The sequence below is a fragment of the Schistocerca piceifrons genome, unplaced genomic scaffold, assembly GCF_021461385.2.
Source record: "Schistocerca piceifrons isolate TAMUIC-IGC-003096 unplaced genomic scaffold, iqSchPice1.1 HiC_scaffold_2341, whole genome shotgun sequence".
Lineage (NCBI taxonomy): Eukaryota > Metazoa > Arthropoda > Insecta > Orthoptera > Acrididae > Schistocerca > Schistocerca piceifrons.
The window spans coordinates 1541439-1685617 of NW_025728275.1; the positions used below are offsets into that span (position 1 = coordinate 1541439).

Here is a 144179-nt window from a genome sequence, read left to right on the forward strand (position 1 = left end):
GAGAGAGAGAGAGAGATATGGGGAATCAGTCTAGGTGTAGGCACGAGTTCATTCTTTTATTGTAAGTGTAGTAAGTCTTGGGTTTTTTATGTATATTTTATTGATTTTAATTGTGGGATTTTTGTTTACTGTTCCTTTCAGTATTTTAAGTTTGTTGGTGTTTGGGATACCAGCTGTTGTTATTTTGGGGGAAGGGTTATTCGGATCCTGGTACCGAACTGAGTTGCTCACGTCAACTGGATATGGGAATATCGGCTCCTGTAGATGAGAGGGAGGGGGGGGGGGGAGGGGCTTTATTGATATCCTGGTCCAAGGATCAAAGGTGCTGTTCTATTTTTAATAAACATTGATCCACGTTCCTCCTCCCATGATCTAATTAAGAAACATAAATCACAGCAAGAGATAGATCTAATTAATTTACTTTGATCCACTTACGCAATGTTCTTGTGCAGATCGATTAGTTTTTATGGTGTTGTGAGGTTTTAGTTTTGGCAGTTTTGAGTGGTCTTTCCAGATGTTGTGTACTAATCGGTGTTGTTTTTATTAGTGAATTTTTAATTTCTCCCCGCCCAAAGCGTCCTGTTTCCCGCATTTGTTTTACTAGTTTTATTAGGTTTTGTGAATGTTGTGGACCGGGTTTTATTTGTAATTTCCCATGTGTTGTGGTAAATAATGGGTCGCCATCTTGGATACGCTCGAAATGGGTGTTTCCAGCATGATGATGACGTCTATGGTCATAGCACATGGATGCTATCCCTGTCTGTAGTAATATCACTTAAGCATACCTGCCTGTGTCTTCAGTCATTACCCTTCACCTAAAACCGGCTGTTACACTAAATCCGTTGTGCAGGAGCATATTAAAGTGTCCCAGCTTGGGTCACTTCCACATGTAACGTTCCCTGGCAAACTCACACTATTAATAAACTAAAATTTAATTGTACCATATACGCCGCTCTGAGCAATTTGTATATACTGTAATTATTTAGCAACAAATATTATTGAATTTTGTGTAAAAGACATTTGTTATTATTGTAATATTTTTTGTAGTAATATTCTCTCTGTATTTAGGATGGTAATATTTCTATATTCATAATGTAATTGCGAAATGTGTCAATATCTGCGATAACAGAGACGTGAAATTCAGCCAGAGGAAAATAATGTTGTGAGATTACAAAGAAATGTTAATAGTCAGCAGTAGTATAAAAGCACAATGTACTATGTATTCTTTGGTCATCCTCCTTTAGAGCTGAAAGCGATAGGAAGCTGTGACGAAGCGTTTTATGAATGGGTAGACTTCTTTTGTCTGTATCGAGATTTAGCCGCCATTAGAGCAGAAATTACAAACTAGTGTAAGTTGAATTATTGTTGTGGTATAAATACATCATAATTTATCAAAAGTGTGTATTATTAATGTAAATTAGCTTGCCCATGTCATCTATAATATTTCTTTAAATAATTTTCAGCATTTTTAGCGGTGTTGCTGGGCTGTGCCGCGACCGATCGATTTGCAGCGGCGACACATTTAAAATATTGTTCCGCTAAGAAAAATTAACCAAACCCGTAAATCGGGAACAGATAAAAATTAGCAGTGAATTAAGAAAATTTTCTTCTTTTACAGTGATCCTGAGACTTACGGATTTTAAATTAGTTCACATTTGTGCATTCATAGGCGGTAGTTAATGATGAAATTTAACAATTACGGTTCTTTCAAATAACTTAAATGTATAGGGATGTGTGTTTTATCAGTGACAATCAAACGTCGGCTTGGCAATATTTAACCGTTTTCTGCTAATAGAGACAGTCTTGTGTTCCATAGCTAACGCCGGGAAAGAATTCAGTAAATATTAAAAAAAAACCACTGCATTTAGAAAATGTGTGCCAAGGCCGAATTATGTGAAGGATTTAATTCTCAACTAAATATTCTTAATCAGTTAATATGAGTTCACGTAATTTTAAATGTACTTAGTTCCGTGTAAATGAATTTTTTATTACCACACGTAAATGAGAGGTTCTACAACAAAGTTCGTTCGTACAGAAAGAAAGAAAGAAAGAAAGGCAAATCAATTAAACGCAAAAAATTTAAAAAAGGTAACTGATTATTTACTTTTATTTTTTAATGAAATTCCATTTAAATTTGAAAAGGCAAATTTCATTAAACACAGTAAGTCAGTTGATTATACTCAAACTGATTGTGGCAATAAATTGATTTTTATGTTCACAAATATAAGTTTTGCGATCGGTTAGCAGTTCAAAATAAATACAAAAAACTGCTCATTGAAAATGAAGGAATGACTTCTTTCACAATTTAAAGTTCATGGAAAACAACAAATGTAAACCTCTGTGTGAGACTATCTTCGGGAAAGTTTACAGCTCACGGTTCAGTGATTGGCATTGCTGCCTCTGGATCACAGTTTCCCGGGCGGGTCAGGGATTTTCTCCGCTCGGGGACTGGGTGTTTCTGTTGCCCTTATCATTTCATCATCATTCTGGAAGTGCCGAGACTGGAATTGAAAAGATCTGGAACTTGTACTGGCGCTGATGACCACTATGTTAAGCGCCCCACAAACCAACGTCATCATCGTCGTCTTCTGGAAAGTTCTCTGCAGACGAGACAGACTACCTTCTTAGACGTCAGTGGTAGGCATCTCACGAGTGGTTCCAGGAGTTCCAACCGGAGCTGCAGGTTATGATGCGCAGTCGTCGCTGGTGGCAAGGGCTGCGTCGAGTCCAGTTGGTGGCGTGGTGCTGGCGACCTCGTTACTCTGCTGGCGGTTATGGAACTGCGAGGACAGCTGTACCTATGTGGCGGGTAGCTACCAGATAGCTACTGGTCTAGCAATGTGGGCTCGAATTGGCGGAGGAAAGGCGTGGCGGATGCAGCAAAAGGTCCGTAGATGGGGCGGCCTCTACTGTTCTTACACGCCACCTCTGAAGTAGCCTGCTTCTTGCAAGTCGGGCGGAATTCGGCTGGTGCACCTACGGAACTGGATCGATGACCCGCATAGCGGTGGCATTTTGCGGGTTTGCGGTGTTGCAGGAGACCGTAGAAACACGCCACATATGTTTAAATTTCACTGGTTACTCTCCACGAGTGTCATTCACATAGTAGTTCCCACAGGTACTGGCAATCTACCATATTATTCGGTTGCCAAAATCTGTTTTTTACAACACTCACCCAATGAATGCCACAATATTCTCTGGAAAGTAGTCCAGTAAGCTACTATTAACGTAGCAGTTCTTAGTCCTCAGACAGTAATCCTTCGGCAGCAGTCTGCATTTCATCAGTGTCATCCAAGTCGAGTCTAGTCACAACTGCAGCTGATGTACCTCTCATACCACGTCGAAGATAAAGATCTGACAAAACTCCACTTCCAATATCTGTGTGTTACAGATGCATAAGCTCTGTGACAAAAGCAGATACGGAGCCATTCGAGTCACAAAACGCAACCCAGCTTCAAGGTTTCAGGAGAGGAAACAAACACCAATAACTACCATTTCTGGCAAATGCCACACGTAGCCTCTCAGCTATGAACCGGTTTCAAATACTAAACCTACCATTCTCCAGTTTTCACATAATGTGACAGTACTCAAAACGAGTGCTAATAGCATACGAACATAGGGAACAAATACGACACAGAACTGTAAGTCCACAGTATTGGTGAGAAGTTGAGAAAATGGTCTCGAAACACATGTGCTACAAAACGCCACTGTTTCCTGCGCATGTACCCCGCACACAACGGGTTGTCCTACTCTGAATCAGGTGGTCGAGCAGCTGCTGGGGTACAGCCGCCCATTCTAGCACCAATGCCTGTCGGAGCTCCTGAGTTTCAAGACGTGCAGCGATACCTCGACCGAGAGCATCCCAGACATGCTCGATGGGGTTTAGGTCTGGATAACAGGCAGGCCACTCCATTCGCCTGATATATTCTGTTTCAACGTACTCCTCCACGATGGCAGCTCTGTGGGGCCGTGCGTTATCATTCATCAGGAGGAAGGTGGCACCAACTACACCCCTGAAAAAGCAGAGATACTGGTGCAAAGCGATGTCCCAATACACCTGACCTGTTACAGTTCTTGCCTGGCCAGCAGGTCTTAATGAATCGGAGAAGTTTTGAAAGGACTTTGTCTTCAGCCGTACGTTTGACGATGAGTTTTGCACCCAGTGGAAGCTGTGCCAGTGGGCCCATCTAGTTGGCAGCAGATGGCCGACGTCCGCGTCAAATGCTGGATCGTCCTCTGCCGGGAACCGAGGCATGAAGTCCGCGTTCGCGTGTTGTGCTGCTGAGCGGTACTGTATGTCGTAGTTATACTCTGCCAGGAATAGCGCCCACCGCTGAATTCGGCGAGCCGTCCTGGGGGGTATGTCGGCCGACGTTCGGAACAGTGGTACTAGAGGCTTGTGGTCCGTCTGCAACACAAAATGTCGTCCATTTAGGTATTCGTGGAACTTTTTCACTCCGAATACTATAGCCAAACTTCTTTCTCTGTTTGGCTGTAATTGCGTTGAACTGTTCTGAGAGACTTTGATCAGTGGTCTGGAAAGACCCATAGCGTTTGTCTCACATGGGAAAGGACTCCTCCAACCCCATAATCGGAGGCGTCTGCTGCACGTACCAGCTGGTCTGTCGGATCGTATGGAAAAAGTCATAGTTTTCAATAGTGCCTTCTTCAAAGCCTGGAAAGCATTGTCACACTTGGATGACCAGTGCCATTTTACCCGTTTGCGGAGAAGGTGGTGTAGTGGTTTCGCTATTGCAGCGGTGTGGAGAATATACCGCCTGTAATAATTAATTTTCCCCAAAACTGATTTAAGCTGTGTGGTATCCGTGGGTGGCGCCAGTTTCTGGAGATCCTCTGTGTACGCCGGATTGGGTTGTATGCCTGAAGCACTAAATATGTGGCCTAAGTATTCCACTTGTGGCACCCCAAAAACGATCTTCTCCGCGTTATATTTGAGATTTGCCTCTTGAAATACCGCAAATACTTCCAAAAGGGTCCGTATGAGCTCCGTTGTGATCCGGCCTGTGACAATGATGCCGTCCAAATAATTTGCCGTGCCCGGGATGTGGTGGATCAGTTGTTCGATTAACCGCTGGAAAATCGCCGGAGCACTAGAGATTCCGAATGGGAGACGATAATCTCGAAACAACCCAAAGGGCGTGTTGATTACTAGTTTTTCTTGTGTCTCTTTGCCGATCGGCAGCTGCAGGTATGTGTCTTAATTCTATTTTCGCCAAGATTTTTCCTCCAACGAGTCGAGTGACAATTTCTTCGCGCGTTGGAATAGGGTAGGATTCGGTGACTGTTTGTGCGTAGATGGTGCGTTTGAAGTCACCGCAGATTCTGATAGCCCCATTCGGTTTCTCTATTGTGACGATTGGCGATGCCCATCTACTGCTTGCTATGGGAGATATGCTTCCTTCATCCTGTAGTCTCTGTAGTCCCAGTTTTAGTTTTTCGCGGAGTGCGTATGGTACTGGGCGGCTTTTGCAGAATTTCGGGACCGCCTGGGGTATAAGTGCAATGCTTGCTTGAAAATTTCGTACCCGGGCTGTTGGGAGTCGAAAAACAGAAGGAAACTTTTCCTGAAAGTGCGCCGTCAGTTCTTCGTGTGGGACGACATTAATTGCCGGCTCCGCGTCGTGAATTTGCATTCAGAGGGCGTGAAAGATGTCCAGACCAAGAATATTCGTTGCAGTTGAGCTGGCAACCACCAGAATGTGGCCTGTGACTGTCTGACGGCCGTAGCTTATCTGCGTTGTGAAAGTGCCATTGACCAGAATGGTATCGTTAGTGAAGCTCTTGAGCATAGTCGTAAATGGGCTGACAGCAGGCGACCCTAATTTTTCGTACTTAGGTTCATTGATGATTGTTACTGCCGGTCCTGTGTCGGTTTGCAGCTTGATGTCCTGACCGTGGACTTTGACCGTTACGAACATCTTGTGAGGCGAGGGTGGCATCAGTGCGTCGACTATCGCGACGTACTGTGGTTCCGAACCCATGCCAGAAGCAGTATCATGTGTGAGGTCCACATCCACTTTATCGGGTGAACGACAGACTTCTGCCTTGTGACCCGTACGTCCGAATGCTGTACATCGAACTCTGCGGAACCTGCAGACTTGTCTATTGTGCTTGATAAAGCAATACTTGCATAACGGGAGAGGCTGTCTGCGCCGTTCTAATTGTGGTCTGCGCCTAACATTAGTCGTTGTGACCCTGTTACTTCGTTGCGGAGGAACTGATGTGCTGAAAAAAACTAATGCCGGTTCCTGTGTGGCCCCAACCGAGCGCTGCTATTGCTTAAAGGCGTGGATGATAGGCACCCAAGCATAGAAACGTGCCTACCAAAGTTTAAGTAAATCATGCCTTAAATACTCATCTGGTGCGTGAACCAGAATCATGTCCTGTACGAAAGAGGCTGAGCAGGACTTTTGGCAGATTGAATTGGTGCATGCAAACTTGCAGTCCCGTGATAATCCTTGCAAACGGGCTATCCATTCTCTCTAAGTTTCGTGCTGACGCTTATGGCAGTTAAACTTGTGACGAGCTGCTGCTACATGGATTTGCGCGTCGAAGTACTCTGATAAACTTTTTTATACGCCTGTATCTCAAATTGGGTGGATCCTCATCCGGGTGGAGTTGCGATATAAGTTGATAGACAGCAGGGCCTATATGTAAGCCAATAGAAAAGCGCGTTTCACCTGATACTCCATATGCTGCAAAGTGTTGCTCCAACCGGGCTATATAGCAGCTCCAAGGTTCTACCTGACGGTCGAAAGCTGGAAAAGGAGACAGTATTGGGAAAGCCGATGAGGAAGTTGTTGTCCGTCCGCTGCCGTGTAGCAACCTCGGCATTTCGTGTACCAGCCTCTCATTGGTGGCTCAGAGATTCTGCATCAGGGTCAGCACGGCCTGGGTCATGTCGACTGGCTCCGTATTCGTCATACTGAAAATGCACAAAGTGTTTACCTCGTCGCCAAAAATCTGTTATATCCACAGATAACCACCCATGTGCGAACAAAAGTTATTAGGTGGAGCAAGGCCACCGCCTAATTTTACAAAAGATAAACGTTCTTCGAAAACGAAAAAGTCTTCTCCAACCATAATTTTATAACAAGCCAAAGAATGAGTCACCTAATTGAATTGAAATATTAGCAACTGAACTGAATTTGCGCCCTTCTACTTCCGCGGCATCCGACGGAAAGCGTCGAGAGAAAACCCGACAAAGGAACGTAAGGTCCGGGGTCGATGGCCGGCGTAGCGAAGACGTGGCATCTGGACGTTCCGGCTGCGCGAAGTATCTTCCGGGCGGCAGTCCGCGGCTGGTCGAAAGACGCCTATTTCCCTTTCTTCCGGCTATTTAACACGGCGGCTCCAGTCTTTCTCCGCTGATGCCGGAGTGACGATTGGCGGCCATTGACGATCCCCGACTGACGGATGGTGGTATCATAGTGTGACCATCCGCGCCGGAAAAAGGCTCGTGCGCGTACGTAGTTCACGGCTGATTGAATGTTTGGCGGGAACGCCTCTAGCGCCGGCTGGCGGAACGTGCTGGCACTAAGTTGCAGGCGCCGCGGTAGCCGACCATTGCGTTTGTGTGGCTGTGCGCGCCACGGCAATCTGTACCTGCAGTTCATGCCGGTCACCTTGGTTTGTTGTCTGAGTTTCTTCTTTAAATTTTCCTGCATTTTATTTTGTAATATTGGTTGTAGTGCACTTTATCTGATTACTTTCTTGGTTGTACTATTGTTTTCAAAGGGGAGAAATCTTATTTTAATTATAGTGAGCTAATGGCATCAATCAAATTCCCCACATCTGATTAAAAGGCGTTTCATGGTAATCATGGACGTTAAAGCAGATGTGGCTATGTGATCCAGTTGATATTCTCCTAGTTTTGGGTTTGAAGATATCTAAGTTTTGGCTTTTCTTGGTAGTTTGCGAAAATGTGCAGGCGTCAGTTTTAAGTGCAACATTTTACGCACATTATCAGTCTTTTACCATTTCTGTTTAAGAATATCCAGCACACTTATGAACAAACATCTTTTCCTTCGCAGCTTGGACGCTGAAGTAGCCGAGAAGTATAACGTTGGTTTTAGGTATGTTGGTGATTTCAGAATCTAAAAGAACCCAAAACTGATTTACTGCCTGCAAATCTCTTCTATTGTCACCATTTATAGGTGCATGGAAATTTGTAAGACTATAGCTTTTATTCTTGCGCTTTGCAGTTAGTATGCATATTTTTCTGATATAGACGTAAATTCTGTTACACTACATAATTTTTTGCTTACATAAAATGCTGTTTCAGTTTCAAAACGCCGTAGAAAGAGAACCAATGCTCAGATTGACGCTAGATTTGAACAACATGTTATTGACACAGGGGGAAACATCATGGAGACGAATATTCCCACTAGATGGCGCTGTCAGGGTCTTAACATAACTGGAATCGGCTATCGTTGACAGATGAATTGCAACTGTGGGAGGGCCGTGTGCTGTGCATCTATTGGTGTGCAGATTCCGACGCTTACAGCGCCATCTGTTGGTCAAATTTTCGTTAAATGTTTATCCCATCACATTTCCCCACTACATCAATAGTATGTTACTCAAATTTGATGTTATTCTGAGCAGTGATTCTCTCCTCCAGTTTCCTGATTGTCAATTTATGATCATATAACGCTGTATAATCTGTATATGAAAAACGGGAGAAGCGACGTGTCTCCACAAGAAACTCGGAATTTAGAACCAGCAGATAATTATTTGAAAGCTTATGACACTATTTTAAACGAGTTACTCTACAAAGGAGATACTGATATAAATACTCCTGATTTCGTAACATTATCCTCCTTATGTGATTAACATGACACTTGGACAAAATACTTACAAGTCAAAAGACACCAATGATTTTGGCGGGTACGTTTAATGATAAAGTATCAAAAGACACACTTCTCTATATACTCATGTATAGAAATAAACTTAGATGGGAGTCTCAAAACAGAATACCTACTGAAAATATTTAAACAGAGGAACTGCATATCTATGATACCCAATTTTATTCATTATTATTTTTCGGAATATCCATTTTCATGTAGATTACACTCGAATTCTGAATTTTTAAAACTGGTTAATATTTGGCTGAAAAATCAAAGAAAGTCGATCAGTTCAGCAGGCTGGCTGGAGTGAAATATAGCGCAGCTCCTGCCTCCTGAGTGACCTGTGTCCCACTCAAATTCTGATCGCCATCCGGAGCGGCGGGGAGGCCGCACCGCGCCGTGCTGTCCAGCCGCAGCTTCCTGGACGGCCTTAGCAGCTGGAGCTGGAGCTGGTCCAGGAAACCGCTAGCAGGTGTGTCACTTTTGTTCTTCAATCAGCTTTGATCTCAAATACTAACTATATATACAACCTGTAAACGTCATTTCCTTGCCCTGTGAGGACAGCTCAATAGCTGTAGGTTTTGTTTGCCTATCCAATACTATCGTTATTTGCTTGAACACATCTAGAAGAAAATGAGGACATCTGTTATCAGCAACTGTACCATCTGCAGATATTGTTGCCAAGAGGCTGCCAGAAGAACAGGAAGAAGAAGAGGAAGAAGCTGGGTGAGTCGCAGTCCAAAAGCGATATTGACTAAAAAAAAACAGTGGGCTGAAATGAAGTAAAGAGAAAACCACGAGAAAAAAACCTGATATGTTTCCTATCAAAAGATTTTGCTGAAAATTTGTTGACTGAATATAAAAGAATATTCAATGATTTTGAACATCAAATTATTAATTTTTACTTCTAGTTCGCTCAGGATGGCCAACATTTACAAATAACTTATTTTTGCATTTCTCTATGGATTTTAGTTAGTGTGCTCAAAATTGGCATTGATTTTTATATTTAGTAGTAAGTGGGTATGGAGCACATTAGGTGTGATTTTAATGCACAACCACTTCTTACAAATTAATTTAATTTGCATAATGTAATACAATTAATTTAATTCATTATATTATATTACATTTATAAATTTTAATATAATCTACCTCCCCATGAACCATTGACCATGCAGTTGGTGGGGAGGCTTGCGTGCCTCAGCGATACAGATAGCCGTACCGTAGGTACAACCACAACGGAGGGGTATCTGTTGAGAGGGCAGACAAACTTGTGGTTCCTGAAGAGGGGCAGCAGCCTTTTCAGTAGTTGCAAGGGCAACAGTCTGGATGATTGACTGATCTGGCCTTGTAACAATAACCAAAACGGCCTTGCTGTGCTGGTACTGCGAAGGCTGAAAGCAAGGGGAAACTACAGCCGTAATTTTTCCCGAGGGCATGCAGCTTTACTGTGATTACATGATGATGGCATCCTCTTGGGTAAAATATTCCGGAGGTAAAATAGTCCCCCATTCGGATGTCCCGGCGGGGACTACTCAAGAGGATGTCGTTATCAGGAGAAAGAAAGCTGGCGTTCTACGGATCGGAGCGTGGAATGTCAGATCCCTAAATCAGGCAGGTAGGTTAGAAAATTTAAAAAGGGAAATGGATTGGTTGAAGTTAGATATAGTGGGAATTAGTGAAGTTCGGTGGCAGGAGGAACAAGACTTCTGGTCAGGTGGCTACAGGGTTATAAACACAAAATCAAATAGGGGTAATGCAGGAGTAGGTTTAATAATGAATAGGAAAATAGGAATGCGGGTAAGCTACTACAAACAGCATAGTGAACGCATTATTGTGGCCAAGATGGATACGAAGCCCACACCTACTACAATAGTACAAGTTTATATGCCAACTAGCTCTGCAGATGATGAAATTGAAGAAATGTATGATGAAATAGAAGAAATTATTCAGATTGTGAAGGGAGTCGAAAATATAATAGTCATGGGTGACTGTAATTCGAGTGTAGGAAAAGGGAGGGAAGGAAACGTAGTAGGTGAATATGGATTGGGGGACAGAAATGAAAGAGGAAGCCGCCTGGTCGAATTTTGCACAAAGCACAACATAATCATAACTAACACTTGGTTTAAGAATCATGAAAGAAGGTTGTATACATGGAAGAACCCTGGCGATACTAAAAGGTATCAGATAGATTATATAATGGTAAGACAGAGATTTAGGAACCAGGTTTTAAATTGTAAGACATTTCCAGGGGCAGATGTAGACTGACCACAATCTATTGGTTATGACCTGTAGATTAAAACTGAAGAAACTGCAAAAAGGTGGGAATTTAAGGAGATGGGACCTGGATAAACTAAAAGAACCAGAGGTTGTACAGAGATTCAGGGAGAGCATAAGGGAGCAATTGACAGGAATGGGGGAAATAAATACAGTAGAAAAAGAATGGGTAGCTTTGAGGGATGAAGTAGTGAAGGCAGCAGAGGACCAAGTAGGTAAAAAGAGGAGGGCTAGTAGAAATCCTTGGGTAACAGAAGAAATATTGAATTTAATTGATGAAAGGAGAAATAATGAAAATGCAGTAAGTGAAACAGGCAAAAAGGAATACAAACCTCTCAAAAATGAGATCGACAGGAAGTGCAAAATGGCTAAGCAGGGATGGCTAGAGGACAAATGTAAGGATGTAGAGGCCTGTCTCACTAGGGGTAAGATAGATACCGCCTACAGGAAAATTAAAGAGACCTTTGGAGATAAGAGAACGACTTGTATGAATATCAAGAGCTCAGATGGAAACCCAGTTCTAAGCAAAGAAGGGAAAGCAGAAAGGTGGAAGGAGTATATAGAGGGTCTATACAAGGGCGATGTACTTGAGGAAAATAGTATGGAAATGGAAGAGGATGTAGATGAAGATGAAATGGGAGATATGATACTACGTGAAGAGTTTGACAGAGCACTGAAAGACCTGAGTCGAAACAAGGCTACCGGAGTAGACAATATTCCATTGGAACTACTGACGGCCGTGGGACAGCCAGTCCTGACAAAACTCTACCATCTGGTGAGCAAGATGTATGAAACAGGCGAAATACCCTCAGACTTCAAGAAGAATATAATAATTCCAATCCCAAAGAAAGCAGGTGTTGACAGATGTGAAAATTACCGAACTATCAGCTTAATAAGTCACAGCGGCAAAATACTAACACGAATTCTTTACAGACGAATGGAAAAACTAGTAGAAGCCAACCTCGGGGAAGATCAGTTTGGATTCCGTAGAAACACTGGAACACGTGAGGCAATACTGACCTTACGACTTATCTTAGAAGAAAGATTAAGGAAAGGCAAACCTACGTTTCTAGCATTTGTAGACTTAGAGAAAGCTTTTGACAATGTTGACTGGAATACTCTTTCAAATTCTAAAGGTGGCAGGGGTAAAATACAGGGAGCGAAAGGCTATTTACAATTTGTACAGAAACCAGATGGCAGTTATAAGAGTCGAGGGACATGAAAGGGAAGCAGTGGTTGGGAAGGGAGTAAGACAGGGTTGTAGCCTCTCCCCGATGTTGTTCAATCTGTATATTGAGCAAGCAGTAAAGGAAACAAAAGAAAAATTCGGAGTAGGTATTAAAATTCATGGAGAAGAAATAAAAACTTTGACAGAATTACAATGTCATCGGCGAACCTCAGAGACAGCAAAAGACTTGGAAGAGCGGTTGAATGGAATGGACAGTGTCTTGAAAGGAGGATATAAGATGAACATCAACAAAAGCAAAACAAGGATAATGGAATGTAGTCTAATTAAGTCGGGTGATGCTGAGGGAATTAGATTAGGAAATGAGGCACTTAAAGTAGTAAAGGAGTTTTGCTATTTGGGGAGCAAAATAACTGATGATGGTCGAAGTAGAGAGGATATAAAATGTAGGCTGGCAATGGCGAGGAAAGCGTTTCTGAAGAAGAGAAATTTGTTAACATCCAGTATTGATTTAAGTGTCAGGAAGTCATTTCTGAAAGTATTCGTATGGAGTGTAGCCATGTATGGAAGTGAAACATGGACGATAAATAGTTTGGACAAGAAGAGAATAGAAGCTTTCGAAATGTGGTGCTACAGAAGAATGCTGAAGATTAGATGGGTAGATCACATAACTAATGAGGAAGTATTGAATAGGATTGGGGAGAAGAGAAGTTTGTGGCACAACTTGACCAGAAGAAGGGATCGGTTGGTAGGACATGTTATGAGGCATCAAGGGATCACAAATTTAGTATTGGAGGGCAGCGTGGAGGGTAAAAATCGTAGAGGGAGACCAAGAGATGAATACACTAAGCAGATTCAGAAGGATGTAGGTTGCAGTAGGTACTGGGAGATGAAAAAGCTTGCACAGGATAGAGTAGCATGGAGAGCTGCATCAAACCAGTCTCAGGACTGAAGACCACAACAACAACAACAACAACAACAATATAATCTAATATAATATAATGAATTGGTTTAATTAACATAGTACAGTATAATTAATTTAATTAATTCATAAAAGAACTCTGGCTGGTGCACCGAATGCACCCACTTGCTACACCTGTTCTTTTATCAATTATGGAATCCCTATAGAAAATCCTTACAACAGCTAGGCCAGTGGCAGCTTTGACAGAATGCAATGTAAGGAACTTAGATCATAAGTCTACTGTAACTATAATTTAACATATACCATCTATTCCTCTCGGTAACAGCCAATACGTGTTAGTTGAAGAAATGTGAGCTAACGACCTAGGTATAAATGGAAAATGAGTACCAGCCTAGTGCCTAATGCATACTTGGTTTGTTGGCATAGCTTACATGTACTTAATTTCTTTCTGATCATTCGATTAATGCTTTTACAATAATGATATCTCCTTACGTGAGCTATACATTTCTTACTACCAAAATGACTGTAAGTTCAGTAAATATACCAAATGAGTTCACATCTTTAATCCAAAGAGATACACACTCTGCATCGTTCTAAACAGTATCTGCATGTATTAAACAAGATACCTCTGTGTAGAACCCACTGGTCTTTCCATCTATTTACATTATCACCGTTAGGCAGTTTCTTTCTTTACCATTTAACCACCTATCGTCCAGTTGTATACGCACCAGATTCCTCTGCAGATGAACTAATTCTCGTTCTCTTTCTTAGTTCGTCTGCAGCTACGCTCCACAGAAGCCATTAATGATAGGAATAGAACAGCAGAGAGCAAAGTTTTTGGGTAAGGCCCTACACCCACGTCGTGGGAGGAGAGACAATGGCACTAATTCTGTTTTATTTTTGTCGTCATGAGGGAGTTTCCAGGAAGGACTGAGAGACGGCAATGACGAACTGAAATTTTCACTCATTGTGAAAGTCTCTGCTGCGGGTGAGGAAAGATAAAAGGTACAATAACATGAGGCGCAGGTAGATAAATGAGGTTTCTGAAGCTGCTAGAATAGACACATGGCATTAAAATCTACCGTAGACAAAAAAAATGGTTCGAATGACTCTGAGCACTATGGGACTTAACATCTGAGGTCATCAGTCCCCTAGAACGTAGAACTACTTAAACCTAACTAACCTAAGGACATCACACACATCCATGCCCGAGGCAGGATTCGAACCTGCGCCCGTAGTGGTTGCGCGGTTCCAGACTGAAGCGCCTAGAACCGCTCGGCCACCAACGGCCAGCAATCAACCGTAGTCATTGATGCTGAACCGACTAGCTGGAAATAACACAAAGCTTAAATTCAGTCGATCAAGAAAGCTAGGACCGCTCTTTAAACTCCAAAGAGCGGATCAACGGTTGTGAGCATTCCACATAGACTATAAATCAACGGCACTTAGTTCCAATACGATTAGCGTGGATGCATCATTGACCAAGACTAATATGGCTACAAATCGCGCTCTGGAGTAGCATGTGGCGACTAAGCGCGTAAGACCCATCGTGGTTTAATAACATTCAGAAAATGCTCAGGATTAGAAAAAGAAGGCGGAAATATCGACAGGCAACATTAGCAATTCGTGCATGTAGAAAAAGGTCGAGCCACGAAGCATACAACAAATGAAACGAGCACGTAACCACAAAGCGAGTCGACGCTTTCTTTCCAGACTGATTTTTTAAACGAAAATTAAAATTTCATTCATTCAGGAGAATTGCATAGACATACCATCGTTTGAGCGTCGCACAGACTCCCGTGTGGGGGATAGTGAAACATACGTCCTGAAAGAGTTGAAAACAAGCCGCCCGGACCGGGTAGAAACAATTTATTTTTATAGCAGGGACTGTTCGGCATTTGACATTTGCTTAGCTTGAATTTATTGCGAAACCCTCCCTTATCTGGGATCAAAACTCGAATGGCTCATGTGTATAATGTGAGTAAATGAAATGAGCCGCAAAATTACTGGTCAATACACTTAATATCAGTTTCCTGTAGAATTCTTGAGGATATTCGCAGTTTGAAAGTAATAAATTTCTTTGAGTCAGAAAAGCTACTTCTCGCGAACCAGCACCGATTTAGGAAGCAACGATCGTGCAGAACACGGCTTACTGGTTTCTCACACGATTTCCTGCAAAGCATGGGTGAAGGCAAACACACACAATCCATATTCCTAGATTTTCGGAAGCCATTTAGTACTGTGTCCAGTGCAGAATGATATAGTCCGAGCATACGGATTATAATCTCACATACGTGAGAGGCTCAAGGACATCTTTAGTAATGGAACACAGTGAGTTGTCCTCAACGGCAGGTATTCATCAGAGGGAGTGTGTCGTCAGGAGTGTGTCCTGGAAGTCTGACAGGAGCGTTATCGTTCTTTATATATGTGGACAGGGTGGGCAGAAATCTGCGGCTGTTTGCTTGTGATGCTGTGGTGTACATGAAGGTGCCATCGTTAGGCGACTATAGGAGGATACAAAGTGAATTGGACACAACGAAGCAGCATGTTCTAAAAGTTGAAAAATGTTTGTTTTTCCTTCTCATCCGCATTAACTATCTTGTAACGTTCGAATACAGCATGAGTGGTGTGCACGTCGATAAACTATGTAGTGGTGACGTCTCCAATCTATTCGAAATGAAACGAGCACGTAAGGGCCGTGGTAGCGAAGGCGAATGGATGACTCCGAGTTACTGAGAGAATTTTAGGAAAATGTAACTCATTTTTCAGGGAATACGTCAGTACTGCTCAACTGCGTGCGATCCCCAACAGGTTCGATTAATGGAAGAAAAAAAGCAGCTCTGACGTGTGGCGCTTAGACTTGTTTTCGATAGCTGTAATGATCATGCAGGTGTCACGGAGTTGCTTTGGGAACTCAAAGAAAGTAGTCTTCCCTCAAAGGATTCCCATTTGTCACGAAGCACCACTGAGAAGTTTTAAAGAACGGGAATTTGAAGCTGACTGCAGAACGATTCTACTGCCGCCACGTACATTACGATTACGGTCACAATGGCAACATAAGAGAAACTAGTGGCCCCATGGATGCATATAGACAGTCGTTTCTTCCTCGTTCCATTTAAGAGTGGAAAAAGGAAGGAAATTACGACTAGTAGTACAAGGTACCCTCCACCGTGCGCCATACAGTGACTTGTGGCTGTAGCTGGAGATGTAGACGTACTGTTACTTCTATTTTTATACTTTACTACTGAACATGCAATGAACACCTTGCAGAGCGTTGACTGAAATGTCGTGAGACGTTGACATTGAGCTGCCAGATACTGAAAATTTACAGTTCATGAGACGAAAAATACAAATATATACATTTCAATACAATTGTACACCCACACACGTCAGCTTCACCCAGAGGGAAGTATTTTATAAACAACAATTTATGCACAACACCATACGTTTTATTGTGAAAAGTAGTCCTAGTCTCTTCAAAATTATAAGTTATTACTACAACATTGCGTTATTTACATATTTTCAAAAAACACTGCTGCTCATGAAACTGTCAGTGAAAGGCGTTTTAAACACATCTGAAATGCATAATCCTCAAATTAAATATACGGAATTCAGTTCAGAGATTTCACATAAAAAGTGTAGACTCATTACTTTTCGGCAAATCCTCGAAATTCAGAAATGGAAAGTGCAAATGTGACAGGCAACTTCCAGGTTTCGGTACATTGTTCTAGGGAACCACACAGTCTTCTCCTCAGCATTACATTGCTCCACTCACATTACCGAAACTGGTTCCGCATAAACAAGGAAAAAAACTGGGGAGGCAATGAATTTATCTTGCTTGTTAACTTTTGAGATTTCACCAGCACCTTTGTTACCGTGTGAATTATCTTAGTGGTCTCTTCAACTCATCGCACTTCATGCATTTCTTTGCCACCTTCTCAGTATAGCCCAGCGCATAGTCCAGTATGTTAGAGTTCATTAATTTTCAAACAACAGGCATTGGAACAATCTCCTGAAACTTAAGTGCTACGATAGTGATTTTTCATCGCAGGTACAGGCAGCATTGAGGTAGAGTCATTACCTTTACCTCTCAAGCAAGATTTCCGTGAAGCTCTGGCTTACAGAATCTATTCTGTATGTTAACGAAGTAGCAGGTATTAGAAACATGGTATAAAAGTCACCTTACACTAATTGCTGATATACTTTCTCATAAAGAAAATGTCATTTTCAACTATCTAGTACTGTCAAATTGCAATAGTGAAGTAAACCATCCGCTTCAAATTCACACCCTTCCAAGAAGGATTCTTGTACCATTTCTTACCACTATTGGCAAGTGGACGTGTAATAAAACTTTCATAATTAGAGTAGGTTAATTTTATTTTTAAGGATATCTTTCCGATACTCCTTGCTCTCATTATGAAGCGCTATAGAGTATCAGCAGTAATACATTTTTTCCCTAGGATTTTAGTTACACTGAAATCAAATCAGTTATAGCACTCATCTGATTAAACATCCATGATTTAACTCATTAGTAACTGTAACGCTCTGTGGTGCATGGGTACTTTGCTCGCCTTCCCATCTAACCATCAATTTTCCGGTTCAATAACTGTATAGTCCCTGGAGATACTGACAGGCTTCAGATAGTTTATATAACGATGCGACACAGTTTTGGGAACCAGGTTTTAAATTGTAGGACTTTTCCAGGGGCAGATGTGGACTCTGACCACAATCTATTGGTTATGAACTGTAGATTAAAACTGAAGAAACTACGAAAAGGTGGGAATTTAAGGAGATGGGACCTGGATAAACTGACTAAACCAGAGGTAGTACAGGGTTTCAGGGGGAGCAGAAGGGAACAATTGACAGGAATGGGGGAAATAAATACAGTAGAAGAAGAATGGGCAGCTTTGAGGGATGAAATAGTGAAGGCAGCAGAGGATCAAATAGGTAAATAGACGAGGGCTAGCAGAAACCCTTGGGTAACAGAAGAAATGATGAATTTAATTGATTAAAGAAGAAAATACAAAAATGCAGTAAATGAAGCAGGCAAAAAGGAATACAAACGTCTCAAAAATGAGATCGACAGGAAGTGCAAAATGGCGAAGGAGACTTGGCTACAGGACAAATGTAAGGATATAAAGGCTTATCTCACTAGGGGTTAGATAGATACTGCATAAAGGAAAATTAAAGAGTCCTTTGGAGAAGAGAGAACCCCTTGTATCAGTATAAAGAGCTCAGATGGAAACCCAGTTCTAAGCAAAGAAGGGAAAGCAGAAAGGTGGAAGAAGTATATAAAGGGACTATACAAGGGCGATGTACTTGAGGTCAATGTTATAGAAAGGGAAGAGAATGTAGATGAAGATGAAATGGGAGACACGATACTGCGTGAAGAGTTTGACAGAGCACTGAAAGACCTGAGTCGAAACAAGGCCCCAGGAGTAGACAACATTCCATTAGACCTACTGACGGCCTTGGGAGAGGCAGTCCTAACAAAACTCTACCATCTGGTGTGCAAAATGTATGATCCAGGCTAAATACCCTCAGACTTCAAGAAGAATACAATAATTCCAATTCCAAAGAAGGCACGCGTTGACAGATGTGAAAATTACCGAACTATCAGTTTACTATCGCACGGCTGCAAAATACTAACGCGAATTCTTTACAGACGAATGGAAAAACTGGTAGAAGCCGACCTCCGGGAAGATCAGTTTGTATTGCCTCACGTGTTCCCATATTTCCACGGAATCCAGACCCTATGACTTATCATAGAAGCTAGACTAAGAAAAGGCAAACCTACGTTTCTAGCATTTGTCGACTTGGAGAAAGCTTTCGACAGTGTTGACTGGAATACTCTCTTTGAAATTCTGAAGGTGGTCGGGGTAAAATACAGAGAGCGTATGGCTATTTGCAATTCGTACAGAAACCAGATGGCAGTTATAAGAGTCGACGGGCACGAAAGGGAAGCAGTGATTGGGAAGGGAGTGGGACATGGTTGTAGCCTCTCCCCGATGTTATTCAATCTGTATATTGAGCAAGCAGTAAAGGAAACGAAAGAAAAGTTCGGAAAAGGAATTAAAATCCATGGAGAAGAACTAAAAACTTTGAGGTTCGCCGATGACATTGCAATTGTCAGAGACAGCAAAGGACTTGGAAGAGCAGTTGAACGGAATGGACAGTGTCTTGAAGGGAGGATATAAAATGAACATCAACAAAGCAAAATGAGGATAATGGAATGTAGTCAAATTAAGTCGGGTGATGCTGAGGGAATTAGATTAGGAAATGAGACACTTAAAGTAATAAAGGAGTTTTGCTATTTGGCGAGCAAAAATTCTGAAGATGGTCGAAGTAGAGGGGACATAAAATGTAGACTGGCAATGGCAAGGAAAGCGTTTCTGAAGAAGAGAAATCTGTTAACATTGAGTATAGATTTGTGTGTCAGGAAGTCGTTTCTGAAAGTATTCGTATGGAGTGTAGCCATGTATGGAAGTGAAACATGGACGAGAACCAGTTTGGACAAGAAGAGAATAGAAGCTTTCGAAATGTGGTGCTACAGACGAATGCTGAAGATTAGATGGGTAGATCACGTAACTAACGAGGAGGTATTGAATAGAATTGGGGAGAAGAGGAGTTTGTGGCACAACTTGACAAGAAGAAGGGACCGGTTGGTAGGACATGTTCTGAGGCATCAAGGGATCACAAATTTAGCATTGGAGGGCAGCGTGGAGGGTAAAAATCGTAGAGGGAGACGAAGAGATGAATACACTACGCAGATTCAGAAGGATGTAGGTTGCATTAAAAACTGGGAGATGATGAAGTTTGCACAGGATAGAGTAGCATGGAGAGCTGCATCTAACCAGTCTCAGGACTGAAGACGACAACAACAACAACAACAACAACAACAACAACAAAGGGTACAGTAACAGAATTATCGATGTGTGTTTCTTGTTTTCTCAACCCCATAGTCTAGCTAGTTGTACATTACAAAATTCCCTTGTCAATATAATTCACCGTTCCTGCACAATCACAGTTCTCACGCTAACGTGTACTTATCATTAAATATCTTACTTCCGACTCACGCAATCATTCAGATTAATAAACTAATTAGTTATTATGCTTATTACTTCTGTCAATAATTATTATTAAAGTTTTGTTTCCAAAGTATGTTTAAACTATTTGCTAATTTCGTAGTCCATAAGAAGCTGACTCCTTTCGGCGACATTCGTAACCACTTACATCTAGCTACTGCATCAGAGTGTATCTGTCATACGGTAACCATGACTCATGGTCTGAAGCTTTCTTCTTGCTACCGTTACGTACTTAACAAGGGTGCGGTACAAAGCACTAAGTCTCATGGCCATTCTTGTTTTCTTTTTATTTTAATTTCTTAGATATAACTGCTCTTATAGAGCATGGTGATTCAGTTAATTGCGTAACTGGCGAAAATAACAGAATACAGGTGGCGATACCTTCAATGTAAATAATGCTGTTCCTAGAGAATTCACATACGAAGTTTACGCTGAAGCAGTCAGGGTTAGTAAAAAATTGGCATCAGAATGAAAAAGTTACTGAGTGAATCCATTTTATTTTCATTATGCCCCTTGCATAATCACGATACAACATCATCATCATCATCATCATCATCATCATCATCATCATCATCATCATCATATCATCATCATCTAAGACTGATTATGCCTTTCAGCGTTCAGTCCGGAGCATAGTCCCCCTTATAAAATACCTCCATGATCCCCTATTCGGTGCTAACATTGATGCCTCTTCTGATGTTAAGCCTATTACTTCAAAATCATTCTTAACCCAATCCAGCTATCTTCTACTTGGTCTGCCCCGACTCCTCCTACCCTCTACTGCTGAACCCGTGAGTCTCTTGGGTAACGTTTCTTCTCCCATGCGTGTAACATGACCCCACCATCTAAGCCTGTTCGCCCTGACTGCTACATCTAATGAGTTCATTCCCAGTTTTTCTTTGATTTCCTCATTGTGGACACCCTCCTGCCATGTTCCCATCTACTAGTACCTGCAATCATCCTAGCTACTTTCATATCCGTAACCTCAACCTTATTGATAAGGTAACCTGAATCCACCCAGCTTTCGCTCCTACAGAATAAAGTTGGTCGAAAGATTGAACGGTGCACAGATAAATTAGTCTTGGTACTGACTTCCTTCTTGCAGAATAGAGTAGATCGTAGCTGAGCGCTCACTGCATTAGCTTTGCTACACCTCGCTTCCAGTTCTTTCACTATGTTGCCATCCTGTGAGAATATGCATCCCAAGTACTTGAAACTGTCCACCTGTTCTAACTTTGTTCCTCCTATTTGGCACTCAATCCGTTAATATCTCTTTCCCACTGTCATCACTTTCGTTTTTGAGATGTTAATCTTCATACCATAGTCCTTACATTTCTGATCTAGCTCTGAAATATTAGTTTGCAAACTTTCAATCGAATCTGCCATCATAACTAAGTCATCCGCATACGCGAGACTGCTTATTTTGTGTTCGCATATCTTAATCTCACCCAGCCAGTCTATTGTTTTCAACTTATGATCCATAAATAATACGAACAACAGTGGAGACAGTTTGCAGCCTTGTCTTACCCCTGAAACTACTCTGAACCCTGAACTCAATTTACCGTCAACTAATTGCTTGCAAAAGTTTATCTATGTGAAGACCTTTATGGAATAGTAGGCAGTCAGGCAGCAGTTGATCTCGTAGAACAGACAATAACTTCCTTCTAGGAGCCCGGTCATATGCCATTTCTAGATCTATAAAGCATTGATACAATTCCCTGTTCCACTCATAACACTTCTCCATTATTTGCCGTAAGCTAAAGATCTGGTCCTGACAACCTCTAAGAGGCCTAAACCCACAATGATTTTCATCCAATTTGTCCTCAACTAATACTCGCCCTTTCCTTTCAACAATACCCGAGAAGATTTTACCCACAAAGCTGTAACAACTACAGAGGTATCTCTTTAATCAATCTTTTCTGTTTCCATGTTTAAAGATTGATGTGATTACTGCTTTCGTCCAGTCTGATGGAACCTGTCCCGACTCCCAGGCCATTTCAGTTATCCTGTGTAGCCATTTACGACCTGACATTCCACTGTATTTGATGAGTTCCGACTTAATTTCATCCACCCCAGCCGCTTTGTTGTCCTGCAATCTATTGACCATTTTCTCCCCTTCCTCAAATGTGATCCTATTTCCATCATCATTCCTAACTCATCGTACATCGAAATCTGAAACATTACTCATCATATTTTCACCTACATTGAGCAACTCTTCAAAATATTCCCTCCATCCGCCCAAGGCATCATCAGGATTCACCAGCAGTTTTCCTGATCTATCCTTAATACTTAGCATTCTTTGAAAGGGAGGTAAGAAGGAAATGACAATTACACTCTAGAATGGTTTTCCAGCAGCTTCACCCAAAGTCTCCAACCTGTTTCCAAAGTCTTCCCAAGATTCTTCTTGGATGCTGCAATTATCTGTTTGGCTTTGTTTCTTTCTTCTATATAACTTTCTCTGTCTACCTGAGTTCTAGTATGTAGCCATTTTTGATACGCCTTCCTTTTCCTTTTACAGGCTGCCTTGACTGTGTCATTCCACCAAGCTGCTGACTTCATCCTACCTTTACACACTACTGTTCCAAGACATTCTTTAGCCACTTCTAGTACTGTATCCCTGTACCTTGTCCATTCCTTTTCCAATGAATGTAATTGCCTACATTCACCTAACTGGTACCTTTCTGAGATCACTTATATACTTGTGCCTGATTTCCTTATCATGAAGTTTCTCCACTTTTATCCTCCTACATATGGACCTGACCTGCTGTACTTTCGGCTTCACAATACCAATTCCACTGCAGATTAAATAGTGATCAGTGTCATCAAAGAATCCCCTGAATACACGTGCCCCCTCACAGCCTTCCTGAATTACTGATCTGTTATTGTATAGTCAATGACAGATCTGGTTCCCCTGTCTTCCCAAGTATACCGGTGAATGTTCTTATGTTTAAAAAATGAGTTTGTGATTACTAAGCCCATACTGGCACAGAAATCCAAGAGTTGTTTCACGTTCCTGTTGGCCTCCATATCCTCTCCAAATTTACTCATAACCTTTTCATACCCTTCTGTTCGATTTCCAATCGTGGCATTAAATTCACCCATGAGCAGAACACTGTCCTTTTCCTTTACTGCCGGCCGCGGCGGTCTAGGCGCTGAGTCAGAAACCGCGCGACTGCTACGGTCGCAGGTTCGAATCCTGCCTCGGGCATGGATGTTTGTGATGTCCTTAGGTTAGTTAGGTTTCAGTAGTTCCAAGTTCTAGGGGACTGATGACCACAGATGTTAAGTCCCATAGTGCTCTGAGCCATCCATCTGTCCTTTACTCTAACAACTATGTCACTAAGTGCGTCATAACTATCCATCTTATCTTGATCTGTCCCTTCACAATGCGAATGTACTGACACAATCCGAATTTTCTTGTTAGACACTGTCAAATCTATCCACATCATTCGTTCGTTTACATGTCTTACTGCAACTACGCTGGATTCCATTTCTTTCCTGATGTAAATCCCTACACCCCATTGTGCTATTCCTGCTTTGACTCCTGACAGGTAAATAATGTATTCTCCCACTTCCTCTTCTTTCTCACCCCCTTACCCGAATGTCACTAACAGCTAAAACGTCCAACCCCATCTTACTTGCAGCGTCTGCCAACTCTACCTTCTTCCCAGAGTAGCCCCCATTGATATTAATAGCTCCCCATCTCGTTACCATTCCTTTGCCGAGTCAATTCAGGAGTCCCTGGTTTATCAATTGGAGGTGGGGCTCCGTCACCTCCAAAGGTCCGAGGCATTTTGCTCTGTTTCCAGCATCATATTTAAAGTACCAGGGAAACATGTTGCTAGCCTTACTTGCCCCGGGTCCCACTGGGCTTTACCACTAACGGTTGAGGGACTAACCGGTGGATTTGGTAGTCTTTGTCGTCTGAGCACAAAGGTTACCACGACGCAGCATATGTCCGAGATGCCCAGCCTTATTCCAAAGTAACTGGTATTCTGACTGTCAGGACCACTTACTTGGCCACTCATACGTTGCCCGTGGTTTATGAACTAGGACATGACAACAGGAACCCACACCATGAACCACAATCACGATACATCCACGATACAACCACGATACATGTAATCATAAATTACTCAAAGACATTAATTGGTAGAATGTAAGCGACATCTTGGTAGTGTATCAAAGCTACTAATCACGTGGACGAATACACAGGATGCACATTCAGTAACAAAAAGTGTCTGGCCAATAATACTATCACCGTTATAGTTAAATTCCAATTTAAGTGAATCATATCAACAAGAAGTGTGTCTGTACAATTACCAACACTTTTCCGTATTCTAATCTGCTACGAAACTTCTGGGAAGATTGCTACATAAATTTTCGAACATAATTTTTCATAACTCGGCACAACAGTGCTATTTAGAATCTTCTACTTGCCTGGGGTGACATGAAACAACAATCATTAAAGATTACGGTTTCTTTATATAGCATCTACTTGTTGTCCTGCAGGACGACGGCAGACATTTTTATGAAAATTTTGCACTTGATGTTTTGCCTATCAACTGCAGTAAAGCATTTTGCCTTTATGTAGTCAAAAGACAATACCGTCACCTGTACCGACTCTCTCATGCGTTTGTTACAAGCATTCAGCTTAATATTTGCGAAATGCAATTTCTAATGGGAATAGCTGTAATTAAGGCAATCTTCACTTCTAGTCTTCGTTTGTGGAATGATTATAACAAATTTTGAAGTACGGTACGTTTTCACATGAAAGGAAAATTGGAGTTATTATTGCTTTTAATCAGAAATTGCTATGTATTTGAAATGTATGTATGACTGATTGCTTTCTGATCACATAAAGTTATGAGTAAAAATATTAAGTTTGATGACTTTACCTCACACCATTCCTAAGCCGTGACGTCAGCTCCTATATGATGATGTAGGCGTATAGCATTCTCAAAGGAAGCACATCAGGTAAGTGATATAAAACATGTGGTTACCATATAAAAATGAAGTTTCTGAATGAACAGTTTCTGATATCCAGTGCCTACTTGATTACAAGTAAAGATGGAATAGAAAGTCATTTACATTGCAGAAGCCACGGCACACGCAACAATGAAAGACAGTTGACAATCGCTAAGCTCATATCCGCGGAAACGCATCCCTTCACTCGCTTTAAGATGACGGAGCGTGTCCGAAGTGATCATGTCGCTGAGGCCGAGGTAAAGAGGAGGCCGCACTACGTGCCGTCGCTCGACTACGGAGAGGTAAGTGATGTGTTGCACACGGTTTCAGTAAGATACGTTGGAGTGGAAAGCGCACAGTTTAGAAGCTACAGAATTCTGATGCTGTCCACCGCTCCGCTTTCATAAAACGCCTTTAATATGGGCTCAGGGCCTTTCGAACTTACATACAGCGATATTACTTATAATGAGAGACAAGCAAAGATGCTTTGCTGGATTCTTTGCTGGAAATGAGGGTCGATATTGTGTGGTTGTGTGTGCTACGCAGTTCGTAAATACACTACTGGCTATTAAAATTGCTACACCACGAAGATGACGTGCTATACAGGCGCTAAATTTAACCGACAGGAAGAAGATGCTGTGATATGCAAATTATTAGCTTTTCACAGCATTCATACAACGTTGCCGCCGGAGGCGACACCTACAACGTGCTGACAGGAGGAAAGTTTCCATCCGATTTCTCATACACAAACAGCAGCTGACAGGCGTTGCCTGGTGATACATTGTTATGATGCCTTCTGTGAGGAGGAGAAATGCGTACCATCACGTTTCCGACTTTGATAAATGTCAGACTGTAGCCTATAGCGATTGCGGTTTATCGTATCGCGACATTGCTGCTCGGTTGGTCGAGAGCCAATGGCTGTTAACAGAAAATGGAATCGGTGGGTTCAAGAGTGTAATACGGAACGCCGCGCTGGATCCCAACGGCCTCGTACCACTAGCAGTCGACATGACAGGCCTCTTACACGCATGACTGTAACTGATGGTGCAGCCACATCTCGATCCCAGAGTCAACAGATGGGGACGTTTGCAAGACAACAACCTTCTGCACGAACAGTTCGACGACGTTTGAAGTAGCATAGACTATCAGCTCGGAGACCATGGCTGCGGTTACCCCTGATGCTACATCACAGACAGGAGCGCCTGCGACGGTGTACTCAACGACGAACCTGGGTGAATCCAGGTTCTGTTTACAGCACCATGATGGCCGCATCCGTGTTTGGCGACATCGCGGTGAACGCACATTGGAAGCGTGTATTCGTCAACGCCATACTGGTGTATCACCCGGCGTGATGGTATGGGGTGCCATTGGATACACGTCTCGGTCACCTCATGTTCGCATTGACGGCACTTTGGACAGTGGACGTTACATTTCAGATGTGTTACGACCCGTGGCCCTACCCTTCATTCGATCCCTGCGAAACCCTACATTTCAGCAGGATGATGCACGACCGGATGTTGCAGGTCCTGTACGGGCCTTTCTAGATACAGAAAATGTTCGACTGCTGCCCTGGCCAGCACATACATCATATCTCTCACCAATTGAAAACGTCTGGTCAATGGTGGCCGAGCTACTGGCTCGTCACAATACGCCAGTCACTACTCTTGGTGAATTGTGGTATCATGTTGAAGCTGCATGGGCAGCTGTACCTGTACACGCCATCCAAGCTCTGTTTCACTCAATGCCCAGGCGTATCAAGGCCGTTGTTACGGCCAGAGGTGGTTGTTCTGGGTACTGATTTCTCAGGATCTATGCACCCAAATTGCGTGAAAATGTGATCACATGTCAGTTCTAGTATAATATATTTGTCCAATGAATACCCGTTTATCATCTGCATTTCTTCTTCGTGTAGCAACTTTAATGGCCAGCAGTGTAGATGAAATGAAAAGAGGTGACTGAATACGCCTTGGTTACATTTACAGGCAATTTTAGAACACAGAACGATAGGTTGTTTCGCGGTCGAATGGATGGATCTGACAAAATCGAAAGAAATGCGAAAACTGATTAGCGCATAGGTATAAACTAACTTAATATACACCGAAATGCGGTGAAAATGAGAACGTACTTTATCTTCTGGTCCGCAGGGTGGAGTTTGTACATGGGGTCAAGTATGCGGCAACAAGAGGAATGTAGGGAAACGATGACATCGAAGCGAGCGGATTAAGGAAGGTAGTTAAATTTTTCACGTTGAGTTCGTATTATAGAGTATGTCTACTGAGGTAGCAGTGATACACCCGAGTTCAATACTGTATTTGATGCTTTTCAGGAGGACAGAGAATCATTCACGTCTAAACTTACATCTGTGTTGAAGGATAACCGAGTGTACGGGATGATCGATTGAGATAGAGCTGCAACTAGGTACGATTCAAACGTTGACTCATTTATTCTAGAGAAGGACTAGTTGCTGAAGGTCGATTTTTTCCAGTATTCTATTTGGATGCTTTAGTCACGTGATATAGCCTGCGTTCTAGTCGTATGCAGGTACGTGTTCCGTATGTGGTTTAAATCACTGTCTACTTGCGATCGTTGACGGTGAACCCGTCTGTCATTAGAGGACTTCCATCTCATGTGTGATGAAAGTTGACACATTCCTCTAAACGCAATTTGATTTACGCGTTCCCCACCCTGTCGCATGCTTGGTGTAAAATCGAGACTTCAGCGTCATTACTAAGATGTGGGTATTTGTGAGGGGCTGTATTCATTGTGTACACACTTACTCGAGAGATGGGTGTTTACAGAGTTGGTGACGGGATGACTTAATTTTCACATGTTGGACGCTGCTGTTAAGCGTATCTGTTTGCCTGTAGGATGTACCGGCTACTAATAATTATACTATTACTCCATCAGGTCTACATCAAAATTATAATTTCTGACTCGTCATTGTATGTGATCATTGGGCACTAGACGTGTCCGCAGGGCCATATTGGGCTCGTATTAGAGAGGAAAAGTTTTAAGATTGGGGGGGAGAGATCCTTCTCCCCGCTTCCCTTACGCTGAGCATTATGTCTGACAGGACGGAAAAGTAAGCGATCTAAGGTTATCGCCCGTTTTTAAGTGCTAAACGTTCTCGTCTTAGGAGTGTGTGTGTGTTTATGTTCTCTCCCCCTCTCCCCCTCTCCCACCGGAACCTTCGATGCACCAATCATGGACTCTAGAACAATACTTTACACATGATAGATTGGATGACTTACGTAAAAATGCGTCGAACTACGTTGTGTATAAATAGCACTCCGTTCTTGTTCTTAACTGTATGCTATTAAATTAAGGCACTTTGAGATCTGTTACTATAGATCGATGTGGTGTACTAAGCTTCAAGACTTTGTTACATTTCGAGAAATGTGGTGCACTTGGAGGGTTTAGGACTAGGAAAGCTCTATTCAGTCAAGAAAGGTGGAGTGTAGCTGTATTCGTCTGCTCGGCTGAGGAATGATTGGGTAGCGATGTTGCGGGGTAGGTTGGTCAATGCCGAGGTGAGAATGGTCTTTTAACGTAAGAGGGCGAGATAGCTCTGTGACCGCCATACGCAGAGAAATTGATCGAGTACTATGTGCGAGGTCTTAGTATACCAGACAACGCTATAGATATTTCTTTGATCGTTTTTTGTGTGTTCGAGAATTAAGTGTGAATGGACGTGCTGAGCAGTCATCTATGAATGTTCACAATGATACTTGCAAAGCAGAGGATGTATGGTTTAGCTATGATACTGAAATTAGGAAAACTAGCTATAACATGATAGGCCAGTGTTGGACTTATCGCAAAAAATTTTACAGTATCAGCTGTGATGGATAATATTACAGAAGATCGGTGGTGTCTTATCCACCGCATCAGTGCATTAGGTACGACATAATGATTGTCCCCCAACTCAAACAAGCATTTTCAGTCAAATTTTGGTTGATGGACCGCAACTTCCGGGGTTGCTAGCACCGAAAACGGGTCATTTTTGCACACAAGTTCTGGATCACCATCACTAGAAATGGAACACAGAGTTATAAACTATTCGGTCACTGCGACATACGAGTTTAAATGTAGAGGTGGTCAATCATTTTCGAGGGAAGTCGCCACAACGCCACCTGGCTCTTTTAGTTTCCTTGTGTTGTGGCTGTCCTTTATTTGAAATCATATTCATACAGTCGACAGAATAACATTGAATGGTTTACAAGCTGCAAGGTATAGTTTCCTGTGAGAGGTCGTGCTTCAGTCCGTGTTAATGTCTGTTTAGAATCAGACACTGACTTCGAAGTCGCGGCAGAAGGACGAAATGCTCGGCAGTGTGCAAAAGCGTGTTAGAAAACATTGTTTGAACAAGGGTCAGAGGTAGCTTCTCATTCGCTTAGAGTATGGGTGGTCAAACTTTAAAGTGGTCTGTGCAGCGTCTGTATATTTAATATGATGTTGTTCATATAGGCAGCTGCAGTTTGACTTGGTGAGCTGTTTGAGGTGTCAGGAATTCTTGGATGGTCGCACTCTGAGTTATTCGGGGAGAGTATTGTGAATTCCGTTTGTCCCCGCTGGAGGTGGATCGCATTGGTGCCTTCGTGACTTTTTCACTGTTTGATGGTAGGGGATAAAGATGATAGGGCGTTGAGGATCTGTTGTATCTAGTTTGTGACGTACAACATTGCGCTCATTTCTGGCGAATGGTCAAAAGAAGGTCCTGTTGCAGTAACTGAGGTCGTTCTGTTTCTATACAGGCCGCAGAAGGTAATAGACATGTCTTTCTCCGACTAAAATTGCAGAGATCCAATGGGTGAAGATAAATGCATACTCATCTACGCTTAGAAAGGGAGAATGATTTTTTAATATTATGAAGTGAGTTTTGGCTGGAGTGAATATGGTTTTATATATGCGAGTGTTTAAGATTTGCGAGTGGAAATTGTCAGCGAAGGGTGAATGACGTCAGGTTCGCTGGCTGGGGGAGACACTTTTCACATGTCCTGTTGGCGATGCGAGTGGGGGGGGGGGGGAGGGAGGGAGGGAGGGAGAGAGATCTGCGGTACTCAGGAATCCATTTGTGCACTGTATGTCGTTAGACAATAGCTGGAGAGCAGTTATAGAAAGAGAGAGCCCACTTCAGCATTCTGGTCCCAGGGCTGAGTGGACGGCTGTTTAGATTGACAGTTATGTTGCTTTGACATGCCGCCGCCACCGGCGCTCGGACGCTCACTTTGTAAGGCGCTATGCGATTAGTTTGTGCATTTAGTACTTGTCTTGGTCGTTATTGGATTAAGAACTGTAATATTGAAGTTCATGTCCTCAGCGGGACCACTGTGTAATTGAGTGAGAGTGTGTGTATTTGAAGATATGTTTCGCGATTGGTGACGTTAAGTTGATGGCGAAATTTAGCTACCACTGTAAAAAATAGCTGTCTGCTGCTGAAAGAAGGAAAGAAAGGGGTGACCTTGCCCCCAGACCTGATGGATGAGTTATTCAACAACTATCACTTGCTCTTGCCTAATGATGTTCGGATATAGGAGTCTCTAAACGGCGCGCGAGATTTTTTTTATGTGGAAATTTATGCAATCAATAGATAGTGATATTCGACCGCTAGTGACAACAGTTAAGAGCGGAAAAATAGGTCGAAATCGAGTGCTGGCAGAATGTTGGGGCAATGGTAATAATACTTAATTCAAGGTGGAGGTGGTAAATGTGGATCAGGCTTTGAATACTGGTGTGAGTGTCGTATGTGCTTGATGCTCTGTATAAAAGTTTGACTCATTAATTGCGTTTGGTATTTCTGGGGGTGTGTAAAGTTTATTTTACTGTTGAAAGTGCGAGAAAGACGAGTTGATTGGTGTTTAGATAGAGGCTACGTTTGTACGTAATTCGAAAAGAGGGGATGAGAATGGTAAATTGATGAACATGGTCAAGATAGTGTTGAGGACGTCTGCGTATGTTGATGGTGGGACGGGTGTGAGGTGAGGTGCTGTGGGAGGTGTAAATTAGATCTCATTAAAAAAATGTTGTAAAGTAAGAATAATATTGAGAAGGTTTTAGATGGCTGGTCACGCGACGAGGCGATAGAAGGGATGTGTAGTTACGTTTAGTTAAAGGGTCGTGTAATGTCGTGTGAGGAGCAATGCGCAGTGTGCTACAGTGTCATAGGAGGTAAAGACATGCGCTGCTATGATGTGTCTAGCGTATGGAGACTGCGCTTTCGAATTATGCTACGTTGATATTAAGTTGTCTTTCACCCGAGTTCGGTGGTCGCGGCTCGGGATTGAGACGGATCGTGGTCCTGGACAGACGTATGTGTGTGTGTTCTTTGACTGCTGACGAGCGCGTTTACCGCGCCAAGTCACGCTTGCGGAAGCCGAACAGGGGCTGTGTGAGGTCTGAAATCAGACGGATGGGTGACTTAACGATCCTGTGGGCAGGGTGCGGAGAGGAAGGGGGGGGGGGGGTAGCTGAGCACGTCTGCTGAGTTATTTTGCGAGCGGATCTACAGGCTCTGCTATGCGTTATTTGGATAGTTTACGAGTACTGAGCGTATCTACACATCTGTGTGAAGAATTATTTAGCAGCAGTTTGCTATTGTATGTACTGAAATTATGATTGGGTGCGTGTCTGTGGGCTGTGCAACATGGCCCAGGGCACATCTGGGTGGGTCTTTAGTGATAGCGTGATAGATATACTGTATGGTTAAATAAGTTGTTCGAAAAAATTGAGTGTTCACAATGATTACACACCTGCAGCGCAAATCAGAGTGATTGGTTTTCCATCACGATCTCGGTTGCTTGCTTGCGAGTAGTAAATGTTTTCCCGGCCGCGTTAATCATGTGTGTCAACGAGCTATGGGCTGTTCTGACAATAGACCTGAAGGCAGGTCAAGACCTGAGACGCCGGCGGTAAACATGAGAAGAACAACGCAGCTTTCACATGTCAGAGGAGAGTGCCCTTTCGGGTCGGCTGTCACGAGCGAGCGCGGAAGCTGAACTTAGATTACACTCCAAGCCAGGCCGCGCGCGCGTGCGGTCGGCGGGAGGAGGGAGGAGGGATTCCAGAGCCTCCATCCAAGACGTATAGGTGATATGAATTTTCTCGGGTGTTAGGCGCGAATGCGACTGTGACGAAGTCATGTTTGGAGTCGGCCGAGCGGAGACTTTTGGTCTGTTTGGTCCAACCAACCAACCCATCAGTCCCTTGTTTCAAATGTGGTCCATTCCGATAGTGTGATATCTCAAAAGAGTCAGAACGATGAAAGGGAAAAGGCTAAAAATGTAAAAGGGCAGTCATGTTGGCAATGGTAAAATCAAAATGAGGCAAGTCTGCAAGAGAGCGAACCCAACGCTACGCTGAAGCAGCAGAGGCAAGACCACCTGCGACATAAAAGGTGCAACCGCTAGAATGTAGAAGTGTGTATGGGAAAAGGAGACTGTTTTTATCATTTTTTTAGGATTGGCTATAGTAAAAGGGGAAGAAAACAGGATGTCAGCCAGAGAGGGGAGTCGGGAATCTCCAAACACGGCGTACAGTGGGAGATACCCCAACACTCACCGCCCTGCCCCAACACCAGAGAGATTAAAAACCTTGAAACTGAGAATACAAACCACTTTCCTTGAGGAAGCCGAGAACCAGGTCGACCATCTGGGAATCGCCTGTCAACATTAAAGGTGAAGTGTGGGGGAGCCTGTACTTAGCACGCAGAACCAAAAGAATGGGGCATTCAACCAAAATGTGGGCTACTGACTGGAAGAATCCACAACCACAAAGTGGGGGTGGCTCATCACACAAAAGAAAACCATGGGTCAGCCTGGTATGGCCAATATGGAGACGACACAGTGTTGTCGAGTGCATTCGGGAGAGGCCAAAAGGAAGAACGCCACGGGCCTTGTGTCACCTTAATCGCACGAAGTTTATTAGACAGGGGAGTAGCCTCCCAAGAATTGGCCCACGACTGTGCGAAGTGGGATTTGATGTGAAGCCGTAAATCCGCTGCAGGAGGGCTTACAGATTACGGGGGTAAGTGACTACTCCCCCAGCCTGACGATCAGCGAGCTCATTACCCAGGATACCCACATGGCCAGGGACCCAAAGGAAGTCAACGGAACAAGCAGCACGGTGAATATCAGCGAGATGGTCATGGATGACAGAGATCAAGGGATGGCGCGAAAAACATCGGTCAATAGCCAGAAGGCCACTCATTGAGTCCGTACATAACAAAACATGGTTGTGTTGGGACTGTTTAATAAAGGTAAGGGCCTGGGAAATTGCCATCAATTCCGCAGTAAACACCCCACATGTGGGTGGCAGCAGATGATTTTCCGTTCCAACAGAGGACTTGAAGGCATACCCAAGATGATCAGCAGATTTAGAGCCATCAGTGTAAAAAACAACAGCATCCCGAAACTCCCATAAAATTCAGCGGAAAAAGGGACGGAACACCATCGGGGAGGGGGGGGGGGGGGGGATGGAATCTCTCGGGCCTCGGCGGAGATCCATCCGAAATCGAGGCCGAGGAACTAACCGAGGGGGGGCGGAGGGTAGGGAGCAAGGAACACAGGACTAAGAAGGAAGCTGAAAATCACGGCAAAGAGACGCAAGGCGGAGCCCAACCGGTAAACCTGCCTGAGGGCGGAAATCAGGTGGGCGACGTCCATAGAATAGGAAGGATGAGTGGGAGAAGAACAGACAGCGAGTGCATATGACACCACAAGCTGGGACCGCCGAGTAGAAGGGGGGGGGGGGGGGTGATCCCAGCTTCAACCAGGAGACTATCAACAGTGCTAGCAGTGTTAGTAGGGAAGGTACCAGTGGCCAAACGGATACTGTGGTGTCACCGCCAGACACCACACTTGCTAGGTAGTAGCCTTTAAATCGGCCGCGGTCCGTTAGTATACGTCGCCACTAACAGAGATTGCAGACCGAGCGCCGCCACACGGCAGGTCTAGAGAGACTTCCTAGCACTTGCCCCAGTTGTACAACCGACTTTGCTAACGATGGTTCACTGACAAAATAGGCTCTCATTTGCTGAGACGATAGTTAGCATAGCCTTCGGCTACGTCAATTGCTACGACCTAGCAAGGCGCCATGTTCAGTTACTATTGATATTGTAAATAATGTACAGTCAAGAGCGACGTTCACCATATATGGATTAAAGTTAAGTATTCCACCAGCTACGTCCGTTTTTTTGCTAAAGTCTAATTTCCTTGACCTATTCCAGACCTCACGCCAGCCTGCGTGAGCTAAAACGCGTGCCTTTCGGCTTCCTCTAATATCACTATGTTGGCTCTCCTGCCAACCCACAACAGATACCACGATGGTGGACTGGATCCAGCACGTGCAGTGTGGAAGGAGCAGCCAAACTATAAACTTGACAACCATAGTCCAAGCGAGACAGAACTAGAGCATGATAAAGACGGAGGAGGGAGCGGCCCGCAACCCAAGAGGAGTGGGCAAGGAAGCGAAGGACATTGAGTTTAAGGAAACATCCTACCTTCAGAAGTCTGATATGGGGCAGCCAAGTGAGCTTGTAGCCGAAAAGAAGACCTAGGAAACGAAACTGTGGGACCACAGGCAATCGTTGTGCATCGAGATAGAGCTCTGGCTCAGTGGATCGTAGTACGGCGACAGAAGTGGACTACCCGCGATTTTAAAGGAGAGAATTGAAACCCGTGTGGGAGGGTCCATGCAGTGGCACGCCGTGTAGCTCCCCGGACCTGCCGTTCTGCAGAGGCCATCGATGAGGAACCAACCCAAATGCAGAAATCACCCACATACAGGGCAGGGGCGACTAAAGGACCAACAGAGGCCCCAAGTCCATCAATAGCAATGAGGAAAAGAAGTACACTCAAGACAGAACCCTGTGGGATGCCCGTCTCCTGGGTCTGTGGAGAACTAAAAGCAGTACCAATTCTAACTCTGAATGGCAGATGGATCAGGAACTGGCGGATAAAAATCGGGATGGGCCCCGAAAACACCACTGATGAAGGGTAAGTAAGATGTGATGGCGCCAGGCCGTGTCATAGGCCTTGCGAAGAACAAAAACAATGCAACCAAATGGCGGCGCTGGGAAAAAGCCTGCCGAACTGCGGATTCCAAGCGAAGTAAATGATCGATTGGAGACCGTCCCTCTCGAAAGCCACACTAGTAAGAGGACAATAAATCCCGAGATTCGAGGACTCAATTGAGCCGACGGGCTACCATCCGTTCAAGTAACTTACAAACAACATTGGTCAAACTAATGGGCCGATAGCTGTCAACAGATAGGGGGTTCTTACCGGGCTTAAGGACAGGAACCACAATGCTATCCCTCCACTGAGAAGGGAAGTCACCCTGGAGCCAGATACGGTTAAACACCTGAAGAAGATGTTGCTGTTGTGGAGCACTGAGATGTTGAAGCAGTTGGTTATGAATTGAATCTGGGCCAGGGGCCGTATCACGAGAAGAAGATAGAGCAGAAAGAAATTCCCATTCAGTAAAAGGTTCGTTGTAAGATTCTGACTCACAAGGGGTGAAACAGCGGGCTGAAACTTCCACCTTATGTTTTTGATGAAGGAAAGCAGCTGGATAGGAGGCTGACGCTGATGCCACTCCAAAATGGGTCGCAAGATGTTCTGCAAGAACTAATGGGTCCATACAAATGCCATCTGGGAGATGAATGCCTGGGAGGGTGGACTGCCGATGGCAACCTTGAGGAGAGCAAAGTGTAGCCCATACTCGTGAAAGAGGGACAGTAGAACCAAGGGAAGAAGCAAATCGTTCCCAACATATCCGCTTGCTCTGTTTGATTAAATAACGGGCTTTAGCGCGAAGGCGTTTAAAGGTAGTAAAGCTGCCTACGGATAGGTGCCTCTTAAAATGTTGCAAAGCTCGACGGCGATCACGTATGGCAATGGCAATGGCCGTACTCCACCATGGGACTTGCCGGCGACGAAATGGTCCAGATGAGCGCGAGACAGCAAGGCTAGCAGCGCGAACAATCGCGTCAGACACGTCACCGAGGACGTCATCAATACGACCCGACAAAGAGGGAGAAAACACGACATGTGCAGTGTATAGAGGTCAATCAGCGCGTTGGGAAGACCAACGAGGTAACCTGTCCATCGGGGAGCGGGAAGGGAGCGTGATAATCAATGGGAAATGGTCACTATCACAAAGGTCGTCGTGTGGCGACCAGTGTAATGAAGGGAGGAGAGAGGGAGAAGAAAGAGAAAGATCAATGGCAGAAAAGGTACCATGACCGGCACTGAAATGAGTAGGGGAGCCATCATTAAGAACGCACAGGTCGTGGTCTGCAATAAATTGGTCAGTAAGACTACCTCGTCTAGAAGGAAAGGCACTGCCCCACAAGGGATGATGAGCATTAAAATCCCCAAGGAGGAGGAAGGGAGGAGGAAGTTGCTGAAGAAGGGCAGTTAAGGCAGCAGGTGTAAGAGTCCTGTCAGGAGGGAGATAAAGATTGCAAACTGTGACCGCAGAGTCTAAGTGGACCCTAACTGCAACCGCTTCAAATGTAGTTTGGAGAGGAATCCACGTGCTAGCAATGTTCGTACGGACCAACGTACAAACGCCACCAGAAGCCCGCAGGGGTCCGACCTGATTTCGACAGAAAACACGGAACCCACAGAGGGTCGGTGTGTGAGCATCATTCCTGTAGAACCACACAAGCTGCAGAATAAGACGAAATAAGGGATTTCAATTCTGGAAGGTGACAGTAGCCCAATTCCATTGGAGAACCAGAGAATGGTGATTTAAATGGGGGCTGAACACGCTAAAGCCAGTCATACCGCCAGGTCATCACCCGTCACTGACAAGAAGGGTGCTACATCCATGAACAACAGGTCAGAATCTGGTTGTAAAGCTGGGGAGGGGACCTCTGGTGACACCAGAGGCTCTTTGTCCCAGGACTTATGTTTCTTCTTCTTCTTTTCAGGTTGAGATCGGGGAGGGCTGTGTGGCATAAAGTAGCCAGCTGCAGCAAGATCGGGAACAGAAAGAGACCGGGCGACCTGGAGGCCAACAGACTGCGGTTCTCGCGGTCGTCACATGGCAGCAGACCTGTGTCCTGGAAGGTGCTGGGAAGGGGCAACCCCGGGAGGGGCAACCCCGGGAGGGGCGCCCTTGACCAGCAGAACCCGAAAGAGTGAGACACTTCTGTGGCTGGGGAGGGGGAGCAGCGCCCAGAGGAGAAGGTGTGGGAGCCGCAGGGGAGGGGTGGGAGGGAGGAGAGGGGTCCAGGATTGAGGTACGGAAGGGGGAGGAAGGAGTAAAGATGTAACTAAAGCAAAACTAACCTACACAGAGGCTCGTAAGACGAATACACGTCTTCACCCTGTGTCCATGACGTCTAAACGATCAAGGGACTTATACTTCTGTATGTTCTTTTCCTTCTTATATACTGGGCAATCTGGTGAACGTGGAGAATGATTGCCATGGAAATTTACACACATAGGAGGGGGAACACAGGGACTCCCCTCATGGAGTGGACGTCCACAGTCACCACAGAGAGGGGCTTGCGAACAGCGGGAAGACGTGTCCAATATGCAAACACTTACAACACCTCATAGGAGGTGGGATGCACGGCTTCACATCACATCGATAAACCATAATCTTTACTTTCTCATGGAGGGTATCCCCTTGAAAAGCCAGGATAAAGGCACCAGTATCAATGCAATTGTCCTTAGGACCCTTCTGAACACGCCGAACAAAGTTAACACCCCGCCGTCTGAGATTGTTCTGAAGTTCCTATCAGTCTGAAGGATGAGGTCCCTGTGAAACATCGCACCTTGAACCATATTTAGAGACTTGTGGGGGGGTAATGGGCACAGGAATTGTGCCAAGATGGGTACAGGCATGAAGGGCCGCAGACTGGGCAGCTGATGCAGTTTTGATCAGCATCGAACTCGACCGCAGCTTGCTCAGGGAGTCCACTTCACCAAACTTGTCTTCAATGTGTTCCACAAAGAATAAAGGTTTGGTATTGGTAAAAGTATGCCCATCAGTCCTGGAGCAAACCAGATTGCGGGGGGTGGGGTGTGGGATGGTTTCTCCATTAGCTGATGGGCCTGTCCCTCTTACCAGGGAGTAGCCATGGAAGGGAAGGCCGAAGCAGGCAAGAGAAGCAGCAATAGAAGAATCAGTTCCACACAGAGAGACGGCCGCAGGAGAATGGCCAGAGTTCTGGACCCCTATGCATTGCTTTTGCATAGCGTCCGCCCTGATACTACCCACTCCGATCAGGGGCTCTCCTCACAGGCGCCACCCAGGCACAGCAAGGGCCATCTGGCATGGCTACCATTGCCGGGAGTTCCAATGCTCCAGGATGATGAGCAACCACTCCAAGGCTTGCATGAGGAGGTCACAGCTCAGGTATCGGAAGTGTGATCCCTGTGTGTTCAGTGGGCTCAACCAAAATTTTTTTTTTTTTTGTGGTTTTAGGGCGCACAACTTCAATGGTCATTAGCGCCCTGACTACTCGAAGAATGCACCGCGAGGCACAAGTTGACCACAACAACTAAAAGGGAAAACACGATAAAAGACAGACTGACAGGCATAGGATTAAAAAACAGCATCATCAAATGTCCTTAGCGAGGTTTGTCAAATTGATAAAACGAAGAACACGAGCAGCTGCTCGTGGGTCATCCGCTAAAATGGCATCTGAAGTATTAGGCAGGTTAAGATCGAGGCGCAGTGTGGTAAGATCTGGACAGGACATTAAAATGTGTCTAACCGTCAGCAAGTGCCCACATGGGCAGAACGGCGCCGGCGCAGCCGTCAGCAGATGGGGATGGCTGAACCGGCAGTGTCCAATTCTTAACCGGGCTAAAACGACCTCCTCCCGCCGAGAAGGGCGTGAGGAGGACGTCCAAGCCATGGGAAGAGGTTTTAAAGCCCGAAGCTTGTTGTCGGTAAGTGCAGCCCAATAAGCATGCCACAGAGATAAGATGCGCCGACAAATCACCCTGCTAAAATCGGACGAAGGGACGCAACAAGAAGCTGTTCGAGGCTGGAGGACCGCAGCCTTGGCCGCGGCATCTGCAGCTTCGTTCCCAGGGATACCGACATGGCCCGGAACCCACATAAAGCTAACTGGAGAACCGACGTCCACCAGCTGCTGAAGAGAGCGTTGGATCCGGTGTACGAAAGGGTGAACCGGGTACGGATCACTGAGGCTCTGGATGGCGCTCAGGGAATCTGAGCAGATGACATAAGCAGAATGGCGGTGGCGGCAGATGTAAAGAACAGCCTGGTAGAGGGCAAAGAGCTCAGCTGTGAAGACCGAACAATGGCCATGGAGCCGGTATTTGAGACTTTGTGCCTCGACAATAAAGGAACACCCGACCCCGTCATTGGTCTTAGAGCCATCTGTATAAATGAAAGTCATGTCGATGAACTTCGAACGAAGTTCCAAAAAACGGGAGTGGTAGACCGAACCGGGGGTGACCTCTTGGGAGAGCAACGGGACCGAGTCGTAAGGACGGTGGGAGAAACTCTTTGTAGCGCCAGAAGTTAATACAGACCGTCTTCTCGGCAGAAAAACGGAAGCCATTGGCGACACTCCAGGAGTAAAGACGGTCAAGAGAACGCTGAAGACAGCGCTCCAGGACACGTGTACACTGCGCGCTGCAATAGATGGTAAAATCGTCCACGAAAAGGGAGCCTGATACATCAGCTGGGAGGCAATCCATTATTGGATTGATCGCGATGGCGAAGAGAGCGACGCTCAAAACTGAGCCCTGTGGCACCCCATTATCCTGGCGAAAGGTGTCGGACAGGACAGAACCCGCACGTACCCTGAACTGTCGATCCATTAAAAAGGAACGAATAAAAAGAGGGAGGCGACCGCGAAGGCCCCATGTATGCATGGTGCGGAGAGTGCCCGCCCTCCAACAGGTGTCGTAAGCCTTCTCCAAATCAAAGAACACAGCCGCGGTCGGGCGCTTCCGCAAGAAGTTATCCATAATGAAGGTCGACAAGGTAACCAGATGGTCAACAGCAGAGCGGCGCCTACGAAATCCACATTGTACATTGGTAAGTAAGCGTCGAGACTCGAGCAGCCAAACCAATCGAGAGTTAACCATTCGCTCCATCACATTACAGACACAGCTGGTAAGCGAGATAGGTCGGTAACTGGAGGGCAAGTGCTTGTCCTTCCCCGGCTTAGGAATCGGGACAACAATAGACTCGCGCCAGCATGCGGGAACATGTCCCTCAATCCAGATGCGATTGTATGTACGAAGAAGAAAACCTTTACCCGCAGGAGAAAGGTTCTTCAGCATCTGAATATGAATAGAATCTGGCCTTGGAGCGGAGGAACGTGATCGGCCAAGTGCGTTTTCGAGTTCCCGCATGGTGAATGGGGCATTATAACTTTCACAATTCGAGGAGCGGAAGTTAGGTGGCCTAGCCTCCTCTGCCTGTTTGCGGGGGAGGAAGGCAAGGTGGTAATGAGCGGAGCTCGAAACCTCTGCGAAAAAGCGGCCGAATGCATTGGAGACAGCCTCAGGGCCACAAGCACGTCATTCGCGACCTTCAAGCCAGAAACTGGTGTGTGGACCTTAGTGCCAGATAGCCGGCGCAGGCTACCCCAGACAACAGAAGAAGGAGTAAAACTGTTGAAGGTGCTTGTGAAAGCAGCCCAGCTGGCTTTCTTGCTTTCTTTGATAATACGACGACACCGAGCACGTAATCGTTTATATTTGATACAATTCGCCACTGTAGGGTGGCGTTTAAATGTGCGTAAAGCACGTCGACGAGCACGTAAAGCGTCTCTACATGCTGCGGTCCACCAGGGGACCGGTACGCGACGTGGAGAAGGAGGGTGAGGGATGGAATATTCAGCAGCAGCGAGAATGACTTCCGTGAGGTGTGCGACCTGACGATCGCAGCTTGTGAAGGTTTGATCCTGAAAGGTCGCCCTGGAAGAGAAGAGCCCCCAGTCTGCCTTGGAGATGGTCCAATTAGAGAAGCACGGAGAGGGGATATGCTGCAGGAGATGGATAACACACGGGAAGTGGTCGCTCGAATATGTATCAGGAAGTGCATACCACTCAAACCGGCGTGCAAGTTGGGGAGTACATATAGAGAGGTCTAAATGGGAATAGGTGTGAGATGTGTCCGAAAGAAAAGTAGGGGCGGCAGTATTGAGGCAGACAAGATCGAGCTGGTTGAAAAGGTCTGCTAACAAGGAGCCCCTCGGGCAGGATGCTGGAGAGCCCCAAAGGGGATGGTGGGCATTGAAGTCTCCAGTTAACAAAAATGGTGCAGGTAGCTGAGCAATAAGTTGCATCACTTCTGCCCTGGTAACGGCAGATGACGATGGAGTGTAAACGGTACAAATGGAAAATGTAAAAGTGGGGAGGGTAATGCGGATGGCAACTGCCTGCAGGCCGGTGTGCAACGTGATGGGATCGTAGTAAATATCATCCCGGACCAGCAACATAACCCCTCCATGAGCCGGGATACCTACCACAGGGGGTAGGTCAAAACGCACAGAGGTGTAGTGTGCCAAGGCAATTTGATCGCATGGGCGTAGCTTCGTTTCCTGGAGGGCTACGACGAGCGGACGGTGCAAGCGGAGCAGCAACTTCAAGTCCTCTCGGTTGGAGCGAATGCTGCGAATATTCCAGTGAATAAGTGCCATCGTAAGAAAAGGAAGATGATAGAAGTGGTCACCTCGAAGGCCGCTTAGGGCCTGGCTTCGAGCGAGCACTGCTGCCGCTATCAGTAGGCGGACAGTCATCGTCCATTGGGTCTATAGGGTCATCGGCCATCTCGGGAGGATGGCCGGGAGGGAGAGCTTCCTCCGCCGGTGAACGGCCAGATGTACGGCTACCAGCGGTGCGGCCAGGCGAAACGGATGACGGCCTGGGGCGGCAACCGCTGGGTGGCGCAGGAGAAGAAATGCGCCGTGGCGGAGAAGGAGAACTGCGCTTCCTATGCGCCTTTTTGGAAGGACCTTTAGTGGAAGTACCGGTCGAAGGCTGGGAGGTCGAGGTACGGAGGAAGTCTGCACGGGATGGTTCCTTCCTGAAGGCCCGTGCATCTGACTTCGATTTCTTCGTCTTAGCAGAAGCTGAGGAAGGGGCTGGTGTCTGTGGGGTGATGGGAGGAAGAGGAGACGTCGACCGCGCGATCTTAGCACTGGCCGAACGGACGACCGTGGTGCTGAAGGTCAGATCGCATGTCTGGGTTGCTACCTCCCGGGTAGTCCGAGGAGAGGCGAGGCGAGGACAGTACTGTATTTCCCCGCTGGGAGCAGCGTGGGCTTCCTACTAGCCAATAGCTTGCGAGCAGCCGAGGTAGACACTTTCTCTTTGACCCGAATTTCTTGGATACAGCGTTCTTCCTTATAGACAGGACAGTCGCGGGAGGATGCGGCATGGTCACCCTGACAGTTCACACAACGAGGAGACGGAGGTGGACAGTCACCCTCATGGGCATCCCTGCCACAAGTGACACATTTAGCCGCATTGGAACAAGACTGTCGAGTGTGATTGAAACGCTGACGCTGGTAGCAGCGCGTAGGTGTCGGGACATAGGGGCGAACAGAAATTACCTCGTAGCCCGCCTTGATGCGCGATGGCAGCTTAACACTATCGAAGAGCAAGAAAAGTGTCCGGGTCGGTACAAGGTCATTGTTGACCTTTTTCATGACCCTATGGACAGCCGTCACGCCCTGCTCAGCGAGGAAAGATTGAAGCTCCTCGTCAGTCAATCCGTCGAGGGAGCTAGTATAGACTACACCACGAGACGAATTCAAAGTTCGGTGGGCCTCCCCCCGTACAGGGAACGTGTACAGGAGGGTGGCCCGAAGCAGTTTTTGTGCCTGAAAGGCACTCTCAGTTTCTAGTAATAAGGTGCCGTTACGCAACCTGGTACAAGATTTGACAGATCCGGCTATGGCATCTATGCCCTTCTGAATAACGAAAGGGTTGACAGAGGAAAAATCCTTTCCGTCCTCAGATCGAGGAACTGTGGGGCAGGCGGTAGTACTATTGTCACTGTTGGCTGGTCACTTTTCCGTTTTTGGGTCGAAGTCGAGGGAGATGGAGTAGAATCCATTGTGGAGGAATCCCCCATGATTGCCAGCGTCTCCGATGGCGCGCTCCTTCCTTGTGGGGACCCTCTCAGAGGGCACTCCCGCCTTAGGTGAATGTTTACACCTCAGGTCACACCTCCCGAGAAACAGACGGAGGGACCAATCGGCATGGTCAGAAGGTATCAGCTCAGGCAATCACCCCTCCCCGGGCCTGGCCTTTACCAGGGGGTACGCACGTGCCTTACATGTCTACCCAGGGCGGGGACTTACGCGTTACCCCGTCACCGGCTACGCGTGTGAACGCGTGGCTCGGCCTTCAGGCACGCACAGGGAGGAAGGAAGAAGAGGAAAAAGAAGAGAGAGAGGGAGAAAGAGGACAGACTGTCTCAAACGCCGAGGCGGAGACCAGAGAAGGCAAGGAGAAGAAGGCAATGAGAACGCAAGGAGAAGAAGGCAATGAGAAGGCAAGGAGAAGAAGGCAATGAGAAGGCAAGGAGAAAAAGGCAATGAGAAGGCAAGGAGAAAAAGGCAAGGAGAAGTCAAGGGAAAGAGTAAGCGAGACAGTGAGGTGGAGAAGAGCAAAGAAAGGAACCAACAAAAGGAAGGAAGAAACGAGAAGTGAAAAACCAAAAAGACCACGATTATAGGTCGTGGAACCGTCCGTCTCCGGACGCAGGCGCTAACTACCCCTGTGAGATGGATAGACTCCTTTTAGTCGCCTCTTACGACAGGCTGGAATACCGCGGGCCTATTCTAATCCCCAGACCCGCAGGGGGATCAACCAAAAGTGTACATAGCGACCCCACCACACAGGCTTGCTACTGTGCTGGCTATGCACCCTAGCATCAGACAAAAACGTGAAAGAAAAGGTGGAATTAATTAGGAGGGATTATGTCGGAGACACTAGGTAAGGTGCTCTTCCCCAAATGGCTCACAATACGGAAGAGAAATTTAGTGATGGGGGTCAAACCCCAGAGGGGGACCAGGGAGTGCCAAAAGGAGGTGATTATGCAACAAAGCTAAATTGCAAAACCAACGTAACCAGGAGGATAGCGGGGGTCAGCATAAGCAAGGACACCAGGACAGGGCGAGAGGGAAGGGGCAAGAAGAGGAAAGGCAGGGAAGGGGAAGGAAATGGGGCCCCGAGCTATTGCAGCCTTCCTTCTTTCCAGGGCTGCATGCTCGTCTCGCACGTATACACAAAAGAGTTGTGGACCCCTTGGGAGCAGGGTATTGGGTGAGGGTGTTTGGGCGCATCTGTTGGACTATTTTTTTTTGTGAGCATGGCTGTGCACTGTGCTGTGCTTTATTTAGAGAGTTTAAGAGTAAAGCACACTCCTTCCTTCTTCCATCAGCCTAATGCGGGGTGAGTCGTTTTGCCAACAGCCCCCTACGAATTGGTGGTGGTGGTACGCCTAGTTTTCAATAATTTTCTTACGTTGGTAGCGACGACGCAAGTGAGCTTTGTTTACTGGCAGATTTCACACTTGGCGCCTGATCCTACGAGGAAGTGGTGGTCGGGTGGATGAGGTTATTAAAAGTGCCCTTCCTTTACGCACAATTTTCTTAGGTTGATAGCGACGGTGCAAATGAGGTTTTTTTACTGATTGAATTCAAACTCGGCGAGGGTTCCTAGGAAGAGATGGCGGTCTGGTCCTCAAAAAGTAGTTATGGTAGGTGGCGAACAGTCGGCATCGACAGGTTTGAACGTGCCCAGGAAAACAACTTTCGCGCCAGAAGTGTGGCAGGGTGTTCTTTGTGAAATGGCTGACGGTTGTGTGATTCAGCTCCAATGCATACAATTTTGGCGGGAAACGTGCGGAGGCGACGAATACGCGTGGTGAACGGACAATGGACCGCTGTGACGTCATACTTGGCAAGCTCCAGCGTGTCCAGCAAAATCATGTTTACGATGTGGGAGCGATAGCCAGTCCAGCGGCTAGCGCGGGCCGCTGAAGCACGCCGGCAGTCCACCGCGAGCGGCCGCCTCACGTGACAGGCGTCGGCAGTAGGTCCGCGCGCTGACTGGCGGGGCCAGGGGGTGGCGACGATTTGATCTAATTCAGTTGGAGCGTGGATGTCGTGGCGACTGCACTGCGATATCAAAGAGGTGTACTGGCATGCCGCTGTCATTCATTCGTGTCTGGTCAGCATTTCCAGCAGATAGCAACTCCGATGACCTTGTTTCCCTCGATCAGATCCTGTGTTGTGCAGGATTATTCAAATTGAGGACAAATAAGCAGGTAGGCCGGCTCTTGCGTTGTTCGGCACTCGCAGAGTATATCTCCATCAGCTGGAAGAACGCCCCATTTTCGCATGTTGGTCTCGCAAAGAGGAACGCCCACCCTAAGACGATTGAGCGATCTCCAAATAGGTTAGGGCAAGTTATCAATCACTAGAGGGAACACCAGAATCTCTTTCTGAATTTCAGTTGATGAACTTCAGTTGATGGAATACAGCCTGCTGACCATGCAGTGGGTTTCAGGGATCATAAGATTACTTAGCCCACTCTACATAAGTAGCAACAGCCCTTCTAATAGTGAGGGGAGCTGTTTCAACAATCGGGTATATTTTATCGACTGGAGTTGGCTTCATACCTGGAATCCTGGAAAGATTCTCATTGATTGCAATACCAATATGTTTGGTGTGAGTGATGCACTCCACACAGATAAAGCATACTCTGCTGTGGACACACAGAAAACAAGAGGCTAAATTCTCAGGATGGGACAACTTGCTCCCCAGGTGGTGGATGTGAGCTTCCTGAAGATGTTATTCTGTGAACTAACTTTCAGCCTGGTGTTAATGGCAATGGGATGTCAAGTCATATATCCCTCCCACAAGGCGGTGCTTAAAGTGCTGGGTGTTTGGCCATATGTCTTCCCAGACTGTGGACGCCCATCACATCCCAATACCCCATATGTCCTGCCTCCCATCTCTGTCAACTGCAGGGAACATCATTCACCTTGCTCGCCAGACTGCAGGATTCTCCAGAAAGAGAGGAAAATCATAGACTAAAAGACCCTGGACCAACTGACCTACACTGAGGCTAAGAGGAAATTTGAGCGCCTACATCCTGTGGCTATGACCACCTTATATGCTGCCACTTCGGGAACAGTTGTCGTCCCATCAGGTCTTCTGTGGCCTCTCAGAACTGGGAGACTACAACTGCTCCCTTGATGGTGGAGTGCACTTCCCTTCCTGTTGATACCGCACCACCTACTTTGGTAGCAACACCCTCCCAGCCATCGGGGACTTCTGTCCGCAATTCTGAGATGGAGAGGCCTAAGTCTTCCTTGGCTCCTCTCGCTAGGAAGGGGTCCCTTGGATCATTCCCTTCCCAGGTTTCTTCAAGTGGGAAAGAAGACACCCACCAGAGGCTGAAGAACCAAAACCAGCTGGTTGTTGGGCATCACGGTCATCCTTAGTCCCGGAGACTTAGCCAGTGAAGTCCTCCAAGCCACGGAAACCCAAGTAACAGCGCGAGAAATCGAAAAAGAAGACCCCTAAGACCAAGGAGATTGCGGTGCCACCCACACAACCGCAACCTACAAGCTCTGAGGGTCAGCAAGATCCAGGTCCTCAGTGGACCTCAGAATCTCCACCCCTTCCTCAGCCACAGACACAATGGATATAGATTCCTCAGGCAAAAAGTCTGTGGCAGCATGTGACCCTGAGGTGTAAACTGCCTCACTGAATGTTCCATGTCTTCCCAGTGGAACTGAAGTGTATTTTTTCCACCGCCTGGCTGAGCTACAGCAGCTGTTGAGCTTTACACCTGCTTTCTGCATTGCCCTCCAAAACACCTGTTTCCTGGCAATGTTGACCCCTGCACTCACTGGCTATAAGGAATATTACAGGTACCGTAGCGACTATAATCGAGTGTCAGGTGTTGAAAGGACACAGTTTCATTACAGACTGAGTTTAGGACATAAACACAAACACCTCCCGAAGCTGTGGCTACAAGAATACGGATGGAGGAAATAGCTGTGTGCAATGAACATCTTTCCCCAGATGGTGCAATACCCCTGAATGTATTAGCTGCACTGATTGATCAACTCCCTAAACGTTTCCTACTCTTGAGAGATTTTAATACCCATAATCCATTGTGGGATGGCACCATGCTTACTGGCTGAAGCAGACATGTCGAAACTTTACTGTCTCAGTTCGACCTCTGCCTCTTAAATACTTAGGCCGCCCCACATTTCACTGTGGCACAAGGTACATATTCGGCCATTGATCTCTCGGTGTGCAGTCATGGCCGTCTCCCACCTATCCACTGAAGAGCACATGACGACCTGTGTGGTTGTGACCACTTCCCCGTCTTGTTGCCACTGCCCGGTCGTCAGGCACATGGGCGCCTGCCCCGATGGGCTTTAAACAGTGACAGCAGAGGTGAAAGCTTCCCACTCCAACTTGTTCAATCTCCCCCATATGTGATCATCGATGAGATGGTTGAGCGGGTGACTACCACAATCGTTTCTGCGGCATAAAACGCGATTCCTTGCTCTTTACGGTGTCCACAGCGAAAGGCAGTCCCTTGGTAGTCGCTAAAGCAATTAAGGAGCGCCGGCGAGCTCTGCAGCGGCATAAGCGGCACCCTTCCCCAAAGCGCCTCATAGCCTTTAAATGGCTCCGTGCCCGCGTTCGCCAGCTAATCAAACGACGGAAGCAGGAGTGTTGGTCGAGACACATCTCGACCATTGGTTGCCATACAACACCTTCTCAAGTCTGGGGGAAGGACAAAACTTGTTTTTGGGAACCAGACGCCAACAAGATGTTCCTGGTGTTAACATAAATGGCGTGTTATCTGCCGACGCAATCGCGATTGCCGAGTAATTTGCTGAGCACTATGCTCGAGTCTCTGCGAAAGTCTGGGGGGGTAATTCTCCTACACACTCAAATGGCGGCTGGAAGTGAAAGTCGTCTAGTTCACTATACGCCACAGTGAATCCTATAACGCCCCATTTACAGATTGGGAGCTCCGCAGTGCCTTTGCACATTGCCTCAACACAGCTCCTGGGCCTGATCGGATCCGCAGCCAGGTGATTAAACATCTCTCATCTGACTACAAGCGACATCTTCTCATCTGAAACCAGATCTGGTGCGATGGCATCTTTCCATCACAATGGCGGGAGAGTACCATCATTCCAGAGCTCAAACCCGGTAAAAACCCACTTGATGTGCATAGCTATCGGCCCATCAGCCTTACCAAAGATGTTTGTAAGCTGCAGGAACGTATGGTGTGTCAGCAGTTGTGTTAGAGCCAGTGGACCACGTGATTGCAGGACCCATGTTAGGGCGGCTTCCACCATGGTCGCTCTACCACTGATAATCTTGTGTCCCTCGAGTTTGCCATCCGAACTGCCTTTCGCAGACGCCCGCACCTGGTTGGTGTCTTTTTCGATTTACGAAAAGCTTATGACACGACCTGGCGAAATCATATCCTTGCCACATTATACGAGTGAGGTTTAAGAGGCCCACTCCCGATTTTTATCCAAAATTTCCTGTCACTTTGAACCTTCCATGTCCAAATTGGTGCCTCTCATAGTCCTCCTCCCCCTCCCCCCACCCCCATATCCAGGAGAATGGGGTCCCACAGGGCTCTGTATTGAGTGTATACTTTTAGTAGTCAATGGTCTAGCAGCAGCTGTACGGCCGTCTGTCTCATCTTCTCTGTATGCAGACGACCTCTGCGTTTCATACTGCTCTTCTGCTCTTTGTGGATGGCTCCCTGTAGGCGCCGCTCTACCCCACCATTACCAGTCATGGTTTCCAGTTTTCGGCCGCAATGACGTGTGTCATGCACTTCTGTTGGCGTTGTACTGTTCTCCGGAACCAGAACTTTACCTTAATGACGACCAACTCACTGTATTGGAGAAATACCGAATATTAGGACTGGTTTTCGACGCCTGATTCGCTTACGCTCACGACGGTGAGGAATCCAAGTCAGAGTGCTGGCAGCACCTGAATGCCCTATGCTGCCAAAGCAACACCAACTGGGGTGTAGATTTCTCTACACTTCTGCATCTCTGCAGAACCCTTGTTCAATCCCGCTATGACTATGGAAGTGTGGCTTATGGCTGGGCGGCGCCCTCAGTGTTGCGTTTACTGGACCCAGTGCACGACTGTGGCGTTCGCCTAGCGACAGGAGCTTATAGAATGAGTCCGGTGACCAGCGTCCTGATGGAGGCTGGAGGCTGGAGTCCCTCCATTGCAGGTTAGGCGTGCCAAACTGCTTGCCAGTTAAGTTGCACACGTTCGTAGTTCTCCTGTGCATCCGAATTACCGTCTTCTTTTCACTCCGACAGTAGTTCATCTCCCACATAGGCGGCCCAGGTAAGGGCTTCCAATTACAGTTCGTCCAGTCCCTTGTTTATGAACTGGAATCCTTTCCTTGACCACCTATACTTGAGGTCCACTCTTGTACACCTCCATGGTGTACACCTAGGCCGCAGCTCTGCCTGGATTTTTCACTTAGCCCTAAGGATGCAGTTAACCCCCGTCTCTCCAATGCCACTTCATCTCTATTCTTGACATATACCAAGGCCATGAAGTGGTTTACACTGACAGCTTGATGGCTGGCGATCCTGTCGACTTTACGTATGTCCATGGAGGACATATTGAACAGCATACCTTGCCTGATGGCTGCAGTGTTTTCCCTGTCGAGCTGGTGGCTATACCTCGTGCTCTTGAGCACATCCGTTCATGCCCTGGGGAGTCGTTTCTTCTGTGTATTGACTCCTTGAGCAGCCTACAAGCTATCGAGCAGTGCTAGTCTCGTCATTCGTTGGTAGCGACCATCCAGGAGTCCATATATGCCTTGGAACGGTCCAGTCGTTCAGTGGTGTTTGTCTGTACCGCAGGTCACGTCAAAATCCCAGGCATCGAACTTGCCGACAGGCTGGCCGAATAGTGTACACGGAAACCGCTTATGGAGATCGGCTTCTCTGCAACTGACCTGCATTCACTACTACGCCGCAAGGTTTTTGCGGCTTTGGGAGACGGAATGGCATAACCTCAGTACGCACAATAAACTGCGTACCATTAAGGAGACTACGAATGTTTGGAAGACCTCCACGCAGGCCTCTTGCAGTGACTGTGCTTTTCTGTTGTCTCCGCATTGGTCACACTTGGGTGACACATGGCTACCTCCTGCATCGTGATGACCCACTTCAGTGTCTGTGTGGCGGCCGGCTGACAGTGGCCCATATCATGGTGGGCTGTCTTTCTGTGGCTGCCATGCAATGGACTCTTCAGTTACCGGATTCGTCGCCATTAATTTTAGCTGACAACGCCTCATCGGCTAATTTAGTCTTCAGTTTTATACGTGATGGTGGGTTTTATCGTTCTGTGTAAGTTTTCACGCATGTCTTTTTTCTCTTTGTGTTCTCCACTCTAATGCTTTTACGCTGGATGTTTTAATATGTCGCAGAGTGGCTGGCTTTTCCTGTTTATTCTCGTGGTCGGCCAGCCACTGTTATCTGCTCTCTTGTTTTCATCCCTTCGACCTGTTTCTAACTTCTCTCTGTGGTTTTCTTTTCCTGTCTTCTTCATAGTAGTAGAAAGGAAAAACCAGAACGACAGAAGGACAACCAACACTGTTATTTTGCTGTGCGTCTTCTTTCTTTCTTCTTTCCCTTATGTAATTATTTTACTGCGAACAAGGGACCGATGACTTCGCAGTTTGGTCCCTTTCCCCCCTCCTTTAAACCAACCAGCCAACATCCTTTACTACGACAGGACTGAAGAGTACTGGCTTCAAAATATATTCATATGTCATCTGCGTACTATAATATAGTGTCACTGGCAAAGAGGACATGAAGGCCTGCAGTATAGATACTGGATAAAAAGGGAGCCAGGACTGATCCGTGCAGGGAGTCTTCTGCTATTTCTTGGGTCCCAGCGTAATTGCGTGTTGGAAAGTAATTGCCTTCTTTTTTTTTCCAGGAAACATACAACGTTACGCATGAATAGTTCTGGAATGTGGAGTTTATTCAGTTTTTTTCCCAAAGGTTGACAAGACATGTGTTATAATGAAATCTACGAACGAAACTATCATATTATTAGACAGAGAGAAATTAAGCTATTACCAGAAAAACAACTTTGATTTTGAAAAAGAAAAACTGAAACCCTTTTACTGTTAAATATTGATACACAACTAATTTTCACACCGCCATTCTAAGCGCCGTACTAATCCTGTCCATTACCTTCGTCGAACACAGTAGTGTGATGAAAGGCCGACGTGACTCGCCCTTATCAGATCATTTTCCCGACTTGTGGATGGGGACACACTACGTGTTTTCAGCTAGTGGATCTTGATCTTTTGCGTCCATAAACTATTGCAAAACTCGAGCAGCAGCGATTTTCCCTGGGTAGTCAATATAATCCGGATGAGGAGCAGTACCCTTCCCTTGGGAGAGCGCAGTCTGGGGTTCTTACAGCGAAAAGGTTTGTGCAACGACAATTCTCCACTCTTCATTCCACCTCGTCTCCTGTCCATTAAGTCACATACAGCTATCAGACACAACAACGATTCTTGAAGTCGGATGTCTGTTGTGTGACCGGTTTTAATGTTCTGTGTTACATTCCAGATCCAGGTCAATGCAGTTTCTTCGCCGACTGGAGTGTAGAAATTGTCACGATTTTCGGTTTTTGTGCGTGATTATGTTCTTGGCTGCAGCTTGTGCTTTCATAAGGGAAGAGCACGTTTAACATTTGAGATATTTTAGTTTTTTATTAATGCCTTCTTGCGTTCCTTGAGGAGTGCGTCACATTCTGAATCCCACAATCAGGATGATGGGCTAGTGGTCGTCCCTTTTCAGGTGTTGAGACTACCGCTGCTTCATTGATAAGCGACACCAAGTCTCTTTCATGATTCCCAGTATAGGTGATATTCGAAGTACTACTGGACGAAGAACTGGAAACTGCGCGGTTGAGAAAGTGAACTGTAACTTAATCACACGGAAATTTAACACATTCTCCCTAGATTATGCGTTTATCATAATTTGATTAGGCAATGGATCTGAACCTAAAGTGTCCGCTATCACTTCCCATGTTGTTCTGGTACACAGTGCAGTTAATGCTATGCTGAAGTCCACTGCTGTCCGAGCTTCATTTGGTCGGATTTTCCATGTGGGTCAGCCGTCATTTAGTACTGCAATGTTTTCCCAATCTAGTACATCAGGTAGCATTTTCCCCACTCTGCAGCCCCACAGTGCCCGGTGGCCGTTGCAGTCACCTATATAGGAACAGAAGGGGTTTTCCGAGCGAGACATGATTGTTGTTAACTGCTGTCTGGAAAGTCTTATTCGGTACGTTGTATACCGAGATCAAATTCAGAGGTAGGTCGTTTATCGGCAGACGGATACCCACCGTTTGCAATGGGTTATGCTGAGTGCCGTAATGACAACGAAAAAGTGGCTGTCTTGTTTTATTAACCACGCTGCACCGTCGTAGCCATCATTTCTATCTTCTCTAATGACAGAGTAGCTCTGGCGTGCTAACAGTTCTTTCGGTTTTAACCGTGTTTCGGTGATGGTACAAATGTCTACTTGAATTTCGAGCAGAATATGTCGAAGGCTATGTTTGTTTGCTTGAGCGATCTTGCGAGACGAAATTTACATACCGTCTCTTGTACACTGGCCCACTCGTGTACTTCAAAAACTACAACGACCATCCTGTCAATCAATACCAAAAAAATGAGTATTAAAATTATTCGTGTAGCTGCAATTTTTTGTTATGTGATAGCACGCTGTAAAAGATTATCGCTTACACCCAGTGTATTGTTGTATACAATGGTGGTTCGATCAGTTTGGCAAAGAACACAAATAAAAATGTTTTTTCGTAAACAAATCACCTTGCATCTCGACATAGTCTCCTTTGAGGGATGTGCACTTGGTCCGACGATCCTCCAGTCAATTGATCTCAACGGAAAAATAGTAGCAGTCAACGAGTATTTTGCACATTTTGACAATCTGTCACTTCATTTGATGAAAGTTTCTTCCTAGCAAGCCAGAGTTTGAAGTTTGGGAACAGGAGGAAGTTACTTAGCCCAAAGTCTGGTGAAGAGGGTTGGTGACGAAAACCAGTTGGAAGCCCAATTCATGCACTTCCACTATTGTTAGCACCGATACTTGGGAATGGTGCACTAGCCGGGTGAAACAACACTTTTTGCCTGCCAGCCTTGATCTATATTCAGCCAACAGAAGTTTGAAACGATCCAGCAATGAACCGTAATAGGGTCCAGCCTTGATTGTGTCTTTTACGAAGTAATCTATGAAGATTATTCCTTGGGATTCACAAAAAACCGTGGCAAACACCTTAGTCTCTTTCCATTGTTTCGACGGCTGTTTCGACTCTGGAGTATAATTATTGATCAAACCAGAAACGATCAGATCGTCACAAGTCGGCGTAAAAAGTCTAGCGGATTCCGATGAAACATCGCCAGACATAATGTTGAAATGTTGTGCCGGATGTGCTTTTGGTGAACAATGAGAAATCGAGCCACCCATCTCGTACAGCTTCTTCTCAGTCAACTCTCAGTGCAGAATACTATCCTTTCGTTCAGTTGAGATAAGACTCAATCAGTAAATTTTATTCGACAGCCTTGCATTACCGTATCGTGGATATTTGTTAGTGGTTTACTCTGTGGTGACATCAGTTTGATGATAGACCGCACTTTGTCTTCGGTGATTGTCCGACCGCGTTTAAATTCATTAATCCAAAAGTAGATCCTTTCAAATGATAGAACTGTATGAAGTTCAGACGGATTCTGCACTTTTTCGATTTGTGCCTCAGTCCTACCATTCAAATAAAAATGTTTGGTAACAACACGACATCTGGTTTTACCCGTTTTCAGTTACAGTCGACACACTGTAATTCAGGTGGCTCTCAGTAATAAACCGTACACTATACATTATTTAAATTCTTTGTACGGTTCTTGGAATAATAAAGCGTATCAACAGTGAAGGTGCAACAAAAATTTTCCATTCTTTATACTGTTTGCTAGATCACAGTTTTCGTTGTCCATTTGCTCGAAGGATTTATATTTTTATCACAGTCAGATTACGTAATCTGACTAATCTTATCAGGGGACCGCCCCTACTCATCACAGATTCCGTCCACATTTATGGTATACACAGTGCTTAACCAATGAAACACAGGAAGAGGAGCTCCCTATGGGCAAGCGCTTGGAAAAAATTGAGTTTTAAGGGTAGGTCGGCCGATGCATGGGCCGTCTGTCAGCGTAGGTTCCATGCAACGATTGACACGGCGGAAGGGATACACAACGGTAAATAGAGGGTCGCAGGGTCGAGTCTGTGTGAGAACTATTACTTTATTTTCAATGTTTACGTTACTGGCACAGCAAAACAACCGGGATAATGGTCAGTGTATCATGTTAATTAATATATTCATGAAAAGCAGACCAAGGAGAAGTTGACACAGTTATCTCTTGAAAGTAATCTGCATTAATTAATGTGTACAGGACTAAGACTGCATTAGTTTCATTTTGGCATTTAACAGCGCTCAGCAACTGCACGTGAGCACTATGTTCCCAGTGAGCTAAAATCGGATAATCCAGAATGAAAAAGAAATCGTAGACCGAGAAGACTACATCGAAACACACGTCATAAGCGCCGTTGACGTTGAATGAAATAAGTTGTTTCTGCGCCCTCAAACAAATCCAAATACAAAATTCCACATCACCAACTATCCTCATCAAAATTTGGCGAATTACTGGGTAACACTATGTTAGCAAACTGTGCGATGAATCGCAAAGTTCGAGTGTCAATGGAAAATTTTAGGCAACCACGTAGCCCAAGTTGTAAAAATGTGGCGTGTAGGACAAGTGCAAGATACCGAGATAATTACGGCTTTCCTCTTTTCACGTTGAATATCACCACAGCAGGTGTAAATTAGCTATAAAATAATGAAAGTATGTGAATTGCATATACCTTCCTGGACATTTATTTCCAGTTCTTAAGTTTCCTTTGCCCTTCCTTTTATACCGTTACCAAAATATTAATACTCGTAAATCTAATGCATTGAGATTTTTTCGGTCTATCTGCAAAATAAAAAATAATGAAGCTGCACAGGGATTCGAGACGACAAGCTTCGAACCGCCGTTCTGTATTACATCTGCTGCCTCGTAAGTGAGCTAACATTAATGGTTGATTGCCCCCGACCAGCGCCAGAATTTTCTTTTTCTAACCACAAGACCATATTTATTCTGACGCAACGAATGTTCAGAGAGTTATAGTAATGTATCTTATACATCAGAATCATGTGAAACAACATGATAAAAAAATTGAAAAAAGGATGTCTTCGAAGGTATATTTGTATTTTCAGCTGTTCTCAATGTTTAGTTTGATAAGAACCGAAATGGTTACATGTGTTTTAGGGTGCTGGGAGAGTTTTTACTTTTGAAGATGTATGAAAGAATTTGAATAAAATTTTACTTCAGAAGAGGAATGAAGTGCAACACTGCATTCGAAATATTGATTGCGAATCCCCTATGAAACACTTATACCACTCTCTTGTCTTACTCAAAGAGGGTCGAGAAGACATTGAAGACGAAGACCGTCCTGGACTACCTAGCACCCAAATTAGACATGCGGAAGAAGCAAAAAAAAAAAACTGTTCTGGAAAACCGTTGAATTACCATCGGAGAGGATTCTGACGAGATCGGCAAAGCCTTCGACTCATATCAAGCAATTTTTTTCATATATCTTGGGCATGAAACGTCTAGCAGCAAAGTTTTTCCAAAATAGTTGAACGTCGGCCAAAAGCAACGCCGCTTAGGCATAGCTCCGGAATTGGTGAATGAAGTCAACGATACAGAACTTCTATACCCAGCTTTCGTCACCTGCTAAACCTTTTTTTAGGAGCCAAACCATGCCAATGCAGACTGTAGGAAGAGCAAACACCGAAAAAACTTCGACAATCACGATCAATAAGGAGTACGTGAATTTTTGGCAAAACAATTTTTTTTGTTGCCTCAGCCAACGTTTTCGCCTGGCAGTGCCCTGTCCCCCTAGACTTCTTTCTATTCCCAAGGCTCAATAGAATCATAAAATGACATTTTGCTACCACTGATGAGATAAAGAAGAGGCTGAACGGTATAACGAAAAGTGAGTTGCAGAACTGCTACCAAGACTGGAAAAAGGTCTGGCGGGTGTGTGTTCTGAAGGGGAGTACACTGAAGGGCACAAGGTTGTGTTGATGAATGACTATTTAAGGAAACCAAAAATTACGGTTACGTTTGGACAACACGTCGTATAAGCGAATAGTACGATGTTTCGCATCTGCGAGATGATGCTAATTTCTGGTTATGTCGATCTTCCCTTGTTTGGAATTACAACGTAATATTTTCACTTCGGTTGGTGGCCCCATGGTATAACATTAGTACCGACTGCACCACAGTTCACGATGTCTAGAAATAGGGGGAGGGGGGGGGGGGGGGCGAGAGGGATATGCTCACAGCACTTGGGAAAACACAACAGGAAAAGTACAGGTTGTAGTCATAGTTTTTAAAATTTACGTCAGTCTACTTATGTCTGGGTACAGCCATATTGCTCGCTCCGTCTGCCTCTCCCCCCCCCCCCCCTCCTCCTCCTCCTCCAGATAACGACAGCAGGCTCGTTGGTGGCCTGTGTATGATAGCACCTGCCCGATGTCTTTGGATGGTCCCCAAGGATCTCGTGAGACCGTTCTGATGGAATAAAGAGTTGATCTCACTACCTTCCATTACTATTATTATTACTCTAGAAGCAGTGCATAGCGGACTACGCTACGCCTGATACTAGTATTGATGGCTTTTGCACCATCAAATGCTAGCAAAAGGTCCGTTTTTGGATAGCAGTGTCCAGTGCATTGTTAGTGGATGCAGACACCTTTTTACAGTGTGCAGAGTATCTCTGTCTGAATTCTTCGTAGTCTTTGTGCAGCAGAAGTGACGACGAAGTGTGCATCTGCACTGAAATACAGTTAATGTGACGGACCAGACATAGAAAAACGGTGCTGGAAGTGGCACACGATATTGGGGGGCCTCTGTGTAGCTGTGCTCAGGTGCCCATCAGGGGCTCAGCATTTGTTTGCTGAGTATGGGCTTAGCGACCTCCAGGATTCCTGAGCAGGGGACTGGTAAGCGCCGCCAGTCCCGTCACCATGAGCTCTGGGTGTGCTTCAGCGACCACTGTTTAGCGCAGCAGTGGAATGGTACGTGTCACAGGCAGTAGGGGTCTTGACTTGACCGTCCAGATCACGAGGATGGTAAAAACCTTTATAAAACGTCCCTCAATCTCAGGGTGTGCTGCACAATGATGAGATTCATGGCTCTTATCGTGGAACAGTCATCAGTGAGAAACCTCTGGGGAACGTATGGCTTACCTAGACATAAAGAGGTCTAGGTGGACTTTTATTTCCCTGGCTGCTCATCGGACCAGCATTGGATCCTTCAAAATCTTCTCTTCCTCCTTCCAGCAGGAAGGGTGGGCCGCTGGTAGGTACCAATGCCCAAACAAGAGGGCTCATGTAGCCAGTCTTCCAGACTTGGGATTTACACATACTCTATCAGTGTTGAGTAACAGAACGAATGCTGATCAGTATGTGTTTATGAACGAAAAGAAAGGACCTTAGAAAAATTTTGTATGTAAAAAGGTGAAAATGGGCTAGAGGAGATTGCTGAAAGCTTAGCCCCCACGTGCTGTTTGACATGCCATGTCTTTGGTTAGACCGCCTCAGGTTGTAAGGTAGCAGCCACTTGGGGCAAATATGATGGTGTGTAAACTGCTTTGATGATCGCCCTGTCTGGAACAGGGACTGCAGTGTCTTTCTTGAAGAAAGGAAGATACAGGAAGGAATTGTTGGATAGTGGAGTGCTCAGTGTGGAACTGTAATGAGTTCAGGACACATGTGAAAGAATTGAGACTTCTAGGACAGGAACCCCGTCTGTGCCTCTATTATAAACAGATTTTAAAGCCACTGACACCTATGTGCTATGTGACTATACTCTTCACTGAAAGGGTGACCTGACTGGGGAGATCCAAGGGAGATGTTTTTGTGTTTGTCAGTAACATGCAGCACTCCTCTGCTCTCACCCTGGCTATCAACCTACAAGCAATTGCTGTCGAAACGTCATGGGTGGCGAAGGATCACGCTGAACTGTTCAGCCAGCTAGTTGTGTCTGAACATTGTGACAGCATCCAGGAATGGGGGACCATATCACCCAAGTGATCCATCGTGCCACTGACTTACCCATTCTAAAGTCCTCATGTCATCTTATGAGGTGAGACCTACCTTTGTGGATGGACGAGAGCCGTGCAGCCATCTGAAATAGCCGATTTAAAAGCTATGCTATGGTAGACAACCTCATAGCCTCTCCAGCACAAGAGCCAAAAACCTGATGCATGATTACTGAGATTATGAAAAATTCATGGCGAGCGTTCCTGGACTCCATCAACCATTTCACTTGTTCTATAAGAGTTTGTGTTTGCCGGAAATCCTCTCAATGGCTTCCCAGTCATTCACGAATGGCAGCAGTGCTGAAATGCTGATATCTCCAAACTTTGCATGCAGACATCACTCAGATACTCGCGGAGAATTTTACGCACATTACTGCAAATGCCAGCCACGACCTGGCGTTTCGTTACCGTGTGACTGCAGCGAGACAAACTGGACTTTAGATCCAACGATTCCGAGACTTAAAACAACCCTTTCTCCATGTGGGAACTGGAATACGACCTGTCAAACTCGTGATACAGCACCTGGCCATGACCAGATCCGTAACTGACGCTGTTGGTAAATGTTTAAGCAAGCAAAGAAAATCCTCTTCATAAGTTTTACTCTTATGCAGCAGAAAGGTAACTTCCCCATCTCGTGGAGAGAGGCGCTTTCGACACCTCTCCTCAAACCAGGAAAGGAACGTACCTGTCCCAGTAGTTATCGGAATATCGTCTTAATGAGCTGTGTAGGAAAGACTCGAGTGAATGGTTAGCTGTCGTCTGATCTGGTTGTTAGAGACCAGGCAACTCCTTAGCTGCTCTGTGTGGATTCCGAACATTTTGATCCATTGTCAACAGCCTGCCCCTGTGAGAGGGTGGCTATTCAGCAGTCTTTCCTATACAACCATCACTGTATCGGTATATTCTTTGAAATCAGTAAGACGTACGATACTACTTGGAGACACTATTCTCGGGGGACTGCATCAATAGGTCTTTCGGGGCCTTCTCAGTATCTTCATACAGTCTTTCCTTTCCTAGCGGTTTTTTAGGATCAGGGATGGTGACTCGCTGTCAGATGGTTTTGAGCAAGAGATCTGAGTCCCTCAGGGCAGTGTTTAAAGAGTTACTGCTTATGACTACAGCAAAGAGCTTATCACATCTGGGGTAAGGATTCCTGTACAGTGTTCCTTATTTGCGGACAATTTTCCTGTTTTCTGTTTCTCCTCCAGTGTTGCAGCAGCGAGCCACCAGTAACAACTGACAGTGTGAAGGTGAGTTTTCTGCAGATAAGTTCACGAGTGTGATGTTTTTAAATCTCCTGCCTTGCATATTACAGACACCATGCTAAATTTTAAAGACTGAGTGAGGTTTCTGGGAATCTGTTTTTGACTTCAAATTGTAGTAATTGCCACACCCGAGAGACCTGAAATCTAGAGCCCTGAAGGTACTGAAAATCTTAAAGTGCCTTAGCCAGAGGTCTTGGCGAGTGGACAGTGTGTGTGTCCTCCAGTTTCAAGCATTTGTGCCTGGACTATTGCTGCACCGTTTATGGATTGGTGAGGCCTTGTTATTTGTAGATCCTTGATGGTGTCCACTATAAAAGGCTACAGCTGGCCACAGATGCTTATAGGACCAGTGCAATACCCTGACTTAGGGGTGAGGCGGGGGAACTGCCACTTACCATCTGGTGGCAGCTTCTCGTGGTGCATCAGGCATGTAATTTCGTTGCAACTGACTTCACCCACACGCCATACTGTTGCCAGTCTGCCTCTGGAACGTCCTTTTTCCAACAGTCCACGAGCCACAATGCCGTTTGGGATCCACTTGCTCCACGCCAAGTGACTGGAGCACACATTGCAAGTACAATCCAAAATCCAGGGTTTTAACCGTCTGCCAACCTGGTTACTGGACAGGCCCAGAGTGATTTTAGATTTCTGATGACAAGAGAGATTGGTCTCCTGCTTTCGTTTCTGATGTTTTCTGACATTTTATCTGAGCATCACGACTATGAAGCTGTTATTTATGGATTGGTTGAAACGGGATTCTCTTGGTTGTTCTGTTTACCTGGATTGTGTTCTCATGGTAAGGCTGTCTGAAGCCTGTTTAAATTGTTTGTGTGTTCCGATTCTCTTAGTCCCTTTCATTCGCTGAAACGTTTGTACCCAGCAGATAAAGTAGTCTAGTCTATCCAAAGTGCACTCCTACATCTACAACGACTGGCGAAGGTGGTGTTATTCTGCTGGGTACCAGCACATGAGAATTGTGGGGAATGCAACGGCGGATCTAGTAGCCAATGAGGCGTGGCTTGATCAGGTATTTCAGTGTGCCATCCCTCTATACGGTATCTCCTCGCTGTTAAGCTAGAGAGTCTGTCACTTCCAACCACTCACACTCCAAATGATGCAACAATAACCTCTGTGTAGTAAATCCCACAACACGGCTGTGGCGTACCTCCTTCCAGCCACATTGAGGTAATGAGGTCCTCGTCACCAGTCTTTGAATGGGCCACAGCCATATGAAATATGGCATCTTGCTCCAGCGAGATAACCCTCCAACGTGTGGCGCTTGTGGCGTACACATCACTGTGCGCCACATTTTATTGGACTACGTTTGATTTTCAGACCAGGTCGCAGCTGATTTGTTGACGCATTTGCAGTCTATTTTACGTAATAATCAAATGAATGTGGGTAGTTTTAATGTTTGTGATTCGTCCAACGTTTTTACCGCGATTTTAGGGAGGTGGTTTTAATATGTTCACAGGGTGACTGGCTCGCCCATATTTTAAGTAAGTGGGCAATCAGTGACATTTTCCTCTGCTTTCCGTTTAGCTCTCATCTCGTTTTACGCGTGTTTTAGTCTCCTGTATAGCACCTATTATCTCCGGTTGTCCTAGTGTGTACGACCGCGTCTTAATAATTTTTCCACGTTCGTTTGCTTTAATGTGTGTAAGGGTACTGTGCTGATAACCTCTTCTGTGCTGATAACCTCTTGCGAGTCCGTAAGCTGTAACACCCCCCCCCCCCCCCACACACACACACACACACACGCTCAGTTGCCATCATGCATAAAACCATGGATGTGAATACTGGTCTGCCATAAGTTGATATAAGCAAAGGATTGTAGTTTTTGGTTATACATAAGAGTTGCTTCGATGAAACGAGTTACTCCAGTCAGACTTGCTAGCAGCATCATCAATAGTGCCAATAGAATCAGCAGATATTAAAACATAATGGAAATACTCGCTTGTAAGGCGCTAGCAAGTGGTAAATTTGAGTCCAGCAGTCTTACAGGTATGTACTTTTGTTCCTCTTCCACCCCCTCCCCCAACCCCCCATAGTTCTGTGTGTTAGTTGCACTCTGATGCTTAATTACTTAGTCACATCTGCAATTGGTGAAGAAAACTATCATCTGCAGACTTGGAGAAGCACCTGCAACAATAACAACTTTGACCTCAAATGCATTCATTGCTGCAGTGCTGTTCATCTACAATGTAGGTTGGTTGGTTGTTTGGGGGAAGCGACCAAACAGCGAGGTTATCGGTCTCATAGGGTTAGGGAAGGATGGGGAAGGAAGTCGGCCTTGCCCTTTCAAAGGAACCATCCCGGCATTTGCCTGGAGCAATTTAGGGAAATCATGGAAAACCTAAATCAGGATTGTCGGACGCGGGATTGAACCGTCGTCCTTCCGAATGCAAGTCCAGTGTGCATCTACAATGTATTCAATGTGCACTTCACCCCCCCCCCCCTCCCCCACGGGGCCACAATGCTCCTTGGCCGGTTTGTGCTTGGCTACTACGGTGCCCCCAGCCATTGCAGCATCTTTCCCCTTCTGTGCTACATGTCTATCCTTTTGCTACTCTCTCATACTCCCTTGTGGGATGTTTTTGGGAGTGTGCTCTGATGTCCACTACTGAAAATGTAGAACAGTCTCTCCACTGTTTTTGTTCCTTTTTGCTTTCTTCATTCCCCATCTCATACCATTCCTCCGCTTCGACATTCGAGATTCGCCTTTTTTTCTTCCTCCCAGTTCACTGATTAAGGCCATCCCATGCGTCTGACGCGTAACAGGAGACTTGATGAAGTGTAATTTCCATGCCTTGGCCCCCCTGCGAGTCTGGGGATTAGAATAGCCGGAGGTATTCCTGCCTGTCGTAAGAGAAGACCTTTCGGCCTTTAAGTGATGGTCCCCCGTGGGGTTTCACCTCCATTTTTTTAAAAATTTTCCCGAAGAGTGAACCACTTGGGGAAAGACGCCTTACATGGTGATTGAGTCAATCATGCATTGACATCTTTAGTCCACATTCTCGTCGTCGCATTGCAGTCCCGACCATTCTCCATCTATTGGGCAAGGAAACCTTCCTGGGTGCGTTTTCCACCATGCACTATGCAGTGTCACTTTCTGTGCTGATGCTGACAATGGACTTCTTTGCACCTCATATCCACCATAGTAGCGAGTCCATTGTGGTGGGGCCGCCATGTACCCTGTTGGTTGTAGCCCCTGACAACACAGGGATCGCTCTGCTGATGCCTGTGCCGTTAATTCCCCATGTATGCCAAGGAGTAGATGTGTGTCACCCTGGGTCATCGAGCTATCCTGCCAGGTGGCCTCTGCTGTGGCTGGGTGGCGCCCATGGGAAAGGCCTCTGGTTGGAGTGGGGGCAATCAGGGCAGATTGCATGAAGCTTAGTACGACATCTCTTGCTGGTGCTCCGCCGCCAGCACTCTCTAAGCGGACGAAGTAACGTTAATACTAAGAAATATGACCCCAAGGCGTTCCTCTTCCTGGCCACACTATGGGAGGCTAAGGATGGCAGTGAAGCTTATTCATCCTGGTACCTCATATGTACGAGAGCTGATGGGGAATCTTTAGTGTGCATGAAGCCTCAGTTTTATGTGGAGCATTTGGAGAACAATTATGGGGAGGCGAAGGGCTTGTCCAAAATGCGCTTTGGGTCAGTTTTGATAAAAACAGCATCCTCTGCCCAGTCACAGGCATTACTTGCTTGTGTCAAGATGGGGACTGTTTGTTACCATGATGCCTCATGAGAGCTTAAATGTGGTTCTGGTTATTATTTCCCATAGGATCATCTTGTGCAGTCTGATGATGAGTTGCACCAAAATTTAGAGGGTGATGTGTTCATTTCGTCCAGCACGTCCATCGGGGTCTGAGGGATAACCAGGTTGCCACCAGTGCCTTCATCTTGGCCTTCCCATCTGTCAACTGTGGAGAGCATCATTCACCTTGCTCGCCAGACTGCAGGATTTTACAGAAAGACAGGAAAATCATGAACTAAAAGACCGTGGAACAACTGACCTACACTGAGGCTAAGAGGAAATTTGAGCACCTACATCCTGTGGCTATGACCACCTCATATGCCGCCACTTCGATAACAGTTATCGCCCCATCAGGTCCTCTAATTCCTGTCGCCTCTCAGAACAGAGAGTACACCTGCCCCCTTGATGGTGGGGGGCACTTCCCTCCCTGTTGCTCCCGCACCACCTACATCAGGAGCAACAACCCCCAATCATCGGGGATTTCAGTCCCCACTTCTCAGGCAGAGAAGCCTAAGGATTTTTTGGCTCTTCTCATTAGGAAGGATGCCCCTTGGGAGATTCCCATCCCAGGTTTCTGCTAGTGGGGAAGATGACACCTGCCAGAGGCTGAAGATCCCAAAAGCCGTTGGACGTAGGGATTCATGCTCATCATCAGTCCCGGAGACTGGGTTTCCCTGGCTGGGAGAACTTCACTGAATCAAAGAGCAGTGCGAGAAATCGAAAAAGAAGTCCCCAAGAACAAGAAACTTGTCGGTAGCAGTGGTGTGGGTGTCACCTCAAGCTCTGTGGCTAAGGGTGGGGTGGAGATTCTGGCGTCTGCTGCGGACCTGGATCTCGCCGGACCCTTAGACACAATGGATATAGACTGATCAGGCAAACATTTGGTGGCAGCAGGTCACCCTGAGGGATAAACTGCCTCATTGAATGTTTCATGCCTTCCCAGTCTCACGATGACGACATCCTTCAGTGGAATTGCGGTGGTTTCTTCCACTGCCTGGTTGAGCTACGGAAAGTGCTAAGCTTTACACCTGCTTCCTGCATTGCTCCCGGGAACATCGTTCCCTGCAATGCAGACTCCTTCACTCTGCATCTGTAAGGGATATTACAGGAAATATAGCTACTAAAATAGGTCAGCTGGAGTTTGCGTTTATGTCCTGTCAGAATATGGATGATTCTGGAAATAATTGTGTGCAATGTATGTCTTCCTCCAGATGGTGTAGTACCCCTGAATGTATTTGCTGCTCCGATTAATCAACTCCCTAAACCTTTCCTACTCATGGGAGATTTTAACGCCAATAACTCCTTGTGGGGTGGCGCCATCCTTACTGGCCGAGGCAGATGTGTCTAAACTTTAATGTCTCAGTTCGACCTCTGCCTTTTGAGTACTAGGCCACCACGCAGTGTAGCTCTACATAATTACTCGACCATTGATTTATCAGTTTGCAGCCCAGGACTTCTCCCATCTATCCACTGGAGAGCACATGACAACCTGTGTGGTAGTGACCACTTCCCCATCTTGTCGCTGCCCCAGCGTCAGGTCCACTGATGCCTTCCCAGATGGGCAGACAAGGAGAACTGGGGAACTTTCACCTCTGCTCTCACCATTGACTCTCCCCCACATGGTAACATAGATGTTAATACCACAATCGTTTCTGGTGTAGAAAACGCGATCTCTCGCTCTTAAGAGTGCCCCCAGCGAAAGACAGTCCTTGCAGATCGCCAGATGTCACTGAGGCAACTACTGAGCGTTGGAAAGCTCTATAGCGGCGTCAGCTGTTCCCTCGAGCATCTGATAGCCTTTAAGTGGCTCCATGTCCGTGTACACCAGCTTATGAAAAGACGGAAACAGAAGTGTTGGAAGAGGTACGTGTTTACCATTGAGTGCCATAGTCACCTTCCCAAGTCTGGACGGAGATGTCAGAGACCTAACCCCCAGCCTTTCGCACTCTCAAACAGCGGCTGGAAGGGAAGTCCTCTCATTCACTACACACCACAGTGAATCCTATAACGCCCCATTTACAGAGTGGGAGCTCCCAAATGCCCTTACACATTGCCCCGACACAGCTCTTGGGCCCGATCGGATCCACAGCCAGATGATTAAACATCTCTCATCTGGCTACAAGCAGCATCATTTTGTCATCTTCAAGCCGTTCTGTTGCGATGGCGTCCTTCCATCGCAGTGGCGGGAAAGTACTAACGATCTGGTGCTCAAACCTAGTAAAAACCCGCTGGATATTGATCGCTATCGGCCCATCAGCCTTACCAACGATGTTTGTAAGCTGCTGGAATGTATGGTGTGTCGACGGTTGGTTTGGGTCCTGGAATCACGTGGCCTATTGGCTCCATGTCAGGGCGGCTTCTGCCAGGGGTGCTCTACCACTGATAATCTTGTCTCTCTCGAGTATGCCATGTGAACAGCCTCTTCCAGACGCCTACGCCTTGTTGCCATCTTTTTTTACCAACACGAAGCTTATGCAACCACCTGGCGGCATCATATGCTTGCCACATCATACGAGTGGGGTCTCCGAGGCCCTCCTGTCGCTCAGTACTTTCGTGTCCAAGTTGTTGCCTCCCATAGTCCCCACATAACCAGGAGAGCAGGGTCCCGCAGGGTTCTGTATTGGGTGTATCAGTAATTTTATTGGCCATTAATGGTCTAGCAGCAGCTGTAGGGCCGCCTGTCTCATCCTCTCTGTATGCAGACGTCTTCTGTATTTCGTACTGCTCCATCAGTTACGGTGGTGTTGAGCGGCACCTACAGGTAGCCATCTGCAAGGCGCAGTTATGGGCTCTTGACCATGGCTTTTAGTTTTCGGCCGCAAAGTCGTGTGTCATGCACTTCTGTCAACGTTGTACTGTTTATCAGGAACCACAACCTTACCTTCATGACGATCCATTCACTGAAGTGGAGACATATCGATTCTTAGGACTGGCTTTCGTCGCCCAATTGACTTGACTACTTCACCTTCGTCAGCTTAAGCGGAAGTGCTGGTAGCATCTCAATGCCTTGCGCTGCCTGAGCAACACCAACTGGGGTGCAGATGGCTCGACCCAGCTGCAGCTCTACAAAGCCCTTGTTCAATCCCACCTTGATTACTGAAGTGTGGTTTATAGTTCAGAGGCGCCCTCAGCATTGAGTGTACTCGACCCACCGCACCACTGTGGCATTTGCTTAGCGATGGAGCTTTTAGTCCGGTGACCAGTGTCCTGGTGGAGACCAGGGTCCCTCAGTTCCAGATCCGACGTGCACACCTGCTCGCCACTTTCGTTGCACACATTCTTAGTTCTCCTGAGCATTCGAATTATCATCTCCTTTTTCCATCGGCGGCAGTTCATCTCCCGCATCGGTGGCCCAGGTCAAGGCTAACGACTGCATTTCGTGTGGGCTCCCTTCTGAACTAGAGTCCTTCCCTTTACCACCTCACATCCAGGTCCATCCGCATACACCACCTCCATGGTGTACACACAGACCGCTGATTCGTCTGGATCTTATGCATGACCCTAAGGACTCAGTTACTCCTGCCGCTCTCTGATGTCACTTCCTCTCGATTCTTGTCGTGTTCTGGGGCTTTTAAGTGGTTTACACCGAAGCCTCGATGACTGATGGTCATGTTGGTTTCTCCTACGTCCACAGAGCCCATTTTGAATAGCATTCCTTTCCTGATGGCTGCAGTGTATTTGCTGCAGACCTGGTGACTATCTCTTGTGCACTTCAGTATATCCGTTGAAGCCACAGGTATTGTTTATTTCGTGTACTGACTCTTTGAGCAGCCTACAAGCTATCGACCAGTGCTACCCTCGCCATCCTTTCGTAGCGTCCATCCAGGAATCCATCTATGCCGTGGAACAGTGCCGTCGTTTAGTGGTGTTCGTGTGGACCGAAGGACATGTCGGCATCCCAGAAACGAATTAACCTGTTTGGCCAGCCTGTCGGTAATGTGGAAACCACTTCTGGAGATGGCATCTCTGAACCTGACCCACATTCTGACTTATACCATTTCGTCTCCCAAAGCCGAAAAACCCTACAGCATCACAGTACACACAAATTGTGTGGCATTAAGGAGATTCTGAAAGTGTGGAAGTCTTCCATGTGGGTCTCTCACAGGGAATCGGTTGTCTGCCGGCTCCGTATTTTACACGCTTGGGCGACCCAGGGTTACCTTCTGTGCTGTGAAGACCCGCCTGCGTGTCGGTGCTTCACCCTGTTGACAGTGGCCCGTATTCTGGTGCACTGTCCCGCTTTGACTGTCCAGCGACGAAATCTTCGGTTACCGGACTCTTTGCCGCTAATTTTATCTGATAACGCCTCATAAGCTGATGTAGTTTTACGTTTTATTTGTGAGGGTGAGTTTTATTGTCTGATCTAAGTTGTAGCACATGTCCTTTGTTCCTCTGTGTCCACCCTAGTGCTTCTAGGGTTGAGGTTTTTAGGTTTTGCAGAGTGGCTGGCTTCTTTTTTATTCTCATGGTCAAGTAGCCATGGTAAACTGATATGTTGTTTTAATCTCTTCATCCCGTTTTTTGCTTGTCTGGTTTTCTTGAGCTCTTTTGTCCATTTACATATTTGTTGCCATTCATCGTTCTTGTGCTCCTTCCTTTCATTCCATATTGAGTTATCTCACTCTTGTTTTGTTCTCACACATGTGGCATTGTTTTATTCAGAACAATCGTCTGATGACCTCGAGTTTGGTCCCTTTCCCCCCTCTTTCAATCCAACCAATCACGCCTTGGCAGACAGGTAGAGTTCGAATGTACCTACTGGTACATGCCAGGCCCAGGGAGGGGTTGTCGCCTGAGCTGATACCTTCCCATACTGCCGATTGGTCCCTCTGTCAGGTGTTTGAATCCCTCAGACGGGTGCACACCTCACGAAGACCCTCCCAGTCGCACCACGGTTCCTCATGGTTGCACTTAGCGAAGTAGTGACCATTTTCTCTATGATAAATCCGTTTGTTATTCAGAAAGGTGTAGATGCAACTGATGGCCCTGTGAAATCCTGCTGTCGTTTACTCGATGACACTACTTTTGAAGACTACTTCTGATTCTCGAGCACAACAACCGCTTGCAACTTCGGTCCTCCACGGCTATCCTGTTCAAGTCGAGACCCATCAAACACTGAACTCTTCCTGTGATGTTACTTACACTAAGCTGCTTAGGAGAGAAATCATGCCTTCATCAAAGAGGTACGTTTCGATTTGAGTCCATAGATGATGAAAAAGGCAGATGCATCATTTGTTTTCACACGCACTCTTTTTCTCACTTTTGATATTGTGGTGTTTCCATCGAAGATCAAAGCAGGCTGTACAACTGTCGCAGTCCGACCGTACATTCCAAACCTGATGCGCTACTACCAGTTTTATCATTATGACCACATTCAAATGTCCTGCGACACCTGGCTGAATACTGACGGTTCCAAGACCACCTTTGGAGTCAAGAGTGCCTGTATGATTGACTACACTCGTATTAGATTTCGGCTTCCATACCAGTGTTCGGTTTCTACTGCAGAGCTTTATGCTGTTCTCCAGTCTGCGCACTACATTCAGCGGATTCAATAAATTACATGATCTGATTCACTCAGCTCTCTTCTCAACCTCCAGGCTCTTAATCCTGTCCACCCACTGGTCCATCGGATACAGGTCTGCATCCACATGCTCCACTTGGGGGAGCATCTCTGTGTCATTCTTTATCACATATACTAGCATGGCCTGTGATCCAATGAGGCAGCCGATACAGTGACAAAAGCTGCTGTCTCTTTTCTTTGGATTGCTGAGCTACAGAGTGTGCCATAAAAGAGCAATACAACGAGATAAGAAAAACCGATCGGTCTGAACTTCAGAATAATAAAATACCCTCTTCCTCCCGGCCTCGTCGTTGGAAGGAGGTAATTTAACTAGACTCCGGATTGTGCACTGTCTTTTTAGGTCTTTTTAGTCATAGACATGTATGTGGCGATCCTCCCCCGCTTTGCCCCACTGCTCTGAATCGTGGATGGTGAGACCTTTTACTTCAGAGCCCCTATTTTAATCCGCTATGCACACGTTTACAGCTACCGCGTGATATATTTACCCCTTTAGCAGATGTCGCGTGCTCAGCCTATCGCGTTCTTGAGTTTATAAGTGTTAGTGAGATGCCATAGGTCATTTGAAGCTCTTCGGGGAAAACAACCCCTCTTCAATAGCAGTGTTGTAGGATTTCCTTCCATTTTTTGTTTCCCTCCTCCTCGAGTTTACCTCCTATAGCTGCTGACTTAAATTCTGTTTTTACCCTTCACTAAGCCACAGGATGGGCTTACGACATACTGGTTTGCACCTTAAAGCCATAATTAAAAAAACCTACCAAATGTTTAAATTGGGGTAGTACTGCTCACAACAGCGATTGTCTGCCGCCTCCTCCCCACTGTATCAATTGGAATGGTGACCACGCAGCCTCCTCTTGATTGTCCTGTGTATCTCGACGAGCCGGCCGTCTCGGAGATCTGGGTGGAGGAAAAAGTGCCGTGCCGTGCCTTGCCTTGTTGCTCACAAGTCGTCGGCTATTCAGAAACCCTGTGTTCTGCCATTTGGCACTTACAGTACTGTTCTTGCTACATCTTGCTCAACGAAGGACATGGCCACACAGACATGCGACCTCAAATTTAGCACCGTAGTTGTAAAATGGAAGTGTCATGGTAGCATCCCCGTCTCCTCCTCCAGCTATGCAACAAGCCACCAAACTTTCATCTCATAGGGCGGAGTCAGCTGCTACAAAACTGGCAGGCCAGAAAAAAAAAAAAATCAGAATACTCCCACAAAGACCTTTCACGTCTCTCCAGCCAACATACATCTGAGAATTCCTCCGCCAACCGTAAAGGCTCCAAGAAATCAAACAAAGGCAAACAGTTGCCTCCTTCACTGACCTCGAGATGCTCTTCAAAGGTGTCTCCCCGTGAGACACTCGCACAACTGACCTCTGTTATACCAGTACACACCATCAAGGGAGAATGCTGACACCTGTGTAGATATTATGGAGCAGGATCCTCCAGTCTCTGTGCCCTGTAGCAATGAGTCAATGAGTCTTCGAAGGCTGGTACTCGGCAGTGCTGAGCTAACACCTTTCATTTTTCCCTCCTCCACTTTCCTAGTCATTTCTCTCCTCCAATGGAACGTTCATAGCCTTAGATCCAACGAAGAGGAATTACAGCTGCTCAAGAACATGCTGAATGGACCATTCAGGATTGGCATCATGTTCTCTTCAGCAATCAGTGTTGCATATGCCCTCAACCAGACAATCGTCAGAGACGTGTTTTGAGGCAACCGGGTCAGGCTGAACTCCTTAAGCACACCGTCCAGCAAGTGCAACAGGGTGGGGGTTCCCTACTGTTTTGGGGTAGCGTTATGTTGGGCCGCCGTACGCCGCTGGTGGTCATGGAAGGCGCCGTAATGGCTGTAAGATACATGGATTCCATCCTCCAACCACTAGTGCAACCATACCAGCAGCATATTGGCGAGGCATTCGTATTCACGGACAATTCGCGCCCCCATCGTTCACGTCTTGTGAAAGACTTCCATCAGGTTGACGATATCCCTGGACTAGAATAGCCGGCATGTTCTCCAGACATGAACCCTATTGAACATGCCTGTGATAGATTGAAAAGGGCTGTTTATGAACAATGTGACCCACCAACCACTCTGAGGGGTCTACGCCGAATCGCCGTTGAGGAACCATCTGGACGAACAGTGACTTGATGAACTAGTGGATAGTATGCCACGACGAATACAGGCATGCATAAATGCAAGAGAACGTGCTACTTGGTATTAGAGGTACCAGCGTGTACAGCAGTCTGCATGGTGGTACAACATGCAATGTGTGGTTTTCATGATCAATCAAAACGGTGGAAATGATGTTAATGTTGATCTCTATTCCAGTTTTATGTACAGGTTCCAGAACTCTCGGAACTGAGGTGATGCAAAATTCTTTTGATGTTTGTATGAATAATCTTGCCTTTCTAATAATTTCTATAACACTTTTAATACACGGTTGTAATACCCATTTTGAAACAATACTGGCACGGCGGAGTTAGTCATACATCCTCCCTTTATCACTTATCGATACAAACAGGTGAAGATACAGAAGTTAATCAATTCGTAAGCGTATGTCTTCTCATTTTTGTATCAAAATGTTCTCTTTGCCACAAAATAACTTGTTACTTTACCGTTGGTTTATATACATATAGCTTACATGTATAAAAAGAATAAAAGAAAGAAAAAATACTATCCATTACAACGTCACGTTCCGTTGTTGCACTAATGAATGCCACAACGCAATCCGCACTTTTAACCATCATCCTACAACGGCGAAATGCATTCGTTACAAGCAATTGTGTGCCCAGCATCGTCGCCTTCCTCAAGATTGCAAAAACATAGATGGATTTCATTTACTTGTTTAACAGTTCCACACACTTTTCTGTCGTGTGGGACACATCCGACGGCTCTCTGGGATCAAGGTCCATTCCTCAGTTTCCGGCGTGAATGTAGCAGATGACGTAATAGTGCTCTATTGCTTTCTTCAGCACCTTGCGCCGCTATTTGGCGATATTCACCCACCATCACCCTGTTTTCTCCATCGGACGTGAGTAGAGGGAGCTCGGGTGATACCCTCCTCTTCTCAGAATCGTGAGTGCTACAATCCCGCCTTTACCATGAGGTTGCTAGATCATGCTCTCACTTCCTCCATATCCTCCACCGCAGTGCCGGACGATGATCACATTCAGATGGTTCAGAACCTCTGTCCTGCACGCAAGCGTTTTCTCCTTCATCCTTACAATTGCATCTGGGCAGGGGGCACCTTTCCCAGATGCTGGCGTGAAGCCACTGTCACAGCCGTAGCTATTCCCGGTAAGACAAAGACCTTCCTTCTAGCTGCTGCCCCATTTCTCTCATCAGCTGTGTCGGCAAGGTGATGGAATGCATTCTTCATGCCCAGCTGGTAAGGTGGCTAAAGCGTCGGAATTTATTAACTACTGCACAATATGGATTTCGAGCGCGCCGATACGCCGGTGACCATCTTGTCACTTTGTCAACCCATGTCACGAATGGTTTCTGCAAAAATATCAGACTGAGGCTTCCACCAAATCGAAAAATAAGGCCAAAGACACCTGCTGGAGGACTGCTATCCTCTGTACTCAATACAAATGGGGCCTTGAAGCCCGCATGTTCCACTTCTTTCAACAATTTTTAAAAGATCGCGTCTTCAAGGTACACGTGTGTTCTGCCCTGTCGAACGCCTTCATCCAGGAAGACGGTGCCAGGGTTCCGTCGTGAGCATCATCGTCTTCGCTATAGTCATTAACCCTGTTATGGCCTGTCTCCCGCCATGCATTATTTTGCCATCTTTTGCAGTTATGCACGGCGTTGTCTCCTTGAGCGGCGCCTTCAGCGATGTCTCTATCCTCTTTAGTCGTGGAGCATCGACAATAGCTTTCGTTTTTTCCACTGATAAATCTGTCTGGAAGAAACGAATTGCGCCGCCAGAAATGCGTACAGTGTCTTTACATCATCGTCCTGTTGCTCTTCTGTTTTCTGAAATAACGAAATTGCTCATGTTTCATCGGAAACTTTCTCGGTCCTCCCACATGTCTTACCTACCCTCTCGCTGTACGTGGTTCCTCAGTGGTCTATGTCCGCTCGGCAGTAGTTCCTGGGGAGTGTGTTGGACCACCCTCCTCCGTTTGTACCAATTTCTAATCAGTTCGAAACTAAGTTATGGGTGTTTCGTTAATGCATCTGCATGTCCGTCCATCTTACGCTGTCTAAATACTATCTACCATTCTGGCATCTGTTTGGTCATTGGCACCTTTTACACTAGTCCGGTTGAGAGAGAGTGGCGAAGCAACTGAGCTACCAGCCGTAACACCGTGACTTTCTCCTTGGCAGATACACCTGCCGTTTGTATGCCATGCGTGGTCACCCATCCTCTGCCACTTACTTCGACGACTTCTTTGATCGCCAGTATGGGGCACATCCCTATTTTCTGTTGCTACTTCTACTCCCTTCTGACTACTGCTCCGGCAGTTTTTCAAGCTACCTGCCAGTTTCCCAATGGGCGGTAACCATTCACCACGTTGGCTTCGTGCAACGGCCTGTGTTGGTCTCTGATTTCATTCGCTTCTTAAGGACACTAGTACTCCAGACTCGCTCTATTCTTGTAAGTTTCTTCAAACAGAACTTCGCCATAGTACCTTTGTCAGAACCATCAGTGTATCCAGTGTGGCGTCGGGTGTGCCTTCATTGGCGCAGACATTTTTCAATATTGGCTTGTGGAACACTGCTCAGTATTCACAGTGGAGTAGTTCATCCTGTAGCAGGACATTCAGTACAATCAGCGACATAGGCTTTTGAATAGCGTCATCTGCTCCACCTCTGCGTCCTTCAGAGCCTCTGTGTGCTGTACCGTCCAGGTATGCTTTCACTTGCTCATTCTTGGTGCAGCCACTATGATGTTTATGTGGGTACTGGTTACATCGTTCTGACGGGAAATGAGGCACTAACGCTGCAGCCAAGGCTGCAGTCTTCACACCTCGGCCTGCTAGTCCTTCCAGTCCCTCCAACTACTGACAGACAACAACACACAGATCATTGGTGTCACTTCGGCATCTCCATTGGTCCTCCCTTCAAGGAAACAAGCTCTGGCGAATCAAATGTCCCCCAGCAGCTTTGACATCATCTCTCAGCCCTCTCGCCCCCCAAGGAGATCAGTTTACGTGGGTTGTGTATTGGGTACTATCGTCTTAGCCATCGCCATTTGTTAAGTGATGATCCCACCACTGTGCTCAGTGCCCTCAACATTTGACAGTCTACCATTTCCTGATAGGATGCTCTTTTTTATCCACCTTCATTCTCATTTATGTTTGCCATCTTAGTTATAGGCGATTTTAGCGAATAACGGGTGGGCTGTTTTAGTTTTCATCCGTCGTACCGATATGGCGAAGGAAATCTTGTGTCAGAACCTCCTTTGCCTCTGGGGAGCATTTTATGGACCTTTCTCTAAGTCCATGTTTTTAGCTTTTTTCCTTCTGTCGATTGGGCTTAACGTTTAGTCGTTTTAAACTCCATATTCATCTTCGTGTTTTACAGTTCTGACATGGGCGCCCTAAAACAAAACAAACGCAAACCGTGCCGACAAACACCACTGCCGCCAGGACCATCATCGTGGTACTGTCCGGTGATACCAACTGGTTTTGCAATGCAGCTGTACCCTGGACTGTCTCGCATTTCCAGTCTGTATAGCACATGCCTTCGACATTCTTTTGCATGTAGCAACAGCTATCCCCTACCAACCCTGTAACAGATCACCAAATAAGCACTGCACCTGCATTTAAATATTAAGATAGCTGTCACTTCTGGGACAGGATTTTACAAACGTTTGTTGGTATCTCGATTATGAAATACTAATATCCTTACAACTTCCCATAATACTTGGGAAGCCATTGTGGAAAGGATGCTCTCTTAAATGGTCAGCTACCTGTGGTAGACTTCCTTGAAATGGAACACAGCTCTATATAGTGAGCTCGAGCACCCTACAAAAGAGGCAGTGATGCTGGTGAAGAGAAGACCATCACCCAAATTGGAGTGAGAACTGGCAGGATATAATGGGGCTGCTAAGTAGCACAGTGGTTTGGAAGTTTGCTGAGAGCATGGTTGAATGTGACACTCTTAACATTCAGGTGAGGGGTTTGCGTAAAGCATTCAGCCATGTATACCTCTATATCTATTCACGTATTTGTGATCTACTTTATGGAGGTGAGGTTTCATCCCTCTTTCGAAAGATATTGTCACTAAAAGTAAAGGATAGATTAATATCTAGAATCTAGATAAGGGGGATTAATATTACTTTGAATGGCCACTTCTGACTAAAGCCAGAAGTTAGATAACAAATGCAGTCCTTTATAATGACCACGGACATTAGATGTAGTTGAATTATTACAATCTCTAAGCCATTTCGTTCTTAATAAAACTCCACGACATTTCAGAAGCACACTGCACTCGCATTTAGGATGACGACGGTTCAATCCCTCGCCCGGCCATCCTGATTTAGGTTTTCCGTGGTTTCCCTAAATCGCTCCAGGTAAATGCCGGGACGGTTCCTTTGAAAGGGCATGGCCGACTACCTTCCCTAGTCCGATGAAACCGATGACCTCGCTGTCTGGTCTCCTCCCCCAAACAAACAAACCCCAACATTTCAAATTCGTAAGGGAGTATACTGAATACTCAGTTTATATTTACAGACTTGGAGTTAATAGGAAGCCACAAGATGACCATGAACAAACATTTTACAACAAAGCAGTAAAGCATAAAGTAGTTCGACCACTCTACATGCTTGGGGTGCCAAGGGACCGAATTTTGGAAAGCAGATGTCTTTCACTACCTAATATTGGGAAGCAACACTGCTTGTGAATCAAAGGAATGTCGTTCCTGATTTATCAAAACATTTTGGTACACAAAATTTGTCACAGATGCGTCAAATCTTTCACCAAGAGATATTATCTAGGAGGACACCTCATAGTTTGCTCGAGCCAGGAACAGCCTTATGTGGAACTGCCTGACGTCCTTAAAGGTGAAGAACACCCACTACCAGATCCAATGTTCCTTCATTGTGCGTATACAGATTAAGTTCCTCCTAGCTCCTGTGCACGTTTCTGATTATGACCCCACTGCCACCCATACAGTCATCACACGACATTTACCACCATACTCGGCAGAATATGAACTTGTGAATCAAACTGGTGATACGAGTCATACGAGTATACATGTCGAGAATAATCCTGTGAGACGGTTGTTGGCTTAGCTCGAGAACCTGGTATGGAAGTTGATGGGATTTATCGCAACAACATTTTCGTGACTGACTCGTAGAACAATGATGCCCTGTATGAGCAGGCAGCCGATCGTCGTGTTGGTGGGCTGCCATTGCATAGAGAAGACGAAAGTCCTTGTAGAGACCATAGTCATATATGGGGGAGGTTCCACAGTGCATCTCACAACTAATGCAACTTAGATACAAGCATGATAGTTGGCTCTATCCTCTTTCACAGTTTGAGTAGGAGTAATGCCCACTTCCTCGTTCAACACTTGGTTGATTCGGGGTTGATAGGAGATAAGGTTAGTCATTCCTGCTACCATTGAAAAGAACATTTCATCTTCCAAGGGAACCACACCAAATATATTTCTTTGATTCCTGGAACCGCTTTGCCTCGTGAACGTGTCTCTTCACAGTCTTCGCCCCAGGAATACATGCATATCACCAGAACACATATTCCAATGACGCAAGGTTTCAGTTTGTGATAAAGAAGGGGGTCTGTCCACATGAAATCCTGGATTTGTAGGAGACACTATAAACTGGCATTGCATGACATAACCACACTGTCTGGTATACTAATGGGCACTGCAATAATGGAAGTGGAGGATGAGCAAGATGGGAATGTTTGTCTGGAGTTTAGCGTCCATTGCTTAGGAGAATATGCTAGATTCTAGACGAATACCAATGTACGCTTCATCACGTATATTTTAGAGTAGTTCTGCCTGAGAACATAGAAAGCAGAATCCAGAGACTACTTCGTCATGCGAGGGCTTTCGTGGGATTCGGTACATGCAATATGTCAGCATTGAACGGTTGACTGGTGTTGACCTCTTGCTCTTCTATGAATGCGGAATTCCTGGTAAACATTCCCAGTGACTGCACAGTACGCCAAGATGAATAACCCATGAATTAGTGACGAGCAGTACTGGCGATCTAATGATTTATCTTATAACATTTACTTAGTTGTGCGGCGAACGCACAGAGGTGGTTTACATCTGTTAGCCATTTCCAGGGTCCCGATGGACGTGTAGAGGAGAAATTGCCAGACTGAAGGATAAGATCCATGAACCAGGTGGGGATGCTGGTTAAAGAAAGATCCTGGCCTTAGAACTGGCGTATCTCGCCCATGAGCATGGTGAACAGTCAGGTGCCAATATATTAACTTCGGGATGGAGCCCTTTTGTGGGACTGGGCTCTCTGGACACGGCCGGGGAACAAAGATCATTATATTCTGCTCTGTAGAAACCTCAAGTAATGCCACAGATTTTGTATAGAATATGTTAGACTCACGCGCAGAAAATACTCCGAGCAATGCTGCCATGTGAATTTTAAAATTTTCCCGGTGAATTGACTGTTCAAACAAATTTCGGGATTGCAGCCGGTCGTCGTTCAATACTTTGACAGGTGCCCAGTTGAAATACTGGGCAAAGTATTGAACGACGACCGGCTGCAAGCCCGAAATTTGTTTGAACAATGTAGCCATGGGTTTCCATGTTAATGAAAGACTGTAGAGATGTCCTAGATTCCAGTACAGTCCATGAAGCCTGTCTAGATTGGTATGTGTGTTGTGGACCTCTCCAAACTCCGCATGTACCGCTTTCAGTATGAGTATGCGAAGCCAAACTTAGTCAATCCTAAGTTACAGTGTATGGATGTAGTCAATTTAATCTACTGGGTTAAAGGCAGCGATCCATCTGAAATAATTAGACATTCGTGAAGAACTAAACACTTCTGGACACGCAGCTAATAGTCCTTTTGAAATAATACTAGAAAACAAGTAGGTTAATGGCCTAATCAAAGATGAAGTGAATGGATCACAGAATGTGGAGTTTGTTGACACTCATATGAAAGATGTGCGAGTACTGTGTAGATGCAGATGCCTCCTAGTGGCGGGCTAATAGTGTGCATAGTGTGATCTCAAATGTTATCGCGATAGAGAATTAGTGTGCCTGGTTTATGGGATTGGTGCGGCTCCTCAAATGGTCAGGCTATAGAGATTTGATGAGGGCTGCTGCATCATAACATATGGTGCATCTGTGCAGATGGGATTGGCACCATATGGTATTCACAATACTCATTGGAGTGACTGTGTGGCTCACTAATGTATTTGAAAGTGGGAGACGAGTGTGTGTAATAAGAGGATGAGCCACTCTTTGTGTTTGTGTGTGTGTGTGTGTGTGTGTGTGTGTGTGTGTGTGTGTGTGTGTGTGTGTAAATATAACGCCAAAAAACTTGAGAATAAATGACACTATGTGATCAGAAGTATCCAGGCATCTGCCTGAAAATAACTTAGAAGTTCTCTGCACCCTCGATTGGCAATGCTGGAATTTAATATGGTGTTGACCCACTATTAGCCTTGATGACAGCTTTCCCAGTCAGGTGCTGGAATGTTTCTTGGGAAATGGCAGCCCGTTCTTCATGGAGTGCTGCACTGAGGAGAGGCATCGATGACGGTCGGTGAGGCCTGGCACGAAGTCGGCGTTCCAAAATATCCCAAAGGTTTTATAGGATTCGGGTCAGGAATCTGTGCAGAACAGTCCGTTATAGGGACGTTATTGTCGTGTAACCACTCTGCCACAGTCCGTGGATTAGGAACAAGTGCTCGATCGTGTTGAAATACGCACTCACCATCCCCAAACTGCTCTTCAACAGTGGGAAGCAACAAGGTGCTTAAAACATCAATGTAGGCCTGTCCAGTGATAGTGGTACGCGAAACAAGGGGTGCACGCCCTGTGCGTGAAAAACACAACCACACCATAACACAGCCTCCGAATTTTACAGTTGACACTAATCACACTGGAAAATGACGTTCACTGGGCATTCGCCATACCCACACCCTGCCATCAGATCGCCACATTGTGTACCGTAACTCATCACTCATCACATCGTTTTCCCACTGTTCAATCGTCCAATGTTTACTCTCTTTACACCAAGTGAAGTGTCGTTTGGCATTGACCAGCGTGATGTGTGGCTTATGAGCAGCAGCTCAACCATGAAGTCCAAGTTTCCTCAACTCCCACCTGTCATAGTACTTACAGTGGATCCTGATGCAGTCTGAAATTCTGGTGTGATGGTCTGGACAGATGTCTGACAGACACCAACAACAATTGAAGCGGGTCGTAATGCGTAACAGGCAGTCAGACGAGCACGGCCTGTGCGCTTTTGTGCTGTACGTGTCCCTTCCCATTTCCAATTCACTATAACATCGTAAACAGTGGACCTAGGGATGTTTATGAGTCTGGAAATCTCGAGTTCACACGTGGCACCCAATCGCCTGACCATGTTCGAAGTCCGTGAGTTCCGCGGAGCGCCCCATTCTGCTCTCTCACTATGTCTAATGACTACTGAGATAGGTGATATGGCGTACCTGGCAGTAGGTTGCAGCACAACGCACCTGATATGAAAAAATACGTTTCTGTGGTTGGCCGGATGCTTTTGATCACATAGTGTAGTAAATAGACGCATTGTGTGTAAATCAAATACATACCATTGTAAATAAAAATGAAAAATATTAATAAGCAAAAGACAGTAAAAAATGTATTACAAAAACAAAATTGTTCATGATCTGTTGGTTAGTTTGTTGGAGGGTCTATAATAGTTACATCCAAATCCCGCAGCTGGATGATTACTAGTTACAGCAAACATGAGTTTTTTTCCCAGTAATGCTCAGACCTCTAATGGAAAAGCCTACATAGTCGACTTAGTTATGAACGGTTATAATAAGGGGGGACGAAGGTGAGCTCGAATCTTATTGGTCCACCTTGGTTTCGTACTACACTCCTGGAAATGGAAAAAAGAACACATTGACACCGGTGTGTCAGACCCACCATACTTGCTCCGGACACTGCGAGAGGGCTGTACAAGCAATGATCACACGCACGGCACAGCGGACACACCAGGAACCGCGGTGTTGGCCGTCGAATGGCGCTAGCTGCGCAGCATTTGTGCACCGCCGCCGTCAGTGTCAGCCAGTTTGCCGTGGCATACGGAGCTCCATCGCAGTCTTTAACACTGGTAGCATGCCGCGACAGCGTGGACGTGAACCGTATGTGCAGTTGACGGACTTTGAGCGAGGGCGTATAGTGGGCGTGCGGGAGGCCGGGTGGACGTACCGCCGAATTGCTCAACACGTGGGGCGTGAGGTCTCCACAGTACATCGATGTTGTCGCCAGTGGTCGGCGGAAGGTGCACGTGCCCGTCGACCTGGGACCGGACCGCAGCGACGCACGGATGCACGCCAAGACCGTAGGATCCTACGCAGTGCCGTAGGGGACCACACCGCCACTTCCCAGCAAATTAGGGACACTGTTGCTCCTGGGGTATCGGCGAGGACCATTCGCAACCGTCTCCATGAAGCTGGGCTACGGTCCCGCACACAGTTAGGCCGTCTTCCGCTCACGCCCCAACATCTTGCAGCCCTCCTCCAGTGGTGTCGCGACAGGCGTGAATGGAGGGACGAATGGAGACGTGTCGTCTTCAGCGATGAGAGTCGCTTCTGCTTTGGTGCCAATGATGGTCGTATGCGTGTTTGGCGCCGTGCAGGTGAGCGCCACAATCAGGACTGCATACGACCGAGGCCCACAGGACCAACACCCGGCATCATGGTGCGGGGAGCGATCTCCTACACTGGCCGTACACCACTGGTGATCGTCGAGGGGACACTGAATAGTGCACGGTACATCCAAACCGTCATCGAACCCATCGGTCTACCATTCCTAGACCGGCAAGGGAACTTGCTGTTCCAACAGGACAATGCACGTCCGCATGTATCCCGTGCCACCAAACGTGCTCTAGAAGGTGTAAGTCAACTACCCTGGCCAGCAAGATCTCCGGATCTGTCCCCCATTGAGCATGTTTGGGACTGGATGAAGCGTCGTCTCACGCGGTCTGCAAGTCCAGCACGAACGCTGGTCCAACTGAGGCGCCAGGTGGAACTGGCATGGCAAGCCGTTCCACAGGACTACATCCAGCATCTCTACTATCGTCTCCATGGGAGAATAGCAGCCTGCATTGCTGCGAAAGGTGGATATACACTGTACTAGTGCCGACATTGTGCATGCTCTGTTGCCTGTGTCTATGTGCCTGTGGTTCTGTCAGTGTGATCATGTGATGTATCTGACCCCAGGAATGTGTCAATAAAGTTTCCCCTTCCTGGGACAATGAATTCACGGTGTTATTATTTCAATTTCCAGGAGTGTATTATGGGGAAGTGTTGACCAATGCGCATGCCATAATTGAGCAACTTTGCGACATAAACCGCTCCGTAGATCGGTGAAGGGAAGCGACTGAATGGCTGGCCGAGGAAGAGAGACTGCAGCCTTGGTCGCTATATCGGCCGCCTCATTCCCACAGATACCAGCGTGTCCCAGGAGCCAGAGGAACGCCACCGAGACGCCCCCCAGGTGGAGCAAGCGCAGACAGTCCTGAATCCGGTGGACCAGAGGGTGCACAGGGTAAAGAGCTTGGAGACTGAGGAGAGAGCTGAGAGAATCTGCCAGATTACGTACTGTATCCGCTGATGGCAGCGGATGTAGTGGACAGCCTGGAGAATAGCGTTAAGCTCCGCAGTATAAACCGAACACTGGTCGGGAAGGCAAAAGTGATTTGGGGTGTCGCTAACAATATAGGCACTCCCTACACTTAACGATGTTCTCGAGCCGTCGGTGTAAATAAATGTGGCGTCCGTCGTTTGTGCACAGAGAGCAGCAAATGCCCGACGATAAACAAGTGTACGGGTACCATCCTTGGGAAATTGACAAAGGTCACGGAGCAAGTAGATCCGGGGACGGAGCCAAGGCGGTGCTGTACCCCAAGTTGTCAAGAAGGTTTTAGGAAAGCAGAAGGAAAGAGAATGGAGCAGTTGACGGAAGCGGACTCCCGGGGGTAGTAGGGAGGAGGAGCGGCCTGCATACCCTACATCAAAGGAGGCATCGAAAAAAAGGTCATGGGCTGGATTAGCAGGCGCAGATGGCTAGCATAACGACTCAGAAGGACTGCTCGCCGATTGGACAGCGGAGGTTCAGCAGTCTCAGCATAAAGGCTTTCCACAGGGCTAGTGTAAAAAGCTCCAGACACTAAACGTGATCCACGGTGGTGGATAGAGTCGAGACGCCGAAGAATAGACGGCCGAGCAGAGGAGTAGACTATGCGTCCATAATCCAATTTCGAGCGCACTAAGGCGCGATAGAGGCGGAGGAGGACCACTCGGTCTGCTCCCCAGGAGGTACCATTCAGGACACGGAGGGTGTTAAGCGATCGCAGACAGCGAGCCGAAAGATAGGAAACGTGGGAGGATTAGCACAGTTTTCTGTCAAACATAAGACCCAAGAATTTAGCGACATCCGAAAACGGAAGGTTGACAGGTCCTAGATGTAATGAGGGTGGAAGAAACTCCTTACGTCGCCAAAAATTAACACAAACGGTCTTACTGGGTGAGAAACGGAAGCCGGTTTCGATGCTCCAAGAGTGGAGGCGATCGAGAGAGCCTTGAAGACGTCGTTCAAGAAGGCTGGTCCGTTGAGAGCTGTAGTAGATCGCAAAATCGTCCACAAAGAGTGAGCCCGAAACATCAGGAAGGAGACAATCCGTAATTGGATTTATAGCTATAGCAAACAGTACAACACTCAGCACGGAGCCCGGGCGTACCCAGTTTTCTTGGGAGAAAGTACGGGAGAGAGTAGTGTTCACCCGCCCCCTAAATGTGCGCTCTGACAAAAATTCGCGAAGAAAAAGGGGCAGCCGGCCTCGAAAGCGCCAAGAGAACAGTGTGCAGAGGATGCCTGTCCTCCAACAGGTATCGTATGCTCTCTCCAGATCAAAAAATATTGCTACCGTTTGGCGTTTCCGGAGAAAATTGTTCATGATATAAGTGGAGAGAGCAACAAGATGGTCGACTGCCGAACGATGCTTTCGGAATCCGCATTGAGCAGGTGTTAAAAGACTGCGGGATTCCAGCCACCAAGCTAAACGGTAATTCACCATACGCTCCAAAATCTTACAGACACTACTCGTGAGAGAAATGGGGCGATAGCTAGAAGGGAGATGTTTTTCCTTTCCAGGTTTCGGAACGGGAACGACGATAGCTTCCCGCCATCGTCTGTGAAAAGTACTGTCGGTCCAAATTCGATTATAAAGGCGAAGGAGGTAACGCAGACTATGGGGTGATAAATGCAGCAACATTTGGACATGGATACCATCCGGTCCTGGGGCGGAGGATCGAGGAGAAGAGAGGGCATGTTGGAGTTCCCGCATGGAGAAAACAGTATTGTAGCTTTCGCGATTTTGAGAGGAGAAAGCTAGATGTCGCACTTCCGCCGCACGTTTCTTCGGGAGAAACGCCGGCGGGTAATTTGAAGAGCTCCAAATCTCAGCAAAGTGCTGACCCAATGAGTTAGAAATTGCGATGGGTTCCACTAAGGCATCATGCGCGACAGTGAGCCCAGAGACCGGGGAGAAACTAGGCGCGCCTGAGAACCGTCGAAGCCGATTCCAAACTTCCGAGGAGGGAGTGAAGGTGTTAAATGAGCTAATAAAGAATTTCCAGCTTGCCTTCTTGCTATCGCGGATGACGCGACTTCATCGCGCACGGAGCTGCTTATAGCGGATACAGTTGGCCAAAGTAGGATGGTGACGGAAAATGCGAAGAGCACGTCGCCGCTCACGTACTGCGTCACGGCATGCCTCGTTCCACCAAGGAACTGGGGGGCGCCGGGGCAATTCGGAGGTGCGTGGAATTGAACGTTCCGCAGCTGTAAGAATAACGTCGGTAATATGTGTGACCTCATCGTCGGCGCTAGGAAAGCGACGGTCATCGAATGTCGCTAGAGACTAAAAAAGTGTCCAATCGGCCTGGGCAAACTTCCAGCGTCGCGGGCGCATATATGGCAGTCGAGGCTGCAGTCTAAGGACACATGGAAAGTGGTCACTGAAGTGTGTATCATCAAGGGCGAACCATTCGAAGCGCCGAGCTAGCGGAACAGTATCGATCGCAAGGTCCAAATGAGATAAATTTGTCGTGGAGGCAGACAAAAATGTGGGGACCCCAGTGTTGAGGCAAACTAGATCCGCTTGGTGGAAGACGTCTAGCAATAGGGAGCCACGTGAACAAGGATGTGGAGATCCCCAAAGCGGGTGGTGGGCATTGAAGCTCCCAACCAGCTAATAGGGGGGTGGAAGCTGACCAAGAAGATGAAGGAGATCAGCTCGTGCCATTGGTGTGGACGATGGAATGTATACAGTACAAAGAGAGAACGTGTATCTGGAAACAGAAAGATGGACGGCGACAGCTCGTAAGGAACTGTTTAAGGGGATTGAGTGATAATGGAGAGTATCATGGAGAAGAATCATGAGTCCACCATGGGCTGGAGTGCCTTCAACAGAGGGAGGTCATATCGGACAGACTGAGAATGAGGGAGAACAAAGCAGTCATGGGGACGCAGCTTTGTTTTTTGAAGACAGAAGATGACCGGCGAGTAGGATCGTAAGAGGATCGACAATTCATCCCGATTGGCTCGAATGCCGCGGATATTCCAGTGGATAATGGACATAGGGTGAACAGAAAATGGAGGAGTTTGCCCAAGGGTGCGGTCAACTCAACGACTGCTCAGAGCTTGCGACTGACAGCATGGAATGGCATTCAGCCGAAGGCAGAAGATCCTGATCCATAGGTTGGTCACGAGCAGCTCCTGCCACCAGCGATCGGCCGGTGAGACCGGCTGCCAGCAGTGCGCCTCGGCGACACAGAAGACGGCCGAGGGCGATTTCCGCCAAGTGGCGCTGTAGATGGGACACGCCTTGGCGGAGAAGGAGAGGAACTGGGTTTCTTCGTAGCCTTCTCGGAAGTATGATGTTTAGATGAAGGAGGAACCGATGGTTGGGAAGTTGCGGTACGTAAAAACTCTTCACGAGTATGCTCTTTTTTCGAAGACTTGGTGTCCGACTTTTGGGCTCGAGATTTAGCAGAACCTAACGAAGGGTGAGCCAGAGAGTGGGCAGGCGAAAGTGGTGAGGTTGAACGGGCCATCTTTGCGCTGGCCGATCTGACGACCGTGGCACTAAAGGTGAGGTCGCAAGTCTGCGTGGCCGCCACCTTTGTTGGCCGAGGAGAAGCAAGGACAGTGCTGTATTTTCCTGTCTGAGGCACGGTGGGCTGTCGACTGGCGAATAATTTTCGAGCAGCAAAGGTCGACACCTTTTCCTTCACTCTAATTTCCTGGATGAGCTTTTCGTCCTTAAAAACGGGGCCATCTCGAGAGGAAGCAGCGTGATCACCTATACAGTTGATGCAGCGAGGGGATGGAGGTGGACAAGCACCCTCATGGGCATCCTTGCCACACGTAACACATTTGGCCGGATTGGAACAGCACTGGCTGGTGTGATTGAACCGCTGACATCGATAGCGACGCGTAGGGTTTGGGACATAGGGAGAACGGAAATTATCTCATAGCCTGCTTTGATTTTTGATGGGAGTTGAACTTTGTCAAATGTCAAGAAGACAGTGCGGGTTGGAATGATGTTCGTGTCAACCCTTTTCATAACTCTATGAACAGCCGTTACGCCCTGGTCAGACAGGTAGTGCTGAATATCTTCGTCAGACAATCCATCGAGGGAGCGTGTATAAACGACTCCATGCGAGGAATTTAAAGTACGGTGCGATTCCACCCTGACAGGGAAGGTATGTAGTAGTGAGGTACACAGCAATTTTTGTGCCTGGAGGGCACTATGTTTCTAACAACAGGGTGCCATTCCGTAATCTGGAACAACACTTTACAGGACCTGCAATTGCGTCGACATCTTTCTGAATAATGAAAGGGTTGACCGTGGAGAAGTCGTGACCTTCGTCAGACCGAGAAACAACAAGGAACTGTGGCAACGATGGAAGAACTGTCTGTGGCTGAGACTCAGTGAACTTACGTTTGTGAGCAGACATAGTGGAAGGTGAGGAAACCATTGCGGAAGAATCCCCCATGATTACCGGCGTCTCCGATGGCGCGCTCCTCCCTTGTGGGGGCACTCACTGAGGGCACTCCCGCCTTAGGTGATTGTTCACACCTCAGGTCACACCTCCCGACAAACGGACGGAGGGACCAATCGGCACTTTCGGAAGGTATCAGCTCGGGTAATCACCCCTCACTGGGGCTGGCCGTTACCAGGGGGTACGTACGTGTCCTACCTGTCTACCCGGGGTGGGGAATTACGCGTTACCCCGTCACCGGCTACGCATGGAAGTGCGTGGGTCGGCCTTCAGACACGCACAGGGAGGAAAAAAGAGAAAGGGAAAGGAAAGAAGAGGAGTCTCAAACGCCGCAGCGGAGAAAAGGGCAAAGAAGAGGGAAGGAAAAGAGAAGGACAGAGGAAGGACGAAGACTTGCAAGTATAGAAAGCAAGGAATTTGGAACAGTTTCGAGCGTCTGTCTCCGGACGTAGGCACAAACCATACTCCCAGAGGGGGAGAAAGGGATGGAAAGAGCCAGAGATGAGGGGAGGGGGGGCGAAGATGGGGGACGGGGAAGGATGCGGAAGGGGAAGGTATGCAGCCCGGTAAAGAAGGAGGGCCACATTAGCTCGGGGTCCCGTGCTCGCTACGCACGTGTCCACGATAGAGTTGTGGACCGCCGGGGGGGGGGGGGGGGGAAGGGGGGGAGAGGTGGAGTGGTTGCATGCGAGTTTTTTTAAGAGTATATCAAATAACCCTCATCGAGTAACGTCATGGTATTGAATATAACTCGCACAATTGCATAAGGGGTGCGGTTAGTTCCCATGGATGACCTTGATGAAATCCCAGTGGTTTCCAGTGAGAAGGGGAGTGATCTTGAATATAAATTGGCCACGTGGGTAATTTGACGCTGGATGTTCAATAAGTGGTTAGATTATCTTCGCTAAAACATACATTGCTATACTGTTGCCCTTTAAATCGCGTCCCCTTAAATCCTGTTCTCTGGAGATGCCTGTCCTAAATCTAGAACATACGCTGCTATCCTGTCCCCAGACAAAGCTTATTTCACTCGCATAAGACACACACTGGGGATAGAATTTTCAGTATCATTAGTGCATATAACTAGTACATAACATTTTTTAAATTAAATGATATTCACTCAAGGAACCAGATTCCTGTGTACTGTAGAATAATTTTTACACATCAGTAAATAGTTCATTAATTGTAACAGAAGTTCCACATTATTTGGCCACTGAAGTTATATTTTATGGTGGTTTTGAAATTAGTTCCTCCGGTATTAAGATGAGCAATAAAAGGAAATGCATATTAACATTTTGAGGACTGAGCAGTTAGGGTTTAGTTCAAACGACGGATCCTGTGATATTTCAGTTTCTTGACTTTGTAAGAGGGCGCTTTGCCTGTGAAATTATGAAAACATTTCAGACATTTTAGAAATGAAGTCCTGTTTTATTAGCACCAGGGATATTCTTAGTGTTGTGGTTAATTACGTTTCTGACATTACTAGTAAATTACATTATTACATTGTACAATGTGTGCTCATTCATATCTTACAGTTCCCTACACATTAACCGTCCAGAAGGCTAACGATGTTGCCCTTGGAGTTAGCAAGGGAGGTAAGTGTTTTTGTACATTATTCAGTCATTACTGGGGGAGGGGGGGGTGACATTGACATATTAACAACTAAAATATGCAGCGTTGATATTGCTCAATGAAACTAAGAGAAAATCCAATTTTACATTGGAAATTGGTTACATTTACCTCACTGTGTAGAATTTCCATAGGTTTTGGAAAATGAATCTGTATATCACAATCTTCAAAATAGTGCATGGCATCTTCTCTCGCATTTGTGGAACATCATTATTGTGTATAAGTTTTTAATGACTATTTCTTTTACATGGTTAATTTCTTGGAAAATGTACTTCTGTGTGTTTTCTTCTTAATTGCTAGGAAATCTTATCATATTGCTCAAAAGTGTAAGTTGTCTCACATTTTTTCACTTGACCTTCATGTCGATGAATTACGTTGAAAAATGAAAAACTTAATGGTAGGACACACACATGTTAGTTATTTTCGGTGTCTTATGTATGGTCTGTTATCTACAATACTTATAAAAGCAAACACACTTGAATGTACACTCCTGGAAATTGAAATAAGAACACCGAGAATTCATTGTCCCAGGAAGGGGAAACTTTATTGACACATTCCTGGGGTCAGATACATCACATGATCACACTGACAGAACCACAGGCACATAGACACAGGCAACAGAGCATGCACAATGTCGGCACTAGTACAGTGTATATCCACCTTTCGCAGCAATGCAGGCTGCTATTCTCCCATGGAGACGATAGTAGAGATGCTGGATGTAGTCCTGTGGAACGGCTTGCCATGCCAGTTCCACCTGGCGCCTCAGTTGGACCAGCGTTCGTGCTGGACTTGCAGACCGCGTGAGACGACGCTTCATCCAGTCCCAAACATGCTCAATGGGGGACAGATCCGGAGATCGTGCTGGCCAGGGTAGTTGACTTACACCTTCTAGAGCACGTTGGATGGCACGGGATACATGCGGACGTGCATTGTCCTGTTGGAACAGCAAGTTCCCTTGCCGGTCTAGGAATGGTAGACCGATGGGTTCGATGACGGTTTGGATGTACCGTGCACTATTCAGTGTCCCCTCGACGATCACCAGTGGTGTACGGCCGGTGTAGGAGATCGCTCCCCACACCATGATGCCGGGTGTTGGCCCTGTGTGCCTCGGTCGTATGCAGTCCTGATTGTGGCGCTCACCTGCACAGCGCCAAACACGCATACGACCATCATTGGCACCAAGGCAGAAGCGATTCTCATCGCTGAAAACTACACGTCTCCATTCGTCCCTTCATTCGCGCCTGTCGCGACACCACTGCAGGCGGGCTGCACGATGTTGGGGCGTGAGCGGAAGACGGCCTAACGGTGTGCGGGACCGTAGCCCAGCTTCATGGAGACGGTTGCGAATGGTCCTCGCCGATACCCCAGGAGCAACAGTGTCCCTAATATGCTGGGAAGTGGCGCTGCGGTCCCCTACGGCACTGCGTAGGATCCTACGGTCTTGGCGTGCATCCGTGCGTCGCTGCGGTCCGGTCCCAGGTCGACGGGCACGTGCACCTTCCGCCGACCACTGGCAACAACATCGATGTACTGTGGAGACCAAACGCCCCACGTGTTGAGCAATTCGGTGGTACGTCCACCCGGCCTCCCGCATGCCCACTATACGCCCTCGCTCAAAGTCCGTCAACTGCACATACGGTTCACGTCCACGCTGTCGCGGCATGCTACCAGTGTTAAAGACTGCGATGGAGCTCCGTATGCCACGGCAAACTGGCTGACACTGACGGCGGCGGTGCACAAATGCTGCGCAGCTAGCGCCATTCGACGGCCAACACCACGGTTCCTGGTGTGTCCGCTGTGCCGTGCGTGTGATCATTGCTTGTACAGCCCTCTCGCAGTGTCCGGAGCAAGTATGGTGGGTCTGACACACCGGTGTCAATGTGTTCTTTTTTCCATTTCCAGGAGTGTATTTCTAGGTTGTTAATATTTTATCTCATTGTCGATGTACACATAATGTTCTGCATCACCACAGTTCCCAGAACTCCTGAAAATAGACTGTCTGTAATACAACATCCACAGTCAACGTCTGACTGTTCAGAGAGATCACTAAACCCACCCAAAGATGTAAACAACAATGCATGAGCAACGCCTATTACACAGAGGGGGGACGACAGCCGATCAGTTCTAGTCATTCCACCAGGAAGGAGGTACATGCTCGTGCTGTCTGTAGGCCAACCATGCTTAGACAGTCAATACCGCGGTTTGGTCGCTTCCACATTGTTACTTTGTGCCAGGAAGGGCTCTCAACAAGGGAAGTGTCCAGGCGTCTCAGAATAAACCAAAGCAATGTTGTTTGGACATGGAGGAGATGGAGTGAGATAGGAACTGTCGATGACATGCCTCGATCAGGCCGCCCAAGGGCAGAGGATGAGCGCTACTTACGGATTATGGCTTGGAGGAACCCTGACAGCAACGCCATGTTCAGTAATGCTTTTTGTGCAGCCACAGGACATCGTGTTAAGACTCAAACTGTGTCCAGTAGGCTGCATGATGCGCAACTTCACTCCCAAAGTCCATGGCTAGGTCCATCTATGCAACCACGACACCATGCAGTGCGGTACAGATGGGCCCAACAACATGCAAAATGGACTGTTCAGGATTGGCATCACGTTCTCTTCACTCATAAGTGTCCCATATGCCTTAGAGACAATCGTTGGAGACCTGTTTGTAGGCAACCCGGTCAGGCTGAACGCCTTAGACTCACTGCCAAGGCAGTGCAGCAAGGTGGCGGCTCCCTGCTGTTTTGGGGTGGCGTTATGTGGGGCCAACGTACGCCGCTGGTGGTCATGGAAGGCACTGTAATGACTGTACAATACGTGAATGCCATCCTCCGACCGACAGTACAACCATATCTGCAGCATATTGCCAAGGCGGTCGTCTTCATGGACGACAATGCGCGCCCCCATCGTGCACGTCTTGTGAATGACTTCCTTCAGGATAACGACATCGCTCGACTAGAGTGGCAGCATTTTTTCCAGAAATGAACCCTATCTAACATGGCTGGGATAGATTCAAAAGGGCTGTTTATGGACGACGTGACCCACCAACCACTCTGAGGGATCTACGCCAAATCGCCATTGAGGAATGGGACAATCTGGACCAACAGTGCTGTGATGAAGTTGTGGATAGTATGACACGACGAATGCAGGCATGAATCAGTGCAAGAGGACGTGCTATTAGGTATTAGAGGTACCAGTGTGCACAGCAATCTGAACTACCACCTCTGAAGGTCTCGCTGTATGGTGGTACAACATGCTATGTGTAGTTTTCATGAGCAATAAAATGGGGGAATGATGTTTATGTTGATCTCTCTTCCAATTTTTTGTACATGTTCCGGAACTCTAGGAACCAAGGTGGTGCAAATCTATTTTGATGTGTGTACTTAGTTCTTGTTCATTAAACACGTTTTCCATATTTGGTCTCCCCCCCCCCTCCCTGAGGCTTGGGGTTCTACCATAAGTTCATGCATGGCTTACACGGGACCCATAGTTATACCAGCCCTTTCTTCCTTACCGCTCTGCACTTATCCTCCTTTCCTCCCTGTCGTAACCCCTCCCCCTCTGGCCCCTCTGGCCCCCCCTTAGTTTTCATACCTACAGTATGTTGACCTGGCCAGCCATCTGGTTTTCTGTGTTCCTTCCAGTTTTGTTGCCATTGCTTTTTCTTTTTGATCCTTCCTTGTTTAGTGTTTCTGGTCCCTCTTTGGAGTTTGACCTCCACTTATAAATTTTCTCTCTGTAGCGTGAGATAAACCATTTGGGGAATAACTCCCTCCTAGTACCTATGGCGTCGATACCTCTCCCCCTTCCTTCCCTGGGGTAGCTCCACATGGCATTCTCTCGTTCAACTCTCCCATTTGGCGTCTTCCACCCTCTGCCATTTCGTATTCGCCATACTAGGTTGACCAGTAGTTTTTAACCCAGCAGTGAGCGCCGCGCCCAATCCCCCTCACCTTGTAGTTGCGCCCCTCCCCCTCCACCACAGTCATCCATATTTTGCTGGATTGCCCCTGCGTTTCGGCCCTTCTCACTACATATCCCCTCCAACCTTCCTTGTCCTGCGTGTTAGCAGATGATCCTCAAAACTGTAATATCTGTCCTCGGTTCTCTTCGCGAAAATGGTGTGTCTTTCGGTGTTTAAATCTTCGAATATTCGTCTGGAACTGGAGGCCATTTGTTAGCGTTCACATTGCTTATGGAGCCCTTGGCCTTGCCTCCACAGTGGCCGGGTTCTTCTCCCCTTTTTTCCCCTACATTTTGCCTGGTTGATCTGCCATTTTGATTCCCCTTTTTTGATCTTCTTCTCGTGGTGTTGCCCGCATTATGTCACGATCATGGGATTGCGCATGCTACGGTATTCTGTATGGAATGGTATGGTATGGTGTGGTGTGGTGTATGATATGGTATGAGTGGTGGAGCTGATGCCCCAAAGCGCATTGCTCTCTCTGTTTGCGCCCACCCCATCCTGATCTTTCCTCTCCCTGCTGCCCTTTCGTACCTTTAACCTCTTTCTTTGCCCAATTTACCTTCTCCTTGACTGACTGACTGTCCTTTGTGTTGTCCCTCTCTCTGTTTCTGCCACCTTAGATCACAGGACTGATGGCGTTGCTTTTTGGTCCCCTCCTGCCTCCCCCAATCAACCAACGAAACAACCAAACATTCTTGATCTGCCCTTTACACTCCTTGATGTCGCAGTTTCGCTGTTTTGGAACAAATATCTTCAGGTACTGTTTCCTTAAAATTTAGTAATTTACTGTTACTATCTTTATGGTTAACGTTGTGAGATGCTCTGTTTTGTGGAAACTGCCTGCACGTTAATTCCACTGCATGGGCTGACTAGCAATTACAAAATATGCAAGTGGGAAACCGATCTACTGTAGAAACACAGTAGATTCTGTACTTTCGCATAGCAGTGTTAGTCTCATTTTTTGAGAGAATGGTACAGAGTAACAGAAATATGTGTCTGTATAAATGGCGCAAGTTGAATACTTGTTTAGTTTTTCTTTCGTTCTTCATATTGATTATATTACGTTTTCGTTCTAGGAAAAAGCTTCAGCGTATCCCATAAATGCTTGTCTCTGAACGTACAATGGCAAGAAATGTATGCTAGACTTTCGTACTGTCCAACCCTATCTTGGAAAGTTTTTCCTATATAAGTCAGTACTTACCATTAAGTTCCTTCCTTTGAAGAATTTATGTAACAACATTATAACAGAACTCGCTCCGTCCATTTTTCATTCAATTTGGATTCTGTTGTTTACTTGTCTAAAATCTTGACTTGGCTGCAAACAAACACCTGCACAATAACCATACTGAATTTGTGCTCACTTTAATGCAGATCAGTGTTGTAGTAGTTCCATGTAGAGAGCTCTGTTTGAGACTTACCTACACCGGAATAATTACTACCACCGCCATTTCCCCCTACATTTCGTCATTCAACCAAAGCTTTTACACTTTAGCCTCTGGCAGCTAACTATTGCTGCTATTTTATTCTCGAGTCAGAAACATACAAATTTACAGTAGCCATACACATCAATAAACACTGTATTTATATTACATGTGCCCAGTACTTTGCATCCTCTAAGGCGCTTGGAGTGGCTTGCAGGAGATCAATCTTCGTGCAGGATATAGGGCACAAAAGGCCCTGGAGCATGTGGCTTGTGGTTTGTTCTTGTCCACAATCACAAGACGTATTTTCTGTTATGAAGTCCCATCTCTTCAGGTAATCTGCCTAAAGATTTCCACACCAGCCATCTCTCGTTGTGTCCAGGTGGTAGTTCTTCAGCTTCTGGCGTCTGCAGGTGAGGCGTCGACTTCTTCCTGAGAACATCCGAGAAGCTCAGCATTTCACGAGAGAAGGCAAGGCTGGAGTTATGGAAGCTCTTGCGTGATCTCAGCCGTTGCTCTGGTGGATTATGTCCGTGCAGTGGATGGGCACTGTCCTGTTCCACTTTGTCTCTCCTTGTTGGCAGCCACCGTTCTGCGTACCCATGGTGGCGCTATTCAAGCCAGGCAGTAGAGCGTATCAGTTTGGGTAGATCTTAAGCAACCTGTGATCAATCTGTAGGTTTCGTTGAGAGAAATGTCTACTTGTCTAGCATGAGATGACCTGTACCAGACTGGAGAAGCATGTTCAGCAGTAGAAAAGCACAGTGCCATTGCAGTACAGCGAATAGTCTGTGGATGTGATTCCCACAATGTCTCCGCTAGTTTGCAAATTAGGTTGTTTTGAGCGGAGATTTTCATTTTGGTGTTCTTGCAGTGAGTTTTGAATGTCACAGATCTATCGAGAGTGACTCCCAAGTATTTAGGTGCGTGATGATGCTGGGGTGGGATGCGTGACCATGCAATATGTAGCTCACGATTAGCTTCCCTGTTCCGTAAATGAAAGGCACACACTTGTGTCTTCGAAGGGTTTGGTCTGAGTTGGTTCCGATTGTAATAGTTTCACAATGTTCTAAGTGCTGTTGTCCGGTTTCTTTCCACTCTTTCAAAGCATGAGCTCTGTGTAGCAAGGGCTAGGTCATCTGCATGTAAGAATCTCCTTGTGACTGGGGTCAATGGCTGGTCGTTGGTATAAATGTTGAAGAGAAGTGGAGCCAAGACGCTTCCCTGAGGTAGACCATTTTTCTGCGCTCTCAAGCGACTGTGTTGTCCTTGAAATTCGACAAAAACCTGCGGTTTTGGAGGAGGGTGCTGAGTTGTCTAACGAGGTGGGCGTTCTTGATCATATTGTATAATTTTGCATGGAGTAATCGATGATGGACAGTATCATAGGCTGCTGTGAGATCCATGAAGACCATGCCCATTACTCGACAGGTTTAGAAGCCATCCTCTATTAACTAAGTGAGATTAAAAAGTTGCCCTGTGCAGCTTCTGTTTGGTGGAAATCCTTGTTCGGGCATTAGAAGAGGGTCTATTACTGGTAGGATTCTATTCAGAATCATACGTTTCAACAGTTTATAAAGGTGACTCAAAAGGCTAACTGTTCTGAAATTCTTGGGATGATTTGCTTCCTTTCCACGTTTCAGAAGAGCTATTACCCTGCTCTTTCGTCAGATCTTTGGTATTTGGCACTGGTTCATGCGGTTGTTGAAAAGCTGCAGGATCCACTTTCTTGTTTCTGGGCCGAAATTCTTTAGTTGCTCCATACGGATGTCATCTAGACCAGCTGCTTTACCAGTTGTGATCTCCTTAATAGCCTTGTTTAATTCAGATATCTAGAATGGGAGAGTCAGATCCCTCTTTTGTTCTTGGGCCTCTTGCTGTACTTTCAGAACTTTGCTCATGAATGGGAAGGGAAGCTATAGAATCAGTTTGTGTGCTATCTGATCTGCAGTAATATTGCAGTGTGATGTGGAGCTGGTTGGGTCATTATTGAGGCGTCTCAATAATCTCCACGCTTTATCACTGTTTCTGATGAAATCAAGTTCTTCCGTCGTTTTAACCCAAGAATTCCTTATGGATTCTTTCAGAGATGCAATAAGTTTATTCCCAGCCAGTAGCATTGTCTCGTCGAATGGATCTTCTTAGAATAGCACCTTATACTCTGTAAATTGCGCACTGAGTTCTGAAGTTAGACCAGGAATGTATGATGTTCGACAACCCCGAGGAATTGCAATTCTGGAGCACCTCTTTACAGCCCTCACAAAAGTGTCATATGAGTCAGGTGAAGGTTCAGTATGGGGAATTGCAGCGTCCAGAGTTTCTGTAAACTTCGGCCAGGTGGCTTTCCAGAAGTATAACCTAGTTCTGAACGGAACTGTCTGTGGTCTAACTGCTGCATAGATTTCGCACATGATCGGTCTGTGCTGTGCATTTGGAATAGGATTGCAGACGGTTTTTATGCACTGTTGTGAGATGTTCTCGCTGCAAAATATCAGATCGGGGTTGTATCCACTTTTCCATCTTTTTTTTTTTTGTTGTTGTTTTCGGGCGCACAACTTCAATGGTCATTAGCGCCCTGACTACTCTAAGAATGCACCGCGAGGCACAAGTTGACAACAACAACTAAAAGGGAAAACACAATAAAAGACAGACTGACTGACAGGCATAGGATTAAAAAACATCATCAAATGTCCTTAGCGAGGTTTGTCAAATTGATAAAACAAAGAACACGAGCAGCTGCTCGTGGGCCATCCGCTAAAATGGCATCTAAAGTATTAGGCAGGTTAAGATCGAGGCGCAGTGTGGTAAGATCTGGACAGGACATTAAAATGTGTCTAACCGTCAGCAAGTGCCCACATGGGCAGAACGGCGCCGGCGCAGCCGTCAGCAGATGGCGATGGCTGAACCGGCAGTGTCCAATTCTTAACCGGGCTAAAACGACCTCCTCCCGCCGAGAGGGGCGTGAGGAGGACGTCCAAGCCACGGGAAGAGGTTTTAAGGCCCGAAGCTTGTTGTCGGTAAGTGCAGCCCAATCGGCATGCCACAGCGACACAACGCGCCGACAAATGACCCTGCTAAAATCGGAAGAAGGGACACAACAAGAAGCTGTCCGAGGCTGGAGGACCGCAGCCTTGGCCGCGGCATCTGCAGCTTCGTTCCCAGGGATACCGACATGGCCAGGAACCCACATAAAGCTAACCGGCGTACCGACGTCCACCAGCTGCTGAAGAGAGCGTTGGATCCGGTGTACGAAAGGGTGAACCGGGTACGGATCACTGAGGCTCTGGATGGCGCTCAGGGAATCTGAGCAGATGACATAAGCAGAATGTCGGTGGCGGCAGATGTAAAGAACAGCCTGGTAGAGGGCAAAGAGCTCAGCTGTGAAGACCGAACAATGGCCATGGAGCCGGTATTTGAAACTTTGTGCCCCGACAATAAAGGAACACCCGACCCCGTCATTGGTCTTAGAGCCATCTGTATAAATGAAAGTCATGTCGATGAACTTCAAACGAAGTTCCAAAAAACGGGAGTGGTAGACCGAACCGGGGGTGACCTCTTTTGGGAGCGAGCTGAGGTCGAGGTGAATGCGGACCTGAGCCTGGAGCCAAGGTGGCGTGCGGCTCTCGCCCACTCGAAAGGTTGCAGGGAGTGAAAAATTAAGGTGTTGAAGGAGGCGACGAAAGCGAACTCCAGGGGGTAGCAGGGCAGAGACATACAACCTGTATTGACGGTCGAGAGAGTCGTCAAAAAAGGAACGATAAGACGGGTGGTCGGGCATTGACAGTAGCCGACAGGCATACCAACAAAGCAGTATATCGCGCCGGTAGGTGAGTGGCAATTCGCCAGCGTCAGCATGAAGACTCTCTATGGGACTGGTATAAAATGCTCCGATCGCAAGTCGTAAACCCCGATGTTGTATGGAGTTGAGGCGGCGTAAGATGGATGGCCGTGCAGAAGAGTATACGAAGCTCCCATAATCCGGCTTGGAGCGGACGATCGACCGATATAGACGAAGTAGGACGGTTAGATCCGCTCCCCACGACATACCACTGAGAACACGGAGGACATTTAAAGAACGGATACAACGGGCGGCCAAATATGACACATGTGGAGGCCAGCTAAGTTTCCTGTCAAATGTAAGGGCTAAAAATTTGGTTGTCTCCACGATTGGGAGAGCAACGGGACCGAGTCGTAAGGACGGTGGGAGAAACTCTTTGTAGCGCCAGAAGTTAATACAGACCGTCTTCTCGGCAGAGAAACGGAAGCCATTGGCGACACTCCAGGAGTAAAGACGATCAAGAGAACGCTGAAGACAGCGCTCCAGGACACGTGTACACTGCGCGCTGCAATAGATGGTAAAATCGTCAACGAAAAGGGAGCCTGATACATCAGCTGGGAGGCAATCCATTATTGGATTGATCGCGATGGCGAAGAGAGCGACGCTTAAAACTGAGCCCTGTGGCACCCCATTCTCCTGGCGAAAGGTGTCGGACAGGACAGAACCCACACGTACCCTGAACTGTCGATCCATTAAAAAGGAACGAATAAAAAGAGGGAGGCGACCGCGAAGGCCCCATGTATGCATGGTGCGGAGAATGCCCGCCCTCCAACAGGTGTTGTAAGCCTTCTCCAAATCAAAGAACACAGCCGCGGTCGGGCGCTTCCGCAAGAAGTTATTCATAATGAAGGTCGACAAGGTAACCAGATGGTCAACAGCAGAGCGGCGCCTACGAAATCCACATTGTACATTGGTAAGTAAGCGTCGAGACTCGAGCAGCCAAACCTATCGAGAGTTAACCATTCGCTCCATCACTTTACAGACACAGCTGGTAAGCGAGATAGGTCGGTAACTGGAGGGCAAGTGCTTGTCCTTCCCCTGCTTAGGAATCGGGACAACAATAGACTCGCGCCAGCATGCGGGAACATGTCCCTCAATCCAGATGCGATTGTATGTACGAAGAAGAAAACCTTTACCCGCAGGAGAAAGGTTCTTCAGCATCTGAATATGAATAGAATCTGGCCCTGGAACAGAGGACCGTGACCGGCCAAGTGCGTTTTCGAGTTCCCGCATGGTGAATGGGGCATTATAACTTTCACAATTCGAGGAGCGGAAGTTAGGTGGCCTAGCCTCCTCTGCCTGTTTGCGGGGGAGGAAGGCAGGGTGGTAATGAGCGGAGCTCGAAACCTCTGCGAAAAAGCGGCCGAAGGCATTGGAGACAGCCTCAGGGGCCACAAGGACTTCATTCGCGACCTTCAAGCCAGAAACTGGGGAGTGGACCTTAGTGCCAGATAGCCGGCGCAGGCTACCCCAGACAACAGAAGAAGGAGTAAAACTGTTGAAGGTGCTCGTGAAAGCAGCCCAGCTGGCTTTCTTGCTTTCTTTGATAATACGACGACACTGAGCACGTAATTGTTTATAATTGATACAATTCGCCACTGTAGGGTGGCGTTTAAATGTGCGTAAAGCACGACGACGAGCACGTAAAGCGTCTCTACATGCTGCGGTCCACCAGGGGACCGGTACGCGACATGGAGAAGAAGGAGGGTGAGGGATGGAATATTCAGCAGCAGCGAGAATGACTTCCGTGAGGTGTGCGACCTGACGATCGCAGCTTGTAAAGGTTTGATCCTGAAAGGTCACCCTGGAAGAGAAGAGCCTCCAGTCTGCCTTGGAGATGGTCCAATTAGAGAAGCACGGAGAGGGGATATGCTGCAGGATATGGATAACACACGGGAAGTTGTCGCTCGAATATGTATCAGAAAGTGCATACCACTCAAACCGGCGTGCAAGTTGGGGAGTACATATAGAGAGGTCTAAATGGGAATAGGTGTGAGATGTGTCCGAAAGAAAAGTAGGGGCGCCAGTATTGAGGCAGACAAGACCGAGCTGGTTGAAAAGGTCTGCTAACAAGGAGCCCCTCGGGCAGGATGCTGGAGAGCCCCAAAGGGGATGGTGGGCATTGTAGTCTCCAGTTAACAAAAATGGTGCAGGTAGCTGAGCAATAAGTTGCATCACGTCTGCCCTGGCAACGGCAGATGACGATGGAGTGTAAACGGTACAAAAGGAAAACGTAAAAGTGGGGAGAGTAATGCGGATGGCAACTGCCTGCAGGCCGGTGTGCAACGTGATGGGATCGTAGTAAATATCATCCCGGACCAGCAACATAACCCCTCCATGAGCTGGGATACCTACCACAGGGGGTAGGTCAAAACGCACAGAGGTGTAGTGCGCCAAGGCAATTTGATCGCATGGGCGTAGCTTCGTTTCCTGGAGGGCTACGACGAGCGGACGATGCAAGCGGAGCAGCAACTTTTCAAGTCCTCTCGGTTGGAGCGAATGCTGCGAATATTCCAGTTAATAAGTGCCATCGTAAGAAAAGGAAGATGAGAGAAGGGGTCACCTCGAAGGCCGCTTAGGGCCTGGCTTCGAGCGAGCACTGCCGCCGCTAGCAGGAGGCGGACAGTCATCGTCCATGGGGTCTATAGGGTCATAGGCCATCTCGGGAGGATGGCCGGGAGGGGGAGCTTCCTCCGCCGGTGAACGGCCAGATGTACGGCTACCAGCGGTGCGGCCAGGCGAAACGGATGACGGCCTGGGGCGGCAACCGCTGGGTGGCGGCGGAGAGGAAAGGCGCCGCGGCGGAGAAGAAAGGCGCCGCGGCGGAGAAGAAAGGCGCCGCGGCGGAGAAGAAAGGCGCCGCGGCGGAGAAGAAAGGCGCCGCGGCGGAGAAGAAAGGCGCCGCGGCGGAGAAGAAAGGCGCCGCGGCGGAGAAGAAAGGCGCCGCGGCGGAGAAGAAAGGCGCCGCGGCGGAGAAGAAAGGCGCCGCGGCGGAGAAGAAAGGCGCCGCGGCGGAGAAGAAAGGCGCCGCGGCGGAGAAGAAAGGCGCCGCGGCGGAGAAGAAAGGCGCCGCGGCGGAGAAGAAAGGCGCCGCGGCGGAGAAGAAAGGCGCCGCGGCGGAGAAGAAAGGCGCCGCGGCGGAGAAGAAAGGCGCCGCGGCGGAGAAGAAAGGCGCCGCGGCGGAGAAGAAAGGCGCCGCGGCGGAGAAGAAAGGCGCCGCGGCGGAGAAGAAAGGCGCCGCGGCGGAGAAGAAAGGCGCCGCGGCGGAGAAGAAAGGCGCCGCGGCGGAGAAGAAAGGCGCCGCGGCGGAGAAGAAAGGCGCCGCGGCGGAGAAGAAAGGCGCCGCGGCGGAGAAGAAAGGCGCCGCGGCGGAGAAGAAAGGCGCCGCGGCGGAGAAGAAAGGCGCCGCGGCGGAGAAGAAAGGCGCCGCGGCGGAGAAGAAAGGCGCCGCGGCGGAGAAGAAAGGCGCCGCGGCGGAGAAGAAAGGCGCCGCGGCGGAGAAGAAAGGCGCCGCGGCGGAGAAGAAAGGCGCCGCGGCGGAGAAGAAAGGCGCCGCGGCGGAGAAGAAAGGCGCCGCGGCGGAGAAGAAAGGCGCCGCGGCGGAGAAGAAAGGCGCCGCGGCGGAGAAGAAAGGCGCCGCGGCGGAGAAGAAAGGCGCCGCGGCGGAGAAGAAAGGCGCCGCGGCGGAGAAGGAGAACTGTGCTTCCTATGCGCCTTTTTAGAAGGACGTTTGGTGGAAGTACCAGTCGAAGGCTGGGAGGTCGAGGGACGGAGGAAGTCTGCACGGGATGGTTCCTTCTTGAAGGCCCGTGCATCTGACTTCGGGGTCTTAGACACCAGCCACTTCCTCAGCTTCTGTTCAGTCGGTGGGGTGATGGGAGGAAGAGGAGACGTCGACCGCGCGATCTTAGCACTGGCCGAACGGACGACCGTGGTGCTGAAGGTCAGATCGCATGTCTGGATTGCTACCTCCCGGGTAGTCCGAGGAGAGGCGAGGACAGTGCTGTATTTCCCCGCTGGGAGCAGCGTGGGCTTCCTACTAGTCAATAGCTTGCGAGCAGCCGAGGTGGACACTTTCTCTTTGACTCGAATTTCCTGGATACAGCGTTCTTCCTTATAGACAGGACAGTCGCGGGAGGATGCGGCATGGTCACCCTGACAGTTCACACAACGAGGAGACGGAGGTGGACAGTCACCCTCATGGGCATCCCTGCCACAAGTGACACATTTAGCCGCATTGGAGCAAGACTGTCGAGTGTGATTGAAACGCTGACACTGGTAGCAGCGCCTAGGTGTCGGGACATAGGGGCAAACAGAAATAACCTCGTAGCCCGCCTTGATGCGCGATGGCAGCTTAACAATATCCAAGGTCAAGAAAAGTGTCCGGGTCGGTACAAGGTCATTGTTGACCTTTTTCATTACTCGATGGACAGCCGTCACGCCCTGCTCAGCGAGGAAAGATTGAAGCTCCTCGTCAGTCAATCCGTCGAGAGAGCTACTAGAGACTACACCACGAGACGAATTCAAAGTGCGGTGGGCCTCCACCCGGACAGGGAACGTGTACAAGAGTGTGGCCCGAAGCAGTTTTTGTGCCTGAAAGGCACTCTCAGTTTCTAGTAATAAGGTACCGTTACGCAACCTGGTACAAGATTTGACAGATCCGGCTATGGCATCTACGCCCTTCTGGATAACTAAAGGGTTGACAGAGGAAAAATCCTTTCCGTCCTCAGATCGAGAAACTACGAGGAACTGTGGGGCAGGCGGTAGTACTTTTGTCACTGTTGGCTGGTCACGTTTTCGTTTGTGGGTCGAAGTCGAAAGCGATGGAGTAGAATCCGTTGCGGAGGAATCCCCCATGATTGCCAGCGTCTCCGATGGCGCGCTCCTTCCTTGTGGGGACCCTCTCAGAGAGCACTCCCGCCTTAGGTGAATGTCTACACCTCAGGTCACACCTCCCGAGAAACAGACGGAGGGACCAATCGGCATTGTCAGAAGGTATCAGCTCAGGCAATCACCCCTCCCCGGGCCTGGCCTTTACCAGGGGGTACGCGCGTGCCTTACATGTCTACCCAGGGCGGGGACTTACGCGTTACCCCGTCACCGGCTACGCGTGCGAACGCGTGGGTCGGCCTTCAGGCACGCACAGGAAGGAAGGAAGAAGAGGAAAAAGAAGAGAGAGAGGGAGAAAGAGGACAGACTGTCTCAAACGCCAAGGCGGAGGCCAGAGAAGGCAAGGAGAAGAAGGCAATGAGAAGGCAAGGAGAAGGAGGCAATGAGAAGGCAAGGAGAAGAAGGCAATGAGAAGAAGGCAATGAGAAGAAGGCAATGAGAAGAAGGCAATGAGAAGGCAAGGAGAAGAAGGCAATGAGAAGGCAAGGAGAAGTCAAGGGAAAGAGTAAGGAAGACAGTGAAGTAGAGAAGAGCAAAGAAAGGAACCAACAAAAGGAAGGAAGAAACGAGAAGAGAAAAACCAAAAAGACCACGATTATAGGTCGTGAAACCGTCCGTCTCCGGACGCAGGCGCTAACTACCCCCGTGAGGGGGATGGACTCCTTTTAGTCGCCTCTTACGACAGGCAGGAATACCTCGGGCCTATTCTTACACCGGACCCGCAGGGGTAACTTTTCCATCTGCCACTCATTGAAAAATGCAGGTTGCTTAGGGTCATGTATAAGGCTCAGATGGTTGCCTTCCGCCCATTCTTGTAATGCTGTACCATTCTCATCATCATGCTCATAGCCCCACGTGGTGCTGTGACAGCTGAATTCACCAGTCACTATTTGCGTGTGTTGACTATAAAAGCTATCAGGTAGATTGATTTTGAGATCAACGTCCGGTGGTTTGTATACAGATGCGACTGTACAGCCTTTGATTTCCAAAGTTAAGATTTCAATATTATTTGCTTCAGTAAAGGCTGATAATATTATCTGTGTATCTGGTTGGACAAATAGCACTTCCGTATTTTGCGTGGGGTCTTTCCGTAGCCAGTCGCATTCCGTTCATTTTTGGTCTGCGCATTTCACAGCTTCTGTGGGTCTCCGGTATGCAGAGTACACCGCACTTACTTTGCCTGCACAGCTCTTGTAACAGTTATTCTTTTGGTGGTGATATACCTTCTATGTTCATCGATAGGATGGTCAACTGTGGTTCTGAAAAGGACCAAGATGATTCTGGTGCGGAAGGATCAGCCGCCAGAGAAACCTGACGCCCGGGGTACGCCCGATTGCAAGTCTTATCTTGGTCGGAAATCATTTCAATCTTCGTGGGGGCTCCTGTCATGTATCCTATTGCTGCTATGTCCACGGATGGGGAAGCTGTGTCCAGTACGAAGAAATGCTGTAACACAGTGTTACTGAGCGCCATTAAAATTAATGCTTTATTATAACAAATAGCGTAATCCAAAATTTTCCGTCAATTGTCACATTCTTGGCCAACAGGGCTTGCTAAGAAAATTAACAGTTAAGATAAAATTTGTATATGACTGTTAACACAATATTATAAGGACCTGGGTTGACACACACTGGGGATGGGAAAATGTGAAGTACAGCGTTTAGGGCTCGTTGTTCCTTTGTGCACTAGTCAAGTACCATTACGAAGACAGATCTATTAGATTTTAGTATTGCAATCGAATCACCTCATTTGCAGCTGCGTTGAGAACACTGGATTCGGCTTCAGTCGCAGAAAGCAGTGACTTGTCATCAACAGATACTGGAAGTCATTGTCTCAATTGCCGCTGCTTATGTAGCAGTGCATCCCTGTGCAGGACAGTCGGTGGGAGCTCTAACTGCCTCTTACGACGACGATCTAGTGGACATCGAAGGGTGTCTGCCTGAGTGAATGCGAGCAGCTCTGCGTGGGATGTGTCTGCTCACAGGTGCAAGTCAGGGACAGCAGGCTTTAGCGTGCCTCCTGGATATGCCAAAAGGTTGCCGTTGCACCAAAAAGCTTCAGTTCAGCCCTTGGGAATCTGGAGGTAGATTTATAAATTTTGCGTTTCCCGTGGTATCTCCAGGTGGCAGAACAAAGACATTTGAGCCATATCCATGAACGTAAAGCAATTCTACGTCCAGTACACAAAACTGAACTGGCAACCGCTCTTTGGTAAGATTGTTCTGTATGGAAACTCTACTTCTCATCGGAACATATGCTGATTCCAGGTAATTGTCCAACAGAAACCATAAAATGGCACGTGATCTGCTAGCATCCAGTATACTGGTTAATGTTCCTCACACACACACCAACCGATTTCAGCCCCTGAAGTTTCCTTGGACTTCTAAAGAACTGGAATACTATTCAACAATGGATAGTAGTTTAGACTCTAGCCTCTATACGGACACACACTAATTTCCACAGTACTAAAGCTACCCATTAAACTACTGTATTCACTAGCAGTAAAATTCTCATAGTAACTTACTCAAAGTTTTAATTTCAACTCCATTGTGCCCAGAACAAACGGACACTCACGGCCTGACGACTGTTTGATGGCCTAACAAAAATCAAACTGCTGTTAAGACCGTATTAAATTTCGTGATCCTTTGAAGAAATGAGTAGAGAACCGCATTTTTTTTAAATTTAAACTCATCATTGTATGTTATGTCAGTGAATTTCTCAGCAGCTAGCTGTGGATCAGTGTAGGCTGTTTGCCGCTTATGTTGCTGCATGATTGGAAATATCCAGATGACAAATGCACTGAACACACAGTTTACAGTATCTCAGATTTGACAGCGGTCACCTGTTCGGCACTGAAGTCGCTTCTGCACAGCCTACTGGCCGGCGGTTGCACCACCTTGCGGACCAGCGACTCTTTTGTGAATGTGCCAATGGCCTTCCTGAGGCCTTAACAGATCGAAATCATCCTCCTCACATCGTGCAGAAATTAATATCCCACCCCTTCTCTTAAGTCATGTGCCATTTCCCAGTGCACAATTTCCAGCCACAGAGGAGTGTCCCCCTCACAACTATGTACCACATGAGATGGAAGCAACATGATAATGTATTATGCTGAAGTTTCGACTACTTCTCATTGTGCCCGAAAATGTGAAATATTTCCCAAGTCTTCAACAGCAGCATTCCACTTTATACCCGACCTAAGCAGTATCAGCATCCTTCCCAATTTGAACACAACTCCCTACTCCTTGCTGCACATCACGTATCAGTAGAACATACATAGATGTAAGAACTGTCCCGTGTGTCCTACCACTGTCAACTATTTTTGTCTCATCGTGGGTATCTCTTGCAGTGTCAGAAGCAGGGCCACCTGTGAACGTCGCCACACAATCTACTGACCCTGCTCCAACCACTGTGCCGCACCCCCCAGTGTGGCTCGCCACTTTTTGGCAGGTTTGTGCTCGGCTACCGTGGAGCCCCAGCCTTTGCAGCATCTTTTCCACTCTGTGCTGCATGTATATCCTCACGCTATTCTTTTTCCCCTCCCTAAGGGGACATGTCTGGGGTATTACTGGGAATGTTTTTGCATTATCTGTGGCTGGCATAAGAGCAGTGTCACCCATGTTTTTCGTTCACTTTTCCTTTCTTTGTTTACCTTCTCTTCTCGTTCCTCCGCTTGCGTGTTCGAGGGTCCTCATTTTCTTCTTCTTCCCTGTGCACTCGCGAAGGCTGGCCCATGCGTCTGATATGTAACAGGTGACTGGGTAACGCGTAATTTTCAGCCCCGGGTCGACAGGTAGAGTTGGCACGTACCCCATGGTACAGGCCAGGCCCAGAGAGGGATGATTGCCTGAGCTTCAACCTTCCCAAATTGCCGATTGATTCCTCTGTCAGGTGTTCGGGAGGTGCGGACAGTCACCTAGGGCTGGTGCGCCCACTTGTCAAGGAGTGTGCCATGGGAGATGCTGGCAGTCGTGGGGGATTTTCTCGCCGTGAACAAATAGTCTTTACAGTCGACGTCTATGAAACGTAAACGGTATGAGGCTAACGATTCAAAGTCCCTTCCAGCTGCACCACGGTTCCTCGTGGTTTCACATACTGAAAACAGTGAATCCTTCGCCGTGGTAAATCCGTTTATTATTCAGAAAGGTGTTCATGTAATTTTGAGCCCTGTGAAATCCTGCTATCGTTTACAGAATGGCATGTTGCTTTTGGAGGTTGCTTCTGATTCTCAAGTGCGACAACCGCTTACCACCTCAGTTATGCACGGCTACCCTGTTTGTGTCGAGGCCCTTGGACCTCTGAATTCTTCCCGTGGCGTTAATTACACTGGGCTGCTTGACGGTTTAACCGAGGCTGAAATCCAATCTTATCCATCGGGTTATAAAAATGGTAGATTCCTCCGTTATGCCAACCCGCACTATTTTTCTCACCTTTGATATAGTGGTGCTTCTGTCCAAGATCAAAGCAGGCTATGAAATTATAACAGTCAGACGGTACATTTCGAACCTGATGTGCTGCTACCAGTGTCGTCGTTTCAACCACACTAGAAGGTAATGTCGACACCCAGCAAAATGTGTAATCTGTAGTAGGGATGTGCATGAGGGCAATTGTCTTTCTCCTCCTCTCCACTGTATCAAGCGCAATGGCGGCCATGCCGTCGCCTCTCGGTGTTTTCTTGTATTCCTTGATGCGTGGGCTGACCGAGAGATCTGGTTAAGGGAAAAGTACCTTACCCAGTCACTCGCAAGTTATTGGCCAGTCGCAAATACTGTGTTCTCCCGTCTGGTACCTATAGTTCTGTTCTTAGTACGTCTAGATTCAGGAAGGACATGCCCACACAGACATGCGACCTCAAATTCAGCTCTGAGGTTATGAAATAGCCCAGCTTCACGGTAGCATTGCCATCCCCCCGTCCAGATATGCAACAAGACATCAAACTCTCACCTCAAGGGGCGAACCCACTAGCTACACAACCGGTAGGCCAGAAAGGGCAGGAATAGTTAGGCTAGCCGGGTATCTCCAGGGAGTACTGAGTGTTGCCTGTGCGCACCACCAACCGTTTTGCTGCGTTGGACTCCATAGACAGACAGCACAAGCAATCCAATGCTTCTGTGCACCCCATGGAGCAGGATCCTCCTGCATTTGCGCCCTGAAGCAGTGACTCTTCGCAGCCTGACACTCGGCAGCGACCGAGGTGACACTCCATCTCGTCCACATCGTGACTCTCCTCCACTCGAACGTTCGTGGCCTTCGGTCCCAAAAAAAGAGGATTTACGGCAGCTTTTAGCATCTCAGCATCCCCTTGTACGCTGCCTTCAGCAAACGAAATCGCACTCTCTCGACCACTTGAAGCTTTGATATTCCTTCCTGGGTCGTTTTGACCGTCCCGCTGGGGTCGGCAATCCATCTCATTGGGCTGTCATGCTGCTCGTAGGGGATGACAGTTCGTAGTCTACCCATCTTCAAGTTGTTGCAATTCCCCTTTATCTTCCTCACCTGCCTTTTCCCTCTGTAACGTTTATATACCTTAGTCATTTGATGTCGCCAGGGCAGACTTCCTTCAGCTTATTGGGCAGCTACCTCCTGCATTTCTGCTACTCGGCGACTTTAATGAACACCATCCCCTTTGTGGTTCTCCCAGAACCCGTCGGAGAGGTTCCCTCTTGACTGACCTTCGTAGCCAACTCTACCTCTTCTGTCTTAACAGTGGAGCACCCACATTCCTTTCTCACTCCTCCCACACATTCCCATATGGAACTATACTTCTGCACTTCCCGGCTCTCCCATCGTCTTGTGTGGTCCATTCTTTGTAACACCTACTTGAGCGTCCATTTCCCATGTGCTATCAATTTGCTGACTCCTACCTGACCTGTGTGCACACCCAAATGGCACCTTACTAAGCCTGACTGGCGGCTTTACTCCTCCCTGGAGACCTTCAAAGAACAGTATTTACCCAGCTGTGATGACCAGGTGGAATATCTCATAAATGTTATCATTACTGCTGCAGAACATTCCATTCCTTGCAATTGCTCTTTACCACGTCGTGTCCCAGTCCCTTAGTGGACTGAGGCATGCCGCGACAATTCGTGCACGGAGATGTTCTCTCCGCGCTTTTATTGCCATCCTATGATGACAAACTGCGTTCATTAAAATCAGATGCGTGCAAAGTGTCGTCGCGTTTTTCGGGAAAGCAAGAAAGCTAGCTGGATTGCATTCATTAGTTCTTTTAACGTTTCCACCTCTTCTTCTGTCATGTGGGCCAACTTCAAACGACTGTCTGGGACCAAGATCCATTTGCGAATTTCTGGCTTGAATGTAGCAGACGATATCATCGTGGACCCTATCCCCATCTCAAATACTTTGGGTCGCCATTTTGCCGACCTTTTGAGCTCTTCCCACTATCACTTTGCCTTCCTCTACCACAAATGAAAGTAGGAGGCTCTGGCGATACCTTTCTCTTCTGAGAATAGTGAGTGCTACAATGCCGCCTTTACTATAAGGGAGCTAGATAGTGCTCTCAGCTCATCTCGATCCTCTGCTCCAGGGCCAGTGTTGTGCAAATTCAGATCTTGCCTGCCTACAAGAGAGAGGTGCTGCGTTTCCTACTTAACATGTACAACCGCATCTGGGCAGAGGGCACATTTCCAGGCCATTGCCATTAAGCCACTGTCACCCTCATACCTAAGCCCAGTAAGGATAAAAACCTTCCTTCTAGCTTAGGCCCCATTTCTCCTACCGACAGTATTTGCAAGGTGACGTATGAATCACGCCCAGCTCCAGTGTCATTTACTAACGACTGCACAATGTGGATTTAGAGTGTGGCGTTCTGTAGTTGACCATCTCGTTAGTTTGTCCACCCGTGTCATGAATGGTTTTCTGCGGAAATCCCAGACTTTGGCGGTGTTTTTCGATTTGGACAAGGCCTACACCACCTGATGGAGAACTGTTTACACGTGGGGCTTCCGTGGCTGCCTGCCCAGTTTCCTACGGGATGTTTTGAAGGCATAGTTTTCAAGGTGCACGTGGGCTCTGCCTTGTAGGACACCTTTATCCAGGAAGGCGGTGTGCCTCAGTGTTCTCCCCTGAGCATCATCCTATTAGCTATCGCCATTTACCCTATAATGGCCTGTCGCCCACCGAACATCTTCGGCTCCCTCTTTGCCTTCTATTCCAGTTCTCACGGACCTGTCACTGAGCGGCGTCATCGACGACGTCTCGATCGTCTGTACTCCTGGAGCACTTACAATGGTTTTCGTTTTTCCACTGACAAACCCGTCGGTATGAATTTCTGGCGGCGCAAATGGTTTCTCCTACCATCTTTACATCTTCGGCATGTTGCCCTTCCGTTCGTTGAAATTACGAAATTCATGATGCTCATGCTCGCTACGAATCTCTTGGTCCTCTCATGTGTCTTACTTGGCAGCCCGTGTTACGTGGTTCCTCAATGTCCTACGTGTCCTCAATGTTACCTCATGGCATGCTGATAGAACCTCCGTTTTTACCGATCCATTTTCCATCCGAAACTCGACTATGGGTGCTTTGTTTATGCATCTGCACGTCCAGCCTCTTACGCCATCTCAACACATTCGCCATCATGTTATCCATTTGCCCAATGGCGCCTTTTACACTACCCCAGGTGATAGCCTGTATGCAGAAGCTGCTAAACTACCACTGTCCTACCGTCATGACTTTTCTCCTCATGCATGCTGTTTGTCTGCCATGCGAGGCCACCAATCCTATGCCTCCTCGTTCGATGCTTACTTCGATCGCCAGTACGGGGCACATCCCTCTTCTCTGTTACCTCCTGGAGTCCGTTTTCGGCACCTGCTTTGGCAGCCTAATTTCACACTACCTGCAACTTCCCCAGTGAGTGTGAACTCTTCGCCAATTTCGCTTCGTGAAGTGGCCTTTGTTAACCTTGCCCTTCATTGACTTCGTATGGACACTACTGCAGCCTTACTATATCGCCTTCAGTTTCGTTAGTTTCGCACGGAATTTCGCGATAGTCTGAGAGCCATCAGTGTACACGAATGTACAGACTGTTGGAAACCGACTACTAAAGACGTGAGTGCCAATCACGAAGGAACATCTGACCCTACACACTGCTCATTATTTACAGCATAGCTCTTCGCCTTTTATCAGGCCACAGAGCACATCTGGCGTCAGAGACTATTAAATTGTCGTGCTCAGACACACACAGCGCCCTTCAAAGTCTCTGTGCGTTTTACACCGCCCAACCCTTAGTGCAACGGGTTCAGGAGAACTGTTACTTGATCACTCGTGGTGGAGCCACTGTGAATTTTGTGGATTCCTGGTCATGTCGGTCTGCCAGGAAACGAGGCTGCTGACGCTGCTGCCAAGGCTGCAGTCCTTATCTCAGCCCGCTAGTTTCTATATTCCCTCCAGTGATCACTGTGTTGCTGTAGATCAGGAGGTGGTGTCCCTTCGGCATCGCCATTGGTCGTTCCTTAAGGGAATAAGCTGAAGATTATTAAGCCTCTCCCAGTGGCATGGGTGGCCTCCTCTCGGCTCTGCCGCCTTGAGGAAGTCATTTTAACTCGGTTGCGTATTGGGCACTGTCTTTTTAGCCATCGTCATTTTATAAGTGGCGCTCCCCCACTACCTTTTACACTGCGCCCAAATTTTGACTGTCCGCTTCCTCCCAGCTGAAAGTCCATTTCTTAACCGTTTATGTTCCGTCTTGCCGTCTGATTTATCGACCGTTTTAGCATTGACGCGTGGGCTGTCTACCGCGATTTACTTTCTGTCCATGAAAGCAAAATGGTGAAGGGCATTTAATTTTTAGTTTTGGACCTCCGTTTCTGTATGGTGTGTTTAGTAGCTCTTTCTCCACGTCCCTGTTTTTCACTGACTTCTAAAATGTCGATTGGGATTGACGTTTAGTCATTTATTAAAACCTCTGTCTTCGTGTTCTCTAGTTTTGACGTGTGCGCATATGACCCCGGTTGTTTTTGCGCCCAAAAATGAGAAACTGTACCGCATTCTACGTGAGCATCTCCTCTGACGAGCAGTTTGTCACTGTGAATGGCCACTGCTAGACTGTGGCTGAGAGGCATCTGGACCGCCCAGTTTCAGTTGGCTGCCTGACCTGATGTGCTAGACTTCGACAGTCACTGCGCTGTCACTTTTAGGGCCTCTTCTACACCTGCTTCTGTCCCAACGCCTGCTCCAATTCCAGCTCTATTCACGCCTTCTGTCACCCCCAGTGCACCTGTACAGTTTTTTCACCTTTTCTGTTACTCTCCCCAAACATTCCCCCTTCCCCATCCAAACTTCCTGTCACAACAATGTGTGTGCTTCCTCCCATAGGCAGCACTGCAGCATCCTACCCCACCCTTTCCTCGTACTGCCCTCCATCCCCATGACATTTCGTGTGTACAGCCACATAAGCTGAGATAGCTGTTCACGTTTAGGCCCTGCTACCCCTCCGTGTGTGTGCATGGTTTTTCTATTTCATCATTTCATGGAGGATTAAGTTCTGTAGCTTAAAAAACCCTGTGTTCTTACAATGTGCTTGGCTGATGCTCTACAATTCACCACATGGATGAGATGTTATCTATCCTATTTCATATAGCTGCCACATCCGAAATTTTCTATGGCGTAAACTACACATTTTGACATTCTAAGCATCCTTGCATCAAGACACCCTAACAGAATCTCAAAATATGTATCAATGTAAATAATATTGTTTGCTAGGAGAGTAATTGTGCTTCACCTACACTGTCCACATATTCTCGTAACTGTGGATTGCATGCACTATTTGACTAGTGCTGCTCGATTAATCTCATCTCACAGCACGATGGTAGAATGTGGTGTATCACAGGTAATGGGATCTTGGCTTGACCACGCACATTGTGAGGATGGTGAAAACCTCTATAAATAGTGCCTCAGTCTTGAGGTGGGCTGTGTGCCAAAGAGATGCGCGGCTGTGGAGATGGAACAGTCGTTAAAGGCAACCTCGGAGGGACCTGCTGCGCCTCAGTTGTATAAAGTCTACCTAGGCACACAGGGCTCTATCTAGAGAGACTTATTTAACTAGTCGTTCCTGGGACCGAGATGGATCCATCAAATTTTTCTCTTCCTCCTCCAGTGGAATGGATGGGCCACTGGCAGGTCCCCCCTGCAGATATGGGGGTTAGAATAGGCCCGCAGTATTCCTACCTGTCGTAAGAGGCGACTAATAGGAGTCGCCAACGTTTTGGCCTTATGTGATGGTTCCCTGTCGGGTTTTCCGAAGAGCGAGCCGATTGGCGAAGGGCGCCTTACTTTGTGCAATGTGTACATCTTGCATCGATAACTTTCGCCAGCTTATTCGTCGTTGCATTGCAGTCCAGCCTGCTCTCCAACTCTTTGGCATGCGTGCACTTTCCGCCATGCAATGTGCAGTGTCAATTTCTGCACTGACAGCGACCATGGACTACATGTCACCTAAAATCCAGCATGGTAGCCAGTCCGTTGTGGTGGGGCCACCATGTACCCTGTTGGTTGTAGCCCCCTGACAACACGGCGATCGCTCTACTGATGCCTACGCTGTTAACTCCCCACGTATGCCAAGGAGTAGATGCCCATCTCTCTGGGGCATCAGGACTCCCGGCAAACGCCATCCTGCCAGGTGGCCTTTGCTGTGGCTGGGTGGCGCCCATGGGGAGGGCCCTTGGTCGGAGTAGGTGGCATCAGGGTGGATGACACGCAATGAAGTGAGGCACATCACCTCTTGCTGGTGGCCAGCCACAAGCAGTCTCTAAGCATTCTAGGGCTCATTTTAAAGCTAACGTTTATGACCCCAAATCTTTCCCCTCCCTGGCCACACCATAGCAGGAAGGAAAGGCTATGAATGACAGTGAAAGGTATGCGCCCCGGTATATCGTCTGTACCATACCTGACAGGGAATCCTTTGTGTCTGTGAACCTCAGTTCTTTGTAGAACATTTAGAAGACACCTTTGGGGAGGTGGAGGGCTTGTCCAAAATGTGGGCAGAGGATTCTGTTTCTACTGACTGACCATGACTGGTCATGAGCCTTGCTCGCTTGTACAAAGGTGGGGGATGTTTCTGATACAATTACCCCACATGAAAGCTTAAATATGGTCCAGGGCATTATTTTCCACAGAGATGATCTTTTACAGTCTGATGACGAGCTGCACACCAACCCAGAGCGATGAGGTGTCCATTTCGTCCGGCGCGTCCACCAGGGTCTGAGGGAACACGAAGTTGCCACCGGTGCCTTCATCTTGACCTTTGATGGTGACATTCCCTGAGAAGGTCAAGGTGATGGTGTACTGCTGTCATGTCAAGCCATATATCCCTGGATCCACTGACCTACACTGAGGCTAAGCGGAAATTTGAAATTCATCCAGTACAGATGACGTTCTCTTATGCCGCCACTGTCACTCCTACTGCAGTTCCCATAGCTGCACCACACACTGTCAGCTCTCAGAGCCAGAGCACCACACCTGCCCCCTTGATGGTGGGGGGCACTTCACTCCCTGTTGCTCCTGCTCCATCTACTTCAGGAGCAACAGCCCCCACCCCACCCCCCCCAACCATCTTAGTTCCCCCTTCCCAGCCGGTGAAGCGAAAGACTTCTTCGGCTCCCCTCACCAGCAAGGGGTCCCTAGGGCGACCTCCCTTCGCAAGTTCAGACCAGCGGAAACGTGGATACCCGCAAGTGGCTGAAAACACCACAGGTCGCTGGTCGTAGGACCTCACGGTCGTTGTCCATCCCTGAGACAACACAGGGGTAGCCCTCCCAGCCTGAACCACCGAAGGCACAGCGAGAGAAGCAGAAAAAAAAGGTTTCCCAAGAATCCCGACATTGCAGTGGCACCCGTCCCACCGCTTCCTACAAGCTCAGCGTCTGAGGACGAGGTCGAGATACTGGCGTCTGCTGAAGACGTGGATCTCTCCGGTCCCTCAGACGCCTGGGTACTGACGCGGTGGCAGCGAGTGAACATGCGGTGTAAACTGCCTTCCCAGTCCCTTCACGCCTTTCTCAGCCATGGACAATACCATCCTCCAGTGGAACTGCAGCAGTTTCTTCCATCTAGTTTAGCTCTGACTACTTATCAGCCTTTACCCTTTCATCTGCATTGCTCTTCAGGAAACTTGGTTTCCAGCGATGCGAACTGTCGCCCTCCGTGGCTATCATGGTTATTATAAGAACCGGGCAGTTTATGAAAGGGTATCTGGTGGCGTCTGCATCTATGTCCTTCACTCTCTGCACACCGAGTCTGTCCCTCCACAAACACCTTTAGAGGCTATCGCTGTTCGGGTGTGGACGCCACAGGCTGTTACCATCTGCAGTCTTTACCTTCCATCAGATGATGTCCCACAGCATGTCCTCGCTGCGCTGATAGCCCAATTGCCGCCACCTTTCTTGTTACTAGGCGACTTCAACGCCCATAATCCTCTGTTGAGGGAGTCAGTGGCAACAGGTCGAGGCGCCACCATTGAGCATGTATTGGCACAGCTCGACCTTTCCATTTTAAATGACGGTGCCTTCACACATTTCAGAATGGCACATGGCACATACTCCGCCATCGACCTTTCGATTTGCAGCCCTAGCCTCTTACCATCTGCCCAATGGAGTGTGCATGAGGACCTGTGTGGTAGTGCCCACTTTCCGATCTTCCTGTCACTGCCACAGCGTCACTCTTCTGGGCGCCCTAGCAGATGGGCTATGAATAAGGCTGGCTGGGACATGCTCTCATCCATGGGCGCTATTGCGCCTCTTTCTAATGAAGCCATTGATGCGGTGGTTCACTCTGTCACCACTGGCATCGATACTGCCACAGAATCTGCCATTCCCCGTTCTTCTGGGTCCCCTCGGCGGAGGACTGTGTCTCAGTGGTCGCCTGAGATCGCTGAGGCAATTTGAAGATAACTGGCGGGCGCTCCAGCGTCACAAGCGACATCCCTCCATAGAACACCTCATCGCCTTCAAACAGCTGCATGCGCGGGCCCGCCGCCTTATCCGTCAACGCAAGCAGGAGTGCTGCGAACGATATGTCTCCACCACTGGCCTCCATATCTCTCCATAGCAGGTCTGGGCCAAGATTAGACGCCTCTATGGCTATCAGAACCCTGTCAGCGTCCCTGCACTCTCACTGAATGAAGCAGTTTGTACTGACTACGACGTAATTGCCAATCGCTTGGCAGATCATTTTGCTCTGTGTTTCGCTTCTGAAAATTGCCCACTGGCCTTCTGGCTCCGTCTCAGGGTGGGTTCCGTAAAGGCCGCTCTGCCGCCGACAATCTCGTGAGCCTGGAGTCAGCCATCCGTACGGCCTTCGTCCACCGCCAGCACCTCGTCTCTGTCTCTTTCGACATGCGAAAGGCGTACGACACAACATGGCGCCATCACATCCTCTCTACGCTTCATGGTTGGGGTCTTCGGGATCCGCTGTCGATTTTCATACGCAATTTTCTATCGCATCGTACCTTCCGTGTGCAGGTCGCGGCTTCCCATAGTTCCTCCTGAGTTCAGGAGAACGAGGTACGGCAGGTGCCTGTTTTATGTATCTGCCTGTTTTTAATTATGATTAACGGACTCGCTGCGGCGGTGGGAACGTCTGTCTCAGCTTCCTTACATGCTGACGACTTCTTCCTTTACTATAGCTCTATTGGCATTGCAGCTGCTGAACATCGGCTGCAGGGCGCTATCCGCAAGGCTCAGTCTTGGGCTATAGCACGTGGCCTCCAGTTTTCGGCTGCCAAGACCAACGTTATGCATTTCTGCCGGCGGTGAACAGTTCATCCCGAGCCGGAGCTTTATCTTGCCAGCGAATTTCTTGCTGTAGGAGACACATCGTTATTTTGGGTGTGGTTTTTGATGCCCGGTTGACTTGGCTCCCACATATTCGGCAGCTTAAACAGATGGTGGCGGCAGCTTCATGCTCTCTGATGCTTGAGCCACACCAGCTGAGGCGCCAACCTATCTACCATCTTACGGTTCTACCAGGCGATAATCTAGTCTAGTCTGGATTATGGGAGCCTGGCTTATGGTTCAGCATCCCCATCTGCTTTGTGGGTGCTGGACCCAATCCTTCACAGCAGGATCCGCCTTGTAACTGGTGCTTTCCGGACCAGTCCTGTGGACAGCATACTTGTGGAGGCGGATGTCCCTCCACTTCGGTTACGGCGCCAGTGTTTACTGGCTGCTTATGCTACACATATATGTAGCTTGCCCGGGCATCCTAATTATCGTCTTCTGTTCCCGCAGTCGGTCGTCCGTCTCCCAGAACGTCGGCCCCAGTCGGGTTGTACGTTCGCAGTCCACGTCAGAGAGCTTTATTCCGGGCTTGAGGTTTTCCCACTTCCACCTCCTTTCCGGGCCCCTCTGCGTACACCCCCGTGGTGTGTGCCCCGCCCTTGCCTTCGGCTCGAATTGGCACAGGGCCCTAAGGATTCGGTCCCTCCAGAGGCCTTCCACCGCCGTTTTCTATCCATGCTTGCCCCGTTTCAGGGCTGTGGCGTCGTTTACACTGACGGTTGGATGGTTGCTGGTCGTGTCGGTTACACTGACTCTAGGGGACCATCACGAACAACTTTCATTGCCGGCTGGCTGCAGAATTTTCACTGCTGAACTAATCGCAATCTTTCATGCCCTAAAGTATATCCCCTCCTGCTCAGGTAAGTCCTTTGTAATCTGCAGCGACTCCCTGAGCGGTTTACGAGGTATCGACCAGTGTTTCCCTCATTCTCGTCTGGTGATGGCTATCCTGGAGTCCCTGCCAACTCTTGCCCGTTGCGGCCGCTCTATGGTCCTTGTGTGGACCCCAGGCCATATTGGGATACCCGGCAATGAAAATTTTTACCGCCTGGCGAAACAGGCCACCAGTAAACCATGTCTGGACATTGGCGTCCCGGTGCCTCACTCACGAGCGCTCTTACGCCGCCAAGTTTTCGGACTTTGGGACACGGAATGGCGCAACCCGACCACACCAAACAAGGAGACGACGTATGTGTGGCGGTCATCCCTGCGAGCCACGCGCAGGGACTCAGTAGTCCTTTGGCTGTGTGTCAAGCGTGTGTGGCCAATGCAGAGCAGACATTTACTGCGGCATGAGGACCCCCCCCTCTATGTCGATGCGGTCAGCTTTGACAGTGGTCCACATTTTGTTGGCCTGTCTACTTTTAAGTGTGCTCAGGCAGACGTTTGCGCTGCCTGATATGCTCCCTGCCCTCTTAACTGATGACACTGCCATGGCAGACTTAGTTTTGCGTTTTATTCGGGCTAGGGGTTTTTATCATTTAATCTGAGTTTTTTTGTGTTGATTCTGGCCTTTGGCCTACTATTTTAAAGTGAGTTTTTGATGTACCTCTCGGTGGTTAGCTCTATGGTCGGCCAACCACTGTCACACACTGTGTGATTTTAGTTCCTTTTGTCTGGTCTCTTTCTTGTGATGTGTCGTCTGTTATCTCCATTATTCGTTTTTTTCTGTGTGGGTGTCTTCAAGTTTTGGAAAAAGGGACCGATGACCATAGCAGTCTGGTCCCTTTAATCCACCCAACCAACCAACCAACCAACCAACCACTGGTAGGTACCAACACCCAGTGTAACAACAGGGCTCAACCAACCAGTCCAGCAGGCTTTGTTAACAGTAACAGATGCATGCTGGTTGCCTGAATGTGCATGTAATAGTTAAATGCAAAGAGTAGTTTTGATGAAGTTACATTATTCTGCGTATAAAGAGGTTTAGAGAGTTTTGCTGGAAATTAAAATCTGTCAAACCCAAGACAAATGGGACGCTGTTGGTAGAAACGTCTAGTTCACAACAAGTGAACGACATCCAGCACAATGCCCCATAGAGTATGCAATAGAAAATGAACTGCACAGTGGGTGACGCCAGGAAGGTATTATTGGTGTGATAAACCTAATTGAATGGTTGGGTGATGTTACAGTGCAATCACACCCCTTTACACTGACTATCAGCAACACGAAACTTCTAGAGCATGTTAAGGCAGTATTCCATACTCTATATGTGTGGATTTTTTTCCCATGAACACAATGCGCCGTTTTAAATACCAACACTTGGGACTAGCTACTGTTCCTGAAAGGGAGACGCCACTTGGGGCAAATGCTGTAAGACTGCCCTTGAGGGAGTCGGTTGTTCATCTCTTTGGAAGTTTGTAAATTGCTCCAGGGATCTCCTGGTCTGGAGTATGGATTGCAGTGTCTTTCTTGAAGAAAGGAAGATGCAGAAGACAAAAACATCAAAGTGCCTCCCATATGGTGAATCCAAAAATATCTATAAGGCTATGCAGCTGCCTCCTTTACTTCAGTTCTCAATATCCAATTCGGAAAACCGATGCTGCTACATGAATGAAGATCCCTATTGCTAATACTACTACTACTACTACTACTACTACTACTACTACTACTACTACTACTACTACTACCAGCTGTGTTTCTCAATGCACTTTAGTGCTGGAGCTACTTCGTAACCCCTACCTCCTCTCAGAACGCCAGACAAGGCAGCAGTTGCCAATGTTGCAGAGCTCCCTGAACCTCCAAAGGTTTGAACTGGCCCACCATCCAGCACTGCGTCTACCATCTTGGTGGTTGTGGCTCCGAAACCTACCCAAGAAAAACAAAAATAGACGTCAAAGAACTGACTGCTAACGAAGACAGGAAGGATACTGTCTGGCTTTCATGCCGTCTAGGCTAATGAGGAGCAAGGAGAGGATGCTGTTTGACGGCTGGTATACTCTTCCAATAACACAAACTGCACACACAGATTAGGTGGGTTCTTCATTCATAAGAATGGAAAGTTTACTTAACTCAGTAGGTATTCGTTGTGGTACAAGCTCTTCAGGATAGTCCTCAGCCTCACTGCTGAAGAAGTACAGTGTCTACTACGTTCACAATTACGGTTCCTATGTGCTGCCTGGGTCTGTGCTAGTGGCAGAGCTAACTGCTTCTGTGACTCCTGCCGGGCTGCGACTCCTGCAGGGCTGTGACATCATCTGGAGACATTTTTTTTTCAGACAATGGCAGAGCAATTTGCGCTGACTAGTGCCACTGTAAGCCGGGATACAACATTCTGTCGTTACCGCTACACCACGGAAAACGCTGAGTTGGACATAAGGTCTGACAGTTAGGAGGTCTAAAATTGCCTATTTTGCGTGAGACAGTTGGACTCTGCCCTGTTCGCAGCTTGTGATACAGTGCCCAGTCACGACGAAACCCGTACAGCATGCTGCAAAACTTGCAACCAGCGTCAAAGGAAGTCCTCCGAAGTGGTCTAATTTAATAAGGCAGACAAGCAACTTTCCCAGCAAATGGAAGCAGGGAAATTTGGTGCCTCTTCTCAAACCGGGAAAATACCAAACGTTTCCCAGTGGTTACTGGAGCGTCGCCTTAACGAGCTGTATAGGCAAGACCTTGGCGCGAATGGTTAACGGTGGTCTGGTCTGGGTGTTAGATACAAGGCAGCTCGTAAGTGGCACTCAGTGTCGATTCAGGAGATAGCTATCCATTGTCGGCAACGAGACCCTGCAAGAGACCGCTATACAGCACGGTTTCCTGTGCAAATAGCCTCATTCCTTATCAGTAAAATATACGACACGTCTTGGAGACACCATATTGTAAGGCAGCCCCACCAATAGGGCTTCTGTGGTGATCTCCCTTCCTTTATGCGGTCGTTTTTATTGAAGCACTTTTTTTTTTCAGTTCCAAGTCGTTGACATGTTGTCGAATAGTTTCGAGCAGGAGGATGTCGCTCAAGGCAGTTTTGTAATTGCTATCATCTTCGCCATATCCATAAAAAGTATCATATGTATGGTAAGGAGTGCCATACAATGTTCGTTATTTATGAATGATTTTGCAGTGTTCTGTTCCTCCTTCGGTATTGCAACAGCAAATCGTCAGTTGCAAGTGAAAGTAGAAAGGATTGATTGATTGATTGATTGATTGATTAGGAGCGGGCTGCAAACACCGCCTTTACATTTTCTGCAGATAATAGTGTGTGTGTGTGTGTGTGTGTGTGTGTGTGTTCTTCCATGTCGTGTTTTTAATTTACTTGAACTGCATATGTGGAACACCATTCTCGCTTTTAAAGCCTGTGCAGTTCCTATGCCTCATTTTTGACTCCACACTATTGTGGTTACCACACCTGAAGGCAAGTTCCCAGAAGACACTAAACATTTTAAAGTTTCTTAGCCACAGGTTTTGGGGAACGTGTGAGATATTGCTCCAGTTTTACAGGACTTACATGCAGGCCTGACTTGACTTTCGGTGCACAGTTTACAGGTCAGCGAGGCGTTGGTACCTGAAAATCGGTGACAATCTCCACCATGAGGGGTTCTGGCTGGCTACGGGCAGTTACAGGACAAAAGCCACACCCATTCTGTGCTGATGAGATGCTGGGGAACTACCACTTACCATCTGGCGGCAACTACTCGCACTGCATTAGCAGTGAGGGTCCCTTGCTACACCCACTGCCCATGCATACTGTACCAATACTGTCTGGCTATGAAACGCCTCCTTACTAATCGTCTGTGGGCAGCGTGGCCATTTGGGATCTGCGCAAAATGTTTGTTGCAGTCTCTCGGTGTGGGGTTCGTATGCACTCAGATCTGTGGTTTAACTGACTCCCACCCTGGTTACTGCATGGGCCCTGAGTAATTCCAGATATAGTGCTTCTGTTTTAATACGCTGTTCGATGACATTTTAAATGACCACTCCAACTATGGAGCTGCATGCTCGGATGGGGCTAAACTGTGGGAAAACGGTTGTCTCCAGACTTCACTGTATTCGATGGCAAATTTCCATGATCCTTAGGGCCTTGGAGGAGACGAGATGTGCCATGCCTGCTAAATTCCTCAAGTGTTTCAACCCCCCCTCCCCTTCCCCCCTCGCCTCCCCCCCTCGCTCCCCCTGAGTAGCCTTCGGTATCTGCAATGCCTGTATCCAACTGATAAAGTAGTCTAGGATGGCCAGAACGCCTTCCTCTGGCCACAAAGCCTGGAAAAGGAAGACACACTGCTGGGCGCCAGGGCACACGGTTATTGTGGGGAACGAAAGAGCGGCTGTAGCAGCCGAGGAATCGTCGTGTTGTAGTCCTTGGTTAGTTTCGTGTGCCATTCCCCTTGCATGCTATTGTCTCACTGCTGAGGTGAAGAGTCGTCCATCGACGGAAAGAGGAGTGGTAGGAACTGACAGCTGACAAGCTGCTCATAGTGAAGACCACTATGTGGCCACAGTGTACCACCTTCCAGCCACATAGGCGGGACGAGGTTCTCCTTACTTTTTTTTTTTGTGGTTTTAGGGCGCAAAACATCTATGGTCATTAGCGCCCAGCCCGTGACGTAGAAAACAGGAAAAAAACGAAATTTAAAATCAGCAGCACTGGGTTGGTTGGTTGGTTGGTTGTTTGAGATTAAAGGGACCAAACTGCAAGGTCATCAGTCCCTTGTTTCAAGTAGACTCCATTCTGCTAACGGGACATCTCAGTATAGTCAGAAAAATAAAACGGATAAAGGGGAAACGTAAAAGCGCAGTCACGTTGTCAATAGGAAAAACAAATGAGGGAAGTTGGCAAGAGAACGAACCCAACACTATGCTGAAACAGCATAGGCAAGACCACCTGTGACTTAAAAGGTACAACTGCTATAATGCAGAAAGTACGTATGGGAATAGAAAAACTAACCAAGCCTTAAAAAGAAGGGGTAAAAACAGAGTAAAAGGGAAAGAAAAGAGGATTCCGATCAGGGAGGTGAATCGGGAATCTCTGAACACTGCCTACAGTGGGAGACACCCAAACACTCACCGCCCTGCCCCAACACCAGAGGGAGATTAAAAACTTTAAAACTGAGAATAAAAACCACTCTCCCGGAGGAAACCTAGAACCAGAGAGACCATCCGGGAATCGTCAGCCAACATCAAAGGTAAAGTGTGGGGGAGTCTGTACTTAGCACGCAGAGCCAAAAGAAGGGGGCATTGAACCAAAATGTGGGCCACTGACTGGAAGGCTCCACAACCACATAGCGGGGGTGGCTCATCACGCAAAAGGAAACCATGGGTCAGCCTGGTATGGCCAATGCGGAGACGACACAGTGTGGTCGAGTCCTTGCGGGAGAGGCTAAAGGAAGAACGCCATGGGCCTGTATTCACCTTAATGGCACGAAGTTTATTAGACAGTGGAGTAGCCTCCCAAGAATTGGCCCATGACTGTGCAAAGTGGGATTTGATGTGAAGCCGTAAATCCGCTGCAGGAGGGGTTACAGAAAACGGGGGGTAAGTAACTGATCCCCCAGCCAAACGATCAGCGAGCTCATTACCCGGGATAAACACATGGCCCGGGACCCATAGTAAGTCAATGGAACAAGCAGCACGGAGAAGATCAGCGAGATGGTCATGGATGGCAGAGACCAAGGGATGGCGCGAAAAACACCGGTCAATAGCAAGAAGGCCACTCATCGAGTCCGTACATAACAAAACGCGGTTGTGTTGGGATTGTTTAATAAAGGTAAGGGCCCGGGAAATTGCCATCAATTCCGCAGTAAACACCCCACATGAGGGTGGCAGTAGATGATTTTCCGTTCCAACAAAGGACGTGAAGGCATACCCAACATGATCAGCAGATTTAGAGCCATCAGTGTAAAAAACAACAGCATCCCGAAACTCCCATAAAATTTGGCGGAAAAAGGAACGGAACACCACCGGGGGGATGGAATCTTTCGGACCGCGGCGGAGATCCATCCGAATTCGAGGCCGAGGAACTAACCAAGGAGGGGTGGAGGGGAGGGAGCGAGGAAGACAGGACAAAGAAGGAAGCCGAAAATCACGGGTAAGAGACGCAAGGCGCAGCCCAACCGGTAAACCCGCCCGAGGGCGGGAGTCAGGCGGGCGACGTCCATGGTCTGGGAATAGGATAGAATAGGAAGGATGAGCGGGAGAAGAACGGATAGTAAGGGCATGAGACACCAGAAGCTGGGACCGCCGAACAGAAAGGGGGGGGATCCCAGCTTCAACCAGGAGACTATCAACAGGGCTAGTAGGGAAGGCACCGGTGGCCAAACGGATACCACGATGGTGGACTGGATCCAGCACGTGCAGCGTGGAAGGAGCAGTTGAACCATAAACTTGACAACCATAGTCCAAACGTGACAGAACTAGAGCACGATAAAGACGGAGGAGGAGGGAACGGTCCGCACCCCAGGAGGAGTGGGCAAGGAAGCGAAGGACATTGAGTTTACGGAAACATCCTACCTTCACGAGTCTGATATGGGGCAGCCAAGTGAGCTTGTTGTCGAAAAGAAGACCTAGGAAACGAAACTGTGGAACCACAGGCAATCTTTGTGCAGCGAGATAGAGCTCTGGATCAGGGTGGACCGTAGTACGGCGACAGAAGTGGCCCACCCGCGATTTTAAAGGAGAGAATTGAAACCCGTGGGAGAGGGTCCATGCAGAGGCACGCCGTATAGCCACCTGGAGCTGCCGTTCTGCAGATGGCATCGAGGAGGAACTAACCCAAATGCAGAAATCATCCACATACAGGGCAGGGGGCGACCAAGGGACCGACAGAGGCCACAAGTCCATCGATAGCAATGAGGAAAAGAAGGAGACTCAAGACAGAACCCTGTGGGATGCCCGTCTCCTGGGTCCGTGGAGAACTGAAAGCAGTACCAACTCGAACTCTGAATGACCGATGGAACTGGCGGATAAAAATCGGAAGTGGGCCCCAAAGACCCCACTGATGAAGGGTTAGTAAGATGTGATGGCGCCAGGCCGTGTCATAGGCCTTGCGAAGGTCAAAAAACACTGCAACCAAATGGCGGCGCTGGGAAAAAGCCTGCCGAACTGCGGATTCCAAGCGAAGCAAATGATCGATTGGAGATCGTCCCTCTCGAAAGCCACACTGGTAAGGGGACAATAGATCCCGAGATTCGAGGACCCAAGTGAGCCGACGGGCTACCAGCCGTTCAAGTAACTTACAACCAACATTGGTCAAACTAATTGGCCGATAGCTGTCAACAGATAGGGGGTTCTGACCAGGCTTAAGGACAGGAACCACAATGCTATCCCTCCACTGAGAAGGGAAGTCACCCTGGAGCCAGATACGGTTAAACACCCGAAGAAGATGGTGCCGTTGTGGAGCACTGAGATGTTGAAGCAGCTGGTTATGAATGGAATCTGGGCCAGGGGCCGTATCATGAGAAGAAGATAGAGCAGAAAGAAATTCCCATTCAGTGAAAGGTTCGTTGTAAGATTCTGACTCAAGAGTGGTGAAACATAAGGTGACAGCTTCAGCCTGCTGTTTTTGATGAAGGAAAGCAGCTGGATAGGAGGCCGACGCTGATGTCACTGCAAAATGGGTCGCAAGATGTTCTGCGAGAACTAATGGGTCCCTACAAATGCCATCTGGGAGGTGAAGGCCTGGGAGGGTGGACTGCCGATGGCAACCTTGGAGAGAGCGAAGTGTAGCCCATACCCGTGACAGAGGGACAGTGGAACCAAGGGAAGAAACGAATCGTTCCCAACATATCCGCTTGCTCTGTTTGATTAAATAACGGGCTTTAGCGCGAAGGCGCTTAAAGGTAGAAAGGCTGGCTACAGATGGGTGCCTCTTAAAGTGTTGCAAAGCTCGACGGCGATCACGGATGGCAATGGCAATGGCCGTACTCCACCACGGGACTTGCCGACGACGAAATTGTCCAGATGAGCGCGGGACAGCAAGGTTAGCAGCGCGAACAATCGCGTCAGACACGTCACGTAGGACGTCATCAATACAACCCGACAAAGAGGGAGAAAACTCGACCTGTGCAGCATATAGACGCCAATTGGCGCGGTGGAAAGACCAACGAGGTAACCTCTCCATCAGGGAGCGGGAAGGGAGCGTGATAATCAACGGGAAATGGTCACTTTCACAAAGGTCGTCGTGTGGCGACCAGTGTAATGAAGGGAGGAGAGAGGGAGAAGAAAGAGAAAGATCAATGGCAGAAAAGGTACCATGACCAGCACTGAAATGAGTAGGGGAACCATCATTAAGAAGGCACAGGTCGTGGTCTGCAATAAATTATTCTATAAGAAGACCTCGTCTAGATGGAAAGGCACTGCCCCACAAAGGATGATGAGCATTAAAATCCCCAAGGAGGAGGGAGGGAGGAGGAAGTTGCTGAGGAAGGGTGGTTAAGGCAGCAGGTGTAAGAGTCCTGTCAGGAGGGAGATAAAGATTGCAAACTGTGACTGCAGAGTCTAAGTGGACCCTAACAGCAACCGCTTCCAATGTAGTTTGGAGAGGAATCCACGTGCTAGCAATGTCTGTACGGACCAACGTACAAACGCCACCAGAAGCCCGCAAGGGTCCGACCCGATTTCGACAGAAAACACGGAACCCACGGAGGGTCGGTGAGTGAGCATCAATAAAATGAGATTCCTGGAGAACCACACAAGCTGCTGAGTAGGACGAAAGAAGGGATTTCAATTCCGGAAGGTGACGATAGTAGCCATTACAATTCCATTGGAAAACCACAGAACGATGGTTTAAATGAGGGCTGAACACGCTAAATCCAGTCATACCGCCGGGTCCCCACCCGTCACCGACAAGGAGGGGGCGACATCCATAAACGACAGGTCAGAATCCGGTTGTGAAGCTGGGGAAGGGACCTCCGGTGACACCAGAGGCTCTTTGTCCCGGGACTTATGTTTCTTCTTCTTTTCAGGCTGAGATCGAGGAGGGCTGTGTGGCATAATGGAGCCAGCTGCAGCAAGATCAGGAACAGAAAGAGAGCGGGCGACCTGGGGGCCGATAGACCGCGGCTCTCGCGGTCGCCGCGCTGCAGCAGACCTTTGACCTGGAAGGTGCCGGGAAGGGGCATCCCGGGAGAGGCGCCCTTGACCGGCAGACGCCGAAGGAGTGGGACACTTCTCCGGCTGGGGAGGGGGAGCGGCGCCCAGAGGAGAAGGTGTGGGAGCCGCAGGGGAGGGGGGAAGGAGAGGGGTCCGGGATGGGGGTAAGGAAGGGGGAGGAAGGGATGAAGATGTAACCAAGGCGTAACTAGACGTCATGGACACAGGGTGCAATCGTGCATATTTCTTACGGGCCTCTGTGTAGCTTAAACGATCAAGGGACTTATACTCCTGTATCTTTTTTTCTTTCTTATAGACTGGGCAATCTGCTGAACGTGGAGAATGACTACCATGACAATTTACACATACAGGAGGGGGAACACAGGGACTCCCCTCATGGAGTGGACGTCCACAGTCACCACAGAGAGGGTCCTGAGAACAGCGAGAAGACATGTGGCCAAAACGCAAGCACTTAAAACACCGCATAGGAGGTGGGATGTACGGCTTCACATCACAGCGATAGACCATAATCTTAACTTTCTCAGGAAGGGTATCCCCTTCAAAGGCCAGGATAAAGGCACCAGTATCAATACGATTACCTTTAGGACCCTTCTGAACACGCCGAACAAAATGAACACCCCGCCGTCCAAGATTGTCCCGAAGTTCCTCATCAGTTTGAAGGATGAGGTCTCTGTGAAAAATCACACCTTGTACCATATTTAGAGACTGGTGAGGGGTAATGGACACGGGAATTGTGCCAAGATGGGTACAGGCACGAAGGGCCGCAGATTGGGCAGCCGAAGCAGTTTTTATCAGTAACGAACCCGACCGCATCTTGCTCAGGGAGTCCACTTCGCCGAACTTGTCTTCAATGTGTTCCACAAAGAATAAAGGTTTGACACTGGTGAAAGTATCTCCATCAGTCCTGGTGCAAACCAGATAACGGGGGAAAGGTTTTGCCCCTAGACGACGGGCCTGACCCTCCTCCCAGGGGGTAGCCACGGAAGGGAAGGCCGAAGGGGCAAGAGAAGCAGCACTTGAGGAATCAGTACCACGCTGAGAGACGGCCACAGAAGAGCGGCCAGTGTTTTGGTCCCGTATGCGTTTCATCTGCATAGCGTCCGCCCTGATACCACCCACTCCGATCAGGGGCTCTCCTCACGGGCGCCACCCAGCCACAGCAAGGGCCGTCTGGCACGGCGGCCATTGCCGGGAGTTCCGATGCTCCAGGATGACGAGCAACCACTCCAAGGCATGCATGAGGAGGTCACAGCTCAGGTATCAGAAGTGTGATCCCTGTGTGTTCAGGGGGCTCAACCAAAAGGGTACATAGCGACCCCACCACACGGGCTGGCTACCGTGCTGGCTATGCACCCTAGCATCAGACAACGACGTAAAAGAAAAGGTGGAATGTACTAGGAGGGCACACGTCGGAGACACTAGGTAAGGTGCTCTTCCCCAAATGGCTCACACTACGGAAGAAAAATTTTGGAATGGAGGTCAAACCCCAGAGGGGGACCAAGGAATGCCAAAAGGAGGAGATGATTACGCAACAAAGCCAGAGTGTAAAACCAACAGAACCAGGAGGATAGCGGGGGCCAACATAAGCAAGGACACCAATAGAGGGAGCGGAGAGGGCGAGGGGAAAGGGGTATGGAGGGGAAAGGAGGGGAAGGGAAAGGAAATGCAGCCCGGGAGAGAAACAAGGCTGCAATGGCTCGGGGCCCCGTGCTCGCCACGCACGTATCCACGAAAGAGTTGTGGACTCCCTGGGAGGACGCTCCAAAACCTTACAGACACTACTCGTGAGAGAAAGGGGCGATAGCTAGAGGGGAGATGTTTGTCCTTTCCAGGTTTCGGAACGGGAACGACAATAGCTTCCCGCCATCGCCTGGGAAAGGTACTGTCGGTCCAAATTCGATTATAAAGGCGAAGGAGGTAACGCAGGCTATGGGTTGATAAATGCAGCAACATTTGGACATGGATACCATCCGGTCCTGGGGCGGAGGAGCGAGAAGAAGAGAGTGCATGTTGGAGTTCGCGCATGGAGAAAACAGTATTGTAGCTTTCGCGATTTTGAGAGGAAAAAGCAAGACGTCGCACTTCCGCTGCACGTTTCTTCGGGAGAAACGCTGGCGGGTAATTTGAAGAGCTCGAAATCTCAGCAAAGTGCTGACCCAATGAGTTAGAAATTGCGACGGGGTCCACTAAGGTATCATGCGCGACAGTGAGCCCAAAGACCGGGGAGAAACTAGGCGCGCCTGAGAACCGTCGAAGCCGACTCCGAACTTCCGAGGAGGGAGTGAAGGTGTTAAATGAGCTAATACAGAATTTCCAGCTTACCTTCTTGCTATCGCGGATGACGCGACGGCATCGCGCACGGAGCTGCTTATATCTGATACAGTTGGCCAAAGTTGGATGGTGACGGAAAATGCGAAGAGCACGTCGCCGCTCACGTATTGCGTCACGGCATGCCTCGTTCCACCAAGGAACTGGGGGGCGCCGGGGCAATTCGGAGGTGCGTGGTATTGAACGTTCCGCAGCAGTGAGAATAACGTCGGTAAAATGTTTGACCTCATCGTCGACGCTGGGAAAGCGACGGTCATCGAATGTCGCTAGAGACGAAAAAAGTGTCCAATCGGCTTAGGCAAACTTCCAGCGTCGCGAGTGCATATATGGCAGTTGAGGCTGCAGTCGAAGAACACATGAAAAGTGGTCACTCTAGTGTGTATCAAGGGCGAACCATTCGAAGCGCCGAGCTAGCGGAACAGTACCGACCGCAAGGTCCAAATGAGATAAATTGGTCGTGGAGGCAGACAAAAATGTGAGGACCCCAGTGTTGAGGCAGACTAGATCCGCTTGGTGGAAGACGTCTAGCAATAGTGAGCCACGTGGACAAGGATGTGGAGATCCCCAAAGCGGGTGGTGGGCATTGAAGTCCACAACCAGCAAATAGGGGGGGTGGAAGCTGATCAAGAAGATGAAGGAGATCAGCTCGTGCCAGTGGTGTAGACGATGGAATGTATACCGTACAAAGAGAGAACGTGTATCCAGAAAGGGAAAGACGGACGGCGACAGCTTGGAAGGAAGTGTTTAAGGGGATTGGGTGATAATGGAGAGTACCATGGAGCAGAATCATGAGTCCCCCATGGGCAGGAGTGCCTTCAGCAGAGGGGAGGTCATATCGGACGGACTGAAAATGAGGGAGAACAAAGCGGTCATGGGGACGCAGCTTTGTTTCCTGAAGACAGAAGATGACCGGCGAGTAAGATCATAAGAGGATCGACAATGCATCCCGATTGGCGCGAATGCCGCGGATATTCCAGTGGATAATGGACATAGGGTGAACAGAAAATGGAGAAACGTGACCATGGGCGCTGTCAACTCAACGACTGCTCAGAGCTTGCGACCAACAGCAGGGAATGGCATTCAGTCGAAGGCAGAAGATCCTGATCCATAGGTTGGTCAGGAGCAGCTCCTGCCACCAACGATCGGCCAGTTGACCGGCCACCAGCAGTGCGCCTCGGCGACACAGAAGATGGCCGAGGGCTATTTCCGCCAGGTGGTGCTGTAGATGGGACACTCCTTGGCGGAGAAGGAGAGGAACTGTGTTTCTTCGTAGCCTTCTTCGAGGTATGATGTTTAGATGAAGGAGGAACCGATGGTTGTGAAGTTGCAGTACGTAAAAACTCTTCACGAGAATGCTCTTTTTTCGAAGACTTGGCGTCGGACTTTTGGGCTCGAGATTTAGCAGAACCCGACGAAGGGTGAGCCATAGAGTGGGCAGGCGAAAGTGGTGAGGTTGAACGGGCGATCTTTGCGCTGGCCGATCTGACGACCGTGGTACTAAATGTGAGGTCGCAAGTCTGCGTGGCCGCCTCCTTTGTGGGCCGTGGAGAAGCAGGGACAGTGCTGTATTTTCCTTTCTGAGGCTGTCGACTGGCGAGTAACTTTCGAGCAGCAAAGGTTGACACCTTTTCCTTCACTCTGATTTCCTGGATGAGTTTTTCGTCCTTAAAAACGGGGCAATCTCGAGAGGAAGCAGCGTGGTCACCCATACAGTTGACGCAGTGAGGGGATGGAGGTGGACAAGCACCCTCATGGGCATCCTTGCTACACGTAACACATTTGGCCGGATTGGAACAGGACTGGCTGGTGTGATTGAACCGCTGACATCGATAGCGACGCGTAGGGTTTGGGACATAAGGGCGAACGGAAATTATCTCATAGCCTGCTTTGATTTTTGATGGGAGTTGAACTTTGTCAAATGTCAAGAAGACAGTGCAGGTTGGAATGATGTTCGTGTCAACCCTTTTCATAACCCTATGAACAGCCGTTACGCCCTGGTCAGACAGGTTGTGCTGAATTTCTTCATCAGACAATCCATCGAGGGAGCGTGTATAAACGACTCGACGCGAGGAATTTAAGGTACGGTGCAGTTCCACCTGGACAGGGAAGGTGTGGAGCAGAGAAGTACGCAGCAATTTTTGAGCCTGGAGGGCACTGTGTTTCTAACAACAGGGTACCATTCCGTAATCTGGAACAAGACTTTACAGGACCTGCAATTGCGTCGACACCTCTCTGAATAATGAAAGGGTTGACCGTGGAAAAGTCGTGACCTTCGTCAGACCGGGAAACAACAAGGAACTGTGGCAACGATGGAAGAACCGTCTGTGGCTGAGACTCAGTGAACTTACGTTTGTGAGCAGACATAGTGGAAGGTGAGGAAACCATTGTGGAAGAATCCCCCATGATTACCGGCGTCTCCGATGGCGCGCTCCTCCCTTGTGGGGGCCCTCACCGAGGGCACTCCCGCCTTAGGTGATTGTTCACACCTCAGGTCACACCTCCCGACAAACGGACGGAGGGACCAATCGGCACTTTCGGAAGGTATCAGCTCGGGTAATCGCCCCTCCCTGGGCCTGGCCTTTACCAGGGGGTACGTACGTGTCCTACCTGTCTACCCGGGGCGGGGAATTACGCGTTACCCCGTCACCGGCTACGCATGGAAGTGCGTGGGTCGGCCTTCAGACGCGCACAGGGAGGAAAAAAGAGAAAGGGAAAGGAAAGAAAAGGGGGTCTCAAACGCCGCAGTGGATAAAAGGGCAAGGAGAAGAGGGAAGGAAAAGAGAAGGACAGAGGAAGGACGAAGACTTGCAAGCGTAAAAGCAAGGAATTTGGAACAGTTTCGAGCGTCCGTCTCCGGACGTAGGCACAAACCATACTCCCAGAGGGGGAGAAAGGGAAGGATAGAGACAGAGGTGAGGGGGGGGGGGGGGCGAAGATGGGGGACGGGAGGGATGCGGAAAGGGAAGGGAAGGTATGCAGCCCGGAAAGGAAGGAGGGCCACATTAGCTCGGGGTCCCGTGCTCGCTACGCACGTGTCCACAAAAGAGTTGTGGACCCCCTGGGGGATTCTCCTTATTTGTCTACACATAGCCACAGCTCTGTCGCATGACTTCTTGCTCAGGCGAGAGGAACCTCCGACATGAGCTGCTTGTGGCATACAGACCACCGTCCACCACATTTTATTAGACTGTGTTTTACTTTCAGAGCAGAGGGCAGAAGCGGATTTCCTGACAGACGTGCCCTCTATTTTAAGCAACATTCAAACGAATGTGGCAAGAGTTTTAAGGTTCAGAGATCTGTTCGACTTGTCTCCAAAAGATTTAGGGAGTTGTTCTTAACGTGGTATCTGGGCGATTGCCTTACCCATGGTTTTTGTAACTGGTCAGCCAGACGCATTCCTCGTACCTTTCTTTCAGCTCCTGTAGTCTTACTTCTGTTCCCAGGTGTAGCACCTTTCACCTGCTCTGTTGTATGAAAGGCCTGTGAGATCGAGTGGTTGTGTGTCTCAACGTGATGTGGGAGTGAGCGAATGGGTGTCATTTTATAATGATTTCCTCCTCATGTTTCCCCTCCCCTCCTTCCACCCCCCCTCCCCTCAACCACACACAGTGAAAGAGAAACAGGGCTATGGATTCCCATAAGGGTTTGGATAAAGTTTCTTACCACAGACACATGCGTGGTGGTACAAATCCACCAAAACACCTCGATTTTTCGTTACTTTGCTATGAGAACTGTCATCCTAAAGGAAGAACCAATTTGTTGTTTTCTTCATCAGAATGACTTGGAATTAACTCCGTTGCTCATCGATTGGTTGCACCTCTTAAGCCTCGAAATACCTTTTATTATAACTGAAGCATCCGTTTAATCAAAGCGTCCGTGTAACATCACAGAGCCATTCCTAGCGTGCACTGCCCCTCATAAGGGAACTCCCTGAGGGCCTCTCGAGGTTTGTCGTGTTGAGGAGCTGCACGCCGTTTACATACAGACAATTAACGATGTGTGTCTGTGTGTTCGGCCAATCCGTTCTGTGTACGATATTTTTGCGACCGACCAGATCATTTTCTTAGGGTTGAGTCTGGGTGGCGAGGACATGAGACGACTAAACTTGTGGCACTAAGAGGGGATGATCATGTCGGTCGTCGAAGTACTGTGCACGAATTGGAAATGACTCATCTGAACACGCGGACATGCACTGTAGATGGCTTGTGTGGAGGAAACCTGACAAATCGAGCAGAAGAGTAATTCACATAAATGGAGGACACTGGAAGGCTCGAAACATATGCTGTTTACATCTTTGTTTACTATAAAGGGGCGGATTTGTGGGCTGGAGTAAGCAAGGCTCGCTAGTGTGTAAGCAAGCTCCAAACGTCTGCGCAATCCAAAAATACATTTATGGTGTTTATTCGGAGACTTAACAAGAAAACAAGAGGATGAAAATTTAAGTGCTTGGTTATTTATAGTGAGGCAGTTCTTGGTCCATAGTGGGCGTCATATCCAAAGTTCCCTTCTGTCATGTTCGCCATCTGTCTCAGATTTAGATTCAGATGGGAACCTTCCCTTATAAGCTTGTCCGGTTGTGTGTGGTGATAAACACTTTTAAGATTTGCTAATCCATTCGGAGAATGACTTTTCGTATGTCTGACGTCAATTAAGTTTTCACACGCAACCTCAGTTTTGTACATAATCTCACGTGTGGTGAAAGGAACGAGTAGGCTACAGGATTCTACAAACATTAGTAACACTTAACGAAGGTCAGAGCATGTGCAATAGGTTCCTAGGTATGAGAGTGGCACGAAGGCTTCGTAAGTAAAAGAGCCCAGTACATCGTTCTCGACGGCAGTGTTAATCAGAGACAAGGTTAACGTCAGCAGTGCCCAAGGAAAGTAAGATGGGTCCGCTGTTGTTGTCTATACACACAAATGATATGACGGAAAGGGAGCATCAATCTGCTGTTTGCTGATGATGCTCTGAAGTATGGGAGGGTTTGAGGATGACTGTATGATGATAGATGTCTTGGCCAAAATTTCTAGTCGGTATGATGTATGGCAGCTGGTTCTAAAGTAGAGAAGTGTACGTTAATGCAGATGAGCATGAAAAAAAAACAACTCAGTATTGAGATACAGTGTGAGTAGTGCTCTGCTTCACACAGTCACGTCATTTAAATACCTCTGCATAACGTTGCAAAGGTACGTGAAATGGAATGAGCACGTGAGGATTGTGGCAGGAAAAGCGAATGGTCAACTTCGGTTTATTGGGAAAATGTGATTCATCTGTAAATGGGACGACATATAGGGCACTGATGCAATCTGCTCTTGAATACTGCTAGTGTCTGCGAACTATGCCGGGTCAGATTAAAGGAAGATATCAAAGCAATTCAGAAGCAGTTTACTCGTTTGTTGCTGGTAGATTCGAATAACACAAGAATATTAGAGATTCTTTGGGAACTCAAACAGGAATCACTGGAGAGAAGACGATGTTCTTTTCGAGAAACTCGTGAGAAAATTTAGGGAGCTGGAATTTGAAGCTGACTGCAGAACGATTCTAGTCCCGCCAAATATACAGGTTGCGTAAGAAGTATGTAGTTAAGACAGGTGAAATTCGGGCTCATATGCAAGCAAATTGCTGTTTCACTTGCAAACAGAGGGAGCTGAAAACGACAAAGAAAATGACAAGATGTGATACAGGGTATCCTGCGCCACGCGCTGTACAGTGGCTTGTGGTATATGTGTGTGTCGGTAAAGAAGATTTCTTGCCTTGACAGAAAAAGTGTATTTTTGATATAAATGCACCAATTGTATTTCACCATCCCTTTTAGGTCCGTACATTTTGTACAAAATTTTTCCAGTGAGGAGATTCCATTCCCCAAGTTCGGCTGGAGGATGTCAATCTATACTTGTCCTCTAGATCAACAACGTTGTTACTCCCGCCAACAGCCAAGGAATGCAATTGTCTTTAGCTAGCCTGGTGGTGGTGGTGACTCGGATAATTAGATTTGGTACACAATGACGACCAGCTATTCCAACATCTATTTCCTACTGTCACAACAGCTTCTTGTGCAGGTACACTTTCCTGATAAGGTGATTTGTTTCCGTTTGCAATCCAGTCTTCTTCTCGCATGTTTGTCGCCACTCAGTTGGCGACCAAAACTTGCATAGTATTTTTTTCCCATTGCAAATTGAACTGTAAATAAGAAGCATAATTTTTTTTTATTCCAGGGAAAAGAATCACATTGCTTCCGACATAAACCTTTCAATCTCTGGTGCGTGTCACCTGGGCGCCACCTACTACGATGCTACTGATTTCCTCGCACGAAGCAATGTGCCCTGTCATTGTAGCAAATTATGAAACAAAACTTCAGTTAAATTTTTTGATAAGCTCCAAAATTTAGTGAACTGCTTTTTGCACTTCATTTTAATACTAAACGAACATCATGTTCACCTTGATTAAGACTTACTCTGAATGGTCAAAGTACGACGACTCTTCATGATCATTGAACGACGTCTCTTGAAAAAAAATCCGGAGCTTTGTCCACAAAAGTTTCTAACTGTGCATGGTTTCCTTAGACACACTCTCTTGCACAATTGATACACCGCTCCAAATGCCGTTTATACATCCGGAAGCAATCTTCGTATGCCTTTTGTTGGGTCGCGTGAAGTGTCGTCTGCCAATTGTCTTGTTAAAAGAAGGAAGATTTGCAACGATAGACGTCTCAATATCATAGCCGTAGACCCACGTCTCACCATCAGTTTATATTATCCTAACGAACATCTGGTACCCATTTGAGCCATACAAAAGCTCTTCACAGGTTCAGAGGTGAAGGTCTTTCTGGTCTTGACTCCATAGCTGTGTGACCAACCTGGCGGCAACCCGATGCAGTGTTAGGGTTTTGTGACATGATCCAACTGAAATGCTACATTCTTCTGCAGTCTCTCGGGCAGTCTGTCTTAGATTGGTACGCACAGTTTCGTTCGCGTTCCTGACATGACCGTTGTCGGTAGACGTCGAAGGGCAACCTGAATGGGCCTCACCTTGAACTTCCGTCTTGGCATATTTAAAACGTGTGAACCATTCTTAACAACGAATACGGCTTAAGCACTCATGAAAGAATTTCTGCAACATCTTGTTTGTGTCTGTAAATGTTTTCTAGAGTTTCATGCAAAATGTAACGCAGCGTGTTGCTCCTCTATCTCTGCCATTTCTAAAGTTTCATTGCTGTACGTCCGTTGCTTATTGCTCAGAACTTTACTGAGTAGAATGTTTTGTCGCACAGTTTGCGAATTTAGACAGTTACACATTACATGCAGGTGTGTGCAAGGATGACACCATTTCGTTCCAACACACCACTGGCGCAATTACGAATGTTTACGAAATTTTGAAAATACAATATTCTTTTCTATGATTTTCCTATGGCATCACCTATTCCCAACACCTTGAATTATTGATTGTGTAGTAGATCTCTCTGCACTTTGTCGATATGTTAATGTGTGATTTCAACTTCCGAATTCCCTTCAGTCGACCATTTCTGAACTGCCGTTATTGTGGCAGTGGACATTTCGTAATCTTGCACCAGTTTCTGACGGATTTTCGTCAGTTTTAATCCGATTTAAACTTTCTGGTGGTGTGATACTCCGAGTTATTGTTTGAGTGGAATGTATACGACATGCCTGAGTAAAAAGAAGTGGTTAGATCTAATGTGTGGAACTATTAAAACCTATTTCGTTGTGGAGCATCACAACACTACCTCCATTCAGATCATTCATTGTCAGTCCTCTGCCAGGCCAGGAAATTTTCTTCCTGTAACCATAATGGGATCATTCACCAGTCACAGATTTTATTTAGAGAGGACTATTTTTGGTTTTCATTCAGATGGCTTGCTGGTACATTTAACGCAATGGGTAGCTAAATTGTTGTCTGATGACTTAGTTATGTAACTGTGTGTTCCACAAAAATCAGTTAAATACAGCAGCATTCTCTGTTGACAAGGTACTTTTTTGTGGTTTTAGGGCGCACAACTTCAATGGTCATTAGCGCCCAAACTACGTTAGGAATGCACCGCGAGGCACAAGTTTAAAACAGCAACTAAAAGGGCACAGGCATAGGATTAAAAAAACAGCATAATCAAATGTCCTTATAGAGGTTTGTCAAGTTGATAATACGAAGAACGCGAGCAGCTGCTCCTGTGTCATCCGCTAAAATGGCATCTACGGTACATGGCAGGCCTAGATCAAGACGCAGGGTATTAAAATCCGGACAGGACGTTAAAATGTGGCGGACCGTCAGCAATTGCCCACATGGGCAGAACGACGCCGGCGCAGCCGTCAGCAGATGGCGATAGCTGAAGCGGCAGTGTCCAATTCGTAACCGGGCCAAAACGACCTCCTCCCGCCGAGAAGGGCGTGAGGAGGACGTCCAAGCCGCGGGAGGTGGTTTCAAAGCCCGAAGCTTGTTGTCCGTAAGTGAATCCCAATCGGCATGCCACACCGATAAAATGCGCCGACAAATGACCCTGCTACAATCTGATGAAGGGACAACAAGCTGTCCGAGGCTGGAAGACCGCAGCCTTGGCCGCGGCATCTGCAGCTTCGTTCCCAGGGATACCAACATGGCCAGGAACCCACATAAAGCTAACCGGAGAACCGTCGCCCAACAGCTGCTAAAGAGAGCGTTGGATCCGGTGCACGAAAGGCTGAACCGGATACGGATCACTGAGGCTCTGGATGGCGCTCAGGGAATCTGAGCAGATGACATAAGTAGAATGTCGGTGGCGGCAGATGTAAAGAACAGCCTGGTAGAGGGCAAAGAGCTCAGCTGTGAAGACTGAACAATGGCCTTGGAGCCGGTATTTGAAACTATGCCCAGACAATGAAAGAACACCCGACCCCGTCATTGGTCTTAGAGCCATCTGTATAAATGAAGGTCATATTAATGAACTTCGAACGAAGTTCGACAAAAAGGGAGTGGTATACCGAGCCGGAGGTAACCTCCTTTGGGAGCGAGCTGAGGTCAAGGTGAACGCGAACCTGAGCCTGGAGTCAAGGTGGTGTGGCTCTCGCCCACTCTAAAGGTTGCAGGGAGTGAAAAATCAAGGTGTTGAAGGAGGCGATGAAAGCGAACTCCAGGGGGTAGCAGGGCAGAGACATACAACCTGTATTGACGGTCGAGAGAGTCGTCAAAAAAGGAACGATAAGACGGGTGGTCGGGCATTGACAGTAGCCAACAGGCATCCTGACAAAGCAGTATATTGCGCCGGTAGGTGAGTGGCAATTAACCGGCTTCAGCATGATGACTCTCGACGGGACTAGTATAAAACGCTGAGATCGCAAGACGTAAACCCCGATGTTGTATGGAGTTGAGGGGGCGTAAGATGGACGGCCGTACAGAGGAGTATACGAAGCTCTCATAATCCAGCTTGGAGCGGACGATCGACCGATATAGGCGTAGTAGGACGGTTCGATCCGCTCCCCACGACATACCACTGAGAACACGGAGGACATTTAGAGAACGGGTACAACGGGCAGCCAAATATGGCATGTGGAAACCAGCTAAGTGTCCTGTCAAATGTAAGACCTAAAAATTTTGTTTTCTCCACGATTGGGAGAGCAACGGGACCGAGTCTTAAGGACGGTGGGAGAAACTCTTTGTAGCGCCAGAAGTTAATACAGACCATCTTCTCGGCAGAAAAACGGAAGCCATTGGCGACACTCCAGGAGTAAAGACGGTCAAAAGAACGCTGAAGACGGCGCTCCAGGAAACATGTACGCTGCGCGCTGCAATAGATGGTAAAATCGTCCACGAAAAGGGAGCCTGATACATCAGCTAGGAGGCAGTCCATTATTGGATTGATCGCTATGGCTAAGAGAGCGACGCTCAAAACTGAGCCCTGTGGCACCTCATTCTCCTGGCGAAAGGTGTGTGACAGGACAGAACCCACACGTACCCTGAACTGTCGACCCATTTAAAAGGAACGAATAGAAAGAGGGAGTCGACTGCGAAGGCCCCATGTATGCATGGCGCGGAGAATTCCCGCCCTCCAACAGGTGTCGTAAGCCTTCTCCAAATCAAAGAACACAGCCGTGGTCGGGCGCTTCCGCAAAAAGTTATACATAATGAAGGTCGACAAGGTAACCAGATGGTCAACAGCAGAGCGGCGCTTACGAAATCCACATTGAACATTGGTAAGTGGGCGTCGAGATACGAGCAGCCAAACCAAACGAGAGTTAACCATTCGCTCCATCACCTTACAGACATGGCTGGTAAGCGAGATGGGTCGATAACTGGAAGGCAAGTGCTAGTCCGACCCCGGCTTAGGAATCGGGACAACAATAGACTCGCGCCAGCATGCGGGAACATGTCCCTCAATCCAGATGCAATTACCCGCAGGAGAAAGGTTCTTCAGCATCTGAATATGAATAGAATCAGGCCCTGGAGCGGAAAACCGTGACGGGGCAAGTGCATCTTCGAGTTCCCGCATGGTGAATGGGGCATTGTAACTTTCACGATTCGAGGAGCGGAAGTTAGTTGGCCTAGCCTCCTCTGCCTGTTTTCGGGGGAAGAAGGCAGGGTGGTAATAAGCGGAGCTCGAAACCTCTGCGAAAAAGCGGCCTAAGGCATTGGAGACATCCTCAGGGGCCACAAGGACGTCATTCGCAACCGTCAAGCCAGAAACTGGTGAGTTGACCTTAGTGCCAGATAGCCGGCGCAGGCTACCCCAGACAACAGAAGGAGTAAATCTGTTGACGGTGCTTGTGAAAGCAGCCCAGCTGGCTTTCTTGCTTTCTTTAATAATACGACGACACTGCGCACGTAATCGTTTATAATTGATAGAATTCGCCACTGTAGTGTGGCATTTACAGGTGCGTAAAGCACGTCGACGAGCACGTAAAGCATCTCTACATCCTGCGGTCCACCACGCGACCGGTACGCGACGTAGAGAAGAAGTAGGGTGAGGGATGGAATATTCAGCAGCAGTGAGAATGATTTCCGTGAGGTGTGCGACCTGACTACCACAGCTTGTGAAGGTTTGATCCTGAAAGGTGGCCCTGGAAGAGAGGAGCCCCCAGTCTGCTTTGGAGAAGTTCCAACTAGTCGAGCACGGAGAGGGGGTATGATGCAGTAGATGGGTAACACACGGGAAGTGGTCGCTCGAATATGTATCCGAAAGTGCATACCACTCAAACCGGCGTGCAAGTTGGCTAGTACATATAGAGAGGTCTAAATGGGAATATGTGAGAGATGTGTCCGAAAGAAAAGTAGGGGCGCCAGTATTTAGGCAGACAAGATTGAGCTGGTTGAAAAGGTCTGCTAACAGGGTGCCCCTCGGGCAGGATGCTGGAGAGCCCCAAAGGGGATGGTGGGCATAGAAGTCTCCAGTTAACAAAAATGGTGCAGGTAGCTGAGCAATAATTTGCATCATATCTGCCCTGGTAACGGCAGACGACGATGGAGTGCAAACGGTACAAATGGAAAATGTAAAAGTGGGGAGAGTAATTGGGACGGCAAATGCCTGCAGGCCAGTGTGCAATGTGATGAGATCGTAGTAAATATCATCCCAGACCAGCAACATCACCCCTGCATGAGCTGGAATACCTACCACAGGGAGTAGGTCAAAACGCACAGAGGTGTAGTGTGCCAAGGCAATTTGATCGCATGGGCGTAGCTTCGTTTCCTGGAGGGCTACGACGAGCGGACGGTGAAAGCAGAGCAGAAACTTCAAGTCCTCTCTGTTGGAGCGAATGCTGCGAATATTCCAGTGAATAAGTGCCATCGTGAGAAGAAAAGGAAGATGAAAGAAGGGGTCACCTAGAAAGCCGCTGAGGGCCTGGCTTCGAGCGAGCACTGCCGCCGCTATCAGTAGGCGGACAGTCATCGTCCATTGGATCTATAGGTTCATCGGCCATATTGTTAACATGGCCAGGAGGGGGAGCTTCCTCTGCAGGTGAACGGCCAGATGTTCGGCTACCAGCGGTGCGTCCAGGCGAAACGAATGACGGCCTGGAGCGGCAGGAGAAGAAATGCGCCGTGGCGGAGGAGGAGGACTGTGCTTCCTGTGAGCCTTCTTGGAAGGTCGTGTAGTGGAAGTACTGGTCGATGGCTGCGAGTTCGAGGTACGTAGGAATTCTGCACGGGACGGTCCCTTCTTGAAGGCCCGTGCATCTGACTTCTGGGTCTTCGTCTTGGCAGAAGCTGATGAAGGTGCTTGTGTCTGAGGGGTGACGGGAGGAAGAGGAGACGTCGACCGAGCGATCTTAGCACTGGCCGAACGGACGACCGTGGTGCTGAAGGTCAGATCGCATGTCTGCGTCGCCACCTCCCTCGTAGTCCAAGGAGAGGCGAGGACAGTGCTGTGTTTACCCGCTGGGAGCAGCGTGGGCTTCCAACTAGCAAATATCTTGTGAGCAGCCGAGGTGGACACTTTCTCTTTGACCCGAATTTCTTGGATACAGCGTTCTTCCTTGTAGATGGGACAGTCGCGGGAGGACGCTGCTTGGTCACCCTGACAGTTCACACAACGAGGACACAGAGGTGGACAGTCACCCTCATGGGAATCCCTGCCACAATTGACACATTTAGCCATATTGAACAAGACTGGTGAGTGTGATTAAAACGCTGACACTAGTAGCAGCGCGTAGGTGTCGGGACATAGGGGCGAACAGAAATAACCTTGTAGCCCGTTTTGATGCGCGACGGCAGCTGAAGACTATCAACAGTCAAGGAAAGTGTCCGGGTCGGTACAAGGTCATTGTTGACCTTTTTCATGAACCTATGGACAGCCATCACCCCCTGCTCAGCGAGGAAAGACAATCTCCTCGTCAGTCAATCCGTCGAGTGATCTAGTATATACCACACCGCGAGACAAATTCAAAGTGCAGTGAGCCTCCACCCGGACAGGGAACGTGTACAGGTGTGTGTGGCCCGAAGCAGTTTTTGTGCCTGAAAGGCGCTCTCAGTTTCTAGTGACGAGGTACCGTTACGCAACCTGATACAAGACTTGACAGATCCGGCTATGGCATCTACGCCCTTCTGGATAACGAAAGGGTTGACAGAGGAAATATCCTTTCCGTCCTCAGATCGAGAAACTACGAGGAACTGTGGGGCAGGCGGTAGTACTATTGTCACTGGTGGCTCGTCAGGTTTCCGTTTTTGGGCAGAAGTCGAGAGAGAAGAGAAATCCATTGCGGAGGAATCCTCCATGATTGCCAGCGTCTCCGATGGCGCGCTCCTTCCTTGTGGGGACCCTCTCAGAGAGCACTCCCGCCTTAGGTGAATGTCTACACCTCAGGTCACACCTCCCGAGAAACATATGGAGCGACCAATCGGCATGGTCAGAAGGTATCAGCTCAGGCAATCACCCCTCCCTGGGCCTGGCCTTTACCAGGGAGTACGTGCGTGCCTTACTTCTCTACACAGAGCGGGGAATTATGTGTTACCCCGTCACCCCGTCACCGGTTATGCGGGCGAATGCGTGGGTCAGCCTTCAGGCGCACACGAGGAGGAAGGAAGAAGAGGAAAAAGGAGAAAGAGAGAGAGAGGACAGACTGACTCAAAAGCCCGGCAGGGGAAAGCCCGGCAGGGGAAAGCCCGGCAGGGGAAAGCACGGCAGGGGAAAGCACGGCAGGGGAAAGCACGGCAGGGGAAAGCCCGGCAGGGGAAAGCCCGGCAGGGGAAAGCCCGGCAGGGGAAAGCCCGGCAGGGGAAAGCACGGCAGGGGAAAGCACGGCAGGGGAAAGCACGGCAGGGGAAAGCACGGCAGGGGAAAGCACGGCAGGGGAAAGCACGGCAGGGGAAAGCACGGCAGGGGAAAGCACGGCAGGGGAAAGCACGGCAGGGGAAAGCACGGCAGGGGAAAGCACGGCAGGGGAAAGCACGGCAGGGGAAAGCACGGCAGGGGAAAGCACGGCAGGGGAAAGCACGGCAGGGGAAAGCACGGCAGGGGAAAGCACGGCAGGGGAAAGAACAAAGAAAGGAACCAACTAAAGGAAGGAAGAAACGAGAAGAAGTGAAAAACCAAAATGACCGGAAATATAGGTCGTGAAACCGTCCGTCTCTGGACGCAGGCGCTAACTACCCCCTTGAGGGGGAGGGACTCCATTTAGTCGCCTCTTACGACAGGCAGGAATATGGTGATCTGAACCCCCAAGGGGTTCACAGCCCTTCTGAATAAATGCTTGGCTATCATGGGTCCCCAGCCTTTGCAGCATTACTTCCTTTCCATGCTACAAGCTTGTACTTCCAACATCCCCCTCCACCCCACTCTGCCTCACCAGATGGTTTTTCTTGGTGGTGCACACCTTGCTGGGTCCTGGTTTATAGTAGGGAATCGAGTTTTCACTTCAGACATTTTCTGTTATTTCTCATTAAATAAAAACAGTCCCCATTCTTGGGTTTGACTTTCCACCTATTTTCAAAGTTCTCCGGAAGAGCATATCATGCAGGGAAGGTCACCCAATGAAGTGCATGCTCCAAATGTTGTGCCTTTCCATCTTTGCACCTGTAGCATTGCATTACTGGCCAGGTAGCCATTGGTGAGGCTGGGTGGCGCCCATGGGAAGAGTTCCAATTCAGAGTGGTGTCACTACAGCAGATGAGCTGCAAATGTAGTAGATGAAATTATCTGCCACTGGCAGTCATACAGCCCAGCAGTATCTAGGGAAGGAAAGACCTCGCTTGATGCAAAGAGATATTACCCTAAAAGTTCCCTTCCTTGGTAAGCACGTGGTTTGCAGAAGGACTGGTGGGGATTCCTTGTTGGCCAAAAAAGAACATAAAAGACAAGTCTGTGTGCAGGAGATGCTGTTTTGATCAAAACTGACCGACTTTTCATTTTAGAGATGACTGCCACTTCCAGTCACAGGTGCTGCTCGCTTGCAACAACCTGGGTGACATACAGGTGACTGTCACTCCTGCATAACAGTCTAAATATAATTCAGGGCATCAATTTCCGCCAAGACCTGCTCTTGGAATCTGATGAGCTATGCACCAGTTTGGAGTGAGGGGTGTACACTTCGTTCTTCATGAACATAGGGGACCAAAGGACAATGGGTTGCTATAGGTGCCTTCATCTAGGCCTGTGAGGGCAATTAATTGCCTGAAAAGGTCAAGGTGATTATATACCGATATCTGATGCGAAACTGTATGCCCACCTTCCACCATGCAGTGCTAAAAGTGTCAACTGTGGAATGCACCATTCCCCCCTGCTCACCAGAATGCACCATTTTCCAGAGAGAAGATAAGAATATGGGACCCTGGATGATCTAACTTGTCAAGAGCCAAACAAGTATCAGTGGTTGCACCTAGCACGTACAAATGTCATGCTGCAGCTGTCATGACCTTGTCTGCTTTGGCAACAGTACTCTCACCAGCTACATCTCTGACAGTGGGGCTTCAGGGCTGCTTGACCAAGCCTCCCCCCCCCCCTTCCCCATAGTTGGCAACTCTCCTCCTGCTACTTCCACCTCACCTACTTGAAAATCATGGACATCCCACCCATCTGGGACATTGGTCCCCCACCTCAGTCTGACAAGTCATGTTCCTCTGGCTTGCCTAGCCATAAAGAGGTCCTTTGGGACACTTGCTTCCGGGGTTTCCACTGGTCTGCAAACACTAAGAAGAATAAATATCAAAAGTCCTCAAACAAGGAATTTCTGGTAGCCTTCACACCACCAAATCCCACCTGCTCCATTCCTGTGACCAAGGAAGAGATTCTGGTGGCCCATGAGGCCCAGTTTGTACCATATAGTGGAACCCAGAACCTGTGTATATTGATGCTATAACCCCTCAAGCTATGGCAGCACGTGACCCTAAGGCATAAGCCACCTCCTTGGTCGCTTTACGGCCCCACAGTACTTCAACATT

The 144179-nt window shown here is 47.8% G+C and overlaps 1 protein-coding gene across 1 annotated transcript; it reads left to right on the forward strand.

Moving 5' to 3' along the window:
• Positions 1 to 25517: 25517 nt before the first annotated feature.
• LOC124742882 (histone H1, gonadal-like) lies at positions 25518 to 104112 on the forward strand. Its single transcript, XM_047248823.1, has 3 exons — positions 25518 to 25604; positions 100107 to 100950; positions 104039 to 104112. The coding sequence occupies exons 1-3, from the start codon at positions 25518 to 25520 to the stop codon at positions 104110 to 104112; spliced, it is 1005 nt and encodes a 334-aa protein (XP_047104779.1).
• Positions 104113 to 144179: the final 40067 nt, after the last annotated feature.

Coding starts and splice junctions, on each gene's coding strand:
- LOC124742882 (XM_047248823.1), top strand. CDS start 25,518: ATGACGGAGCGTGTCCGAAGTGATCATGTCGCTGAGGCCGAGGTAAAG. Junction 25,605..100,106: donor CGTCGCTCGACTACGGAGAG/GTAAGTGATGTG, acceptor GCGGCGGAGAAG/AAAGGCGCCGCGGCGGAGAA. Junction 100,951..104,038: donor CGCCGCGGCGGAGAAGAAAG/GCGCCGCGGCGG, acceptor ATCCCTGTGCAG/GACAGTCGGTGGGAGCTCTA.